The sequence below is a fragment of the Silurus aristotelis genome (genome assembly GCF_946808225.1).
Source record: "Silurus aristotelis genome assembly, chromosome: 26".
Lineage (NCBI taxonomy): Eukaryota > Metazoa > Chordata > Actinopteri > Siluriformes > Siluridae > Silurus > Silurus aristotelis.
In genome coordinates this window covers 4,532,026-4,664,500 of record NC_139599.1, presented here as the reverse complement: position 1 = coordinate 4,664,500, position 132,475 = coordinate 4,532,026, and the positions used below count along the sequence as shown (strand labels likewise).

General features: G+C 37.2%; 8 protein-coding genes across 26 annotated transcripts; 2 read left to right on the top strand and 6 right to left on the bottom strand.

The window, feature by feature from the left end:
• Window positions 1-28,048: 28,048 nt before the first annotated feature.
• Window positions 28,049-40,809, top strand: pax8 (paired box 8). 6 transcript variants are annotated; one of them, XM_083530638.1, is made up of 12 exons: window positions 28,049-28,237; window positions 28,682-28,819; window positions 31,563-31,728; window positions 31,858-32,055; window positions 32,154-32,230; window positions 32,354-32,479; window positions 33,709-33,878; window positions 34,085-34,205; window positions 34,602-34,838; window positions 35,354-35,455; window positions 38,175-38,261; window positions 39,711-40,809. In XM_083530638.1, exons 2-12 carry the CDS (start codon window positions 28,798-28,800, stop codon window positions 39,779-39,781), a joined length of 1,377 nt encoding a protein of 458 aa, XP_083386764.1. In that variant the 5' UTR covers window positions 28,049-28,237; window positions 28,682-28,797; the 3' UTR covers window positions 39,782-40,809. The 6 variants fall into 6 exon arrangements, with proteins under 6 accessions (XP_083386764.1, XP_083386767.1, XP_083386766.1 ...); XM_083530639.1 differs by having other exon boundaries at window positions 28,105-28,237; window positions 31,587-31,728; XM_083530641.1 differs by lacking the exon at window positions 28,682-28,819 and having other exon boundaries at window positions 28,062-28,237.
• Window positions 40,810-55,980: 15,171 nt separating this feature from the next.
• LOC310720703 (uncharacterized protein) lies at window positions 55,981-71,271 on the bottom strand. Of its 6 annotated transcripts, none has more exons than XM_083531576.1 (16): window positions 70,791-71,271; window positions 69,220-69,309; window positions 68,782-68,932; window positions 67,132-67,635; window positions 64,570-64,642; window positions 62,357-63,653; window positions 61,834-61,914; window positions 61,575-61,746; window positions 61,352-61,441; window positions 60,781-60,824; window positions 60,507-60,670; window positions 60,349-60,419; window positions 59,179-59,324; window positions 58,937-59,081; window positions 57,793-57,939; window positions 55,981-56,817 (listed from the first exon to the last, which is right to left on the bottom strand). In XM_083531576.1, exons 4-16 carry the CDS (start codon window positions 67,576-67,578, stop codon window positions 56,524-56,526), a joined length of 3,171 nt encoding a protein of 1,056 aa, XP_083387702.1. In that variant the 5' UTR covers window positions 67,579-67,635; window positions 68,782-68,932; window positions 69,220-69,309; window positions 70,791-71,271; the 3' UTR covers window positions 55,981-56,523. The 6 variants fall into 6 exon arrangements, with proteins under 6 accessions (XP_083387702.1, XP_083387704.1, XP_083387703.1 ...); XM_083531578.1 differs by having other exon boundaries at window positions 68,782-68,928; XM_083531577.1 differs by having other exon boundaries at window positions 69,245-69,309.
• Window positions 71,272-71,788: 517 nt separating this feature from the next.
• On the top strand, window positions 71,789-77,870 carry LOC310720678 (uncharacterized protein). The gene is made up of 2 exons (XM_083531452.1): window positions 71,789-72,350; window positions 73,771-77,870. The coding sequence occupies exons 1-2, from the start codon at window positions 72,152-72,154 to the stop codon at window positions 75,255-75,257; spliced, it is 1,686 nt and encodes a 561-aa protein (XP_083387578.1). The 5' UTR covers window positions 71,789-72,151; the 3' UTR covers window positions 75,258-77,870.
• Window positions 77,871-80,771: 2,901 nt separating this feature from the next.
• hcar2 (hydroxycarboxylic acid receptor 2) lies at window positions 80,772-84,815 on the bottom strand. 2 transcript variants are annotated; one of them, XM_083531227.1, is made up of 3 exons: window positions 84,632-84,815; window positions 82,070-82,147; window positions 80,772-81,945 (listed from the first exon to the last, which is right to left on the bottom strand). In XM_083531227.1, exon 3 carries the CDS (start codon window positions 81,909-81,911, stop codon window positions 80,991-80,993), a length of 921 nt encoding a protein of 306 aa, XP_083387353.1. In that variant the 5' UTR covers window positions 81,912-81,945; window positions 82,070-82,147; window positions 84,632-84,815; the 3' UTR covers window positions 80,772-80,990. The 2 variants fall into 2 exon arrangements, with proteins under 2 accessions (XP_083387353.1, XP_083387354.1); XM_083531228.1 differs by having other exon boundaries at window positions 80,786-81,945; window positions 82,066-82,147.
• Window positions 84,816-88,385: 3,570 nt separating this feature from the next.
• sapcd2 (suppressor APC domain containing 2) lies at window positions 88,386-101,948 on the bottom strand. Of its 2 annotated transcripts, none has more exons than XM_083531630.1 (6): window positions 100,491-101,948; window positions 96,985-97,124; window positions 92,602-92,748; window positions 92,084-92,185; window positions 91,782-91,895; window positions 88,386-91,076 (listed from the first exon to the last, which is right to left on the bottom strand). In XM_083531630.1, exons 1-6 carry the CDS (start codon window positions 101,191-101,193, stop codon window positions 90,948-90,950), a joined length of 1,335 nt encoding a protein of 444 aa, XP_083387756.1. In that variant the 5' UTR covers window positions 101,194-101,948; the 3' UTR covers window positions 88,386-90,947. The 2 variants fall into 2 exon arrangements, with proteins under 2 accessions (XP_083387756.1, XP_083387757.1); XM_083531631.1 differs by having other exon boundaries at window positions 91,782-91,871.
• A 3,170-nt stretch (window positions 101,949-105,118) lies between these two features.
• On the bottom strand, window positions 105,119-108,769 carry tmem141 (transmembrane protein 141). 2 transcript variants are annotated; one of them, XM_083530525.1, is made up of 5 exons: window positions 108,598-108,760; window positions 108,425-108,491; window positions 107,324-107,407; window positions 105,673-105,780; window positions 105,119-105,322 (listed from the first exon to the last, which is right to left on the bottom strand). In XM_083530525.1, the coding sequence occupies exons 1-5, from the start codon at window positions 108,649-108,651 to the stop codon at window positions 105,261-105,263; spliced, it is 375 nt and encodes a 124-aa protein (XP_083386651.1). In that variant the 5' UTR covers window positions 108,652-108,760; the 3' UTR covers window positions 105,119-105,260. The 2 variants fall into 2 exon arrangements, with proteins under 2 accessions (XP_083386651.1, XP_083386652.1); XM_083530526.1 differs by lacking the exon at window positions 107,324-107,407 and having other exon boundaries at window positions 108,598-108,769.
• Window positions 108,770-110,052: 1,283 nt separating this feature from the next.
• Window positions 110,053-119,375, bottom strand: LOC310720166 (uncharacterized protein). Of its 6 annotated transcripts, none has more exons than XM_083530520.1 (14): window positions 119,226-119,375; window positions 118,939-119,113; window positions 117,702-117,936; window positions 117,362-117,456; window positions 116,806-117,005; window positions 116,543-116,621; window positions 116,024-116,199; window positions 115,607-115,930; window positions 114,418-114,816; window positions 113,325-113,463; window positions 112,041-112,212; window positions 110,692-110,793; window positions 110,500-110,590; window positions 110,053-110,332 (listed from the first exon to the last, which is right to left on the bottom strand). In XM_083530520.1, exons 2-14 carry the CDS (start codon window positions 119,080-119,082, stop codon window positions 110,257-110,259), a joined length of 2,232 nt encoding a protein of 743 aa, XP_083386646.1. In that variant the 5' UTR covers window positions 119,083-119,113; window positions 119,226-119,375; the 3' UTR covers window positions 110,053-110,256. The 6 variants fall into 6 exon arrangements, with proteins under 6 accessions (XP_083386646.1, XP_083386648.1, XP_083386650.1 ...); XM_083530522.1 differs by having other exon boundaries at window positions 110,692-110,790; XM_083530524.1 differs by lacking the exon at window positions 119,226-119,375 and having other exon boundaries at window positions 110,719-110,790; window positions 118,939-119,222.
• A 2,152-nt stretch (window positions 119,376-121,527) lies between these two features.
• zmynd19 (zinc finger, MYND-type containing 19) lies at window positions 121,528-128,170 on the bottom strand. Its single transcript, XM_083532087.1, has 6 exons — window positions 127,889-128,170; window positions 125,619-125,678; window positions 125,260-125,366; window positions 125,043-125,183; window positions 124,762-124,942; window positions 121,528-123,162 (listed from the first exon to the last, which is right to left on the bottom strand). The coding sequence occupies exons 1-6, from the start codon at window positions 127,937-127,939 to the stop codon at window positions 123,019-123,021; spliced, it is 684 nt and encodes a 227-aa protein (XP_083388213.1). The 5' UTR covers window positions 127,940-128,170; the 3' UTR covers window positions 121,528-123,018.
• Between the last annotated feature and the right edge of the window lie 4,305 nt (window positions 128,171-132,475).

The window sequence follows — 132,475 nt, the reverse complement described above, 5'->3', positions numbered from 1 at the left end:
ACCGCTGACCAATGTGCCATATTATGCATCTTAGATGAATGTTTATTGTGCTTATGGTGAACCTAGAAACTATCCTGAGAACACCGAAGGAGAAGCAAATAAGAATAGAACCTTCTCAGGACACCATGCATACACAAAGGGCAATTTAAAGGAAACTTGCACAGACACATGTAACAATTCACACAAAGAAGTAACCCAAAACTAAGAAACCAAATGCGTGTATTATATTAAAAGCAAAATATAGTGGATATATAAATAGAATCTAGCAGCAAAAAAAATCAAGGAAAGCAAAAATTTGGAAACACCCGGTCGTTTATAATTTTTGAGAACCACAAGTTCCTTTTGTTTATATGCAACAAATGATGTAATTTAACAATATGAAGTCTTGCTCTGACCAAACAAATATATAAATGTGGAGATATTACACTTTCTTTTCATTGAAAAATCCTCCCTAAGCATGAATAACAGATTTATGCATCCAGACAGTTAATTTCTCCAAACATTCATCTGAAATACTTTGCCATGCCTCTTGTAAAACATGGCCAAGTTGTGCTTCACTCGTTGAAGATTTCTTTCTAATCTTGCGATCCAATTCATCGCATTTAAGTTTATTAAGATTTAGGTGCTGTGAGTGGGCAGGACATTCCAAGATAAATAACACTCTAGCCAACTGTTTGCCCTTTATATAACACTTACAGAGCTCGGACAATTGCTTTGGCTCATAGTCTTGTTGTATGGTGAAGCAGGTTCCGATTAAACCGCAGTCCAAACAGAATGGCATGGCATTGGCATGGCATTAAAGCATGGAATGGAAGCCATGCTGGTTTATTATTCCTTTCTCCTGGAATCAGCCTTCAACCTTCCCTGCTCTAAAACAACCCCGAACCATTAAGCTTCCACCTCCATGTTTGACTGTGGGTGTAATGCAGCCTGCTAACATCTTCTCTCATGTTCTCCATTTATATAAGTTCTACTGCTAATGCAAAAATGTGTCAAATGTTAACTTATCTACAAAACCTTCACAGAATTTTGTTCCAGTCATTGACTGTCCATCTGTTTTGCCTTTTTATATAGTTTGTTGCATAGAAACAAAACGAACGTCTCAAAAAAACCCAATAAAAAACGAAGGCACTATATGACACAGGATGATTCATTATGATAGAACGTTTTGAATAAGAAGAAAAAAGCTTTAATAAATTCTAAAGTTATAATTATGATTATGATTAACCACAATGAAATGTGGTTACTGTTTCTATAGATTTCTATGAATTGAACCTGTGCTGTTCTCATAAAGAGGGTGGATTTTTTTGAATTAAACGCAAACTCTGGTTTGCAGCATGTAGATACTAAAAACATGAGTGAATGCTGCAATATTACACTGCAGATATTTGCTAATGAATTCATAAATGCATTTTTTTAAATGTTGTGGTAATTGGAACACTAATGATACACTCCATTGCTTCTTTCATCCCAGTCGCTGTATAAAGACGTCTATATTTAATTAAAATTAAGTGTGTACCTATGTGAATGTAAGATTTTTATGATGTGACACCAAGCCAGAAAGTGTTATTTTGTCATGGTTAGTCTAAAGAGGCTATAGGTAATGTAGCACACATTTGTATAGAATGTCTTTGGATACGCTATAACAAAACTTTGCATTCGCTTGAACTTGGAAACCCAAACCTGTTCCAGCATGGCAGTTCCTCTGTGTACAAAGTGAGTTTCTTGAAGATATGGTTTACATGCTTTGGAGAGGAAGATCTTGGGTGGCCTGCTATAGAGCTCTGATCTCATCCCTACTGAACACCTTTGGGATGAATTGGAACACTAGATAGATAGATAGATAGATAGATAGATAGATAGATAGATAGATAGATAGATAGATAGATAGATAGAGGGAGAGAGAGAGAGAGAGAGAGAGAGAGAGAGAGAGAGAGAGAGAGAGAGAGAGAGAGAGAGAGAGAGACTGGACTTTTAAACCTTATAAGGTAGAAGTTCAGCCCAGTGTGTGTCCTTTTTTCATGATCTTTTATTTTTGTTGGACACAGAATATAAAAAGCAATCAACTGCGATTTATACTTAGCAAAGATTTAACTAAGATTTAACAAAATACTGCAAAAACCTTGACATTTTTGTGATAGGACTCACAGTATTAAATCATATTTTAATGTCAAGCTGGCAAAATGTCTCATATTGAGTGGATTCCATCGACTGTGAGTTTTACATCACAGTACAAACCCCAATATCACAAAACATCCAATTCAGACAAAACTCCTAAGTACATATGCACAATACAGCATATGTTCCTGCATATACAATAAATCAAATGCAGTCACCACAACTATTCAATTACCCAAGTTCTCACCTTGTTTGCCGTGATTTACCACAAAGCGCTCACACTTTTCTCCATGCACTAGCCTGCCTTTCACCAGGGGCCAGAGTAATCTGCTTGGGATGAGTGCCCCAGCCTCTTATAGGACATTTACATACGGCCCTTTCTCCCAAGCTCTCTAATAGATGCCCAATAGCATTTGCATTTATATAGCTTACTTCATAGCAAAACTGGTTCGGATGCTTTACTGTGATAAAAAAAAAAACACCACACAAACCTGGACTGGCCTTGACTCGCACCAATAGGCTACTCGTATTCTCTCCTGTTCTCCATATGCAGCTCAGGGTTTAATAAGAGAGAGGTCTGATTAAGGAGGGAGACGTGACCTCAAGGTGAATCAAACCCTCAGCACTTGGAAACGACAGATGCTCTTATGGAGGAAACGGTTTATTTGCATAGATGGGGGGAAACAACATTGCTCAGGAGGACAGAGGAGCAGAAAATACTGTGTATCTGCAAAACCACTAAGTGTTTCAGTCATGTCAGCAAGGCTCAGGTCATTGCCATTTACATTTATGATGATCTTGTATTATATAGCATTGTTTTATAATTCTACAATTAGAATAATTAATTAAATAAAGTAATTAGAGCATGCCAAATCATTTGCATCCCAAGGTTTCCTTGATTGCGTTATACATTTGGTTTATTACTATAAAGCAAATGAAGATGGCCATTTTTTTTAATGATTGTTGTGAACAGTTTTAATTTGCATACCTTTAGTACAAATCGAAACTCTAACATTTAGTTCTCGTGACCCACTGTGAAGATGTTTACTGAGGTGGGGGGGGGTTATGATGGACTCCAGCTGTGATCAATCCTAATAAACTGCCTATGATCGGCAAATAAAAAAGGGGGGCGAAGCAATCAAGAAGTTTCCGCTTGTGCGAAAAAGCTTGGCTGACAGCGAGAGGCAGCGAGGCCTGCAGAACTCAATAAATCACTGGACTTTCACGTTTCCCACAAGCCCACTTCTGAGCCTTCTACGGAAAAGGCAAGAAGAAGCTGATGACCTGGGAGGAAAGCGGGAAAGAAATATCCAGTGTCCATCAACCATAATGGATGATTTTTTAGACTTCAGCAATGACAGCTACATAGGAATCTCATGAGGCTTTGGACATGAACAGGCAGCAAAATTTACATAATAGTGTTGATATAAAAGTAACCAAATGGAAACAGGCAGGAGAGAAAATCTCTTAATTTGACAAATCAGGAACGGGCAAAAGTACTGATTACAGCCAGTGACAGAAACACTATATGGGGCTCATAGCTAATAGTTTTACATAATAAGTATTGAATAGAGCTGATTAGTGATTTTTTTTATTATTACTTTTTAAAAGTACTGTAACAAATGTTCTCTATATAAACTAAAAACATGTGCCGTTCGTTTAACTGAGAAAGAACACTTACAATCAAAGCTTTCTTAAAAAAGATCGGACCACATTTACGGAAATTGTCTTCAGTTTCTGCACCATGTAAGTTTCCTCACTATCATGGCGTTTGCTTTTTTTCTTGTCTTATTCAGTGACCAGTGAGGGAACACAGGAACATTTACAATAAGTGTGATCAGGAGTTTACCGGTTTTTATGGACAGTACACGTAACAGCGGATAGATAAAGTATGATAAAAGGAATATTATTGGATGTCGTTGGATGTGGTAGCATTCGATTTTCCCTTCACTTGAACTAGGAGACCTAAACCTGTTCCAGCATGACAATGCCCCTGTTCACAGCATTAGCTTCATGAAGATATGCTTTACATGGGTTTGAGAGGAAGAGCATGAGCGTCCTGCTGTAGAGCTCTGACCTCAACCGTTTTGTAATGCTGGCTGCACCCCTAGGCTTCTTCACACTACAGTACCCGACTACTAACGCCCCTGTGGCTAAATGAGCACTAATCTCCACAAGTACACTCCAAAATCTAGTGGACTACATGTACACGCTTACATAGCATATACAAATGTTCTCGTCAGGTTTTTGTACTGTTTCCCCACTCATCATTTGCATGTTCTGCCTCAAACCATTCGTAACAGAATGGTGTATTCCATATATATTACATATTATTATCCTCTTTTCTCTTATTAGTATTATTCCTTATATAATAATAAGAAAGCTTAATTATCCAACAAACCCTTGAAGAACCTTCTTCACCTTTTCCTCCACCCCTCTTTCCTGCAGATATTTACTAAAAACAATATTTGAGAAATACATATTTATATGGAATTGTAATATATGTCCTGTTTACATGTCATTTACATAAAGCCCTCCTTTAATTTCCCAAAATCAGACATTTAATTAATAAATAAATAAATATAAAAAAAAGTTTCATTATGTTTCACTGCCCTGGTATCTGCCCATTGTTTCACTACATACTGTATAATCCTCTGTTGTTATGAAGAGTACATTTACAAGCAGTTTATTAATATAAATATGTTTATATATTTATATATTTTTTAGATGTTTCTTCCTGTGTGTTTACTACTGTCATTTTGTAAACTTTGAACATATGTTTTTTTCCCCTTATGTCCTTTATAATTCATGTCATATACTGCCAGGGGGATTAACAGAGTAACAATTTCATTCATGATATAACAGATATCCGTGCATATGACAATCAACTATTTAATTTTTTTAAATTTTTTATTTTTAATAATTGCTAAAATTAGAAATATGATGTCGTTACAGGATGCAGAAAAACTAGTTCATGCTTTTGTAACATCTAGATTAGACTACTGTAACACTTTACTGTCTGGGTGTGCGAGTAAGTGCATAAATAAGCTTCAGTTAGTTCAGAATGCAGCAGCAAGAGTCCTCACTAGATCTAGGAAATATGACCACATCACCCCTGTTTTAATTAGCCTACACTGCTCCCAATCAAATCTCGCATTGATTATAAAATATTACAACTGACGTATAAAGCACTTAACGGTCTCGCACCGCAGTATCTGAGTGAACTTCTGTACCAGTATGATCCTCCACGCCTACTTCGATCAAAAGGTGCAGGCTATCTGTTGGTTCCTCCAATAATGAAGATTACAGCAGGGGGCAGATCTTTCTCTTATAAAGCCCCACAGTTATGGAACAGCCTTCCAACCAGTGTTCGGGACTCAAACACAGTCTCAGTGTTCAAGTCGAGGTTGAAAACTTATTTATTTAGTCAAGCCTTTAATCAGTAGATTTTTCTTAGGTAAAGGCGCAGATCTGGAGGGAACATGGATATACAGTGTTTGGTGAACTGGGATATTTGTATGCTGTCGTCCCCTCACATTCACACGTTCACTCAGGTTTGTTGACGGTGGTGTGGTGGGTCGTCTCTTATCCCAGAGATCCCTCATGTCTGTGTTACCTTCTGGTTCTCCCTTTTAGTTATGCTGCCATAGCGAGTCTTGCCGGAGTCCAAACTGCACAGTGATATTAACTTTCATACACCAATAGGGACACTTAATAATCCATATCCTTTTCTTCCCGTCACCCTCTTCTCTCTCTCTCTCTCTCTCTCTCTCTCTCTCTCTCTCTCTCTCTCTCTCTCTCTCTCTCTCTCTCTCTCTCTCTCTCTCTCTCTCTCTCGGTCGAGAGGGGGCTCCTGAGGCTCCAGTGACCACTGTTCCTGCCCCTCTCCCCTCCATGGATCTTCACACTTCTGTGCAGCTTGGGACGGTCTCTCATCAACACCTTAAGTGGCTCCATGTAATTCCGGAGTAGAACGGGTGCTTTGAGGATGGATTGGACTGTAGTTGGTGTCGGCGGTCTGCTGCACTGACTCGGGAGTGCAGTTTGCTTCTGATCATCATCACTGTACCCCGCAACATTGTATATCTGCTTTAAATGGACATTTGGTGCAACCCAGATGAGGATGGGTTCCCTCTTGAGTCTGGTTCCTTTCAAGGTTTCTTCCTTATGCCATCTCGGGGAGTTTTTCCTTGCCACAGTTGCTCATCAGGGACAAACATACTTACAAAGAACATATTTGCGTTTAATCACCACATTATCTGTGTGAAGCTGCTTTGAGACAATGTTCATTGTTAAAAGCGCTATACAAATAAAAATGAATTGAATTGAATTGAATTTAATCCTTATGATGCATTATTTTTTTTTGCAATGAATTCTTAATAATACTTTATCTTGTATATTCCTTTGATAGTGGCACCACAAAACTTTAATAAAGCAGTAATATGCTTCTAATGTTTCTGCTATATCCATTACTTATGCATACAATGAAGAATTATATTCTGTAAACAAAGAAGAACCCACAATTTTTCCTGAAATAACTTGAACAGACAAAAGTATTTGGCATCCATACTTTTTTTTTTAGTAATTAATTTTTATTTTATTTTTGATGCTTTGAATTTTTCATTCAACAGAATGTTTTAACAGAATATTATCCTAAACAGTTAGGCGCAAACATACACCCTCACCACGAGGTGGCGCACCTGAGCCTGCATTTCAGGAAATGAAAGATGAAAAACAAATGTACTGTAAAAGTAATGTAAGCATGTAATAATAATGATAATAATAATGATAATAATAATAATAATAATAATAATAATAATATTGATAATAATGATGATAATAACAACAATGTAAAAAATAACAATAATAATAATACAGTTTTTATGTCATTATCTCATTTCATTAACAGGTTAAAAAAGGACATTTCTGCTTATTTTGTTTTATTATAATTTTTGTGAGTGTCTTTTGTGTTTTCATAAAGAAATTTATTTTCCCCCCATGTAAAGCATTTTCCACATTTGATTTTTGTGTTGTTGTTTTTTTTTTGTCTTTTTTTTTATCTTTTTTTTTTGTCTAAAAAATACTCCAGGCAACTTTTATCATTCTAAGTATAAATGATACACTTATTAGTGTTTAAAGTTTCACCCATTCTTTTTTCTTTTTCTTTTTTTTTTTACATGTGGACTTTGCATTTGGAGCAAGTGGTTTTATTAATAATATTTAATAGAATTAAATTATAAATTTTTATACCATTTATAGTACATTTCTTAAAAAATATATACATTTTGAACATGCAGATTTGTTTTCCATGTTATTTTCTAAAATTATCAATTTATCTTTTATATTATTACATTTTTTATGCTGTTTATGCATCATTTAATGTAATTTTTTTGTCTATAGTTTTCTCACTTTTATTTTATAGATTTTCTTCCACGTGTGCCATGTTTCATATAAATGTAAACAGAACATTCTTAAATTATTGACAAAGAATTCATTTGTCTTCAAGCAAATTTTTTCTGCCACATTTAATTTATTTTCACGTGTATGTATTTTTCTAAATTTTTTACATGCACAATTTAGTTTATCACGTTATTAGATAATGTGCTTTCTATTTATCAAAAGAATTTATTCCCAGGTTTGTTTCCCAGTTTTTCCACATTATTATCTCAAATGTAATTTCTTCAACGTCTAGGTCATGTTTTTGTATTTTCCACCTCATTTTAGTAAATGTATTTTTATGTATATATTTTTACATGTAATGCATGTTGTTGCTATTGTTGTTATGGTTGTTTTCTCCCACGTGCCTTATTGTAAGTGTTACCCAAGTGTGCATAAATAGGGTTTATTTTTTTTTTTATACTAAGGGTTATCATTAACCCTTAATGATTTAAAGAGCATTTGAGATGTTAAATGTATATTAAAGGTACTATATGGGCAAAGGTTTTTGGACACCTGACCATAAAATTTAGAAAAAGAAAGGGATTGATAAATGTATCTCTATAAGCAAATACCTGATGAATAAGTAATAGAAAGAGTCTTAAAATGATTTAAGGAAGAAAGGGATGGATTGAGAGGATCCAGATTCGAAAGGGACTTTGTGTGACATCAGATATACATTCAGATATGGTCCTTAACACTTGTAGCAAATTGTTACGGGTCAGAATTGAACAGGCTTCATTTTGTGATATCAAATGAGCAGATATGTGTCTCTAGCCTGAACTGGGTTCATACCCAAATTTCTGGAAAATTCCCTTAAAATTTACACTATTTGGACAAATGATTTGATGGACACCTGACCAGTATGTGCTTTTCGAACATCCCATTCCATATTTATTCCACAGTTACTGTTATAATAACCTCAACTCTTCTTTTTCACTAGATATTGGAGTGTGATTGTGGAGATTTGTGCTCATTCAGCCACAGGGGATTCAGTAAATAGATGCAGGCCAATCATGATCTTCCAACCCATGTGAACCATATCTTTATTCAGCTCATTTTGTGCACAGAGGTATAGTCTTGCTGGAGCAGGTTTTAGTTCAAGTGAAGAGAAAATGTAATGCCACAGCATCCAAACACGTCCTATGGGACTTGTTGACTTTGTGGGAACATTTTAAAGAAGAACTACATGCACCTGGAAAGGTCAGGTGTCCTAATACATTTTGTCCACATAATGTGGTTTAACTTTCTTTAAAAATATCTTTCAAAAAATTTAAATGTACCTTTAAATACTTTTTAATTTGTATGAAAGTCTTGATTTTCTAGATAAAATAACATACAACATATATAAAATAACGTGTCTGCTAAATGTCATTCATGGCACATGCCTTTGAACAGTTTCGACAATGAGAGTTCAAAACAAGAAACATCATTACTCCCATGTAATTGCACCACCAGCAAAGCCCCCTCCCCTGTCCACTCCTACACACTTATTATACCCACCCTTAATAAAGACACAACACAATGACAAATAAGAAAAGATACGGGAGTAAAAACATTCACTTCTTTTACTTCCTTACCATAAAAGTGCACAAACAAGTAATATAAAACCCTATAATTTCAAGGTCAAGATGTCCATTAAAAAGGTTTTAAGCACTTATTTGAAATAAATCTAAATTCTAGTCACAACAGTGGTGAAGCATTATGGAATGTGATTATTGTTTATCGTTAATTTCAACGTGTTCAATTCAATTCAACTCAACATTATTTGGATAATTAGCATTGTCTCAAAGCAGCTTTAGAGAAATAAATAGATTACAAATATCACTTTTAGCATCAATTAGTTCCTATCAGTTTATCTTTAATGAGTGGGCCAGTGGCAAGAGATGGTATGAGGGAGAAACCTTAAGAGGAACACGTCTGAAATGTGAATTAGATCCTCATTTCAGTCCTCAGTGATTGTCCAAGTGGTTCTTAGGGTTCTTTTTATGACAGTAGTTTTCTGGGGTTGTAAAGAATAAATAATTATAACATTTAAGCATTTAGAAGTCTTTTTTACAGACACATGTCTGACACATTTATATCTCCTAGTTGTAGACAAACCATGGCTTTTCTGAGAGCTTGTCATTCTCCAACCTCATCTGGTCTGATTGCAGCGCAGCATGCCACAGTGATGGAAAAGCTGTAAGAATGATGGGCATTCCTGCCAGCTCGGGCTTTGATGTCTCACGCTTTCCACGGCCACTTAATGGAGTAGACTGCCATCTCGCTCTAATCACAGACCAGGTCGTAAACAAGGGAAAAAGTTTCGAGTGGGGTGTTTTTTTCCTCGGAGTTTCGCACCTCAGTTTGGGTCAACCCCAGAGCGCTCAGAGGGGGCCTGGTAGGGGGGCCGTCGTTTCTGTTTGAAGGTTTGGAGACGGATAGACACACAGAGAGAGATGAGATCGATAGATAGCGGAAGGATATGGAGATGAACGAGAACGTAAACACTTCTGGGGATTTGCACGGCGGTGGCATGCCGTCTGCTCTGAAATGATTACTACAGTTACAACAGGGTTATGTAGAGGAACATGCTGAAATGTCAGTTACGCAATTCTAATATTTGGTCTGCTTATATTTGGGTTAATAGTTTATTATTTTGTTTCATTTTATCCAGTTATTTCTATGATTTCAGATTTCAGTCTGCCACCTAAAGCAAAATAGAATAAATTAGGTTCCAGCCAAGTGAAATTTGTTACAAACAGTGTTATGTTAGTAGGGCATTAGTTTTTGTCCTGTATGTGTAGCCTCTGAATGATATTGATAAGATTTTGTGCTGTGACATAATGCAAAGTGGAAAACATAAAACAATTTTTCCCAACAATTTGATTTGTATCCTTTTTGTGTAACATTTAAAAGATCAGCTGTTATTCTGTCACATGAAGCAACATAAAGTACATTATCTGTTTTCTGTTTTGCTCTGTATGTACGTATTAGAAAGGAAGATTAATAATAATATAATTATTTTATATACAATAAAATAAAAGTTGAATAGATGGAACAAAGACAAACTATGACATATTAACCTATTAACTGATATATTGCTCGCTCTCTCTCCCTCTCTCTCTCTCTCTCTCTCTCTCTCTCTCTCTCTCTCTCTCTCTCTCTCTCTCTCTCTCTCTCTCTCTCTCTCTCTCTCTCTCTCTCTCTCTCTCTCGCTCTTTCTCTCTCTCTCTCTCTCTCTCTCTCTCTCTCTCTCTCTCTCTCTCTCTCTCTTGCTTTGTGTTTTAAGTTGCAGCATTTGATCAGCCTACAATGTAATGAATGAAAATAAAATATATGTATAGATGCTACACAAATTGGATAAAAACTCTTTATAATTCCAGCAACCTAAAATCTGCAAAAAAATTTAATTATTGCATCATTATTACATCATTACATCATTATTACGTAGAGTATTATCATTGTGTGTGTGTGTGTGTGTGTGTGTGTGTGTGTGTGTGTGTGTGTGTGTGTGTGTGTGTGTGTGTGTGAATCTACTTTTTCACTTCAGATTATTGGGTCTTTCTCTCCTTTGTGTAGTATCTATACAGTTTAGATCAATGTTTAAGTTGTTCTATGAATGAGAGAAAATGTAGCACTATATCAAATATCATTCAAGTGTCCTTCATATAAAAATGTCCTCCTTTTGGTGGGAAAGTGAGATCTCTGGGAAGTCTGGCATGCTGGGGCGTTCAGATAGTAAAGGGTCAGAAGTCGTGCTCTTGACTCGCAGCTGACCCCTGACTCCAGACTTTGATTTCATTGTAGTCAAATGTAGCACTCCACATTAAACTCAAAACCATGTTTGATTAGCGTAATTTCTCAAATTTTGCTTACCATAGAGTTGTTCTGAGCAAATGTGTGTGTGCGTGTGTGCGTGTGTGTGTGTGTGTGTGTATGCGTGTGTGTGTGTGTGTGTGTGTGTGTGTGTGTGTGTGTGTGTGTGTGTGTGTGTGTGTGCGTGTGTGCATGTGTGCGTGTGTGCGTGTGTGTGTGGGTAATTCAACTTCACCAACCCTCACTGCAAGACTGAGCTGCTGCCATTACACAGTGCAAATGACAGCCTCCTTATGCATGCATGCACCTGCAAAATGGATTTTTACATTCGGCCAAATCCATGGAAGGGGAAGTGGGGGGATTGCATGGGAGGGAGAAGGGGGTTTCCTTACTGTAACCGATTCAATAGCCCTCCAAATGGCACGCCGAGACCCAGACGAGATGATCTATAGCCACTTCTTAATAGGTTCTATCGACTTTAGGCATGGGGAAGAGAGACGCCGTTCTCCTCTTTTGAGGAGAAAAAGACATAATCTGTGCAATAAAACATAATTATTCATTTGATTAGGCTGGTAATTTATGCTTTTCGCATTAGCTGGCATTGAGAATGGGTGGAGGTACATTGGGATATTGAGAGAAGGGGAGGGGTGAGATTTTGGAAGCGGATTTGAGGGAAAGTGGAAGGAAGGTTTAGGGCCGAGGCACACGAGTGGTGGTACGAGTGCCAGTCCTGCAGCCACTAAATCAGATCATTAAACAAACACACAGAGAGTCAGGCTTGGGGGCAGGAACTCTGAATGTTGGTTGTGATTTCAGCCAAATAAGAGACAGTGAAAACATAAAATGTGGACTCACAAATGTGTTTTTTCACTTCAAGCTCTCATTTTTTGTGACTTTTTACAGATTTGTCATTCTAAAGTGTTCATATTACCACTAAGTGTTAATTCTGAAAACATAAAAGCATAAGGATAAGCATTTTAAACAATAGGTACTAACGAGCACAAATCACTGCCACACTGAATTTAATTGGTACTGAAAGGTACTGTTTAATTTAAACATTAAAAGGTAAAAGGGTAACCTTTACCTTTAGGTAAAAGGGGGTAAAAAGGACATTTTACGTGTCACATGTACATTTCAGAAAACATTTCCTTCATATCTCAGTGGAAGATGGGAGCACAGAAGTTTTAAGGGCCTTGCTCAAGGGCCCAACAGTAGCTTTGTGGTACTGGGGCTTGAAACCCTGACCTTCTGTTCAGGAACCCAGAGGTAACAACTGATTACACACCTACAGTACTTGTGATATAATGAACGTTATGTATAATATCATTATGTATAATATATTTTTCCTTAGTTTGTCTCAAAACGGGAACAACAAACAGAAAACCTACACGCACAAAGTAAATTATAGTAAAAACATTTCGATAAATATATATATGTATATAATTCATAGTATGATAATATAGTAAAATATGTTTAAAAATACAATGCAACTATAAATCTACCTGCACTATATTGCGATAAATGGATAACAAAATTTATGGCATGTCAATGCATATTAAATAAACATTGTTAGTTATGGCAATCTGGTGTACAATGTAAGCAATAAACCACTTCAGGACATGGCATTATGGAAAAATATTTAACTTTTGGGGCAAATAGGAAACTTTTTTCCATCGAACAATCAAGTAATGAATTTTGTTCAAAACAGAAAGTGCATTACCTCCTACTTAGAGGTGCATCTGATGTGTGACAAATTTAGGCATTTTTCCTGTCAGGAATGGTAAAACAGTTTGAAATAGTAAGGCAGTGCCCTCAAAAGTACACTAGCTGTTCCTTATAATTTTGATACATACTTTTACCCATGTAGTTTGCAAAATTCAAAGACAAATACATTACTTGATTGGACCTCATGCAACCTCTTGTCAACCTTTTGGCCACACAAGTGATTGTACCTTAGCTGGGGGATAAAATTTAGATTTACATTTCTGCTATTTGGTAGATATTTATACAGTGAGCAATTAGGTGTTGAGGGCCCTGCTCAAGGGCCCAGGAGCAGCACTGTGGTATTGTTGTTTGTTGAAATTGTGACTTTCCTATCAGAAATCCAGCATATTCATACCTCATCTATTCCTAATGTAATCTACCCAATATTTGTACCTAAAGATGTAATTATGAACAACTGCAACAGCACCTATAAGCATTCAAAAAATGCCCACCGAATGTACCTCGTTTCTTCCCCGACAGTGTAGAGTTGTGTGTGTAGAACGTGTAGGATGGATTCACTCAGTGCTTTACAAAAAAGGGAGACACGAGAGAACGTGGAGATCTAATAACTTCAGACTACTGGTTTATCCAGGACGAATTGTGCCTGTAAATACTAGGACAATTCTAAACTAGTGTGTGTGTATATGTGTGTGTGTGTGTGTGTGTGTGTGTGTGTGTGTGTGTGTGTGTGTGTGTGTGTGTGTGTGTGTGTGTGTGTGTGTGTGTGTGTGTGTGTGTCGGAGGAGACACAACATTTCTGTTTGTGTTTGTTTAAACAATCCCCCCCCACCCCATTTTTTTAATGGCTTGTGCTTGGAGTTTTTGCGAGTGCCTGCACAACGTGGCCGCCAAGAGAGAGAGAGAGAGAGAGAGAGAGAGAGAGAGAGAGAGAGAGAGAAAGAGAGAGAGAGAGAGAGAAAGAGAGAAAGAGAGGGTGAACGAAAGAGAGAGACAGCGCAAAGAGAGTATTCTCAATTTCCCTCTAAAAAGAAAATTCATTTGCGCTTGCTAATGTAATGTCATCGTTGTGTTTACTGAGCGTGGATGATGTATAGGGGATGTTGCATTGAGTGAGACTGCTTAATGATGCATAGAATTAAGTCTGCGGCTTTCAGCTGAGCTCCCCTCTCTCGCTCGTGCACTCCCGCGCTCTCCCCCACTCCTTTTCTCTCGCTCTTTTTTTTTTACCCCTCTTTCTCCCCTCCCTTTATCCCTGTTTTTCGTTCTCTGCTCCCTCACTCCGGGTCCACACTCTCTCCTTCCTCGTTCTCTCACACTCTCTCCTGGTGCATTCTGGGAAAGGATGATGTCTCGGACTAGTGGCCACACGCTGCTCTGCGCTCCGGTGCCTCTCTCTGTTCACTCCATCAATCACCGGAGAGACAGTGGAGAGAGAAATGGGGGGGAGAGAAATGGGGGGGTTGTTGTTGGTGGTGAAGGTGGTGGTAGTGGTGGTAAAATGAAGTGGCAAGACAACAAAAAGCAACGGCAAAAAAAAAAGGAACCAGGGATACGATTAACAGCGAAGTGTGCATATGGCGCCTCAACTGAATCCGCGCCAATAAAAGTGTTGGGTTCGTATTTAAATAAAGCAGGTGTATGAATATAGCATTTCAGCCAGAGATTACAATTGCCATTAGGATGATAATGATTATGATTATGTTTATGATTATGGTTTTTTTGTGGTTGCAATGATGATGATGATGATGATGATGATGATGATGATGATGATGATGAGGGCAATTACAGCCATCCCGTGCGGTTTCACTATAATGTGAGCAACCGATCCAAACTGCTCTGTTTGTAAGGTTTCTAAAAACGTAGAGCGCCAATGCAACCACAATGACGCGAAAAAGTTAACCATTTTTCCAGTACATTTTGAACCTGGCTACGAAAACCACATGAATAAGTTACGGAGAGTGAGAAATGTCGTTCCGCGTTCATCCTAACCTCCTTGCTATTTCCATAGTTGGTATAATGGTACAACGATTATACAGATGATAGGTTTAAAAGGCTTGAAAATGAATCAGTGTTGCTGGTGTACAGTTAATATGTACCTATATACAAGCATCTGTCATGCCTGTGGCTGAGAATGACAATGTGATTTTCAAGACTTCACTTCCTCCAAAGAAATGCGGGTTAATAAGCATGTTGTAGATGCTGTGTGGGAATATAGAGGTGAAAGTTGGGCATGGAATCTGTGGGGGAAATTAGGTAGGTGTGTGCATGTGAATGAGCTGAGCAGAAAATATTTATATCTATATATGTGTCTATGCAAAATGATTATTCCGAAAACAGTTTCGGGGTGCAACTTTATTTCCTGCCTAACAAGCACTCACTTTTGGCCCATACACACTTCCACATCTATTTCATTTCGCTATCTACTTACATCCACTTCATAACACATGTAAGTCTCCTCTGTATAATGGCTCTCAAACAGACTGTAACTTTTTTTTAAACGCTTTTGTCCGTACGCCTAAAGTAAAGTCGAATCGCACAGACTGTGTTAGTTGTGCTTTAAAAGTAAATGCAATCTACACGACTAGTCACAGCTCAGGGCCTTCGCTTGATTACGGCTCAAATAGCCCCTGATAAGATTTCATAAATCACTTCGGCTAACTAAACTGTATTTATGAAGGGAAATGAAGCAGTGAACTCCATCATAAAAAAATAAATAAAAAGTTGTGAAGCCAACAGGTTTGACCAGTCATCCGATTTGGCTTTGTAACTGTTATGGGTTTCTGTTCAATTGTTCAAAAGTGAGATTTTGGATTGGATTGGTTTTTAAATGCATGTAATCATAAAAACATTTTGACATTTTGAACAATGGTTTAATAGCTGATTCTAATGAATAGCTGAGGGATAATAGCTGATATGTGCTTTATCCCCAAACAGTTCCCACAAAGTTGGAGGCGCACAATTGTATAGGAACCTGCTTCAGCATGACAATTCCCCTTAGAACAAACCAGCCTTATGTAATATGGTTTACATGGTTTACGTGGGTTAGAGTGGAAGCTCTTGAGTGGCTTGCAATAGACCTCTGACCTCACCCCAACTGAACACCTATAGGATGAATGAGAATGCTCACTGCACCCCAGGCCTCCTCACCTCACCTACTTCAAACTTTATTGACGCCCTTTTGAGTGAATGAGCAAAATCTCTTAAACCATACTCCAAAATCTATCTGAACATCTTACCAGAAAAGTGGAGGTTATTATAACAGGGGAACTATAATGGGGACTAAATGTGGACTGGGAAGTTTAAAAAGTACATATGAACCTTATGTCCACCAACTTTTTCCATATACTGTATCTTCTCAAAGATTTTCCAGAACATATCACTTAGGGAAAAGTGGTAGCTGAGTGGTTACGGTTCTGAGTTATTGATTGGAAAGTTAGGGGTTCAAGCCACTCTTGGGCTCTTGAGCAAGGCACTCAACCCTCTATGCTCCAAGGGAGCTGTATCATGGCTGACACTTGTTTCTAAAATCGCTGGATTATGCACAGAACTAATTTAACTGTGCTGTAATGTACATGTGACAAGTAGAAAAAGCACCTTATTTAAGCAGCTTAGGTATGAACCCAGTTCAGGCTGAAGTTACACATGAGCTCATTTAATATACAAAAATAAATCTTGACATTTCTGACCTCATAAAGTTTTGAACTGTTTAGGGTCACATTTGCCACAAATAGTTTTTCCTTCCCACTGTGGAAAACAACAGTGCTGACACTGGAGAGTCCTTACATAAATCTTAAATAAAAAAAATATCCTTACAAAAATAAGAACTTTTAACAATCAGATTTCATTTATGATTTTTATTTTATGTAAAATGTGCACTACTTAAGTACCTGCGTATGTTGCTACTGTAGAAAAAAAACAAAAGTGGATTTAAACGAATGCATTAATAGAAAGCGGTGATTTAAAATACAACTTCTGTTGTAGCTCCTGCAATTGAAAATTAATCAATACCGTATGTCTAATTAGAAAATTCAACCGGCTGTGGCATTTCTGTTACAAATCTTTTTGTATTTGTGTTATAGGTGGCATTTTTATAGCAACCTAATCTATACTATTGTTTATTTTGCGTTTGATTTAATATATATTTAGGTATTCCTCTCTCTTTTTCTCTGTCATTTTAAATATCAATCTCCACATATGTGTCTGTATGTCTCTTTCTGTTTTTCTCTCTCTCTCCATTGTTCCGCTGTGATCTAGTCGTCAAGCCCATTCATCATCCCGCCACTTTCCCTGTGCAGAATTATTATTTCTTTGATGTGTTACTAGCTGAAAACAAATCCATTTCCTGCCCGACGGTTTTATCGCTTTGCGAGGGGGACATTAGGGACGTACTTGACTGGTGTGGACAACGGCGCAGAAGACCAGCAAAGACAACGGAAAGCAATAGCAGTTGGCCGAATGATGCTTTGAAATGACAGAGAGGATAAAAGGCAAGGTTAGGAGAAATGGACAATGTGAATGTGTAGAGAAAAAAAAAACAACAAGAGCCAAAAGAGGAAAAGAGAGGGAAAAAATAAAAGGGAAAAGAAAGAGGCAGGGCCTAAAAGCTCTCCCTCTCACCCTCCCGCACCTAACGTCTGTGATAATTTATCACTCCTTCTAGCTCGACTGACAAACTATTTGCAGGAAAATGAGTTTTTCCGCTACGGATTTGTCCTCTGGGAATGGAAAGGGGAGCTGCTGTGTTTTTATCCCCTATGATACACACATTCTCTCTTTCTCACACACACACATACACAGTGGTGCGTGTGAAGAGGCAAAAGCTCACACATGCACACTCACACTCGTACATTCACTGTGGTCTAGAGTACTTATGGAGGAGGGGGGGGGGTCTAAGATAAATGAGGTAAATTAATAGAGTCACTGAAGGAAAAGATCTGCTTCCGCTCCAGCAAATCTGCCGGTGACACACAACTGACACGCTAGACAGCAACGTTCTAACTCTCTATCTCTCTCTTTCGCTCTCTCTTACACTCTCTTTGTTTTTTCCTTTCTCTCATCAGTCCTCTGCTCTGTCTCCATTTCTGACATTTCCTCACCATTACAACTTATTTTTTCCCAGACACTACTACAAATCCAAAACCTCACCTCGGGATCAAGCCCTTCGTTCAACACTCCGGTTTGAAAACTGAGACATGAGTCGCTTGACACGATCGCCGCTGCTCGATGTGGGTCGCCGAGTCCAACCTTCATTCTCATCTTTAACAAACAACATATTGACATTGTGCTTGGTAGTGAATTACACAACTGTAAAGGCCCAATTACATCGTAATTATACAGGGCCATTTGTAAAAATGTCGGCAGATCGTTAAACGTCATCTCCGCAGGGTTCCCCCGGCCATAAATCTGCAGCAGGCAGTGAAGCCTCACTCGCTGGTTATAACCTAATGACTTCAAACAGCATGCATGGCTAATTAGCATATCAAGCACATTCTTGTTTTACTGCATGTGACAAACGTGATAAAAGTAAGATAAAAATACAAATAAAAATATAATTCAACCAAAGAAGGTATGCTTTTAAAAAAAACAAAAGATTTCATGTTGTCTTGTGCTCTGAATACATTATTATGGCATAAAATGTACATTTAAAAAAAACCAATCTTTTGATTATCTAGAATCTCGAAAAACCAATTGACCAGAAAATCGAATCCATGTTGTGGATTGAAGTAATATGTCACATGCCATGACATCATCATGATCTAGAATACAGCTTATATGATTGGCAAGGTGTCAAAACATATCATGGTAGACATGCTGGCAAAAACACCTGAAAAGGAAAATAGACCTGTCTAGATCTTTGAAGCAAATAAATAATTGAAAGAACATAACTAAATAAGTAGCTTTGGATTGATTGATCAAATTTCTATTAGATTTTCTAGACATTTCTTTATTATCAGATTACTAACGTATATTAATTACGTTAATCAGATCGTTTCATATCATGTAGCACACTCTCTGATGATAGGATATCTATGATTGAACTATTCACCTTCACTGTATATAGTGGCCATTGAAAGAAAAAAGAGGAGTTATCCTTTGAAGTGACCAATACTCAAAAAAAATTTAATAAATTGTCAGAGAGATATAGGTAAATAAATGCATTATAAATACAGGATCTCCAGAACTTTTCTAGCTAGCATTTACCGCAAAAAGCAAAGCTTATGCTGTACACGCATACCGAAATCAAATGTGTGGCGGTCTGGGAACCCCCATCTCGTGTCGCTCAGTGATCACTCAAGTGAAGCGATAATGATGAGGCTCTAGTTTGTTATATGCTGCGAGCAACTTTACCTCAGCCAATAACCAGTGAAAAACATTGCTTATTGTAAACATGTGTTTCTTTAAAATTTGTCTGGATTATTTCTGCTTTTTCTTCCATAAGTACATTATGTTGTGCATGTAAATCTAGATGCTGAGTCTTTCAGAACTCAGAACAATGTCAAAATTTCCCTGGTTACTTATCTTCATCAACCTGGAATTTCATTAGCTCATTAGAATGACACAGAAGTGTCAACTGGCTTTTCTGTCCCTATTCGACAAATATGTCTATTATAAATATATTTGATTTCCTGGTGAAGATGCATTAAATAAAGTATCTTGAAAAGTAATGTCACAACACAGCAGTTGGATCAGTACAAAACAACCCACTACGACTGATTATTTAAAGTTTACATATGGTCTCTCTGTGAAAGCAATTAACTCAGTGTGACACTGATTCCAAATGATGGTCATCAACTATCCTTACACCACATTGTAATGTTTTCTCAATGGCCAACGCTACTTATCTACATATAACTGAAACATGAAGGTCCAGTGCCCGATTGAGTAAACCCAGCAATAGGTTTTTGTAATGCACATCAGAATAATATCATCTAGCCTCAGACAAGGGCTGGCAAATATTTGACAGTGTACATGTTAACTATATAATTGAATCTACAGCTGTGTCAGAACCGAGCTGTCTGAGTAGCAAGAACTGACAACGTAATCATTATAATCTTGTTTGGGGCAAGATGGCACTGCACAGCTGACACGAGAGGTGACATGTAACACATGTAAAAAAAGACAGGTCCCAAGACAGTATCACACATGGTGAGGATGTAGTGTATATAAAATACAAAAAAAAAAGCAAATACACCTGAATATGTCACTACATTCTTAAAATAATTAGTATCTTTACAACTTATTAGAGTTCTATTAATATGCAGAATTTTGTCAATTTTAAAACTGCATGAACTCCTGCCATCCCAAATAGTTAGCTAGCTAGTTCTCTTATGGTAAATTAGCTTCTGTGTTCTCATAGCACACAGTTTTGATTTCAGTTCTTCAGTTTTAGTTTGTTTTTTTTGCTGATTTGTTGTACAATAGAAAAAAACTTGTCAAAATATACCCATATACCAACAACCATGAATAATTCATTATTAACATGAGTTCAGCTAATTCTGGTTAAATTAGCTAACTAGCTTGCCTAGCACACATGTCCTGTGGCAAAGGGCATATGAGGTAAATTTTCAAGCAATTATTTTTTAACAACCTCAAGTGCCAACAGTAGGGTCACCTTTTAAACCTGAAACCTAATGGAGCTCTGGATAGGAGAACTAGGTTTTGGAAATCTCTTCTGGAGTTGTACAATAGTTAATTGGGGGTGAAAATAAGACCCAATAAGTGGTACAATCTGATAAATGCTTAGCTTGGTGCAGGTGGAACTGTTAATTCCAGTCAACTCACTGCTGAATATAAGTTCTATTTGGCAGATCAGCTGTGACAGGGTGCTCTGGCCCATGACCAGCCTCATCATCTATTGTACACTTTCCCTCCTATAATTCTGTAATGTTCTTCCCACATTGCACAGAATTCTAGAACTAATCCAAAGTCCTGTTTGTGTTTCTGTGGTGGTTAGCACTGGTTTTCATTACTTCTTCTTCTTCTTCTTCTTCTTCTTCTTCTTTCAGCTTCTCCCTTTAGGGGTCGCCACAGCGGATCATCCGTCTCCATTCTACTCTGTCCTCTACATCTGCCTCTTTCAAACCAACTACCTCCATGTCTTCCCTCACCACATCCACAAACCTCCTCCTTGGAATCCTCAGCATTCTCCTAACCCATGTCTCTTCTCTGCACATGTCTAAACCATCTCAATCTCGCCTCCCTCACCTAGTCTCCAAAACGTCCTACATGCTCGGTCCCTCTATTTAAAACTTGTTTTTAATCCTGTCCATCCACGTCACTCTCCACAAAAACCTTAATATCTTCAGCTCTGCTACCTCCAGCTCCACCTCCTGTCTTCTACTCAATGCCACTGTCTCTAAACCATACAACATCTCAGGTCTCACCACAGGCCTATAAACACCCTTTAAGAATTCTTTTGGTTTGAGACCAGATGATTTTTTAGTTGTAAAACAATAAAAATTAAAGAGGGTGTACTTAAATGTTTTACACAAATGTACATATCAGAATATAGCATATAAAATAAAATAAAATATATAAAGTGCAGTTAGTTAATACATAACATTGAAAGTGTGTTTTTATAAACTGTTTAAAAAATCCTTAAGCTTTCATTCCTCAATCTGTTGTAACTAAACTTTTTTCTATTTGTTTCATGAAGGCTACTAAATAGAATATAGTTTTAAATACATATAGTATAGTATAGTATAGTATAGTATAGTATAGTATAGTATAGTATAGTATAGTATAGTATCGTAGCAACAAATATATAGCATTTAGGCTTGACATTAAACATCTCAACATTTTGATTGATGTTTTTACAAAAGAAAAAAAATGCTCCTCACAAAATAGCTATCTAAACAAATACAAATAAAACTTCACCGCCCTTTACAGTATCCCATTCAGTGTAATGGCAATTACAATAGTACCTTTCTATGGGTTGACACACCCCAGTTGATGGGCTGTCAATCAACTGAAAGCCTCTCTACACCCTCTTACACCCTGTCACCCAGAACAAACAAATAAACAAACATAAAAACAAACAAAAAATGTCTTTCAGTTACATAACGTTGCATAGAAGGATTTGTGAGAAATTCTTTTACAATAAAAAAAAAAAACTATATATATATATATATATATATATATATATATATATATATAAAAATGAATACAATATGTCTTTTTGTTAGATATATTAACATATTAGTATGTCTTACTACATGTTAGTATGTATTTATACAGACTCATTATAAGCCTGGACCCTGGAGTTTATCCTACATCCTCTAACCGTAAAATGCAAGCAGAAACGATCTTCACGTAAGAATGTCAGGTCAGGAAGATCCCAAATTAAACATGTAGAGCTCAATGAGGGCCGAGCCGCTCTTTTGCTAATGGCTGTTAATGCCTGTGCAGCATTGTGCCTTGCACAATGGCCACTATACAGTGGCCTGTGGAGGGGGCATCTTTCAGAAAACAGTTCTAAGACCCCCAAACCTTTGGGGAGAACGACCTGCGGTGGAGCTAGCAGATTTGAGGGAGCAGTGGGTTAGACTAGAACAGGGTTTGGGGTCAGAGGGCAAAGCTCAGAGCGGAAATGGGAGGCAAAGAGGGAACAATGAGGAGGGTTGGACTAGACCCAAACAAAGATAAAGGGGGGGCTAAGTACGTACAAAACACAGGAAGATGAGGAGAGAAAGATGGGCACCGAATAGGGGCGAGTCAGGAACAGATGGCAAAAGAAGGCGTTGTTGAAAAGAGAGGGGAAAAAAAAGACTAACTAGAAAAAGCCAAAAAGCTGAAATAGTGAAATCTGCAGAGTGTATGGGGAGGGAGAGCAAACAAAGAGGTCCTAGATGAAAATCACATATTTCTGCCTATCTATGCATATTTTCTGTTACACATGAAACTATTTTACAGGTAATTACACAGATAGAAAAAGATATATAACCACATGAGTAAAAACATAATGGCCTACTCTAATTGAAAAAGTTTGTCTGGACTATCCTAGGGCAAACTTCTGTTTTAAAAAAAACTGACAGTCGAGTAAGTGATAGTCATCTAAAGTAGATAGTGGATACGGCCTTGTTTGAAGAACCGACAAATGTTTGCAAAAAGCTAATGGACTCATCAATACCGAGGCGGTTCGCCTGCTATTATGATCTAATTATCTGGCTCATCTCGACTCGTTGACCACGACGAGACAAGCGTGCGGGTAGATTTATAAAACTTGCCATTAAGTGGGGTTAAATGCGCGCCTCATTCATCTCGCCAAGTGACACACGAAGGCAAGCCGAGGAGATGCGTCACAAGCAGGAAAGAGGAAAATGGCGGGAAATCAACCAGGGTGTGGCCTTGTTTCCCTGCCACACAAGATATAATAATTAACTTTTTGTGTCATTAAAGTCCGTATACGTAATTTTTGGATGAAGAAAACAAAAAAATGTTCACGTAAATTATGCCGTGTAAAAACCAAAGCATATTTAGGTAAGGGCTTCATCTGAAGTTTAGATGGTACACCAACCATGTGCCCTGTTTTCTACAAAATGCATTATTTATTATATAACATTACAGTTATATACCAATGACCAAAAACTTAGAGAAAAGCCCAGCATGTTTATGAACTCCCACAATGCAAATTATACACAAAACCCATAATGCACTTTATATAAGACTCCATTTCTGCCTAAGTAGTACATACTGGAATTACACTTGTGCCTTGAATATATAGGCCACCTCTGCTCTTTGCAGTCGCAAACAAAACTGTAAAGCTCCCAAAGGAGCTGACTATTTGGTCACACCAGTAGTGCAGTAGGCAAATCTAATGTCTAAGGGTATCCTACAGGGTACAGGGTACCCATAATTCATTTTGTACCAATAGATAAATTCCCAGCATGCAAAGCTAAAAACAGACCAGAACAACCATAATGCATTTTGGCGTTTGGGGGGGGGAATGGTACATGAATATATTCCTTACACAACTCCAGATACAGTATAGGCTGCCTAAATAGTGCATTGTGAAGATCCAAGAGTTATTTCTATTAAATTAAACACCTCCTATAAATAGTGCATTATGTAAAGTAGTGAATGCAGTGTGTATTTGCTCTGTTCTTGTATTTAGGCTTATTGAAATGTTTCTGTGTTACACTTCATGCATAAATATATTACATATTTCATTCTTAATAAATAATTGTACATTGCATCCAGCACTTGATTGTAAAGTGCATGTGCTTTATAGTGTACAATATGAGCTTTCATTTCTAAAGGTACTCGGTACATGTCCAGGCAAAAGATACATGTTAAAGAGACAAAATTTACCAATAAAAGAGATTTTTTTTCTGAGTGTATACTGGATACATCTCTCAAATTAAGGATGTAACGTATTTAGATATTTCATGCAGCAATGCAGTAGTAACAGAACTTCAAGTCTCCTGTAAGGGTGCAGTGAAAGCTACACTCTTTCATGTTCCGTGTTGGTGGTGGGTTTTTTTCGCATTAAACGCACCTGACAATAGCGGTATTGTGGACTCGTTTTGGGCCTGAAAGATGCAACAACATGACCCTTTGCCCCCTTATTTCCATACGAGGCTGCCTGGCCGCAGGAGCTGCATTTTGGGAGACGCCCGATGCCTCTCGTTCCCGCAGGTCACACACTCCGAGGTTTCACTTTATCTCCATCCACTCAGTAGACAACACGAGCAGAGGAAATTGGCTTTAACCCTCAGTTAGGTCGCTGATTGAACAGAGTGAGTTTATTGTACAGGTTGTAAAATAATAATAATAATAATAATAATAATAATAATAATAATAATAATAATAATAATAATAATAATAATAATTTATTTAAACACCTTTATACACCACATATGCCGCAATTTAATTTTAATCAAAACATGTATAGCCTTCCCCATTATTATTATTATTTTATTACTATTATTATTATTGTTGTTAAATTTTATTATTTTACATTTACTGCAATGCAATTTGTCGAAACAATTACACTTTTATTTATTACCATAAAATTGCAAAGAAAACACTTCTGCACATTGAAAGAAAGAAAGAAAGAAAGAAAGAAAGAAAGAAAGAAAGAAAGAAAGAAAGAAAGAAAGAAAGAAAGAAAGAAAGAAAGAAAGAATGAATGAATGAATGAATAAAGGAAAGTAAGAAAGAAAAAAGAAAGAAAGAAAGAAAGAAAGAAAGAAAGAAAGAAAGAAAGAAAGAAAGAAAGAAAGAAAGAAAGAAAGAAAGAAAGAAAGAAAGAAAGAAAGCGTCATTTGTTTGTTTGTTTGTTTGTTTGTTTGTAAATGAAATTTGACCTTACAGAGGTCAGTGTGTAAATGGGTATGTTGTGTGTGAACCAGTGTACATTCATTTTCAAAGTACAATCCGGTAAATAATTACAATTCAATTCAAACTTTAAGAAAACTGCTATTTATTATTATTATTATTATTATTATTATTATTATTATTATTATTATTATTATTATTATTATTATTATTATTATTATTATTATTATTATTATTATATTGTTGTAGTAGCAACAGTGGTAGTATGAACTTGGTTGTTTTCTACGTTATTTCTTATTTTATTTATTTATTAAGGATTTGTTTAATAATTAAATATAATGCACTGCGTGGATGAGATAGTTTATACACACTTAATAAACACACTATTAATAAAATCCGTAAAATCTGAAACCCTCATTGTTATGAAGCCATTCGTGGACACTTTGGTCCTTACAGAAGTTAAACTTTTACCTGCTTTTGAGACCTGGTTAAAAAATCATGAAATATTCCATTTGCAAACAGAACCAGCTGGAAAAATCCGATTCACAGCATCAGTGAAACACTGACATCACTGGCATTCTGCAAGAGAGAAAAAAAACACACCCATGAAACTCCATTATAGTGTATAACAGAGTTATTTATCTGTTTGCATATTTATTTTTCAGGTTAGATAACCGTCGTGTGAGTTTTAATCCCATGTTAAACTCTGGATAACCTCTGCTGCTCGCCTTCTTTCTTTCTTTTTTCTTTCTTTTTTCTTGTTTCTTTGCCTACAGCTCATCCTGAGGCAATTGCCTCTCTCTCTCTCTCGCTCTCTCTCTCTCTCTCTCTCTCTCTCTCTCTCTCTCTCTCTCTCTCTCTCTCTCTCTCTCTCTCCACTTTAAGGGGAATTTATGTTCCACCTCTCGTTTTGTTATGATGTACTTTAATCCTTCCTGACTGTATTTATTTCCAAACACACACACACTTTTGTTCTGTAGCCCCACACTGCTTGAATAAGAAAGGACGGGGCCCTTCGGTGTCTTGGGCGCTGAGATAAGCGAATATTTGCGCCTCCATTTTTCGCATTTGCTATTGAACTAAAAAAACGCACGCAATATTATAGTATAAATGCGTCATTGTTATTAGAGATCAATGCTGTATATCCTTTTAATAAATGCAAACTTTATTTCAAGTGTTGCAAAGATCCTCAAAGGCAATCGTTGTGCCAATTTTTGTGTTACTGAAACTCTTAGTAGGAATGCTTTTTTTTGGTTGTTTTTGGATATGAAGAAATAACTCGTGCACGCGCCTGTACGGTTCGGGTGGAGAAAACCAGGATAGCAGCGGGGAAGCGCTTTCAGGTGCTGTGTTTGTTTAAGAGAGGTGTAAGAACAAGCTTAACCGTGTCAGAATTCACAGGCGTCCAAACACCCCGCTGACTAGATCTCTCTCTCTCTCTCTCTCTCTCTCTTACATAAACACACACACACACACACACACACACACACACACACACACACACACACACACACACACACACACACACGCTTTCTCTCTCTCCGCGCGCAACATGGTGCATTTAAAGAATTAGTTGCCAAAACTAATAAATACTAAATAAAAAAAACAAGGGCTGAATTACATAGTTGAGAGAAAAAGTTTTGTGATTGCACAAATCAGATGATCCTGCACATGTATGTGGCACAAGTAGCATGCCTGACCTGTTTACCTTTCCTTTATAATATTAATAACAAAAATAATAATAATAATAATAATAAGAAGAAGAAGAAGCTGAAGAAGATGAAGAAGAAGAAGAAAAGGAAGAATCATTATCATCGTCATTTTGCATTTGCAATTTTGCAATTTTCATTTCTCATGTTGTGTTTTTTTTTTCTTCATTTTTTGTATCATTCTTAAAGATTTTCAGGAATAAAAAAATGACCTTTTATAGTCTCCAGAATGGTACCATCAAGAACTGCATGCAAGACTGCATCACTTGTATTGTACATTTAGGACATTATTGCATATGTGTAAAGAAAACACAAGCTACTGGTTATTTATATGCGTGATTATTTTGAAAGTAAAGTTATAGCATGTATAAATGGTGCATGGAAGGAAAGGCAGGAGATGGTACAGGTTGGAACTAATTTTTGTGCTAAAGCTTAAAAAAAAAAAAAAAAAAGTTTTAAAAAGATCTTCATTTGATCAGACAGAATGTGCATAAGATGCATACATGTATATTTGAAGGCATCAGTAAATGCATGTAATTTATTATAAATACTTGGGGTATAGTACAGTATGTAGCCTGTTTGGCGTAATGACACATCGCTGCAAATCAAGGACTAAATTGTGTGTAAAAATTCACGCCGTGGGCCTAAATGAGGCGGCGTTCCCACAGCCCCGGGAGTCGTGTCACATCTTCTCTGAAATCTAATCAAAGACACGCTGAATGCAAACAGCCCGGATCACTGACAAATATTTCCGCAAACGTTTGACGGATCGCCCGGTCACTGCGCGAGCTCCTGTCGCCTGCTCCGAAGAGATCTTGCCAAAGACCACGCCCACTTGTCTCGTGACATCAGGGCACATCAACCCCGCCCACTCGCATCCATCATCCAATAGCTGGCCCGGAGCGCGTCACCGGGCCGGTGCTGTGAGAGGCGGCTGGATAAAACCACATACATACACACACACACACACACACACACACACATACATACACATACATACACACTCACACAGCTGCTCTTGCACATCTGTGCTCTGGTTTCGAGAAGCTCATATATTTCACTTTACCTTTTTGTCTTTTTTTTTTTTTTTTTCCAACTGGACATAATTCGAGATTTTTTTTTGTTTTTCATATTTTTTCGTTTTTCCTGGAAACACAATAAGACACAAGGTAAATATTTTTTCTCTGTCAAAATGTTCAATTTCTTAATTTATGTAGGGTTTGGGGTTTTTTTTTGCGACTCCGGCTTTCGTTTCAATTAACGACTAGTCGAATCGATTATTCGAGGTCGCTTATACGCGCATACGTGAGATCCAAATAACAATAATAATAATAATAATAATAATAATAATAATAATAATAATAATAATAATAATCACAATATTAACAACAATAATAATAATTGCAAACTTGTAGGAACCTTAATTAAAACCTAAACGCAAATCAATACTAACAGGCTTCGACTGCAACTCTAAACACTGCTCCAAACAGGATATAAAAACAGGCATCGTATAAAATGCGGCGTGGCATAAAACAGATCAAGCTTCCTAAGCATCCACCCATAAGGCATCTTTTAACTAGAAAATCCATGTTGACCACTATGTCCTTTTGCAGAGCATTTAAAGGAGCGTTTCCACACCAGGCGAAGCCCCATATGGACTAAAAGCAACCAAATTAAAGTGACACTCCGACTTTTACCCCCAGGACTAAGCGGCCCACAGCACTGAACAATGTCCAACACAACTGGCAGAGGTAAACAACACGAATTGCATGTCTATTCTGTGCAGTTTCAAATCTATTACATTATTCCTAATGTCTAAAGGCTTTAAAAACCCGGGCTTTCAGGAAGCAAATGTAATGCGCAATCATTTCATAATAATGACTTGTCTTTTCAATGGTTAAGATTTGTAATCTGTGCATAAATAGTCATGTCTGCATAAATATAGTTGTATTGGCTGCAGGCTGAATAGTTAGAGATTTTAAAAAGCAAATCCATTTCAATGCAAAAAAAACTAAAACAATCATAAAACCGCTATTCTGTTATAAAAAAATTAAGATTTTTCTAATTATTGTAAAATACACAAACCTGTAAGCCAATCTAAAACCCGAGACGAATTTTAAAACGTTTGAACGTTTTTTTTGTTTTTTGTTTTTTTAATAAAATAAATTACAAGATCATTTTTTGTAAAATAAATAAAGAAAGAAAGAAAAAAGAAAAAAATCTTCAGCGCTATTTGACTTGCCAGTTTGATGTTCATCAGGAGCTTGAGACTTTCCGATAGTGCGTTCACACTGTTTGTGATTTATTATATATATATATTGGGGCATGATTGGGTTGAGACTTTAAATCAATAAATAAAATTTTAAAGCCGAAAATAACTGAACCTCATAACAATTTTGAACTTAGAATTGTATGTAAAGTAACAAAAAGAAAAAAGTACCAAAACATTATTTTCTCCGGGCAGAGTGCACGACATTCTGTTTGTATTTTACTATTAAAATTATCTATATTTTTCTCGCATCATGTTCGTTTTTAATGATTTTAACCAGCCAATTATTTATCCTCTAAATTGATCATTTTTCTATGTTGTCCTGTAACAAAAACATTTTGTTTATAGCCTGATGTGGAATGTTCCAGTCACTAACATCTCAGTGTAAATATATTTCAGTTCTCCATTAAAGGGCGTTTTCGAGCTCGAATTCACGGAAATATTGCTCAGAATTAACCTGCTTTTCATTCTAAATCTTCTTCCTACCTTAATATTGACCGCAATTTTTTTAGCTCTTTTTTCCAAGAATAAACCTTACAGGCTTGGATAATTGCCCCATGTCACATTCAGCAAAGGTGCAGCAGATTTAAAGTTGAAAATAGGTGATACTAACTGCTGATAGTTGAGAAAAAAAGGCCCCCCCTTGGCCCACATTGGCCCACTCGTTTTGCTCTATGTATTTGTGCATAATTACGTTTATATTCTTACGTCATAACTCTTTAAATGACATAATATGATAAATGATAATATATATACAAACATTTTGAATAAAATGTTAGTGTGTGTGCGCGTATGCGCGAGTGTGTGTGTGTGTGTGTGTGTGTTTGTGTGTGTGTGTGTGTGTGTGTGTGTGTGTGTGTGTGTGTGTGTGTGTGTGTGTGTGTGTGTTTGTGTGTGAGCGCGCGCGGTGGTCCCTTGGGGTGGCTCCGCTTTAATATCCTGCCGCTTGCTGAAGCTTGGCGAGGAGTTTTACACACTCGGCTAGCAGCGTTAATGGTGCCGTTTGATGTGGAAATGAAAGGGGGGGTGAATTGGGGGATTGGGGGGCTAGAAGGAGACACAAGGTACTGAATAGACGAAATTAAAAGCAACGAAATTCTAAGCGAGTTACTGATGCTCAAGGGACTGTTTTATTCTCTCTTCTTTTTTTCAAATATATACTTTGAATTATAGGCACTAATGGGTTTTGTATCTATAAGATTATATATATATATATATATGCATACATTTAATTATTAGCTATTATTTTATTAGTTGTATTTATTAACTGGAGATCGCATTGCATTATGGTAATTATTGTAAAATGAACAAACATTGGACCTATTATTATTATTATTATTATTATTATTATTATTATTATTATTATTATTATTTTTACTACAACGTTTATTTCGTAATAAAATCCACGACAAAAATTGACAAAAAAAAAAAGGTTTAAAGAAAAGAAAGGAAATAAAAGAAAAAAACAATTACGCAAAACAAATACACAAAAATCCAATACCGCAAATTCATACGCCAAAAGACCGACTTCGGAATTCACAAATAAAGTCGCAAAAAAAAAAATAAACTCCAAAGACGTCATTCATAAAATTTTGTAAGAATTTTCAAATTAAGCTCAAACATGTAAAATAATGTATATAGTCTATTAGGAATAATTCATTACAATAGAAAAAGTGATCATTTTCCTGCTTTTTCTTTTTAAAAAAGAAAATATCATTGGTTACTCTTGCCTAAGTTGTGTCCATGTTAAGTGTGTAATGGATGAGTTATTAGTTCTTGTTTTTTTTTCTTGTAACAAGCCTGACATTTTTTTACATGAAAGCTAATACTTTTATATATTGGTATGTTAATTTAGAATTAGTTTTTGCCAGATTAATTTGAAAGATAATCACAAAAGATATTTTTCCACACGATTTTAGTATATTCCAAGACGTGCATGAGGTTTTGGGAGTCAGAAATAAACAATGATTTAAAATTCGGATTTACTGACTTCAGAAAACCGAAGAGAATTGAAATTAAATATCACATTTATTAGTTGTGCAAATGAGCTCATTGGTTCATTCATTTGTCATCATTTGCTTGATAAATCTCTCAACTCTTGTGCTTATTGTCAGATACCAGGTGGTACTTTCATCCTGACTGAACAGACTGTGCCTTCCAGAGTGCAATCAGGTCCAGTACAGGTACCATGACATTTATGTTTATTCATCCCCTCTCTCCCCCAGGGCATGGGGGTCTTAATCAACTAGGCGGCATGTTTGTAAATGGACGTCCGCTCCCGGAGGTCATCCGGCAGCGCATTGTGGACATGGCTCACCAGGGTGTTAGGCCCTGCGACATCTCCCGTCAGCTGCGGGTCAGCCATGGCTGCGTCAGCAAGATCCTGGGCAGGTGAGATGCCAGGAATTTTGTCAAGGTGTCTTTGAGAAAATCTCAAGGGCAAAATGTAAACTTTCAACTTTTCATAACTTTCAAGAAAGATGTCTTATTACAAAATCTAAACTAATATGCCCATTTCAGATACTATGAGACAGGAAGCATTAAACCTGGAGTGATTGGTGGTTCGAAGCCAAAGGTGGCTACGCCTAAAGTGGTGGACAAGATAGCAGAGTACAAGCGGCAGAATCCCACCATGTTCGCCTGGGAGATCCGAGACAGGCTCCTGGCTGAAGGAGTGTGTGACAGTGACACGGTGCCCAGCGTCAGCTCAATAAACAGGTAACACATGGCAAAGAAATGCACAGAATCATTGAGAACAATTAACATAACTCATATTTAACAACATATTTCACACCATTGAATCCGGTGTACTTCAGGATCATTCGGACCAAGGTGCAACAGCCATTCAACCTGCCCTTGGAGAGCAAAAGTCTTAGTCCAGGTCACACATTAAGTAGGTGCCATTAATTCCGCAGTCATGCATTCGACACGAGAAAAATCTACCAGTCTTTTACATTTCGTTAATTATTACCAGGCTTTCATATTTATTCATGCTTGTTTTATATCCTTTTTTCAGTTCCAAGTTCAGCGGTCACCCCTCCCGAGTCGCCTCAGTCCGACTCTCTGGGTTCCACCTACTCCATTAGTGGCCTGCTGGGTATTCCACAGGCCAGCTCGGACGGCAAGAGGAGTCATGACGACAGTAAGCACATGCTACATTTTAACCCAGTCCACTTTGGACAATAGTTAACTGCTGGCTTTCAGAAACAAATGGAAACACACAAGGCAAAAAAAGACTGAACTGGAAACTGTCAAAAAGAAATGAAATCATTATATAAACATATTACCAACATCTGAAGAAGAATCCAGGAAGTAACTGCAGTTTACTTCAGCAATATTAGTGGATGTGGTAAAAACGTGTTGTACACAAGAGGAACATGACATTTTGGTCAAAAAGGCTTCATCGGAGGCTGTAGTATGTAAATAAAAATATTGACATTATAAATCTTGACTCATAATGAATCAGCAGGTCATTATATGTGTTCAATATTTTCGGTGTTCACAGTAATTAATGTAAATTATAATTTTTTTTAATAAAATATAATTATAAGGATTGTTTTCTGATGGCCTTTTAGTAGGTCAATTTGAACATTTGATAGGACTGCTTGGCCAAAGAAATTGTTTTAAATTAAATGTATTATTTATATTCCACTTAATATATGTTCAGACTTTCATTTAGATTACATGCATAAAAAAAGTAAAAGGAAAATAAAAAAAGAGCTAATTATAAGACTCCTATTCAGTTTTATAGATTCCTAAGATAGAAAATAAATACAATTGAGACCAAAGAGGATGATTGCCTATTATTCCAAGATACGTGTATAACTTCTGTTCATGCACAGAGCAGAGTAACATACTTAGGTGGAAGTGCTATCCCTCCTCTTCTTCATAAATAAGTTAACAGACACTGGGATCGACCAGCTTTTCTGTGATTAACATCAGAAATACAGTATGTCATCCCTCTCACCCAGAGATCATCACCAATTTAACTCTCCAGACTCCAGCCATTAAAGGCTTTGTCATTGTTGTGATTTAACCTTTAGTCAACAGTGAGAACATTTAAGTGTAAGCCTTAAAGTCTGATAATGTACTTTAAAATCAGCTGTAAAGGTAGAATACAAAGAGTAGAAAGATCCCAAAAACATCCCCTTGAAGGAAACCCTAGGTTCAAGCAAAGCTATGGTTCAATGCCTCTATTTGAGTGTATTCTGCTTAAATATAATGATCATCATTTACATGTTTAAGCGTAAATCCTCTACTTTTCTGTTTGTGTTAAACCTGATGCACTGCAACCGTTACCAGTCAACTTTACTGACAACAAACAATTACTAATCGATTTACTGACGTGTGGTGGTGTGTATTTTCTCCCAGGTGACCAGGAGAGCTGTCGGCACAGCGTGGACTCTCAGGGTAGTGGTGGTGGACCAAGGAAGCAGCTGAGGCCTGAACATTTCTCATCTCAGCACCTGGACTGTGGCTTTGAGCGGCATCACTACGCCTCCGACGCGTTCGGTTCTGCTCCCGCTGGCAAGACTGAACAGGTACATATGGCACAGAAGAAAACGTCCACTACATGGTTTGATGTACTATACACATATATTCCTACATCTAACATTCGGCATTGTGACAAAAATTATGTAGGAAAAAAAAATTTATCTTCTTTATTAACAAGACTCTCTATTAGAAAACCTTCTGGGTTTTTTGGTATTATTATATATTTATATTTGCCTGATTTTATTTCTTCCAGTCCCTGTACTCCCTCTCTCTCCTCAATGGAAGTCTAGAAGAAGGCAAGAGCAGCCTTGCAACATCCAGCGCCACCATTGGAAGAAATCTAGCAACACACCAGGGCTATGCGGTTGTGACAGGTGATGATTGGCCATATTAGAAAACAAAAAAAACAAAAAACAAAACACACTTAATCCAACCCAATTACTTCTCAACACAATACCTGTCATAATAATAGTATGCATGAATAAGCCAATCACTGTGCTAAGTGGGTGGCTTTACCCTCTCATGCTCATTCATGCATTCTGAAATAAAATTAGCTAATTATGATGACCCATAAAAGCAGGTGCAGAGTTTTGCATGTCATCATATCATGTGTCAGTCAAATCAATCCATTATCTCATATGCTTGAATCCCAGTTTTGTTTGCTGCCTGGAAAACCCAGCGTATATATATCACTTCACTTTCATTTCAAGTTAACATCATTTGTTTTATCGTTCTCCTGCTTGTCCATTGCATGCTCGCCTCAACCTCAGATGCCATACAGCCCCTTCCCATCTGCCTGAAACAGGAAATGTCACCGGATGGGGCCAGCTCGAGCCCCTCGCCCAACATTATAGCCAATTCGGCTTTTTTGGAAATGGGCACCATTTCATCTCAATCGGCAGTGGCCAACGGTAGCAGCAGCTCCATGCATTTCTCTCATGCCTTCAACTCATTTCCACATCATGCACCAGTGTATGGCCAGTTCGGCAGCCAGTCTCTCATCACAGGTAAAAAAAACAAATAGAAATCACACTTTTTTCCTTTTTTAACACATATTGTCCACCCATTACTGGTTATCATTACTCTTGATGCAAAATCTAATATCAGTGGATTACATTGCAAAAAAGGACAACAGAATAAATAATAATGATCAAATCGATGAAGTGCTTCTTTTAGGGTAATCACCTGAAACACCTGTTACTGATTGGCTGCATGAATCTATAGTCAAAGCTAGGAAAAATTCAGCCCCAGCTCCTTATATTTATACTCCACCGTGTCTTATTACAGTATTTGTTGTGCCTTAGTTTTTCAATAATCTGATGTGTCAAAAATGTAACTATATATTGATGTCTTTTTGTGTTGCACATAGGAATCATATTTTGCCTTACTTCCCACTAACATATGGGTCAGCCCAATACTATAGCTACGTCAGCAACTTTTTTTGAAGCGTAATCTTTATGATGTTAAAACCACCTTAGACAGCATAAAACACTAATATATGCTTCCCTTTATTTATATACAGGGCGAGACATGGTGAGCTCTACCCTGCCTGGATATCCTCCACACATCCCATCAGCCGGACAGACAAGTTACTCATCCTCGGCCATCACGGGAATGGTAGCAGGTACAGAAGCTGTTATTTAATACCGTCTCTTCACAAATAAAATATTGTCCAGGCTAATTTGTGTGTCTATATTAAAAGATAATACGATTAGAGGTTTTAACTTTTCCTTATCCTCTAATCAAATTGTTTCTTTTAGGAGAATTAAAAAATAGTAGATAAAATTGACTAAGAGGAAAAAAAGAAAATTTACATTCAGGCTAAAGCAAGGGAGCTAGAGTGAGAAAGAAAATGCTTAACAGGAAGGAAAGGTGGGTTAATGAATACACTGTTCGCTTTGGTGAACTGCATCGCGCCAGAGGGCGGACCCTGATGCCCCGTAGCCGCCACCCCCACCCCCCACCTCCCCACACGCCACCCGGCCCACACATTGCCATGGGAACTATGAGGCCACACAAAGGGAAGAGTGGAATAGCGATGGGTGGCATCCGTGAAGGTCTTATTTTTCGGAAGAGGCCAAAAAAAAAAATCCAGAATATGAACACATACATATAGTGTTTATGAAGGTTAAAAAGGGCAAAAGTGATCTCAGAGACTCTATTAGGATGCCTGTGTGGTTTGGGTCAGCTTGGCGTTGTGTGGTGTAGTGTGGTGTGTTGCGGTGCAAAGAGCTACTCTGTTTTTTTTTCGTTGTTGTATTTTATATTTGAAGTCTGTTCTCCGAAGCGCGAAATGAGAGGGTCTGATTTATTATTTTTCTGGTGGGCTTGCTGAGAGGAAGCGTTCATACACAATTACTCCCCAAGCCACAGTGGTGGTGGTGGTGTTAGGGAAGGGGGGGTGTTAGGGAGGCTAAGCACAGGGGGGAATCAATCCAGCTGACATAATTACCAATTAGATATTGGAATGCTTAAAGAAAGAAAAAATAAAATGCAACGGCGAGAGCGTGAAGGGCTAAAGGAGGAAGAGGAGGGGGGAAAGGGAAGCCAAGAGGGCAGAATGCTGGTGGTGGTGGTGCCGGTGAAGTGAGGGGTGGTGGGGAGGGGCTGGGTGACACTTGAGAAAGAACGCCGGAGGAGGCTAGGTGTACGCACCAGTGAGCGGAGGGATTTTTACGCTCCCAGCCCTCCACCTGGTCGCGGGATTAATGGTTTACACGCCTCTCTTAACCACCGAGTGAATGATGTGCTAAGGTGGAAGAAGGACCAACAGGAATCCATAAGTGCCAGGGGAAACCTTAGAGCTATGAGTGCAAAACCAGCTATGTAGTTGATGTTCCCTTAAAATTAAACAGCAATATTTAATACATCAGGCAAATGGATTTAGTACGACGAATAAATCTGAGTTGTCTTTTTCACTATGTTGTTACACCTAATGTAAAGTGTTGACTGTCCCAGCTGTGAATTTAAGGTTTTGCTAGGAGTCCAGGAGTCGAGGAGTCTGTTATCACTTTTGTCTTATAAAACAAAGTTCATTCTTCAAACCTGTAGTTATGATTTTATATATATATATATAGGGCTGTCAAAACTAATGAGTTAATAACTTGTTGACGCAAATAAAATTTATAAACACGTTATTAATGTAGCGCGAATTTCTGTTTGACCAATTTCAATAAAAATATAAATAAATAAATAAATATGAAAGAAGCTAAATCAAAACCTTTACACACATTCATCACAACCTCCTTTCTCTACTCAGATATATATATATATAAAAAAAAAAGAAACTCCACAAAAAAATTATTTAAGCACTAAACATTTGTTTTGTACCTCAAATCAAGCACCAAAATCTGCCATCCAGCAATTAAAACTATCCGTGTGGAAACGTTCCGTTTGGAGTCCTGATGATTTACATGATTTAAAACAGCATAATTACTTTAAAACATTTACAAGAATATTTTGTCTTGATGCTCTATTTAAGTTTTGTTCCACTAATAATAAACCGGAAAACATTTTTTTAGAGCATGGCAATGTTGATTAGAGATTAATCGTGCTTAATCATTGTAAACAAAATATAAAACAACTCACTACTGAATTCTGGATTTTAATAAATATATTACAAAGAACTATAGAGTTATAAGAATTATAAAGAACATTATTATAACAATCAAAGAACATTCTTACATTTCCATATGTCACATTACTGTAAGGTCTTGAGTAAAATATTGGTTTATTTTATACTGGTATTACAAAATGATTACTTTTTTCAAATTATAGAAACATTTGTGTCACAATGTTAAAATTAGTCAAATTGTTGCAGCAACATTGTAAAAATGCAAACAACAATTTGTGCAAATTTCTATGAATACAATTCACAACTATCCATTTCATACATACAGAGAGCGTTCTTACAACGTTCCATGAATCCACTAGGACAAAATCCACTCCTGTTTGTTTTACGACACTGTTATTATTACTTATAAAATATTTATAATTAGACCAAACATTATGGGAACCTGTGTTAAGATTAATAGACATAAAAAAAACTGGAGCAATGCTGAAGAATAGTGTACAGAAGTTTGTACGCTTGAAACAAATTCAAATGAATGACAAGAGAAGACTTTTTGAAAGATGTGGACATTCAGAAAAATAATTTTAATATATTGATCAAGTGTTATGCAAAAGTCCCATCCAAACCATTACTATGTCATTCATAAAAATGTATGTGGAAGTGATATCATCTGTATTCCATAATGTATTAGAGCGGGCATCATGAGGCCTGTATAAACAAAATGTGTGTGCTTGTGTGTTAGAAGTGCTAATAAAGTGTATGTCACTTGCAGGTGCTGAGTACTCGGGCCAGACCTACACACACTCGCCGTACACAGCTTACAGTGACGCATGGAGATTCACTAACTCTGGCATACTAGGTAAAACCATTCAAAAAACCCAAACTAGCACAGCTCTTATGTTGATGAATTTTTGGCATACATTTTCAAAAAACCCTTCGTCATTCGTTATTCATGTGGGCGGGTTTTTGTAGACGTGCATCCATGGTGCCCTTAAGCCATAATTTATTCTCTAAGGACATTTGGAAAATTACTGATGACCTGTACACAAAATAAAGGAGACCTCTGTCATGCTGTTCTCACACAGTTTCAGTCACATGCCATCCCATGGACCACACACACACACACACACACACACACACACACACACACACACACACACACACGCGTGCGTGCGTTTGTCTCACTACCCTCGTATAGACCTTACATTGACTTAATAATTAATACAGCTAAATATGTCAAAAATGTTCCATTCATTTACATACATTTACATACAAAAAAGGAAATAGATTAGACAAAAGATATATATATCTTTTGTCCTTTTTGTCCTTGCAGATACCTGTCAAATGTCCCAAAAAAACATTCTTCTTTTTGTAGACACACACACATACACATGCGCACATACACACATTTACATTCACACATGCATGTAACTAAAGTATTTTTTAAAGATCATTTACAGGACAGGATCTTTTACAGCTACAATTACAACAAATGAAACAACCGATACCAAAATCCTTTATTAGATTATGATGAATTAAAACTTTACCTTTTTCCAGAAGACAGGTGTCACAGCAGGTTTAAGAATGCTTTTAGTTTAAAAATGTAATGAAATATTGTAGATTTATGCCTACAAACTACTGCTATGATCATTTAGGCTTCTATTCACAATTTGCTCAATCTAAACATTCTTCAGCACTATTCGACCTTTCAGATGTAGAAGACTTCTGGAAATTGGCCAGAATAATTGAATATTTTGTAATTAACATAAACAGTCCACTACAATGGCTCAGGACCACATGTTGCATGAATAGTTCAGCATTTGCACACTCATTACTACACACCTCAACAATGAGACAGTAATGAATGGACATTCCGTGTCACCCAGCTGTGTATGGGTTTTCTTTTAAGTGAAGTTCCTGTAAACTTACAATTTTTTTAATATATCCTTATTACTGCTCTATCTATGTGAAGCTGCTTTTTAAGACAATGTCCATTGTAAGAAGCGCTATACAAATAAAACTGAATTGAGTGTAATTGAATGTTAATTGAATGATTTTTGATATTGATAACATGGTATTCAAGTCAAGTCAAGTCAAGTTTAAACATAGTAAATATAAAAATTAAAAAAATTATATAAACATGATAAATATACAGTTTAAAAGCTATAAAGCTCAACTTTTAAATAAGAAATAACTTTTAATGTAACAAAAACTTTGGACAACCAAAAAAACTAATTATGATGTGTTTTTTTTTTTGTCATATCCTTGCCTCTTTTGCACCTGATAAAATTTCTGGTTTTCTCTTCAGGGTCACCATATTACTACAGCTCCGCCTCCCGTACAGCTCCACCCACCACCACTGCATATGATCATCTTTAGCAGAAGATGATCGAATATTGCGGAAGGAGCGATACACAGCTGACTTTCTATAAAAAGAGATTTAGTCCAGGAACATTGAGGGTTCTTCCAAACCCAGAGGGTACGCTTGCTGGGACACTTCCTTGAGTGCCCTGGAACATAAAGTGTGTACATGGTGTTTTATTTTGACCCACAATTTAAAAGGCCAAACTACAACCTGTGAACAAATCCAAGAAAGAGAAAAGAGGGATTTTCATCTTCTTTGAAGAAACACTGGACACAAAAAAAAACCAGGCCAGCATAGACAACAACATGTTTTGAAGCCTGAGACTTTGGTTGATTATTTATTCACTTCATTGACCACCTTCGACCAAGCGCACAAGTTCAGCCGTCTGTTTAAACAGCCATCATGTCTTGCCCCAGGTTTGTGAACTGTAATGCATGCCACAACAGCCAAAGATCTTACTGCAGTTTGCTTTCAGACCTTAACTGCATTCGTGACCTGTGGTGCATGAAGAGTAAATCCAGAGAGCTACCAAATGCAGAGTTTTTTTTCTGTTTTCTTTATGCTCTATTCTTCTATTTGTTTCTCTTTCTCTTAATTTCTCTGCGTTTAGTATCTTCGTAAGATCGCAACATTTGCAGCCATTTCAACTCTCATATATTTACTTTCCAGATGAACAACCTGGTCATCATTATCAACAACAGCAACAAAATCAGCTGTCAATTAAAATACCATTACAAAGCGCCTGCTGTTTATGTCAGTGGGATAATGTGTAAATAATGTAGAAAAGTAAAAATCCCTTTTATTCTAAAAATAATTAGGAGAGGATATTATGGGGATTAACTAGAACATTGAAAAAGAAGTTGTAATAAAGCATTTTATTTTCTCCCTCCCATATGTACTACATTAGTTGTCAAATGTTTTTTTGGGGTTTTTTTTCTGCAAAGATTCGTGATTAAACTATTCCTTTTAATTGTACTGTGAAAGATATGATTAATCAATTTCTACAGAATTATTTTTAATGAAATAAAGCATGACAAACCAATTTTTTTCGTGAATGGGAAGTATTGTTTTATAGTATTAACTTATGTAACCGTAGTAATGCTACATCATGTGTTTTTGTTTCAGAGGATACAACATTTCAGCAGTACTGAAGTTTGGATCGTGATGTTTCAGAATATAGTTTCTTATGATGATGATGATGATGATGATGATGATGATGATGATGATGATATTGAAAATAATGATTATTATCTATGTTATTTTTATCCTTTTTTAAGCACATCTTTTTTTTTTTTTTTTTGCAAGTCAGAAACTTAAGGTAGCACATAAAGGGGATTAGATCAACGATCCCGAAAAAACCCACACATCTGTTTAATTAGTTTCTGCATCACCTACTTTTATTTGCAATTATTCCTTCTTTGCTGCCTCATTACAATGTATGCAGCTTTAGTAAAGCTATGGTCTGGTGGTGTGAGTGGCCCACCTGCACACGGCAGCAGTAGAAACACAGCGTTTTTTGTTTTTTTTATGAGAAATCCAGTCTCCTGCACTACCAATGCGCTAGTAGTTCTTACTCACTTATTTACTTGCCCTCAATTTACTGTACTGATATTCATAAGAAAACCATGTAGCATTGGAGATGCGCTGAATTTACTCATGCGGAGATCAACAGTTTAATTAGGCTTAGTTTATTTTATCCACCATAATTCGAATCTATGGAATCTTCTGATTTGTTCAAAATAGCAAAAATAAAACACTAGTGAAGCACACCCTGGATGGAATACTAGTCCATTGTGTGACACCATAACACACATTCAAGCACCTATTATTGTTGGGGGCAAGGTAGCGTAGGCATTTCACCAACTGGCTTGTTTATAGTTGAAAATAATTGAGAATCCAGAGGTAACGCACAGATACACATAATAATAAAACTCCACACAAGCGCATTTTGTATCAGGAACCCTAAATATTTTAGGCAATGATGCTATTATGTCTTCCAATCAGAATATGCTGGACGAAAATAGAGGATTTGTCTCTGGCATCCCTGACTGTAACTAAATGAAATCCATTTAGCCATATATAGGTGTACTCATGTTTTTGCCAGCCATTTGGGCAATTACTGTATGTTGAGTTATTTTCAGAGGACAGTAAATATATACTGCTATACAAGCTGATATTGCACTTTAAAATATATGCAAGTTTCTTTCATCAGTGTATTAGCATATTTGCATCAGCAAGACATTATTTATTTATTTATGTATAATAATTAGTAGATGTGCTATATTTGTATTATTTCAAAAGTGACCAATATTTTATGTGTAGATTGATTTCTCAAGCGTATTCTCTCATTAACACTGCTGCTACGTGAATATGACATGTCCCAACACTAAAGAGGCTGAGGTGTATCCTGATAGACACATAGAATACAGACCAACATGGTACAGGTAGAGCTGCATCTGGTTTTATTTAATCTTTTATCTTTATTTTTGCACTACTGCAAAGGCCTGCTTGTGAAAGGGCATTACAAACAATTTTAACAATAGTAACAAGTAACATACAGTCCCATTTACAATACACAATGAGACAGCTATTGTAAACATTTCCTAATCACCTCACATAAGGCCAGTTTTTGTCTGTCATTTAATTTATATGTTGAATGCATTAATCTTTGTTTAAGCTGAATTTGACAAACTAGGGAAGAAAATATCCAAATGAGACATTCAGCAGTTGACATCAGGTGGTTCGTCACCTCCATGACATGCATTAAAACCATATAACATACACCCAGCCGTGGATTATCCCTGACATATTTGACAGTGTGTCAGGCAGTGAAAAACCCTGGCCATACTCCAGCCATGAAATCGCATTTCAAAGGTAGTTTGGGATTCAAATTACCTCAGACAAATGTGCTACTGACACCAGCAACGATATAGACGACAAGAGCAATGATCCCAAATATAGTATATTATTTGAGGTGTGTGATGAAAATGTAGTCCAATATTAACTAACGCTAATAAACACCTACTGGGAAAATACAATCATGCATAATTCTATAAATTAAAAATCTTTTTCATTAAATATCTTTAAACTAATAGGATTTAAGAATTTAAGAATTAAACAGTCCTTTGGTGAACAACAATGTGGAAAATGGCAACATTTCACCACAGAATCTATATGCTAAGTTGGCTAGTTTAATAACTTAGTGGTAAACTAAAAAGGAGTGTTTTTTGTTTTGATATATTTCCACAGGCATGGCTTCTGCTACACAAATTACTGAGGTAATGGTGCAAATTGAAAACAGACAAACTGAATAAAACATTTTCCTCAGAGTAGGTTAGCGAGTTACATTGTACTGTATAGACAAAAAGATTTGTGGACAATTGTCTATAAGATTCATATGTGCTTTTTGAACATCCCATTCCATATTTGCTCTTATACTAACCGCCACTTTTATAAAAAGAGATTTATTGCTAGGTTTTGGAGTGTACTTGTGGAGTTTTGTGCTCAACTACAAGAACGTTAGTAAAGTCAGCTAGGGCGAGGAGGCCTGGGGTGCAGTCAGCGTTTTAATTCATAACAAAGGGTTGAGGTCACAGTGGGTAGCAACCCACTCAAGATCTTTCACTCTAACTCATGTAAACCATATCTTCATGGAGCTGGATTTGTGCACATTGTCATGTTGAACAGCTTTGGGGGTCCTAGTTCAAGTGATGGAATAATTGTGTGGTAACACTTTGGGAAAGAACCATACATGGCTGGAAAAGTCATGTCTTGCAAAAGATTTGTCTATGCATAAGGTCATGATGTCCTTTATACATTCGATATTCAGAGGTCCTAGCATTTTAAAGAGGTAAGCATGTAAATATTTGAGAAAGTTGTAGATTCCCTTCAATAATTCTGAAATTGTAAGAAAATTTGTCACATTTTAAAACTGTTTTATAGGCTGTCTAAGCTGTAAACTGGCTTAAGCATTGCAGATGTTAACCTTAGGGTAACTCACATCTTCACACAGGAATTGAGTTGAAAAGTCAGTTAATTAGCATTAAAACAGAGTGTGTTTAATTAGCTCTGGCTTTTAGGTCTGAGAAATTGAACTCATTTGAGTAAGTCTCTCTTTTTTTCAGGAGTTGAATTAATAAGTAAGTGTACATCACAGCTTACAACTAATTGTACTTAATGTAGGCAGCTTGTTTTTGTCTTGTTTTTGCCACCGCCACTGGGTTTGCATCCTGGCTTCGAGTTTAAATCGTTCCATCTGCTAAATGGAGCACTGTTTAATTGACACTGTGTTTAATTGCTGCATGATATCCCTCTTAAGCTTGAGTCACTCATTAAAACCAAGTGCTGGCTTTTTATTTAGGCCGCTCTTTGTTCACACTTGACACTCTCAAAACAGACCCACTGAAGTCACTCTTGAGCTGGTGAAAATGAGTAAACAGCCTCATTCACTCTTTAACTTGGTGCTCAAGCACTTGTAAACAAAACGATACTTTGAGCGTGAACAGACAATTCTTGAAAGTAAAATCCATTGTATTTTTTTATTCTGTATTATGGATGTTCTGGGCTATAAGGCAGCATAAATGGAAAGCTGCATGGTACTAAGCAGGGCATTCAGGTTTTTAGCTATGGGGTGGCAAAGAATGGTGTAAGTGCACTCTTAGGAGTTATACTGTGAGCATTAACACCATAATATGATTTCAGCTAGAGACATAGCATCTATCTGACGCGAAGAGTACTGGTAGTCCCCAAATTACCGTGGTTCGACTTTCGATATTTTTAACTTACATTGACCACAGCGATATGAGAAAATTGCAAAAATTATTTACAATTTTACGCATCAGGCAAACTTGGCATCGTATGCTCCGCCCTTCACTCAAGAACTGGTGCTCCTCCACATGCTCGCTGCCACATATATTTATATATATACTATATAGTTAATACAATATCCTGGGTAGGCCATGTCTCAACTTATATTTGTATTTATAATGTATATTATAACTTATATTGTCTCAACGATATTTCCAAGTTACGATGGGAATGTCATAGATAGATAGATAGATGGATAGATAGATAGATAGATAGATAGATAGATAGATAGATAGATAGATAGATAGATAGATAGACAGACAGACAGACAGACAGACAGACAGACAGACAGACAGACAGACAGACAGACAGATAGATAGATAGATAGATGACAGTCTATTTTATCGCAGTTCTAACACTATGATGATCTTTATTGTACAAATCTGGCATGGATAAAGCATGGTATCATGCAACCTGTTCTAGAACTTTATTGGAATCATCTCTTAATGTGTGACGAGTACTAATACAATGAAAACTCACAACCAGATCAACAAACAATATATTGTGCAGCTCTGCCTCTTTTAACAGCATCCCTCCTTGTTCTGCTGTTCCCCCTCCCTCTTTTTTAGTTCTTCTGTCCTATTAGCGAGGTGGCGTGGGCCATTGCTTTGCTAGTAATGAGCACAGCAGCACAATACGGGCACCAGGCCGGAACAGCTGAGGGAGAACAAAGCCAGCAGGATGGGGCTGATGCACAGGGTAACTACCTTTGGCAGAAAGTGTGTGTGTGTGTGTGTGTGTGTGTGTGTGTGTGTGTGTGTGTGTGTGTGTGTGTGTGTGTGTGTGTGTGTGTGTGTGTTGGGAGGGGGCGCATGTGCTACTACATTACAGGGTCCAAATAAGAGCTGAACAGAGGCCCCTTGAGAAGCTCCTGCCAAAAAGGCAGTCTGGTCTGTGTGTTCATGTGCCTTGTGGGACAATGAGTGGAAGAAGCGTCTGAGAGTTTACACTCTTATGTCCCAGCCTAGTCAACTGGAAACTTCTGCATTTGTAATCTTGAATTGGGGCATTTGACAACATCAAACCTAGAAATTCCACATTAGCATTGTCCACCAGACAATATTTGCCTGGTGAAAATGAATAAACCACACTGTTAGCGGAAACGGTGAAAGACAGAAAACTGAGGTCATCGGATGTTTGAAAGAAAATGAACAGAGATGCAAGCTATTTTGGCCTCAAGTGAAACACTTAACCCAGACTGGGTTAAGTGCACAAAGTTCATTAATATGGAACCCTGTCCCTTTGTATTGACAATTACAAACAAATTTATAGATAAGGCAGCGAGAAGTTTGGGTTTTACTCAGGTTCTGTCGCTAAAAACGATAAATCTAAGTCACAAATCTTATTTGCGTGCATATAATGTTGAAATTTGTTGTGTTCTGTGCAATTTGGAAAGACAAAATATTTCTTGACATTTCAAAGCCACAAGGTCATGAAATGTAAGAACCGTTCGGCAATAAACAAACTCATGTTTTAAAAAATGGAAACTCTAAAGAACCCTGTGGAGAATTTAAATGACTCCCTGTGACCAGTTCATTTGCCAAGAACCCCAGGGGCAGGAAGTCCTATTGACTAGAGACACCACAACAGGCAAATGAAACAAAGCACTTCTCTCTCTCTCTCTCTCTCTCTCTCTCTCTCTCTCTCTCATTCTTTTTTTTCCTCACACAAACTTACTCTTTCATACACTCTTACCTGGCTGAAAAATGTCAGGTATCAAGTGTAGCCCTTAGGTAATGTTTTGTTTGAACTTTTGACTTTTGACTGATTTTTTTAAGGTAAATAGTTAGAAAATAGCTTGGAACCCTTTTGTTTTTAGTTAAAAATAATATTGGTTATGTTTTAACTAGATTTTACTGAAGAAATAATACTAAAATCTATTCATTCATTATGAGATTTTAGTGAAATTGTGATGTTTCAGTAATGCACTTAAAAAACTGTTAATAAAATATAATGATTATTCTCACAAAAAAATAGCAGTAATAAATTTACTTTAAAGTTTAAACTGTTTTAACTTTACCCATCCCCATATCAACAATCATCTTTTTTTTTTATCTGCTTATGTGATGCATCTATGAAGACCCTGTCTATGTTAATACATTATTAATACTAATGAGAATTGAGAAATGTTGCAATTAAAGAACCTTTGTGTCTCTAATAAATGGCGAACCATTTGACCACAAATCTCAGAGCAACAAAGGTGCCTAATAACCTGCTAATTTAAATGCTATTTAGCACTGTCTTTGGGAACATTATGAGGAAGTGTACAGTAAGCATTATGGTGGGTCTGGTTCTAATGGTTCACCTAACTGACATTTCGCAGTAGAAAGTATTTTGGGGCAAACAGTTGATTTTTTACCTGATAATATTACTTTTTCCATGGCTTGAAACATTTTCCAAAGCAAGCGTCAGCACCTGGTTGGCATTTGTATAACAGCTAAATGTGCATGTTATATATAATACAGAATAAAATATCTGAGGAGTACATATAATATTATAGAACTAATTATGGAAAATAAATACAGGAAAAGCACATGCAGTAAAGTGAGAAGTGATAAAGTGATAAAGTAAATGACATTGATTGCTATTCCTATGTGTAGGTTGATGTTGCATCGCTTGGTAGGGTTTTTGAATGGCTATGACAAAAATTAGCAAGAAGCTATGTCGAATTTTTTGGGATCTATATGTAGGGTCTGTTTAGATTGACATTCCAAACACTTTTAAAAAAGTGCCATTTTTATTCTAATATTCTAAAAAGGCATGAGTTATCTTCCCATATCATCCAGCAGTCCACTCTCAACTCTCAATGGTTTTTGCTGACCGTTTCAAGATTGTTCTTGGCACAAAATCGAGATGATCAAACATGGATACCTTAAAGACTTCTGCAACCCAACAAGTCATTTTTTGCTTCAGTGAATCATCTGACCTGGATACTGAGGACCTAAGAACTACTGCTGTAATCATAAAGACTGTCACCTATCACTAGTTCTCACCTTGGGACACTTAATCGCCATATACACATGCTGAATGTTCTTACAATTTTTAAGACTGTTAGATTTATCAGTATCTACTGTAATTGTATTTATGTAAGGCAACCTTTTATTATCTTTTCTTACTAGATAGGTAACTCAGAATACTACAATGACAAAAGGATGTAGATATACAGTAGAGTATGTAGCTTTGCTAAGAAAACTTACTAGCAACCAAAGAGGGTTTATAACCATGCAAACTTTAGGAAAGAGCCTTTGGTTAAAACAATGCAAAATCATACAAATAAGTCGACCAAATAATCTCAAGTTCAAATCTTTTAAATAATTTCCTATCCATACCCATCTGTCATGTGATGATGATCATATGTTGCTACTTTGTAATAGGAAGTGTTGCCTTGCTGTTATTATGTTAAAGAGTAAACAGAAAATTGCTTAAAGATACCAAATTATCTAAATTAAATACATGGTTATTATCCAGTTGACACGTACTGCTAATTAGTGTTCAATCCAAAACGACTTGTCTTTGCAATTGTGATTTAGATTTCTATTTAAAAATCCTATTTTCACCCACACCCTTTATGATCTAAATGACCAAAATGACATCATTGGAATTTTGCAATCCAGATCACGATGTCCCATTCATCTACATTCTTAAACGAATAAACCCAATTTCCAGTCGCGAAACAAATGTGCCATCTGTCTGTTTACACACGAGACTTCATATTAGGCACCGTTCACAACCGATGTTCCATCTGTAGGACACTTTCAGTCCGTTTTGTCTGGTCAAAAAGAGCACATGGTGCAGTGTGTAGTCTGAATGTCAGGTGTATATGAGCCGTAGTGCCTGTCACTCCAGGCAATGTTGTCGGTGGGAGCAGTTTGGCCAGTTGGTAAGGGCAATCTCAGGTCAGGAGCCTGCATGCCCCTGAGCAAGGCAGGTATTTTACCAAATGTGATAGAAAGAAGTTGTAAAGAAAAGGACTTGTTTGTGGAAATTTTGCTTGTGTGATTACTATGTAGATCTTTAGCTCAAGAAATAAGATATAGATGTCTGATTTTGTATATTGTCAGCGTTGAAACATGAACAAAATGAATGTAAAATGGAGTATTAAATCAGCTGAAGGAAAGATATAAATCTAAAGGTTTAAATCTAAAGTTTAACATCATCATCATAACGATAAAATGCCATCAAATTGAAATACATGCTTCCTGTAGTAAGAAAATCTTCTTAGTCCTGACTGGATTTTGTTTAAAACCCTAGATCAGTGGTTTTGAAAATTAGGTCTATAAAGCATAACCAAGTGGTCTGCAAGTGGTCTGTTTTTTTGTTATAGTGGTGATCAGTAATTACTATTAATACATTTCTTTTGGCTTGTCCCATTAGGTAATGATATTATATTGGTTACTGTGTTCTGATGGAGTAGGATTAATTCGAACTACAGTGAATCAAAAATTAGGAATAGTATAAATAATGTCAGCTTGAATGTACTGTGTTCTGCTGTTGGGAAAAAGTTCAGTAATAAAACGCTGAAATCAAGTTACTGTATCATTTTCACAAAATAAATTGATAATGGAAATTCCTTTAAAGTTTAAAAGCTATAAGAACCTTGAGAACCCCTGCCTTTCGACCATGACGCATGAAGGATCTTGAAAGTCAAGTGGACGCCAAAGCATCAAAACAGAAAGTCTGTTTAAAATCCATCAAGGATGTTCAGTGACAGAAATTAAAAGGAGGTAAACTACAGTCTGCTGTTAGTCTCAAATAAAAATGTAGAAAAATGTAGAATCACCAAAATTACATTCAGATTATTATAAGTAACCTGTGTTAACTAGAACAACAGTTAGTAAGGATGAGAGAAAAAAGAAATTATTTTTATCAATCATGTCTGAAAGCAAATATAACAGTAACACAACAGAGGAATGAAAGAAAGCATGACGGGGGTGGAGTCTATATAGGTATATATGATAGAATAAAAAAAACTCAGGAAGGCCAAGAGTGCAGAAACAGTCAGGTGTTTTCAGGACTAACAGATCAGCCAGTGCAAAAGAATGTCAAAGGACCATGTTTGTAGCAGTTAAGTACCAGACGAGGCCCTTAATGAAGGCAAACCTCTGCGCGCCTTTTTAATTACTCAACCAGGCTTGACAGGCTAGCACAAAGCTCTTTAACCAAGCAGACGATGCGAACAAAAACAGGGTGCTTGTAGGCTCAGCAGCAACCCAGTCTGCTTGTAATCACCGCCAGAGAAGAGCAACCGGACGGCACTCAGTACCAACAGAGGTCACGCTTCACAGAAACTCCACAGCTGCCTTGGTCATGACCTTACACTGTTTCTGTTTCAGGGGGGCCTTGTATAAAATTCAACTGAATCCATTATATATATGCATACATACAGATGGTCCCTGAGTTAATGATGGAGATGGTTCAACTTGTGATATTTCGATCTTAAGATGACGATAGTGCTACTACATAGTGCTAGATACAAAATTGTAAAAATAGAAAACATTTCGAGCAACAGGCATCAGTGTACAAAGTACGATACGTTGGACGCACAGCTGGGATGAGCGTAACTCTTGCCAGCAGTCGACGGAGTAAAGTTGTCTCAGTTTGAGTGTGTATTTCTTTCTGTTTCAAACAGTTTCAAACTGCAATTTTAGTTATAAAAGCATGTCGTCCAAGCGCCCAAATATGTCTCCTGCTGCTAGTGAAAGAAAGAAGAGGAAAGCCATCAGAGTCACAGTCATAGCACCATCATGGAATTACGATATTTTTTACTTATGATGGGGTCGTTGTAACATATCTCCATCATAAGTAGAGGACTACATGTTTGTATATTGGCTTTTAGTTTCATTCAATTCAAAAATAAAACAATATATCAGCAACAAGGTGACAATTGTCCAAAAAAAATTCTTAAAACTTGGTAAAAACTAACTAAAAGGTGCAGAGGGAGTTCCTCTATTCAAATCAATGAATTCCCTTAGTGCTTAATGCTTTACAGAACTCTTTACTGGCACACTCTCAGTCCTGCTTACCTTTAAAGGCTATAAAAACAATGTAGATTGACATCAGATTAACATCCCTCAACTGAAACTGTGAGAGCATGAACAGAAAACAAAAACTTGTAAAGATTTAGCTGAGTGAAAAAGTTTACAACAAAGACGACAACTTGTTAGTATGGATTTCACACAGTTCTTCATCAAGAAGAGGCAAAAACTTTATGTTAAGAAATATAATATCTAATAAAAAATACTCCCTTTCCTATACTGTATATTTAAAAAAAAGTGTACCTGTCCTGTTTATAAAGTTGATATAATCATTAATGTCAAATATAAAAAAGAATAAAATCATTTTCGAATGTTCTTAACTGGTCTATTGAACCTTTCTATTTGATACCAACAATGGTTATGGTAATGAGTACTTAATTACTATACTTAGTGATTAGTTTTGTAAGATTTGTACTTCAATAATTAATGTTTTTGAAATTAAGCTTGTAAAATGAGCTAAAAGGGGTTTTAATGCCTGATTTTTATTCCAAAATTTTTCTTTTTTTTCTTTTTTGGAGTTTGCTGAATTGGCTTTTTCCTTGACAGGATGACCTTACACTATACGTAAATATAATTGTTGCTTTTTAACTCTTGGGTAGGTTTTTTACTCATTTAATATAGTTGTTTTATAAAACACACTTATACACACCTAATTCTGTTGTTTGCTGATATTTCTTAAAGTAGATGTAAGAAATGAATAGAGTGTGTATATGCCTCTGTAGAAAACACACAACAAAAGACTGTGCACTGCTGTAGTACTTCAAAGTAGTGTACAGTATGCACAACCTGTGCTGTGTTCACAATCTAATATCTAACTGAACTATGTTGATGATTAACTTTGTATTTATGCCTAAATGAGTGTCCTTGTTTTCTCAGAGTGATGAGTAAAAACAAAAGTGCATATATTTCATCTGGAGTGGGTGTTCGGTCATTTTCTGACTCACTAAGGGAGTGACGGGGCCTTTCTTTAAGATTTGTTTATACATCAACAACCTGTATTTAGCTTATCTGATACTGAGCCGCAAGATCTTTATCGGCCCCTCCGACACATCCTGGACAATACTACAGCCTACAGGTACAATCAGTCATTCCTGCAGTCAGTCATGACCGTTTCAGCATCAGGATGTATCTTAATGGCAGGTTAGTCATATGAAAGGAAGTAAAGTTCTTCCTCATATAGTGGATCTTATTTAGGCTGGCAAGTTGATATTTCATTGCAAAAATAGAGGTTGTTTAATCCTGATGAAACTGGTAAAATACACTGCACTAGAAAAGGAAGAATAATATTTAAGCTTGTCTTTTATTCAGATTAAAAAAGCGAAAAGTATCTTTAGTCAGCAATACAAACTAACCAAGCAAGCCTTTAAATATAAGCTTGTGGGCAGTCCCAGCATTATGAATGTAACATTTGCTCTTACAGTAGCAAAGAAAATGTCTCACAACAGAGACAACCCTAAAATCAATAAGTCAATTGGCATACAATAAATATATAAAACGTCTATACAACCTCCAAAAATTACAGGATTTTATAAAAAAAAAAAAAAAAAAAAATCATGTATAATAAATCATATCAGATCTTTTTCCACTATCCCATGTTCCAGTTTTTGCTTTATGTCCCTTTTGAAAAGCAAATGGGACAAAATTATTTCATTGCAACTCATGCTCAAAAATAATGATCACACATCTGCCATTTGTGAAGTGATTATCTCCAAATAATCTGGATCAGTGGTTTCCCAGCTTTAAAAAGTTTTTACAGGATCTCTTTTTCAAAACGAATTGTTCAGGAAAGAATAGACAAAACATCAAATAGCTCACCATTAACATGTGGAGAAAATGGAGCACTGCAGTGGCATTACCAAGAACAAGATGGCAGTTCCAAAACTGACTAAAGAAACAAGGAATTCCAGAAAGACAAAATGATCAAGAAAGCTGTTAAGAGACATATGGCGACAAAAAAGCATAAAGGAATATTTAACAATTCCTGTTCACTGGTTGCATGTAAAAATTCTCTCTTGTTTTCTTCCCATGTCTGGACTATATCAAAGGATGGAAAAAGAACATCCAGGCTTACCTAAAAACAAAATATATATGTCAACAAAACAAGTGTTATGGCCAGATAAAACCAAGGAACAACTATTTGGAGCGCATCATCCCACAGTACTGCTTTTTTTAAATGAATAATTCCAAATGTCTTGGTTTTTGGCGAAACTTTAAGGAAAAATTCAACTGTCCGATATGATAACAACCCAAATCTCACATTGAAGTCAACAAAGGTATGGCTTCAAAAAACAATCCAAATTTTTGGAATGATCCATTCAAAACCCAAATCTAAAACCCAATTTGATACATTTGGGGCATTTGGGGCATTTTTATTCCATTTGAGTGGAATAAAAATCACTGAATTAAGATGTGCTAATCTTGTAGACTCCTAACTTGAAAAAATTGAGTGCTGTATTAAACGTAAAATATGTGATCACAATGTTTTAATTAAGTGGTGTGCACACATTGTTTTTTTTCACTTTTCATTTGTAGTTCACTTGCATTTTGTTGGTTGCTATAACACATTTAAAGGTAAAGGGGCAGGTGTATACTTTTTAATCTACTATTTGGCTATTTAAGTGTATAGTTACAGATTATTGCTGATCTAGGGCTCGCTGCCTGCCTTTATCCCGTTCATCAATGCAAATGAACCATCATTGGATCTTCAATGTGCAGATATTATTTGGATGGTGAATAGCACTCATTAACTATTAGACTGCAGTGCTCTGGGCAGAAACAAACACTTTTGTCAGGTGTAAGGGGTTACTGGATGATTAATTTACGCTGCACATGAACTTAATATTCCAATTATACCCCTGAAATACAGCACACTGGTAACACTTATAGGCATCAAGGCTGAGTCAATCCACCAAATACCATCTGGTCCATGCTGGTCTATTGATGGATGGAGTGGAGGAGGGCTGATAAATTGTCCCGAGCAACAGGTGAGATACAGTCAGTGATTGTATTCTCACAAAGAGGAACCTAAATTGCAGGTTTGTTGGGTAAAATGGCCAAAAAGAGTAGGTATAGGATAAGCATATCAAATTGACAGGTCAAATTCACACAGTGGGAAAATGGACAAAGGATTTAGTTTTCTCTGTGATCAGAAAGATCACAGAGCATCAGTTATCTCAGGAGGCGAGTTCAGTTCACACTGAAATGGATAGAGCATTGTTTAAACTTGTTTTCTCACCAATGTTAGCTATAAACACTATGTTCTTTGTTTAGCTTTCATTTACACAGTTTCCACACTGCAAAAATTACAATCTTCTCCTTGTTTCTTGTTGTTTTTCTTTTTATAATTGAACAATAATCAGCAAATTAATTTAGCCGAGTGACTGTTACAATCCCAGTGTAGATCTTTTTAAATTTTAGTATGTCCCAAAGTGTTTTATTCTTCTTATAGGATTAGGATCCACATCAATTTGATGAACTAACCAATTTCTTATGTATTACTGAATAATACATGATGAATCAATCTTTTTCTGCACATTACAGCTATATTCCTTGGTCCTACATATTGCAATGCATGACTAAGCGAATTTGGACTATGTGTTACCTCATATTTATGCCCCAGTGAAACAGAATGTGCCACCCAGGTCTATTAAACAATGTAAAATATCAATTTCAAATATTTTTTACTCATATGACTTCATAGGAGTGACAAATATTTTTAAGAAAGAATATATATATACATTATATGTACATTTTTATACCCATAGAAGTATTTTTTATCGTGTAAAAACTGTGTAAAATCAAACACAGTTTCTGATTAAACAGTTAAACTTTGCTCATATTTACCAAAGGTACAAATATTAGTGGAGGGCATTGTGGTTCATACGTTTAACTATTTATAGTTACGTTCAACATTGTGAATCCTAGTTGCAAGTCTGTTCTTATCACTTAGGTTGAAGCTTTGGAAGTTTATATGAGGAGAAATTCAGCTTGTCATGCAATTGAGAAATCAGAAATCTTTCGGTTTCAGAATGACTGGCAGTTGACTGCTTATAGAAATTAAATATAGAAAATGAATTCAATTTAATTTTGCAAATGTTCACCAGACAAGTCTTTGTGAATGAGCTGATCCCAGAGAAATGACAACAAAATTCATATAAGTATAAATAAAGTTGTGATCAAAAATAAATGATGAATTGTGAACACAGAAAAAACAGTGATGATCATAGCTCATAAATGTGGACTTTTCAATAAAAAAAAAACATCTGCTTCTATCCCTTTGTAGATTCATCTAAAGGGGGAATCCTTAAGGTTTAAAGACTCCTATAAAGTTTTAATGAATTTGCGTTTTAGGCCTAACAAATGTATTAAATCAGATTTCCACAAGTGTTAAGCCATGCATTGAATAGCAATTTGGATTCGAACTGTACAAATCCACCCGCTGTGTATAAAAGGAAAACAACTAATTTTGCTAATTAACTCAGCATGTGTTCTGTTCAATGGCTTCCCAGCCACGTGGTTAATAAGAGTAAACTGAGGGTTTCCCTTTCAGAGAGTGAAGCCAAGGCCCCTCAATTATCCGAATAAACCTTGGAAAAAAGAACGTTAAAACAATGTATGAGCTCCAGAGAAATGTTGCTGTCAGAGAAATGAGGTAGCACCTTGAAATATTTATTAGTATATGACCAAAATCTGTTTTTTTTTTCTTTTTAATAGCAAAGTTTATTTATTTCTAACATTATGCAAAATATACATAGATATAAAAAAGGAAAAAAAGAAAAAAGAAAAAAAGAAGACAGCTTACATAGTGCATTGCAGGGTTTTTTAATATATAAAAATATATCAACTGTATTTAATTTAGTTTAATCTAAATTTGATCTAATTTATTTAGTCCAGTGAATTTACAGTAGACAGACGAGCTCCCTCTTGTGGCCATAATCAGTCAATACACTATACACTTCAAAAGAAAAATGGCGTCCCTTTGTGGTTAGTTCTAAAATTGTTGACGTAGAACCATACAACATGGTGTTTCATCATCAGAAAGGGTTCCAGGAAGTTGCCTTTACCCAACACACAACCATGAAGAACCATTTTTCTTTAAAGGTATAGGCACATCAAACAGAAACCTTACAGATGTAATTTTTTTTTTCTAGACATACTAAGCACACGTATTGAACTATATATATATATATATGACAAATTTTGTGGAATGTATTTGCAATAAACAGAGCTTTTCTTTGTCAGTGTTGCAGCTGACTCATGAGCTGTAAACAAGGCATGGTGAACCCTTCAAATCTGTGTTCACCACCAAGAAATTTATTTTCTTTGGTCATGTTGAACAGCGAGTACATATCTATACCGGTTGAAATATTTAATATTAAAACAATAAACCATTGTTGACTGTAAGCAGTAAAACCAACAATGCGTAATAGATGGAAAAAATTTGTCATTTCGACTTCATATTATGAGCAATGTTCTGGCCCAGGTTTACTAATAACTACTAAAATAAAAACAGTTCTTGAGTCTACTAGATTCTAAATAATTGTTAAGTAAATTGCTAAGATGTTATATAGATATGACTGCTGTATTCGATGATTAATGATTACAGTTGATTACTGAAATAAAAATGTCACTAGATTTCTCAAACAGATGTAGATAAATAAAGTGATGATCTCTGAGCTCATTTTGTACTTTTAAAAATGGTAAATTATTGAGTCAGGGTTACGGTTAGGGACATTTTGCAATGCAGCCCTCTTCAAATACTGGAATTCGGCAACTGGAGGATTGGTGAAGAACGTATGTAAATAAAATAAAATCTATTTTAGAACAATGAATCAGTCACAGTCTGCTTTTTAGTCTTAAACCTCCCTGTTACGTCGGGGAATGATGATCTTGCGATAGGTCCGTCTCTCCGAGATGTTACGCCTCACTTTCACCACAGGTGGAGTCGCTACCTCCAGTTCGAGAGATGGACTGGAATGAGATCTTATCATCCCTCCGTCTATATCACTGTCCTCCTTTTCTTCTGTGTCTGCGCCTTTCCACAACTCCTGGTCGAAAAGGGTGAGGTCTGTCCCGCCAGCCGTCTCGGAGGACTTTCCCAGCGCCTGCCAGACGTCCAGAATGTGAACGTAAGCCTCATATCGTGATTGCTGAAAAGAGCAAAAGGTAAAAGAGAACAGTCAGACATGGTGTCTGGAGTTTACACAGAATCTAGAAGTCTGCATGTGAGTTTGTCTTGGTGATAAGAGAGTTTAGAGTAGAATAGCCAAACATGTCTGAAGTGACAAAAGGTTTTTATCTTAGTCACTCTTTACAACCATGGTGAACAGAAAAGCATCTAAATGGAGCATCTCTTGGAGGCAGATGCAGTACAACAGCCAAATATATGTCAGGTTACATTCCTGAAGGCCAAGAATCTGAGGCTATGGTAAGCACAGGCTCACCAAAACTGGTTTAAGTTCAAGATTGGAAAAATCTCCCCTAGTCTATTTACAATATTTAACTGTGTGGTGAGCCTAACATTTTTAAAACATTCTTATTAAGAGCAAGTCAAGTTTATTTCTATTGCACTTTTCACAACAGACATTGTCTCAAAGCAGCTTTAAAGAATTTAACAGTTAAGGTGAATGGTGTGCATTAATCCCTGATGAGCAGCCATGGTGACTGTGCAAGGAAAAACTCCCTTAGATGTTATGAGGAAGAAACTTTGAGAGGAACCAGACTCAAAAGGGGAACCCATCCTCATCTGGGTGATTTCATGAGTGTGATCATAAATCTTTACACAATACAGAACACTGGAGAGAGAGAACTAACATGAGCACTGTAATGTAATTATGAGTAATGATCTTTCTACAGTCTTTTACAGTCATTTGTGGTTATTAAACTAGGAGCTATTGAGCAACTCAAAATATCTCAATATTTGCGATCTATTTATATTCTGGAGTTACATCAATCACCTGGTTTAATCCATCTGTTAATCACAATGAGCATCAAACAGTTTCATCTTGATTTATTAAACTAATTGCATTAATCCAATCTAGTTTTCACTGAAGAAGCTTTCTCCTGAGCATGGATTAGATTAGTATGTGTTTGTTGCACACTCATTCTCCCACATGTGCACAAACCTCATGCTGTAGGTACTCCTCCTTCTGTCTGTGCTCCTCCACTTCTCTGGTTTTTGCCCTTCGGCTTTCTTGAACCCTCTGCTGTAACTCGCTCAGGTCCTCCTGAAACGACTGCAGCATGGCGGCATGTGACTGCAGCTGCTTCTCCTGCTCACACAAACAAGAGGGTTTTGACACTATAAAATGTACACTTCTTGTTTTTCCCTTCTTCTATATGAAGAATGGAAGAAGGCGCTAAACCAGTAAAGAGTAAATCATTGAGATCTTTCATAGTATTCGAATCCAGAAGTGGAAATGGGAAATAAATAATCATTAAAAAGCAAAATGAATACCATTTTCTATCATATCATTTTCAGAGAGTGAATAAATTGTAATGTAGAGTAATCCCCCGCTTTATAACGCGATTCGAATCTCGTGTTCCCGGTTTATCACGAAATCGCATTTGCCACATATCTAATTTGTTTGGCTGATTTTCCCGATCTAGAGCAAAAAACTTTAGGGAATTGTTTTTCTGGAGTTTTATGTTGAAATAATATATAAATTATATAAATAATAAATTATATATAAATTATATAATTAATAAATTATATATAATTAATATTAATATTATTATTCAGAATAATATTATTAATAATTAATATATAATAAAAATATTATTATTAATTAGTTACCTATTCGGAAACATAATGCATGGCGCATACGACCGGTGTTGAAAAGCATGCAGTTTGTGTACTCTTCACAGAAGCTGCTCCGAGTCAGACTGCTTTAAACAGCTTCATCTATTAATATAGTACTAGAAATAATACCACTGACCCACTTCATTAGCACTTTGTCACGGACCCTGACAACAATGGACTGTTATGTACAACACTGTGCTAATATATTATTATTCTCTGCTACTGTAAGTTTAAGTCTTAGAGTTGCCTCTGTTGAACCTGCAAGCATGACTCCTAAAACCCCTTTGTATCCTGATTTAATAGATAAAAGGATCAGTCAATAAGCAAAATTCAAAAACAGTGTGTAAACTGCCTCAATGGGTAGTAATGTATTGGTCAACTTGTTCTATCATTAATGACTGAATCACAAACAATATTTTACTCTAGTGAACTAAAATATTGTTTAATAGTCCACTTTAATTGTCTACCATTGAAAGTGCTGACTTTGTGGCTGGTAGGATGGGTCTACAGAACTTCCTCTGAGAGCCAACAGCAGCCGGAAATGGAGGAGACGAGTACAGAGCGGACACCAGGTTGATTCGGCCGATCCAAGAGTTCATTTGCTCTGTAGATCTAGAACACAAGAGAACACAAGAGAATGATCCTAAAACATAAGACAGAAGAGAGGTGTGTAAACAGGATTATCAGTAGTGCTTGAGAAAACATTTACTGTGCTTCAAACAGGAAGACCCTCCAATCTGCAGTCTGAAGCCGGAATACGTGCGGCCGCTTGGTATAGTCCTGTGCTCTCTCTGCCAGAGCGTGATGAACACTGAGCACCTCTTCAGAGCTTTGCCAGTCTTTCCGGTATTCATCCTACAAGACAGAGAGAGGAATGGAGACAGTCATGATGTTGGTGTGACTAAACATTTTAACATTTTAACATTTTAAAGCTGCTTTGGGATAAAGTCCACTGTTATTGTGGCATACAAATAGAACTGAATTGAATAAAAAAAAAACATTGTGTGTAATTTAATGCAACGGGTCCAACTACCGTATTTTCCGGACAATAAGCCACTACTTTTTTCCCACGCTTTGAACCCCACGACTTAAACAACGAAGCGGCTAATATATGGGATTTTTCCTGGGTTTTTCCCGGTTTCACAAGCTTCAAGCCAAAAAACTGAGCCCCATAACATTAGACCAATGAAATTGCAGAACGGGTTCAGGTGAACCAATGAAACTCTTTATATTAAATCAGATGCGCTCCCACTGAATCGGGCCGCAGCACATCATAAATATGGATGATGTTCCTCTGACGTTTGACCTGCCGCTCACTCGGACTGTCTACAGAAAATGTGAATTATTCGTCACGCTGAAAACAACCAGGCAAGCCGTGTAACAGACACTGTTTTTCGTTAAAGCCTGTGTAAAGTATATTAGTTTCAATGTAGACACCTGCGGCGTATAGATAGGTGCGGCTTATTTATGTTCAAAATAAATCAAGATAAAAATCTTTGTAAAATTCAGTGGGTGCGGCTTATATTTGGGTGCGTTTAATAGTCTGGAAATTACGGTATTTTTAATTTTTTTTTAACAAATGCAGAAAAACTGAACCCAGAATCTTTATATTTATATAATACATTTAAGCAAAGCTAAGATACAAGAAAATGAAGCTGTTTCGCTGTATGATGTTAAAAGAGCAGTGGTGAGAGAGGAAACCAGAAAACCCAGAGGAAACCCACAAAAAGCAAGAGATCGAACCATTTTTAAGCTTGTTGTGCATTTTTATGCTTTTGTATATTAAATGTCCAATAAAAATTTGAACTCATTAGTTATGGAGGTTCCTTGAATGAGTTGTGAGAAACCACTGGGTTAAAGTGCAGACAAGGCAACTTACCTTCTGTAAATAGAGCACCATTCCTTTAAGCACAGCATAAAAAGTCTTCCAACTCCTCTTTCCCCATGGAGCTGGCAAACAAAAAGGAAAAATCACTTCAGGCTAAACATTATATCCATCATCTTCAAGCTAAAACGAAACACAACTCAATCACTTACTGCGCTTGCCGTCTATATCTGCGTGTGCTTTACGCTTCAGGAAGCCTTTCTGGAACACGGTGGCCTTCTTATCATGAGCAAGATCCTGAAATGGGTTACTCTTGGAGCGAAGAGGTGCATCTGGATCCGAGTCCGGGTTTAAGGTCAACAATTCCTTATCTTCTCTAAATGGAAAAACAAATGAAAATAGAGGATTAAAAGACGTAGTAAATATAGACCACCAAATATTAAAGCCAAGAAAGGAGAAAAAAATAATAAAGCAAGATAGACTCACACGGCCCACTCAAGCGGATGGTTCTTGATTGAGTTATATAAGGTCTGGAAGGCAATTTTTTTTAGAAATAAAGAGATTTTAAAGAATCAGTGGAGGAAAAATACTTTTTTGTGGAAAAAAGAGCAAGCATCTGCAAATTATTCATCTATGAAAGAGACCGAAATTTTTTTATTTTTATTTATAGTTGAGTGCAAAAGTATGTGCTTGTCAAAGTTTCAATATGTACAAAAAGAGAAATTGTAATTGTACAGATTTGCCTAGAAAATAAAAGCCGTGTAAGTGAATTGTGCAACAAAATCTACAAATAGAAGTTTCAAATGAACCGAAAGCAAAGTGAAAATGTGCTGGACCCAGATCAAGGTTTGAGGAAGATGGATTTGTAAGAAAAAATGTGTGTGTCTGTGTGTATAAAATGCAGTGAAATATTTCAGAAATGCAAAGAAACCACACACAAATGTCATTTTGATAATATACATTATATCTAAAAATGCTTGTCCTAAAGGTATGCAAACTTTTGCACTCAACTCTATGTACACTGGAGAGTTTAAATCACTCGCAAAACTCCTCTCACCTTTAGTAAATCTTTATTAAAATTCTCTCCTTCATTCATCCCATCCAAGTTAGACACAAAGAGAGGCATGGTCATGGACTTCCCAACATTCTAAACAGAAAGAGGACATTTTATTGACTTACACTGAGCTAGAATGTGGTGTGTACACAACATAATCTTAATCCATCATTTTAACCCAAAATCTTCTACTGAATCCAGGCTATGATGTGGAAATGGAGCGTACCTGTCCATGCAGGTCTGTGTTGAGCAACATGACAGCACATGTGAGTGTGAGCACGGCTCCAGCTGTAGAGAATGTTGCAGGGTTGCATTGCTGGTAACGCCTGGAGAAATGATCAAGCACTCGTTCCCGCTCTTGTGTCTCGCCGATCAGAACCACTTGCATCAGAAATGATCTAATGAAAAATTAAAAAAAACAGGTTAGGATCACAACTTTTTAGGAATTCATTAAAGAAAATGTTTAAGTTTCTGGATCATCTTACCGAAGAGCTTCATCCAAGCTTTGGTTTGTAAAGTCGAAGAACTTAAGATACTCCTCCCCAACAGCATTACTGAACTCATTGCTGATTGAAAATAAAAGCATGGACAGTCAATGATGTACAACTGAGTGTTTGTATACATTGGAACAAAAAAAAAAGACTGCATATTCCTTCATTATATAAGTAATAAAATATCAACGTAACCCATCAGAAACTGCTATCTGCCTTGTTCTATATAAATGTGCTCACAAATGCCCATGATTGATAGCTCTGGTAGCTGTGGTTGACTGTGGAGCAAGTAACAGCATATCTGGTGCCCCAGCTGTAGCAGTGATTGTATTGAAGCATGACCTTCTTACAAAAAGGCAAATATCTTCGACTGCACAACTCAAGAACCCCACATTGCTTTCTCAAGTTTAGGTCTACAGACTATGACAGTCACTGGTTTGCTTTTTCAAAAAACTATGAGGGATGCAAACTCTTTAACAGCACTATCACTATTAATTGAAACTTAGAAGTAACTCACTCTTTGTCCAGATGTCGGACCACGTCAGTACGCTGAACATTGTCAAGCTTGTAAAGTCTCTCTGCAAGTTTACAAGCTTCATCTCTGTCTACGAATGTTACGTTTCTCTTCTTGAAAGGAATCGCAGAGTCAACAGATTCCTCCTGTTGTTCCTCAGGCACATGTCCAGATGATTCCTTTTCAGTTTGCCTTTCATTGTATTCGTCATGGTTCTGAAGTTGTTTGGAGTCAGTATGGTTTTCCTGATCGATTTTTTGGAGCTCAAGTGACTGATTGGTTTCTTTATCATCCTTTGATTCCTCCTGTTGCTCCTCAGTCACATGTTCAGATAATACATTTTCAGTTTGCCTTTCACCATCATGGTTTTGATGTTCGGAGTCAGTACGGTTTTCCTGCTCGATTTTTTGGAGTGCCGGATTGGTTTCTTTACCATCCTTTGATTCTGAAAGTTGCATAGATTCTGTTTCAGTAAAGCTTTCTGACTGGACAAAGAGTTCTTCCACCTTGGGATTTTTTGTCTGACTTGCTTCTACATCAGCTACACTTATTGTTTGGCGTTCCTGGTCTGATGTTTGTGCTTCACTAGAACTTGATCGCTTTGACCCTTCTGAAGGTTCTTCACCAATTAAAAGTTCTTGTTTTGACTCTTCTGAGTTTTCCAACTCGCCTGAACATTCCAACTGTTGTATGAATTGTTCGTTATGTCCATGAAGATCCACTTCCACTGTACTTTCCGTCTGCTGTTCACAGGTTGGTTCCTCTTGCTTGACTTCCAACACACATTCTTGCGTCTCCACAAATGTCTCTGCATTTTCTAACTCCAGTATCTCATCATTAGCAATTATAGTCAATGTCATATTTTCAGAATCTACAGTCACTACTGCATTTACAGCATCACAGACCAAATCAGGTGGTGCTCCTGGTTGTGGTGGATATGCCTCTTGGATTAGATCAGGTTCCTCTCTTTGTGCTGAATCTACTTCAAGGACTGGGCAATTTGTTTCTAACTGTGGTGTGGTACTGCAGTCCTCCTTTCCAGGTAACGTTATAATTACACTAATCATACCATCCTCAGAACTGCTCTCCACACCGTCTTTTGTTTCTTCCACATCTTCCTCATCTTCAGAAATTAGCACATTATTCCCTGTTTTTAGAGATTCTTCCTCAAGACCTTCTAAAATCTCAGGAACCACCTGGATCTCTGGATTTTCTGTGCAAAGATGGTCTTCTTTCTCATCACCATTTTTCTCGTAGTTTACTAATTCACCATAATTTACTTCTGACGTCTGTGAGGTCTCTAAAAAAGAGATTAGAGTGCAGGAAATTATTTACATAGACATGTTTTTTTTTTTTTTTTTTTTTTTATCAAAGGCTGATCTGTTCTATGACAAAGTTACTTGTAGAATGTAAATTAATTCTTTATATTACATGATGCTCACGTGGGCCGAAAATCAAATAGACTCTAATTTGTTACTGAAAAAATTGGAGCTTTTTAAAGGAAAAGAAATTTCAAGGCAAAATTAGCTTTGTAATTACAATTGGCATCACACTTGCATAATGTTTTGTACTGCTAGCAAAACTATTATCTACGTTTTTATTAGTAACATTTATTAGCCTTCTCCAGCTTCATGCTTGGTTTTTCCAGTTACATTATAAAAGCTAACAGCTCTTTTTTTTTTTTTACTTGAAACATAAGAACTAGTTAGTAATAATGTAATTGTATAAACTGGATTAATTCCTTACTGTATTTAAATATTCTGAAAGAAAAAAAAGAACATGAAGCAAGCTATTTCATAACTGACTTATTCCAAAGCTCTTTGGAATCTCTGAATCACAATTTCTTTCAAAACAAGCATTCTTTCAATACAAAATGAGCTTAAATGAGCTGTATCCTTAATTGTCCCCATTTCAAATTAAAACTACACAACCCCCATTTAGATATAAACTCAGAGAAACTAAAGACAGAACCTCTGTTAGAAGGGTTATGTAATACTGTGGTCAACACCCCCACCTGCATTTCAGTAGAAAGTAAAATGGAAATTTATAGCGGGTGTATTTATGCCTCCAGGTAGACATAAATAAAACAGGAAGAGGCATAGCAAGTCACATTGCATGTTATAAAAGGCCAGCATTCAGCACTGATGGGCATTTATAGTCTCATGATTGCTACCAAAAAAAAAAACAAATCGACAGTGATGTATGATGCATGTTACCTGTCAATGGTGCCTGGTCATCTTCATTTGATGGTGTAAAACAAACGTTCACCTCTGTTTGTGCATCAGAGAACTGCGGGAGGAAAAAATGTGGATACTGTAAGCTAATGCATACGAAACATGAAATGCATTCTGGACATTCAAATACAATAAGACAATCATCAAATGACCATGAACACAACAGAGACATACATCACTGTTGCTGTCAAATTAATATACAAAAGACACACTGGGCCATTTGTAGTGCAAAAGTTTGTGCACCAATAAAAAGAACATTTAATCTATAACCATAAGAGTATAGTTCTGTAGTATGTCAATACTACTATATATATATATATATATATATAATAAAAAATTTAATAAAATCAGTTCCAAAGTTTGCATCTTCCATTTATGGATGTGATGCAAATATTTACTAAATACAGCTCATCCCTAAGTTGCGATGGATCAACTTTTCTAACTTACGATGACGAAGCGATACGTCAAAATTGTAAAAATATAAAAAATTTCACGCAACAGGCACAGGCAGCTGTGTACGATGTAGGATACGTTGGACATGCAGCTGGGATGAGCGAATCTCTCGCCCTGTGAGATGCCCCACTCTCGCTAGTGGTCGACGGATTAAAGTTTTCACCGCGTGTATTTTTTCAAACAGCAATTTTAGTGATAAAAGTGTCTTCCAAGTGTATGTCTTCCAAGTGTATGTCTCCCGTTTTTAGGGTGAAAAAAAGAGGAAAGCCACCAGTTTAGAGCCGAAAATAAAAATGTATTAAAATATATATATATAAATAAATAAAAATTATTCAGCGTGAAGCAGGAAAGGCTGTCACAATCATAGTACCATCTTCGACTTACGATATTTTTTACTTACGATGGGGTCGTCATAACGTATCTCCATCGTAAGTGGAGGACTACCAGTACTATATTTGCTATATTTTTTTCTGCCAAACACATTTTATCTTTAAGCAAAACAGTCAAACCTCCTGAGACTCGATCTTTGGCATGCAAAAATAAATGTAATAACCATTTTCAGATTATACTACAATCTTCCAGACATACACCAACACACACTGTTGGATGCAAACAGCTGTATAGGATGGCTTTACTTGAACTGTATAGGACAATCACTTGAACTGGGTTCCAAACCTGTTCCAGCATGACAATGCCCCAGTTCACAAAGCCAGCTCCATGAAAATGCTTTGCATGGGTCGGGGTGGATGATCTTTAGTGGCTTGTTATAAAGCCCTGACCTCAACTCTACTGAACAAATTTGGGAAGAATGTGAACACTGTCTACACCCCAGGCCTCCACACCTTACCTACATCAGTACCTGACTTTACTAACACCCTCATTTGAATGAGCACAAATTTCCACAAGCACATTCCCAAATCTTGTGGAACATCTTCCAAGGTTATTAAAAAAGCAAATGGGGAATATGTGTGGAATGGGATGTTAATACAAATATTATAAACAGGCATCCCCAAACTTTTGTCCATATAGTGTATATGTTATACCTTTGCCTTCATTAAATCAGGTCTTAAAGAGTTAATGGTAAAATGTTTTTTCAACATCAAATAAACAATTATAATAAATCAAATGTTTTAGCATTGTGGAAATAATTTCACCTCTCATCACACCACCTCACCCACACTCATATTTAGAGATGCTGTTTTACATGCCAACCACACAATCCTTCCTGTTTCACTAGTACCAGCAACAGCATGTTTTACCAGCAACGTCAGTGCTTAAAAAATGAATGGGGCAGATTAAATGCTCAAAATGGCATCCTTATTACAAGAGTCCTGGGTGTTATCAATGTGATAAGTGGGTTTTGACTAATGGTACAAATATTCTTATAAGAGATGCTTCTGTGTTAAGCAGCAGCCAAACTTACTGAAGAAACTCAGTACAAAGCAAATGAGGCGCAAGGAAGATTATCCACATGACTGTATCTGCGACAACAGATCAACTATACATTCCAAATCATTGTCTTAAAATATTGAAAGCAGCACTCTGACTGATACATGACTAATAGATCTTTTTTGTTTCACCTTACAACCAAGATCAAGATTTGTGAGCTGAAGTGGAAATGATCTGGAAATGATACTAGGATTTCTTCTTAGTAATGGTAAAGAACACTACATAGAGTGTGTTTGTTTAGAGCAGGGGTGCCCAATACGTCGATTGTGATCTACCGGTCGATCGCAAAGGTAGTGTGGGTAAATCGCATGACAAAAAAAAAAAGATATTTATTTATGTATTTATATAGTAGGTAGATCTTTTTGACTTGGTTATTTGATAAGTAGCTTGCATGGTGAAAACGTGTGTGCACCCCTGGGTTAGAGCACATATCTAGGAAGTGGGAAGCCATTTGGTAGCAAAACTCCCCATTTTAATCTGGCAATCAGTTATCACAAAAACACCAGTAAATAAGGCTGTGTCATTGAAAATGCACATGAGCAGAAAAGTGAATTACTTACTTAATTTGTGTCAGACTTTATTAGTAAATTTGAATTAAAGTGAGAAATTTCAAGCTGCTACGAGAACATTGCTAAGACATACCTGGCAAGCAGCGACTTCTAGACTTGTAGCTGGCCCTTCATGCTGAGCAGTTACCAAGTCAATAATGTCCTCCTGGTTTAACAAAGGCATGTCTAAGGACAAAGGATTAACTACCCAGTCCATACTCAATCCATAGCTCGAGGTAATATCAATTGAGCCTGAGTCTCTGGATGGAGCATCTGCAGAAGGTTGAGGCATATCCCATTGCACTGTAGCACAGTTTAAATGCATGCTGGGAACCCTAACAGGGTACATTGTAATGGAAGCCCCATGCTCTAAGGGATCAGGACAGTCTGTCTCCAATTGTTCAATGGTTCCCTCCCTGTGGTTTTCTTCCTGGCACAGGTTATTCTTCTGCTCAACCCTTTCTATGTACCGCTTGGCTTCCAAATATGGCTCTTCATCTGGATAGGCAGGATGTGAAGAAAGAATAAGATCGCTCTCCATGGCTTCTCAGGCAACTGATTCTATGTGACAACTGTACGTCTTGTGTCCATCTGGAGACTACACAAAAATATAGGGCAGAAATCAGACACTAACAGCAGCAAATCAAACACCAAAAGCAATTTTAAGTATAGATATCTATATTGTTATTCATTCGTACTGGAGCAAAAATAGTGTTGAAATGTTTTCATAGGTCAAACTGAAGTACAAATTCCCCATTCCAGATATATAAACAGATTTCTGTATCCATTTATGTGTGTTTTTTAGCTGGATTCCATTGCCCACAAAACTTCACAAAGAGTTCACAGAGAGCTGAAAATAACAAAATGATACTAAACGTTTTACTAAACGGTGAAAGTACAGTGTGCGCTAAATCTTATAGCAATGCAGCACAACCACTGCAAAGAGTCAGCTACCATAAATACACTTAGATACACCATAGATACACTATAGATACCAACTTCTCATTATACAATTCATTATACTTCTCTTTTACCAGTTGATCATCATTCCTGGATTCCTTTTTTGACTGCTTTCATCCTTTCATACACAGAATCAGGAGATATACTGTATATATACACACAATTTCAAGCTGATTAACTGCGATACACCATAGTCTCCTTATACAGGAAGTGAGGCAAATACATGAGCTTTCATATAAACTAGATTTAGATGTTCACAGATGCTCCTGTAAACAATGTATAGATAAGTCCATCTGCACCGATGCACACAGTGTGCACCTAATCCTTAACACAAAGGCATTACACTTTAAATAGCAAAACCAAACCTAACCCATGTAATTTGAATACCAAAATACCAACAACAGTGAAGTGCGGCTGCAGAAATGTAGAAAAACGTGCCAGACCAACAGAAATATATCTCTTACCCGGGTGGCCTCTATAAATAGGCAGTTCTAAGTCAGATCACTAAATACATGTCGCTTGATTGAACACATGGCTTATGAAATATAAACAAAGCAATTTTTCCTGCTATATCCTGCTAACAGACGTTTGCCACATCAATCGATTTTACTCATGATATCAATTGAGAGGATATTTTTAATTCCTTTTTATGACCATTTGTCTCCTCATCTCAAATCCAGCACATGTCATACCTAATGATTACTGCATTAACTTCTGCATAGATTATATAACTCTGTATAATGTACAGCTACAATATATAACAAAACACTTTGTTTGGACTCACCGTTCTGTATTAACTTCTTATTAATTTCAGTAGATAGCCATAGCTCAGCACCGTTTTTTTTTTCCCTACTCCTTTCTGAGATGTGCACAACGGATGTGCGTTGCAATGACTTTCTGTGCAGGCGTCAGAGAGGCATAGTTCCACTTCCTGGCTGCAAATAAACCACCACAGCAAAAGAAAGAGAGAGAGAGAGAGAGAGAGAGAGAGAGAGAGAGAGAGAGAGAGAGAGAGAGAGAGAGAGAGAGAGAGAGAGAGAGAGACAGAAAGAAAAAAAGGAGTGGCAGATGAAGGTTAAGATGGTGTTGGTTTGGGGACATGTGTACAAGTAGTTTCTTAGATTCTTCTTCCTCCCTACTAATATTTCTCAAAACTTTTTTTTGTACTTTTCCAGCACTAATTATTGGCCCTTTGATGATAAAAATGATTTATGGCACTCACATCAACAGATTCTGCAGCAACCCACCTCATCTAACCCACATCCGGGTCCATCCCCACTTTATTTCCTGCTGGTGCTCACCTCAGCTCTTTCTGTAGAAAGCAGACATGCATATAAGTTACTGTACAGTGATCAGGCAGCGTCTCAGACAGACAAGCGAGTCGACGTGTCGCTCTTGGGACCAGTCGCTGACATGTTACAATGCTTGTTGTGCAATTTCAAAACTCTCTCATTGCAGGCATTAGTGTGACGAGTCCATCAGCAATGTCAGACTTAATCCTATGGATCTTCTCATATGGCATAACCTTGTCACAGTGCCTTAAAATAAGAAGCTTTTTTTCCTTCTCTTTTTACTCTGTTGTTAATTTTACTTGTAAATGCCATTTTAAAGAATTATTGAGCCATCGTCCCACATCATATAGGGAACTAAGATACTAAAAGCTTGTAACAATTCTGTTGCGCAAAATAAAAAAAGCACAGTCAAGGTTTATTTTTAAGATGAGTCTAAAACAGGGAAACGAAATTGGCACAAATTTGTCCTGATCTGATCTGATGGGATTCGATCTGATTCATACTGTTACTCTATTAAACTAGTTAAATAAAATCTTTTAGTGACCAGTGACGGTTGGTTGAGACTTTAGATGGAAGGCTAAAATCTAACGTCTAATAGGGGTTGAGCAACAGATTACAAAGTCTTATCAGTGGCAAAATAACTGAAGAAAGGAAGTTGGTCATTTATCCCAAATTGCATCTTCGTATTATTCTGTTAGTCTTAATTCTAACAGATACATGCCGTCTCCTAAATTATTATATGCTGTGAATATGTGTGATGATGACCATCATGACGGATCACCCTTTAGAAATAGGACACTCAGACTGTCTTAAAGTCTGCAACCCTCAGGCCTTTTAAGGTTTCATATTACTACATGACGGAGGTTTGCAAAGAGAAGTGGATAATTTATCAGGATATCAATATCCTAAGCTCGGGTTACTCTTTCTATGTGGTTCCTCTGTTACTCTGGTTTTCTCTCATCTCTCAAACAGGATTAGTTTTATTATCTACACTAGCTGTGAATGTGCGCTCATGGTTGCGCTATGATGTGCATCAAATCCACAATGTATTCCTACATCATTCCTGAGTTCCTGGATAATTTGTCCTCACCAAGACCCTGAACAGGATGGAACAATTACTCAAGTTGGGTATTTGTCACATTCACGTTCATACAGAGTACGACATGTAGTAAAACGCTTCGTCCAACATGTAATAGCATATAATAGACATAGAATATAAAGTAATAAATTCAGTCAAAATACAAATATAAAGTATATTAAGCATATAAAGTGTGACTGCAAAGTACAAAAATATAAGGATAAAAAATATATACTATAACATATATAAACAAAGAATTAGACATAAATTGATGGGTATGGAGATGATCAGATCCCAACCCATTATCCCAATGGATACTGCTATTGAATTGGAAATTGTATAATTGGTGCATATTTAGTTATTAAATTTACATACATTAATTATCCTCAATTACAAACATTATTTGAGAAACAGACCACTTACCCCAGTCAACAAAACAATATGCAGATGCGACAAGAGTGATATTCCAGCTGATCTGAACAAATCTATCTGCCACTTAATGCATTTTTCTGCTTCTTCTCAGTCATGCCATTCAGCTATCAAACACACCCACAGTGCTCCTCATCTACGATCTTGATCTTATCTGGAGCTTTTAAGAAGCACCCAGGAGCTGCTTGATAAGAGAAGAAGGTGACAGCATGAGATCAACTAAAAACATTAGGCGAATCAAAGAAAACACCTGGCTGCACACTACCGTAATAAAGCTATTAGTGCCTGAATTGCATCCGAAATCAGAATCTGAATAGCCCAAATTACTACGATTAAATGACTATACTATTCATTACGGTAATATGGGAGTTGGGACACGCCCCCACTGGTACACCTTTTAAAACAAAGCAACCTGAAACCACGCCCACTCTGAATTTCATTCATTGCTGCCGCTAGAGGGAGACATGTAACCGAGGCAGTGTTTTTCTTGGCGCACTTTCAGGCTGTACAATTAATTTATTTAATATATAAATATATTTCTTCATTTTTATTTAGGATTTATTACCTTTTGGAAGGCAAGTTATACGGTAATACAGATTTAAGTCGCATTAAATAAGAAAATTAAATTATGCAGCTCCTTTGGGGTTTTTTTTATGCTTTTGTTTTTGTTGTTGTTGTTGTTTGCTGTTCTCTTTCTAGTATGTTATATCAAAATGTGCATCACACAAGCAAAGTCTGGCAAAGTCTATATATATATATATATATATATATATATATATATATATATATATATATATATATATATATATATATATATATATATAATGTATGTTTTTTTTATCATTTATGGATGTTGTATTTTTATCTAATGTATTATTTAGTTTTGATTTGATTTTGTATGTAGATTTCAAATCAGACAGAATCATAGTTTTACTACGGAATAGGGTGCAGTATCTCCTCCGCACCGTAGGGGGCGGCAGTGTAAGTCAAGCGCGTATATAAATATATATAAAACCCAGAACCACAGAGCTAGTCAGGCTCTTTGGAGACGCCTGCGGTTGATCAAATTTGTTCTGTTGATTCCACAAACTGGTTTAAAAGGAAACCGATATAAACAGATACCAGGTTTGTGTTTGAAACCTAAGCAAGTTAGATTGTCGATTCGGTTTATTTATTTTGTTGTGGTTTTTTGCACAAGCGTCTGTTTTTCTGCGTCACCCAAACGCAGACGTGTAGCTTAGCCCGCTGTCGAGTGGAGACCCAGAGCTCTGGAAGTGTCTCGGTGTTGTTCAGGAGACTCCTCACGGTTTTTTATCCTTTCCCTCAGTTTATGCCTTTTTGTTTAGGTCGCAACAATGAACTCGAAGAACCTGAAGGCTTTCCTCGAGTCTTCTCTTAACGAGATCTTCAAGGCGACTGTGGATAACATCCTGGACTCTGTAGACCAGACTTTGGCCGAGTACCAGGGACAAATCCGGCGGATTACATCCGAAAACGAGACGCTGCGGGAAAAACTGCGCGTTCAGGAGGCCAGCGTGTGTCCGGTCCCAGTAGGTATGAGATGTTTCACCACAATGAGTTATTAAGCGCATGTAAACAAACGACTGGAAAGAAATTAAACTATAAACCAATAAAAGACATGCAATTAAACAGATGATAGGCAGTTTCACAGTCTCTCGGCTTCGTTCATGTTCAATTTGCCAAGATATGATTATTCATTTATGTCTATAACTTGTATGTATTTTGGGTGAAGTTGTAGTTCAGGCTTTGGATTACTGATCATAAGGTCGGGGGTTTAATCCCCATAATCACCAAACTGCCTGACTTTGGCCTCTGATCAAGTCCCTTAACCCTTCACCTCCCGTACTCTAGGGGCGCTGTATCATGGCTGACCCTGCACTCTGACCCACAGCATCCTAACAGCGCTGGAATTTGTGAAGAATTTCTTTAATGTGACAAGTAAAAAGCACCTTTTCACGTTTATGTAATCGCGTACAAAATACGAGCTCTGTTATAGTAAATAAAATGTGTTCAATTGAACTGGTTCAACAGAAAACAAAACTTTTGATAGGAATAAATGATGGTTGAAACTTCTGACTTTAACTTGCAACAACACCCGAGGAATTATTTACACAATTGTTGTCATTATTAAAGATGTCAACCAGTGTTTGAACGATTAATCATTTCTATAAATAGTCTTTTCACACAGCTGATTAAGCAAAGAGCCTTGTGACAGAAATATATAATTTTAGCTGTAATAAATCACAGTACTTTGGATACTTAAGTACATTTGAATGCAAATAAATGGAGCACTTTTACTGGAGGAATATTTTACTTAGCGTATCTTTAACTGTAACTCAAGTTCATGGTTTGTGTACTTCATCCACCACTGGTAGAAATGCAAAAAAAAAAAAAAAATGACTGCTGAAAAATGTGTATTTCGATTCAACCACTGCTGAAACGATCAAAATCATGTGCACATCCATAACCTGGAACCACAATCTTAGTTTGAGTAGGAATCCCTGAACGATCTTGGCTGTGAGCTCATGTCTGCAGAAGAGAGTAGGTGGTGTTGTGGGGAAAAAATACTGTACACAAAGTTTTAAAACTCAGCATTCAGTGGGTAAAAGCAAAAGAGAAAACGTTACCTGGCACGTCTGCAGAAAGTTGGCATCCCTGTGCTCTAAGAACATGAGCAGACAGAAGTTAAATTTTATAATCTTCAAGCTGCGTACTGATTGGCTTATTCATGCATTCTCTGTAGTGCAACATAGTAAAACTCGCTGTACAAGCACACAATCTCATAACTCAGTTGAAAGACTTGTGAAGACGTCTAGAGACAGTCCATCACATAACTCAAATAAAAATGACGTAAAAGCGTGTTGCTCAGCACTGTTGTCTAGTAAATATAAGCATTTGTTACAAGATATTCCTGAGCTTTAAATTTTATTTATTTATTTTTCTGTTTTTGCAGTGGATTACAATCTTGGTGTTGATGGGGACTTAGGAACACTTCTCCATCCTCATCCAACTTTACCTCGACATAAGGGTTCAGGGAAAGCCTCTCAAAAACAGAGGGACGATTGCGGAAAGAAAGCAGGAAGCTCTAAGCCTGCGTTACATAACCCGAGTCCTCTTTCAACCAACAGCGGAACACATCAGTCAGATAAAGAAGTGCAGAGTACCACAGTACCTTACGTTAAGGCCGACCCAGACTTTGAAGATGACAACAATGCATTAAATCGCCAATCCCCCGTTAACCTGACAACGAAACTCATTAAAGTAGAAGGGTCTGAGGAGAGCTTTTCGGAATGTTACACTGGATCTCCAGCAGCCCCGTCCAGGACAAGTGGTGATGATATCCATGTAACCATGGTGTCCAATAAGCACATGAGCAGTACTGTGAGTGAAGATGAAGCCAGCGATATGGGGCAACACGAATCGGAGAAGTCTGCACACAGCGTCTCGGAGGAAGACGTCGAAGAGCCGACTGAGGACGCCGCTCTCGGTGTCTGTTTTGAAAGTGATGTCGGATCGGTTTTAGAACCAGACAAGGAGTTTATAGAAAACTTTCACTCGAAGGACTCTGCCAACTCGAAAGTTTCGAAAGACAAATCCTTCCACTGCGCGCTTTGCGAGAAGAGCTTTGGCCGAATGGCGTCGCTTAACATACACATGAGAACTCATAGCTCGGAAAGAGCTCACATCTGCAGCTACTGTGGGAAGGGTTTCAGCCGAGCCGACCTCCTGAAAAACCATCAGCGCACCCACACAGGCGAGAGACCATATTCCTGTAACCTGTGCGGAAAGAGTTACGGTCATCAGGGCCAGCTCAGGATCCACAAACGAACCCACACCGGCGAGAAACCGTACGCCTGCCCGCATTGCGCCAAGCGCTTTACTGAACACAACCAGCTCAAGGTGCACCTCCGGACGCACACGGGCGAACGTCCGTACTCATGCAGCGTCTGCGCCAAGACCTTTGCCAGCGCCGGCAACCTGAGGATCCATCTCCGGATTCACAGCGGAGAAAAACCCCATTGTTGCAGCCAGTGCGGAAAAAGGTTCAACAGCCAAGGCGACCTCAAAACGCACCTGCGCGTGCACACGGGCGAGCGGCCGTACCACTGCGACCTCTGCGAAAAAACCTTCAGCCAGGCAGGCCACCTGAGCATCCACATGCGCATGCACACGGGCGAAAGGCCGTACGAATGCGGAATATGCGGACGCACCTTCACCGTGGCCAGCAGCCTCAAGCTGCATCAGCTGACCCACACCGGAGAGAAGCTTCACACCTGCCTACGCTGCGACAAGAGCTTTAGCAGGGCCAGCCATCTGAAAAGACACGAGCAACTCCACGCCAAAGAGGAAACCATACTGAAAGGTGTCGATGAGGCGTCGCCAATGGAAGACCAAAATGTTGATGACGATGAAGTGCAAAATTTGGAAGAAATGGAGTGAATGAAGGCTTTTCTTACACTGGCCAGTTTATTAGGTATGCCTTCCGTTCAGGCCACCTTGTATTATTAGTTTAACAAAAGCCCCCACTACCCCATCCACTAACAGAACAGGGGTATTGTTAAGCAGATGTTATTTAGATGGTGGGCTTTTCTCGATACAGTAGTGAAATGGATATTTGTTGAGGTATCAAGTACATTAAAGTGCTATCCACCTTCTTCTACATACACGAGCGTGCAGATGCACACGATTCGCTGACGTTCATAGTACGTCATCCGTCTCACCCATAGAGTCGGCCAGTTTTACTTGTCGAGTCTCAGCCATCGATGGCCATGGGGTCAACGGCATTCAAACTCTCAGTTCCTTGACAATGATGAGATTTAAAAGACTTGTACACTCACCGGTCATTTCATTAACAGTCAGAGACCAAAGCTCGTCTCTTTTCTGAGCGCAAACCTGCTGTCTGCCTTTTTGGTTTAGAAAGTATCCACCAACTTATGAGTTAGCAGGTAATACAATTCGAACTGATACTGTAATGTCACTGGGGTCACTGTGCTGAAATGATCCACCATCCAAAATAGTCCACTGTTGGTCCTGTTCAGTGATTAGAGGGCTTTTATTTTTATGCAGTCAGTATTGTGTCTACAAAGTGAACTAATCAGTAGATCTACATGTGAAGTCGATGAATGCACGTAGCCGTACCCAATGAAGTGGCACCAGGTGCGATTCAGGTGCATTTCGTTTTGCTTTTCAACCCTTTATTGCACAGTCAAGGACAAAAGTAGCTGAACGTTTGTCAAACATGACGTTTGCGATTTATTTACACAAGTTATTCTGCTAGACGTGTGAACGAAGTTTCGGATTTAATTTTGGTAAGTTTTATTATGGCAATTTATTAGGTTAAAAAAAAAGAATTTGGCGTGATACTTGCACCTTATGCTTATCTTAGACTTCGAGGTTCCTCCTGGTTTAATTCGGTTTTCTCTCCCCACCCAAAAGCCTTACAGAAGGTGAATTGGCCATTCTCCTTCGTCCCTTGGTGTGATTAAGCGAACATGGTGTTCTGAGATAATCTGGTTCCCTCTTTATGCTACGTGATCCCAGTGTAGGTCCAAAGTCCATTACGGACTGGATCGAGATAAAGCGGTTACTACAGATGAATAAATTAATGAACGGCTGAATAGTTTTCGATACCTCATCTATTCAATATTTAGACTTCCGTTAACCAAAGATGGGTTAAATAACCATTCACAAGGTTTCACCTGCTGTTTTAACTGTTAACACTTTATAAAATGACACTTTGATAGTTATTATTGGCTCATAATTGAGTAACTTGAATGCAAGTAACTTTCACCATTTGAATGAAAATCTGTTTTGTGGAATCAATTGCAATATTCAAATACATCCACAGTTACATTTGGTGGCCTTGAAAAACAATTCACATTGCAAAAATTGATATTTTATTTATAGTTCTTGAAACTATAGGCTCTTCTGGACTGGGTGTGTGCCAGAAAAGATCATAGCAGCCCCCAATCGGTGTTTTCCCAAACCGTCGTGTTTTGGCCAAATAGAACAATACGTTCAGTGAATCCAATGAAAATGTTTTCATGTAAATGTTCTTTAATAATACAGTATCTAATGTGAGGTACATTCTCATGATTCCTTTGTTTTGTTTTTAAATACATTTTCCTCATTTTTTTTAAGGTAGATTTTATTGGCGCTTAAAATTTACCCAAGATTCCCTGCTCCATGTTTGCAGTCAACACTTAAATCTCACTGGAAACTGAATTCTATGTTTTGAAAGGAGGTGTTTTTATTTTATTTTTTTAATTACTTTCAAAGGAATCAATTAACCAGTGTTATACTGCCGTTAACTGTTATTAATTAAAATAAAAGGACTATTTAAATTCTCAAATCATGACTAACTGTATTGTACTGATCAAAGATGCTGAATTTGTTTGTTTTTGTTCTTGTATCTTAATTAATGTGTGATTTTTATATTAGCCAACTTTTTTTTATTATTATTATTTTTTTTAAATTATAATTTATTTTGGCCGTTTGTGTGCGCTAGATATAGTGATTTCTGTTTCGGCCATTTCTCCACACCAGTAAAAAAAGAGTGCAAACATTTTTTTTTAACATTGCATATACTTCCATTGGAATTGTTTTATTAGAATTCTTTTTAATTCGGTCAAATTTTTTATCCATTTTATATAAAAAATTGAGTATTAACGTTACTTTTGGCGCTTTTTCAATATCTGTTTCAGCACAAAGGAACCATGTCGAACTTGACCACAGTCTTGAACTAAACTGATTTACGAAAATCCATACTTGTGAAAATGATGGTAGTTTATTAAAGATATTAACGAGCTTAGCTTTGTGACCAAACGCATTGCAGAATCCATTTAAAGTGCGCACATCGTCGTGTTTTAGTTTTTCCCTTTTTATTCTTTTTTTTTTTTTTAAACCAAATTCCCCTTGATAAAATAAGTTTAGATAAAAATGTTAAAGTATGTACACAGTATAATAAAATTGTTTACTTTGTGGAAATGTAGTGGAAATGAAGCCATTTTTGCAATCGTCATTCCATCCTAATAAATGAAATGAAAAATCCAATTTTTAAAGTGTCATGTTTTAAACCAAAATGTTTTCTATACTATACTATACTATACTAGTCTCTAGACTGGGATTGGTGGCGCAATGCAGTTATATTAACCTTCTCATTTCTGAGATGATGTTCCAATAGATTCTGAAGTGCGTTTGTGGAGATTTGTGCTTATTCTGGCGCAAAGGTGTTCGCAATGTAGGGTGAGGAGGCCTGGGGTGCAGTCAGGGTTCCAAATCATCCCAAAGCTGTTCAATTGAGTTGAGGTCAGTGCTCTAGAACGCCATTTAAGATCTTTCACTCCATCCCATGTAAACCATATTTTCATGGAGCGGGCTTTGTTCAGTGGTGCATTGTGATGTTGGAACAGGTTTGAGTTTCCAAGTCCAAGTGAAAGAAGAATTTAATGCCACTGCATCCAGAATCTAGAGACGTCCTATATCAAGTCAAGAAGCTTTTATTTTCATTTCATCCATATACAGCTGACTGACTACACACTGGCAACGTTTCTACAGAACCCTGGTGTTACATAAAGCAACATAGAGCTACAGAACATGGAGCTAAGGACTAAAGTAAGTTGTCCTCTCCACATAAAGTGCATAAAAGGCACAAAACAGCACAGTTTACAGTATAATGTGTATCATATGGGTGGTGCTGAAAACATGCATGTGTATGAATTGAAGTATTGAGTGTGTGTTGAGTTCAGGTTGTAACAGTTCAGTAACACACAGGTGTGTGTGTGAGAGAGAGTTTGGCACAGTTCAGTTCTGTGTGTTGAGGAACCTTATGGGTTCTTGAGTGAAGAAACTGTTGCACAGTCTGGACATCAGACCCGAATGCTTTGAAACCTCATTCATGATGGTAGGGGAGTGAAAAATGTGTGTGAAGGGTGTGTGGGGTCGTCCACAATTCTGTTGACTTTGGGGATGCAGCGTGTGGTGTAAATGTCCGTGATGAAAGGGAGAGAGACTACGATGGTCTCAGCTGTCCTCACTAATCTCTGTAGGGTCTTGCGATTAGTTCTCAAACCAGGCAGTGATGCAGTTGCTCAGGATGCTCTCGATCCCTCTGTAGAACATGGCTAGGATGAGGGGAGGGAGATGGGCTTTTCTCAGCCTTTTCAGTTTCCCAGGTTGTTGCTGGGATCTTCTTCCATTCCTCCATAATGACATCACAGAGCTGCAGGATGTTCTTCACCTTCCACTTGTGGATGCCCCACAGGTTCTCAATACGGTTCAGGTCTGGAGACATACTTAGTCACTCCATCACCTCCACAATAAGCAAGGCAGTTGTCATCTTGGCGATGTGCTTGTAGTCATTATCATTTTGAAAATCTGCAAAAATGGAGGGCATCATTTCTGCTTCAGAATGTCACAATCCATGTTTCCCTTAATGAACCGCAGATCCCCAGTACCAGCAGCACTCATGCAGTCCCGGACCATGATGTTACCACCACCATGCTCTTGGTAACCCTAACCCTTTCCGCTTCTGCAACCTCTAAAGCAACGCTACGACACTCGTGCGTTTGCTTTTTGAAGCAGCTTCTGCACCTGACGCACAACACAAGGACTTAATTTCTTTAATGGTAAAACTCTGTATGACCCTGTACTGTACTGTGACTCAGTTTTAAAGTGTGTTACTGATCTTCTTATAGCCATGGCCACATTTTGTGGAAAGCAACAATTCAAATTCTCGAATCTTCAGAGTTCTTTGCCATGGGGTGTCATGTTGAACATCCAGTGGTCAGTATGAGAGAATTGGACTCAAAGCACCAAATTGTAACTGCTATAAGAAAATATTTTTTCACAAATTTTTACACAAATTTGTATGGTCCTGTCAAGCAGACACAAACATAAACATGATGAATAGGACACGTGGCTTTGCATGGGTAAGTGACTTACAGCTGTTATCACTTAGGGTGTACTCACTTTTGTTGCCAGCTATTTAGACAATAATGGCTGTTTTGTTATTTTCAAAGGACAGTAAGTCTGTACTGCTACATAAGCTGCACATTAACTACTCTAAAATATATCCAAGTTTTATTTCTATAGTATTGTCTCTTTAGAAGAATATACTAAAACGGTTGCTGAAATGTGAGGGGTGCTCTAGACTTTTTAGGGGTGCTCTAGACTCTAGACTTTTAGACCAGAGTTCCCTGGACAGAAGCAACCTAATGAAACTACAATCGAGCTTATGGTGATAAATGCTTATTTATCTGTTAAAGTTATCTAACAACTGTCAAACAGACAAGAAATACGGCATGTCAGAAGATGGTGAGCTCAGATAGACCTGCAAGTGCATCTGTACGCAGCCTGCAGTAAGTGTGGATACTCCAGGCATGGGAATGGGCATGTTGTTTCACAATGAGAAGGACAGCCTAGGCTAATTAAATCCAGATTTGCCGCAGGTAATATATGATCTGGTATATGAAAAGTATTTTTAAATAAAAACATTTTCTGTATAAAAAGACAAAAGTTGGACTTCAAAAATCATTTTTCAAAAAGAGAAGAAAGGTGGTCGTCTTATAATCAGGCTCGTCTTATAGTCGGGATATATACGAGTCCTTGAATACTTGTACAAAAGAATGGCTATTACCCTTAGTTTATCTTATAATAGTTTATAATCCTGTCATCCTGTTATAATAATAAATTAATCAAAATTGCTATTTATTTGCTAACCAAAGTAAAATGATCACATATATATATACTTTTATAAAATGCTAACTTAATAACGTAATCTTTTAGTGTCCAAGTACCTAAGATTTTATGCTCTAAGAAATGTATGTTCAAAGCAATTTATAGACACTTTAATTATCAATAAGAAAAAATAAATAAGGAAAGAAACGTGTCCTTGTGTTCATTAATCATTAATAATGCAATCAGTCAAATCCATTTTAAAGCAACAAACATAAACATATTTTATTATTTACATTGTCACAAGTTTACAGTAAGTCGTTTTTGCTCTACGATTTATTTATTTGCATGTTAATACGTTTTTCTATACTTTCTCACCTAAATAATTCCATTTCACACATGATCAAATAATTTTTACATTCTGGGTCACATGCTCCATTGAAAAAATTACCTTTTGGGTAAATAATGTTAATTGTATGAAACATTTTTACTCCCCATCTATTTATTTGTAGTATACACTGTGGAGCACTCGCTTGTTTTTCCAGTCTCTGTGTCTTGAGTGTTGCAGCCCACACAACACCACGCTGGACATTGCGGCTTCTTATTGGACAGGTACAGGACGGGCTGGATGCTGCTGCTGATGTCCATGAAGCCAAAAGCTATGAAATGGATATAACATTTAAACACATAGGGAGAGAAATAGCTCTGAAATGGGAAGAGCGCAACGGGAGGAAAGTAGTTAAAAACTGTAATGGCTAAAATAATCAGCACCATCTTGAAAGCTTTTTTCTTGACCGGGTGCATGTCGTCTTTGCCTGGACCTGATTGTCTGAGCACCCATAGTATGGAAATGTTGCAGAAAAGCATGAAAAGGAACGTGGCCAGGATCACGACTGTAAAGACTTTCTCAAAGTTGGGGATGGTGCCCACACACTTCAGTACGGCGTACACTAGCGCAACGAACCACACGACACCGGCGCACACAGGACGATGGCTCTGATCCTTCAGGTTGGAGAAGATAATGGGATGGCACACGGCCATGTAGCGGTCCAGACAGATACATGCCAGGAAGAGTGGAGACGAGTCCTTGATGCCATAGAAGAAGCGCAGAACGTACCAAGGGCTGCTGGCAGTCAGGTACAGTTGGACGGCCAGCTCCAGTGGTGGGATGAGGCAGAAGCAGGTGTCCAGGACAGCCAGGTGCCAAATAAATATGTCCGAAGTGGACGAGTCGTGTCGGTTGTGGCGGATCAGCCAAAGGACCATGATGTTGGCTGGGATGCCCATGAACATGTTAATAAACTGCATGGCCATGTAGAAGAGGATGACCTCAGGCATGTGGTGGCACCCTGTATTTTTAGCTATGGAGGCATTTCCATCGAAAAACTGTGAAATATTGCTGTCATTACTCATCTCCATTGGTCAAAAACTGGGGCGAATTTGAACAAGAAGACTGAAATAAAAGATATGCAAATGTATTAGAAAAGAGAATAATATATTATTGCATGTGGGTTGTACAGCATCTGTCATACTCTATATACTATATATGGCATATATACGTAATCTCACTTACTCACTTTCAGTAAGAGCTTTATCCCGAGCAGGAGGATCCGGAGCGTATCCCAGGAACACAGTGCAGGAGGCCGGAATACACCCTGGATGGGAAGACAATTTAGACACCGTTCTCCCAAAGTGAACTCTTGCTAGTAGAACCCCAGCAATATTCAAAGAAACAGGAAGTGATTTAGGACAAAAAAAAATTACTAGGTGTTGGTGTGTTGTTTTCAAGTGTGCAACATTTCTACCATTAAAATGCACAGTTTCCTTTGGCTGAAGGTGCATTAAGTGTGTCTGTATGCACTAAGCACTTTCTTTCATTGGCCTTTTTTTCCTTCTAAATTATTGTATCTTTGCTTCATAAAGGGCCTTTTTTTTATGAGTGACAAATGCAGTAATCATACTCGAATATAATGTAATGCATACGCGATAAAATATTGCTGCTTTGGAGTTGTATAGCTCTGTAGAAAGGTGCATGTAATGCCTTTAAAGCATTACATGACAATCCAAATACGTTTAATGTACATGCAAATTTTGGAAAAACTTTTGGAAAAAAAATTATATAATAAATGTATAAAATATTGTACGCTTGCTGGTACATATATTGTACGCTATAATTTTTCTTGAATTATTTTGTTTGTCTGTCTGGATTGACTAGATTGCACTAAAATCCTCAGAACGAAGGAGCACCCAGACTTATCACACTTCTATGTTGTATGCATAGGATTTCTTTTCGGCTTCTCCCGTTAGGGGTCGCCACAGCGGATCCTCCGCACGTTTGATTTGGCACATGTTTTACGCTGGATGCCCTTCCTAACGCAACCCTCCCCAATTTATCCGGGCTTGGGACCGGCACTAAGAGTGGCTGGGGATGGTTCCCTGACCGGGAATCGAACCCGGGTCGCAGCGGTGGGAGCGCTGCATCTTAACCACTAGACCACCAGGGGACCTTCTATGTTGTATGTATATAGAACATAAAATAAAACATTATAGCATTTGTGTTTTGCAGCATCTGTACTCTCAAAAATCAAACCATTGCACTCAATTTTTTCATTGTTGCTGGTGCACATTATTTTAGCTCAAAAACAATCATAATATAATGAATATAGTATAGCTTTAAAAAAGGCAGTATTTTTATAAATAAACTTTAAGGGCCTTAAAATGTACATAATAAATATTTTCCTCCAGCAACAAGGAGAAGTGCAATTTGGTTATTGAAACTTTTATGACTGTAAGTCGAGGTCAGAGATCAGTTTTGCCCAAAATATACCGAGTTCACAGAACATCGAGCAGGGAAAACTTTCTTTATATCTTTCTATTAAAATTGACTTTTTAAAATCTATTATAAGCAGCAGCAAATATATTAATTCTACTTTTACAAAACCCTAAAAATGCTAATACTGGAAATTCTTAAATTATTTCTATCATATATGCAGTATATATACACAAACTTCAATACTAATAATGAAAGAATTACATATGTAGAAGAACAAAATCAATCTTGTCTTTACATATAAGGCTATACATATTTAGAATAAGCATTCGAAATTGTACATGCAATAATAATGATATGGAATTTGCAGAGCAGTTAACGGTACACAATAAAAAAAAAAAAAAAGCATGTCGATATTACGTGAGAAAAAATGCAGTCAAAACTTTTTCAGCTATATGCAGTTTCAACAGCTTGTTTTTTTTCCAGATCATCAGTCAGAACGAATCAAAGTTCTTAATTCTGGTTCTATTTTCTTTACAGGACACCATATTTTAGTTTTTTATTTTATTTATTTATTTATTTATTTTTAAGTCATGTTACTTTGAACTTTCTTTAATGACTTTTCAATATTTTTTCTGCTGAACAGCATCCAAAAAAATAATAGAAGTAAGGATGCCTAAGACTTTTTCACAGTACTTTGTATCTCTATAGATATGAGATCTATTTAGAAAAACAGAAGCCAACAGCTGCATATGTGGAAACTAAACTGGAAAGAAACCGTTTTTAATGAGACGGTTTTCTGTTAAACATATTGAAAGAAAAGCAGAAGTTTGATTAAAAAAAACAAGGACGTCAAATTATTCTTGCAATGCATATTGATATATATATATATATATATCTATATAGATAGATAGAGAGAGAGAGAGAGAGAGAGAGAGAGAGAGAGAGAGAGAGAGAGATAGAGAGAGAGAGAGAGAGAGAGAGAGAGAGAGAGAGCAACATCTTATTAGGCATAATTGGAAACATTTCTGTCAGGAGGTATATACATATATGTTGCCTAGAGGTTTCTCAGTTCCTTGAGTTTTAAAAGAGCTACGTATTCAACACTGGTTTAAATAATAAGTAATAACTAATTTACAGCACTTGAAAAAAGAACAGCTTGCGTAGACTCACATATATTGATCCTTCCTCAAGCTATTTTCATGTGTTAATAATTGTTCCTGCTATGTTATAATTTTTTTTTTCTATCATTAATGTCAAACAATATTTAATCAACAAGCAGCACCTGTACCTGGTGATGTCTTATATATAGTCAAATATGATGCAAATGTGAAATGACAGAAACCAACAGAAATGTCTGCAACCTTACCGACGTTATAGTAATGATTCCTTTTCTCTCCAAAGTCCACAAATATACGCAATTGAATCTGGTGTACATCGGATCCAGAAAGTCTAGAAAGAACTGAGGATGTTTGACACAACCCAGGCCCAGGTACAGAGCACAGCCCAGTACCCATGATTCAACACCACAGGGATATTTTGCATCCAATCACAGTGAGCACGTTCCGGCAAGTCCTTCAAACATCATTCACACCGATTGACAATGATGCAATTTGCCATCGGAGCCTGACGGAAATTTTGAAGTAAACAACTGATGCAACAGTCTGATGGTACGCTCCTGAAATTCAGTGTAACAAAACGTAATTTGTTACACGAACGCTGCTGAGTTTCAAAAGCACTGGCGCTGATTGTGGAGCAGATGGTAATGATAATAACATTCTGTAAAAAGTTGCTTCTAGTAGTTGCTCATTATCACTGCTGAACGTAAAACCAGGCATCGGTGACAGAATGTGTCAATAAATTCTGCAAATACTTAAACTAAAGTCTGTGACTATTCCTGAATTCCAGAAACGCTGAAGCTAAGTTTTACAACAACAAAAAAATTAAATAAAAAGTAAAGTATTGCGTGTTTTTTTATTTTAATTATGACTTCACTCTTTTTTGAGTTGTCACTGCTTGGTTACTTCTAAAAGTTTATTCCTGAGTGTTTCCCTTGTAAAATTGATTCCAATTAGAACCTTTATTTTTCAGCTAAGTACCCTTAATTAGCCAATGAACCACTGATGAACACTTCATTACCCTTTATTTTCTAAAAGTGCGGATTGAAATCTCTCATAAGTATGTTTTTTTAATGTAATGTCGCTGAAGTTAATATGTATACTGTATGTGAGAGGGGGAAATCATGTGCTTGGATTAACCCACTAGTCTTAGTAATTGTTCTGGGAAGAAGTTTTGTACTTTATTATTTCGCCTTGTAGGATCGAATTAGAGCAAAACTTTAGACAATGTTGTGGGACTCAGTGTGAATATAAGTTTGGTTATTTACTATTTCTCACCACATGCTCAAAAAATACCCACGACCATGAATATTTGAATGCTTGAATGTAGAACTAAATACTCTCTTGAAATTTACATTTGTTCCTTAGATAAGAAAAGCATCTGGTTTCAACATTTACATCTCGTAAAAAGGGCATAGTTGTCATCTGCTCTATTCAGAAAACAACGTCGGAAAACCACGATCGCCGACCTACAGTTCTGCACGTCATGTAAACCTTTCGGTTTAATTACAAAGTCAGAAAAGTAAAATGTTGGTTTTAGTGGTAAATTGAAAGCTAGATGTAGTCACAACATATTTTTATTTATTTGTGTGTCGTCAGTATTTCGTCACTTTCATCATCAAGTATTAAACAATTCTAATCATTTATACAAAAATCTTTTGAAATAAAATAAAAAAAATTCTTTTTTACACAATAATAGGATTGAAGACTTTCAACAAAAAGACGTTTAAATGGATTTGACATATAAATAAAATTGGTTAAGCAATCATGCAAATCTTTTAAACAAATGTAATTGACTGGATACACAAAAGTATACAGTAAAGAATGTATGGATTTATTATCCATTAGCGTAGAACCTTGTTGCCTGTGCTGTTATTTAAATCTCATTGTTTATTTTTTAAATGTTTGTTTGGTTTACCAATTCCATAGAGAAAAAAACATAAGCGGTTAAGAGAAAGATTGTTTCTATCAGATTTAGACTCACATATAAATAGAAAATGTGGCAGAAAAAAAAAAACGTTTTCGCAGCAATTAAGTTTCCCCAAAGAAATTTTCAATAATATAAGAATCCCTTCTTTGTTCTATTTTTTAAAAGTGGTCTTGAACCAGTTCATAATTTAGATTTAATAATAAATGTATCAAAAGAGTTTGCAAGTTTTTGCAAATGAAATGTTTTACATTTAAATATGAAGTATAAAGATAAAGTGATAATTGAGATTATTGCATTCAATAATGAGTCCAAAGAACGCTTTTTCCACTACAAACAACCTTTTGTGCAGTAAAACACTTCCTTGAATATTTAAGGTTCTTAACAAAACTATACACCTTGACATAGAGCCATTAAAAAAACCTATAACAGAAATATTTGACTTTTTGGATCATTTGACTTTTCGAATCATTGAATATTACAGGAATATTACATTTTAAATATAGTAAATTTTTATTCACAACATGTTATCTTTTTGTGGTGTAAGTTAAAAGCAAGTGTTTACCGAGAGGTTTCTCAGTACTATTGGTTGCTGTGTCTTTTTTTTCTTCTATTCTTTATCTTATTAACTTTAAGAAAAAGGGAAAAGGAAGCTGATTATCCCTGATGTGACCAGGAAAAACTCCCTTAGATGTTATGAGGGAGAAACCTTGAGAAGTACCAGACTCAAAAGGGAAACCCATCCTTATTTAGGTGATATCAAGATAGAGATTAAAGTCTATAAAACAACTTGAGAGTGAGAACCAACATGAGCACTGGAGTGTGAGATTATGAGTAATGTCTTTTCTACAGTCTTATACAGTTATTTGAAGTTATGGAACCAGGAGCTACTGAGCAACTCATAAAATAGCTCAACATTTGGGATCATCATAGATCCAACACGCATGCATGTGAAGAGTTTGGAAACACCTTTGAGACATGCATGTTCCTGTTGTTTATATGCAACAAACCAGGTAAAAGGCAAATACACACAAGAATTGGACAGTGAATGATTAAAAGGAAGTCCTGTGACAGATGAGTCCAAATTTGACATTTTTTGCTCTAACAAAAGAACCTATGTATGACACAAAACTTTAGAGAAGATGTTAGCGGGCTGCCTCACCCCCACAGTCAAACATGGAGGCGGAAGCTTAATGGTTTGAGGTTGTTTTGGAGATGGGAATGCTGGAGACTCATTCAGGGTGAAATACTGAATCTACATGTCTTCCATACTTCAACACCATGCTATTCCGTCTGGACTGCAGCTAATTGGAACTAACTTCGACAAACAACACGAAAATGACCCGCAACATACGGCTCTAGAAGTGCTTTTTAGACAGCAGTCAGCTGGAGGGTTATCTATCATGGAATGGCCTGCCCAGTTACTGCACCTTAATCCTTTTGAACTGGTCTGGGATGAACTGAATCGCAAGGTCAGAAAGAATATTTAACAAGTTGTACAAGAAGCATGGCAGCTGAATGTTTGGAGAAATGAACTGTCTGTATGTCAAGAGTGTGTAAAGCCCTGGTATCGCTAAGCTGCTACTCTTCGGGCCTTGAGCAAGGCCCTTAACCCTTTGTGATTCAGGTGCACCGTATCATGGCTGACCCTGCGCTCTGACCCCAGGTTTCGAGCAAGCTGGGATATGCGAAGAACGAATTTCGCTGTAATGTATATGTGACAAATAAAGGCTTTTCTTCTATTCTATAAAGCTGTTATTCATTCTAAGGGAGGATTTATCAATGAAAATCAAGTGCAACACCTGTACATTTATACACCATTAATTTTAGGTTGCATTTCCTGTTTAATTTAATTTATTTTAGTAATCCATCGTCGAGATCTTAGATATCAAGTATCATTCAGATATTATATATCCGTATTCTGTGTAAAGAACAATACAAGTTCAGTGAGCCTGTGCCTTACTGGAGCCTCAAATTCCTGTTATTGGTAACCACTTTTCTGCACACCACAGTAAAATGTGGTTATGTGAGATATCTTTTCTTGTGAGCACCATTCTCGCCAGTAAAGAAAATAAACGTTTGTTATTTTTTTCTAAGAGTGTTTATTTAACTATGTTTGTAGAACTCTTCAAATCGAACCTTACAACAAAGAACCCCAATGTTCAGGTATGACTCCATTTAAAGCCCCTTGTGAAATTTGACAAACCGTGTGTCTGCACTGGTTAAAACCATCAAGAAGTAATTTACACCACTCAAAACAATTCATTTGTCACACACACTATGGTACTTCAAACAATATCTCAGACTTAAACAGCTCTAGCGAGACGAACACCACATGGAGTTGTTCGTGTACATTCAAAGAATACAGAGAAAATAAAACCGCTCTCCTCCCTCGACCGTCTTTCACTCGACACTCCAAGTCTTTTTCACATGCAAAGAACCGTCCTGCATCATACCTCGAAATTCCCTCTCCATCTTGCCATATCTTGAAAAAAAAATTAAACCGTACCTATTAAAGCCATTCATTTGAAGGGGGGGGGGGGTCTGGGGGCAAATAAGGATCCAAGGAAGATATGGTTTTACAAATAATAAAAAAAAAGCTTATTCAGGACTGAGTAAACATATACTCCAGGACAAAACCTAGAAGATCACCAGGTGCCAGGTGTGTTCACTTGATGAAAGAGATGAAAACACTAGGGAATGTTTGTACAAATGATGTTGCAAGAGTTTGCGCAAGGGAAGAAATTAAGAGCCAATTTGTCATCCAAGTCTGCAAGTCTTCTACTATCTTTTAGGTTGTTCTTGAAAAATGGGTGTGTCATATTTGATCTTGTGTAGGTCATGCAAGCACATAGGAGTTAGACATATTATTGATGGGTTAAGGTTACATACTAATTCATGCTAAAATATCAGAGAAACTGTAGAACAAATACATCTATCAGCCTTTAAAATGAAAACACAGTACTGAGTATTGGCAATTCCATTGTCTGTAGAACTTAAGAGCTGAAAAAACACCAATACTGAAAATCAAATCAATGTGATTATGGTTAATTCAGTTGGACAAGGAGTAAGACCACTTATTTTCAATGATTGTGATGATGGTCTACATTCTCTCTGCTCTCACAGGTCATTTTTTGCATAGTGTAAATCACTTTTAACCGAACTGTTCAGTAGAAAGTGATTTACACTACAACTTTTGCACCTTCAATTCATTCGCTCGTTTAAAACCCATTTCAGTACCGTATTTTAAAACATACAAACAAATCCTGGCATCTGTTGAAACTGTGGGTCTGTGATTCTTGAGTGTGGTTGAGTTCAGGGTTCATTATAAACTTCTCATTCTCTCATCGTACCTTTCAGTGCTTAGAAAATTAAATCCCACTATTTACAGTTCTTCATAGGCCTCATTTATCAATCGTTTGTAAAGTTGTGTGGAAAAACGTGTTCTTAGGCTTCACAGGCATTCACAGTACACTTGATGTATATGTGGCGCCCACGAGATTCTATAAAAGGCAATGTGGAAAATTAGTGAGGACTTATCAGTGAAAGAGCGCCCCCTAAAGGCGGTGCTCACTAAATGCTCAATTATACTTATTTTAAACTGCGTGCATGCAAGATGGAGTGTCAACACATGTCCTCCTAAGAGATTAAGGCCACATGCTAATGTTGTGTGTCAAATAATATACTTGTGTACATGTCTACGTTCATATTATATATCAATATTATATATCTATCCATATTATATATGTGTGTGGGGAATAGACACAATCAAGTGGAAGTTGCTTAATCTTCAAAAAGTAAATAATAATCAAGCAAAAATTTGATTGATTGCAATTCAATTACAATTGAGGTACACAAAATTCTGACGTGTGCAATTGCAAGAAACAAACCTTAAATCTATGCCAATTATACGACTCAAGCCCTGGTATCGCCAGTATCAGTATGGGGCCATTTAACAAGGCCTTTAACTTTAACTGACCCCGCACTCTGACCCCAGCTTCCTAACATCTCTGGGAAATGCAAACAGAAAGACTTTTACCATGCTGTAGAGTAAAGTAAAGTAAAACGCACCTTTTAAGGTTTACATTAGTGATGTACATTTACACAAACTCAGCAGCTCTCATTGCTACTGAACATTTTCCCGAGCTAAACGTATTTCTCATGATTTCCAAAACTCACTCAGATCGTAGCCAGTTTGATAAATGAGGCCCAGTATGACAAAAATTCATAATATGAAATCACTGTTTCTTCATCTGAATGTTGTCTGTCATATGGTGGTTTCAGGAGTGTAATGATCATAGAGCATTCGTGTACATTCATAAAAAGAAAAACAAGAAACAAAACTTGAAAATACAACTCAAGCTCAAACTGGAAGCCACTGATCCATCAACATCTGTCAGTGCACAAAAACGTGGCAACAGTCATGCAAAAGTGGTTTAAAGATAGAGCCGCTCTTGCTTGTGAAGAAATTTGTGCCATTTAACCTCTGCGTGTGTTTGCGTGCAGTCAAACGAAAGCGCATCAGTACACCATGAAAGCAGCAGTCACTGTAAAGTCACAGTCTGGTGTATTGAGGGAGTGTTTTCAGTCCTTTGGCTAAGTAAAAGTTGGGATTTGGCTGTGGTCTGTGAACCAAATCCTTATATGAAGGTTGAATCGAAGACACTGTTTTCATGAGCGGTACGAGCTCGGGCTTCGAACAGTTGCTTAATCAGAGCTGATTTCTCCTGCTCCAACTGAGTAATGCGTTCACTCTTCTCCGTCACCTCCTGAAACAAGAACAAGAAAGCAAATATTTTGATTAAACAAATCAGTGTCACAGCATCCATAAACACACACACACACACACACACACACACACACACACACACACACACACATATATATTCTTGTAAATGTTTTAAAGTAATAATGGTGTTTTAAATTAGGTAAATCATCAGGACACCAAAAGGAACTTTTGCTATGTTTCCACACGGACGGTTTTAATTGCCGGATGTGCTCAACATGGCCGATTTTGATGACTTAGCGTATCAGTAAAACAAATAGTGGTTAAAACTTTATTTTTTGGAGTTCATTTTATTACATTTTTTGTATATCTGAGTAAAGAAATGATGTCGTGAATAAATGTGTGTTGTGTTGAAGGTTTTCATTTTGCCTCTTTTAGAATTAATTATACTTGTAATAAAAATGTTTAAACGGAAATGCGTGCTGCATTAATTGCGCATTAACAAAATGAGTGTGTTTAAAATTTATTTGTGTTAATGTGTTATTCACGTGTTTATACCTGTACATAATTGTATCAACTTGTGAAGTGGCATTAAAACTCTTTATGTTAATAGATGTTTATTTTGAGATAAATTAATTTGGTAAATAATTGAGTGTAAATCTCATTCTGAGTTCTACTTTTATATCGCTATACATTAAATCAGATTTGTCCCTGATTTTCGACATGGTGAGAAGTGTAACGGTTTAACCTTTGTGAGAAGGTGGTTCTGATCCTTCAGTCTCTGGATGGCCTGTGGAGGAGCAGGAACGGGTGGGACACTTGGAGAAACGATAGAAGTCTGTGCATTCGGAGAGGGGAATGACTGCCAAAAAAGATCAGGCAGTGGCACTGGTTTTAATAAGTGTATACAACACAAAAACACTTTTAAAAGACAAAATGGCGCAAAAGTGCGCCTCACTTATAAACCCCCAGCTCTGAATACCTCCCAATAAACACATTTACCATTAAACAAATTATTAAAATACAGTAAGATAAAGACAATAAACAAACCATTCCAGAGCAGGAAATGAGCTCACTAAGGCAGCGGTTCACTTCCTGTAGTTTGGGCAGGAGGACGTTCAGGCGACATTGATTGGATTCTGTTAGAAAATCCTAATAACAGAAAGACAGGGATACAAATTAATCCACAGTTTAACATCTATTATTGTATTAATTCCTATTATTAATTATATTATGATTAAAATACTAATAGTATTAATAATACTAATATAGCAACTATATAGATAGATAGATAGATAGATAGATAGATAGATAGATAGATAGATAGATAGATAGACAGATAGATAGATAGATAGATAGATAGATAGATAGATAGATAGATAGATAGATAGATAGATAGATAGATAGATACTATAATATATGAAGATATACTGTAAATATCTAATCAATGCATCTGACATAATATTCATTGTCCTATGGATATTTTACAGTGTGTGTGTGTGTGTGTGTGTGTGTGTGTGTGTGTGTGTGTGTGTGTGTGTGTGTGTGTGTGTGCATGTGTTACACACAGTGAGGTGGCCACTCTGCCCGATTAGCCTCTGTCTTTCGTTCACATTATGGATTTGACTCTGGTACCACTCTCTCGCTCTCTCCACCACATCCAGTCCAGACAGCAGTGAGTCCTTCTCCTGCTCCAGCTCCTTCATCTGCTTTAGCTATAGATCACATGACCACAAAGACAATAAGGTAGCTACGGGTTTCATAAATATAACACCAGCTACGGGTTTCAGAAATATATTCTTTATAATTTAAATATGAGCAGGATGATGATCAATCTGACTGGAACTTAAAAAGTCAAAAATTCCAAAACTCTCTTTAAGTATTGTAGGGAAATGTAATAAAAATTTGTGCTTAAGAAATTCACGACAAAAAAAAACAATCCCGAAAAACGTTCCCATTATTAAGACTAAGTAAATGATATAATTCTGCTTTTAACTGGCTTTGGCAAATTTAGTGCTTGCCCTTCAGGCATGATAGCCATTCTCAGAGTCACTTTCAGGTTGCCATGGCACAGGCACGACCCTTTGTTTCGCATTTTTTGCGACAAAAACCCCGAATTGCATGTTTACTCCACACAGCGAACATTCAAAACAGCACACATGTTCATGTCAAAATCAGGATTCTGCAAACTTTAGTAATTAGCAATTAGTCGTTTTATTTCTTGTCGATCAAAATCAAAGTCCAGTCCATTTTTCTGCATGTTAAAGTAAAAAATATTCCGTTTTTTAACGAAATTTCAGGGCAGCATGAATGAGTTTCGCACTGCTGCACAAATGCATATAAAGTGCAGTTGCCTTTCAACAGCCAACTCCTCACTTGAATGGGAGCAAAGGGACAACCATGAAGAGCAAGAGAGAGAGAGAGAGAGAGAGAGAGAGAGAGAGAGAGAGAGAGAGAGAGAGAGAGAGAGAGAGAGAGAGAGAGAGAAAGAGAGAGAGGTGGGTCAGGCCATGTGTTTGTGTGTGTGGGCTAAATCCTCTTTGTAAAAGAGAAACAGAACAGGGGGGGGGCAGACAGCATGAGCCAATCTCACAGTTAAAGTGACACGACATGACAGGCCATGACATCACCTGACAGAAAGACCGATAGACATGGAGCCTCTTTTGGATGGAAGGACGGTTTAAACAAACTTGAGTTCATTTACATTAAGAAATTGCTTCAGGCTGAAAAACAAGCCATGAATTAAAGAGCCAGTAAGTGTGTGTGTGTGTGTGTGGGAGGAAAAAGACTACAGAAAAGAGAAACAGGTTTGGTTTGTTCCATTGTACCACAGACAACTTAGAAATATGCAAGCGGTCGCTAAAGTCAGAAGACAGAATAGAAAAATTCATATTTTTCAATCTTGTGAAATAAACACCTAATGTTACAAGTCTCACATAACTTTACAAAGTCATTAAATAATTGTTTGTAATATTACTAGAAATGCACACGCTTGCTTATGCCATTATACTAAGAATTTTCTGTAATGTGGCCTCCTACATTGGTTGTCAAATTTTGCTATGCAACACACAAGTCTGCATAAGACATCCATGTTTTGAGAAGTTAAAAGTCCCGATCCAGAAATTTTAAGTACAATGAAGAGCGGGACCTCCTTAATCCTTTCACGCATGTTCATCATCAACATGCAGACACACCTCATGGCTGTAAGTTTATCCATTCCAGAGTGCCTCGACTATTTACCTCACCGCTCTGCGTCTAGTTCACCCACTCACTCCTTCACTCACCCAGTAGAAAAAGTGTAAGGCTTTGCTGGAGTACAAGCTGCTGCTCAGGGGGATGAAGACGGTGGTGTAGGCAGCCCAAACTGTGCCAGCTCCCAGGCCCGGGGGCCCGAGCCGGCTCACCACCATGAGGATGGAGGAATACAAGGGAGAGAGGAAAGGAGTGGGAAGAAGAACTTGACGGCGGAAGACACAAGAGTCAAGTGTCAGCGAGTAAGGAGAGAGAGAGGTAAAGAAAAAGAAACAGAGAGAAAGAGAGAGGCAGAGTCAGAGAGGGGGAAAAGAACAGAAATGAAAGTTAGAAGAGGGGGAGCAGCACATACCAGGGGAGGGGCACAAATAGGGAACAGGGGGAGGGGGGGGGATTGGAGTAAAGAGGGGGTGTGGTAAGTCGTGGTCATGGATAATGTAACACGGTTCTGGTTTTAGCAGAATATTTAACACTTTGCTCACTATAAACATTCCGATTTCATTACACTTGTAATGGCAGGATTATTCATTCAGATTTAACTCAAGTAAATGTTAAAAACACAAACGAAAAGTATGAGCACCATACGTGTTTTATAAACACACAGAAACTGTGAAGCCATCACAAATGTTTCTTATTTAATAAAAAAATCTTAATTATAGTTCACGACTGTTAGATAAATCAAGCACGAGAAAACTCAAAAACTTGGAAAGGAAAAACGAAAGATACATTGGTTTTCTAATTCTAAGTGTGTCAAACGTTTGGTGAATGCTGATTGGCCAATGGCAGCCAACATAAAAATATTTAACGCCACACTCTAAACATACAGAAGATACGATTCACTGATTCGCATCGGTGCGTCGGCATAAATGTTAACGTTGTGATGAATCGATTAAAAGAAAAGTGTGCACCGGATACAAGTTGGCATTTGTATCGCGATGCATCGTTATTAACATATTTGCATCGATAAAATGGTTAAAAAAAAGGTTATTTATATATAATTATTAGTAGACGTGCTATACTTTTATCTAGAAAGTGACCAACAATTTGTAACCAGTATTTTATATGTAGATTGATTTCCCCTTGCTAAACTGTTTTTTAGAGCATTCTCTCAGCACCACTGCTGCAATTGAATATGATGTATCACAACGCTACGGAGACCGAGGTGTGTCCCGAGAAAGTACCACAGAGTATAGATTAACATGGCAGAGGTAGAGCTGCATCTTCCTTAACACAGAACTGGAAAAGAATGACTGGTTTTATTTAACCTCCTTTGTTTTTTTTCCGTTTGTGAAAGGGCCATGCGTTAAAAGTCAGAAGGCACTTAAGTAAATGTATGATTTGCTGTCTCTTGTATGATTGTTAAAATCTTCGGTTTCAGAAAAACAATCTGTACAATATTAAATTGCATATCATAATTTTTCCATTGCATCGTTTTGCATTGAATCAAATCGAAATCAGATCGCACAGCATCATAATGGGGTAAATCGTATCAGTAGCTGCTCCATATGTATCGTTAATGTATCGTATCGTTAGATAGGCATCAAGAACTGAATCGCAACGGCCTCAGTTATTGAGATGCACATGCCTAGTGATACATTTGTTTTCAATAACTTTACCATTTTTCCTGTACTTTAAAAATATATATATATATATATATATATATATATATATAGTTTGAGTTTCCAGGATTTAAAATTTCCAGGTGATTTGTGTGTTACATTACTAAAATGCAAGAATCTATCATCCCAATGTCATAATTCTAAAAATTTCAAGATGGCAAAACTGCCTCAGTGAATGACCCTGACTTTTCTAGCACTCAATGCACTCTAGATGTTAGAATAAAACAGTTAAAACGTATGACAATGCCGAATACCACTCAAGCCAATTACAAAATATAGACATTTCTTACATCATTTACAATATACAGTATAATATAATATTATTTCACTGGATTCAGAAAAACTGTTAAAGGTTATAGCGCTCATGTTTTACCAATATCAGAATCTCTCATCTATTGAGAGTGCAGTGCAAAGTAATGGAGAGTGTGTTAGAGAAGTGAAGAAAAGAGTGCAGGCAGGGTGGAGTAGGTGGAGAAGAGTGATAGCAGGAGTGATTTGTGATAGAAGGGTATCTGTGAGAGTGAAAGGTAAAGTTTATAGGATTGTGGTGAGACCTGCGATGTTGTATGGTTTAGAGACAGTGGCATTGAGTAATAGACAGGAGGTGGAGCTGGAGGTAGCAGAGCTGAAGATGTTGAGGTTTTCATTGGGAGTGACGACGATGGACAGGATTAGAAACGAGTTTATTAGAGGGACAGCACATGTAGGAGGTTTTGGGAACAAAGTGAGAGAGGTCCGAATGAGATAGTTTGGAGTTGTGCAAAGGAGAGACATGGGGTATATTGGTAGGAGAATGCTGAGAATGGAGCCGCCAGAAAAGGGGAAAAAGAGGAAGACCAAAAAGGAGGTTCATGGATGTGGTGAGGGAAGACATGCAGGTAGTTGGTTTGAAAGAGGCAGATGCAGAGGACAGGGGGGTATGGAGACGGATGATCCGCTGTGGTGACCCCTAATGGGAGCAGCCGAAAGAAGAAGATTCTCAGCTTAATAAAGATATTTATATTATCATTTTATCCCTGCTGAAGGCCAGAAGGTCGAATGATGACGTGTGAATCAGTTTAGATTTTGGTTGTTTCATACCATTCCATAGTCTACCCCATTAGTGATGGTGTGTCGCCTCGGCTCTTCTCGGCTCCTGCTGTGCCGCCTGGTCGCTGCGAACCCTGTCGTAGACTCACTCTGTGACCGAGGCAGACCAACACGTACACCATGCTGCTGACCTGAGATTCAAAGAAAGAACATCGAGGCCAAGATTAGAAGAATTTTTCTATTTATAAAACAGCTCTGGATCATGACAAAACTTCTATCTCTCAACACCACAAGATGTAGCTGATCTTGCATCAAGGCTCATTCATTCATTTATTCATTTTCTCCCGCTTCACCGTAATTCGCGTCGCTGGGGCAGCAGTCTAAGCAGGCCCCCGCCTTCGACTGCTGCCCAATCCTCACAGCACCGTCCCTTACGGTCCCTCCTGCAGGTGGTGAGCCCACGGGAAGGCGGCCCCACGTCACTCTGACGTCACGGACCTTGATATTTCCCTCGTAAGGGACCCCCGGAGCATAGAGGGTTAAGGGCCTTGCTCAAGGGCCCAAGAGTGGCAGCTTGGCGATACCGGGGCTTGAACCCCAGACCTTCCGATCGGCAACCCAGCGCCTTAACCGCTGGAGCCACCACTCCCCCTAAGCATTATGGCTTATGGCTTTTTTTCAAAACTATTTTTTCTTTTTCTAGGGAGAATATAGGAGAGGTATGTTTTTATTTTTATAAGACACATTCTCATGTAAGGGTATTAAAATGGACTGCAAATACATTTCCTCTCATGACATAGAGTAAATACCACAATTATTTTTTCTGAAACGAGCAGGTTAACTCATGCAAACAACCTGTCGTCTGCTATCCTCAGGCTCTTCCGCTGTAAAATATAATTAAAATGTAATAGTACGTAGTTAGGACACTTATTCATTAAAGGAATGAAAGGAGACAATTATATAATATCTGACCACATCTATTGCTCAGGTATTCATTTAAAACCTGATGTTTTATAGTTAACTATCTTTACCAAAAAATCTGCCTCAACAAACCCTCTTTAATAAAAGCATCTAATAGTAAAATACTGTAGTTTTGCAGTATTGTCAATTTGCTGACAAATAAGATTAAGTGGTAAGTATTGTCCAAAAATAAATACATTTACTTTGTTTTTGTAAACAAAAATTGAATAACAGGTGTGTGGATGATTTTTCCAGGTGCTCAGGACAAGCAGATTCTGTGCATGAGCTAATATATTTTGTTTTGGACTTACAACACTGTATTCGCTCTATACACAAGGGTGTTAGAATTTGATTTAAGGTGAGGAGGCCAAAGGTGTTTCAGAGGATTGAGTTCAGAGCTCAGGCCACTCAAGAACTTCCACTCCAACCGATGTAAAACCATTTGTTCATGGAGCTGGTTTTGTTCACAGGTCCATTGTGATGCTGGAACAAGTTTGGGTCTCCTAGTTCACTTTCAAACATGAATACCCTGAATTAGGGTTCTATATAGGTATAAAAAGCAAAACATCTCATTTTAAAAAATATATTGTTTTTTTTGTCAGATTAATAAAAAAAAAAAAAAGATGATAGTAATAGAACGAAATAAAAAGAATCGGCTGACTAATCGATTATCAAAATAAGGCAAAGTTGAGACCTTTTATTGTGCACCTGAAAGCCAAAAATAACCAAAGAAATAAAATATTACAGTACAAGATATAAAAGGGACAGTTAAGTGATATTATCTCAGAAATATGAGATGAAACCTTCAGAACAATATTTACTTGTGATAAAGTCTCCCCATAGCTGAAGAAAACAAACTCCAACAGATTCGATTTTCCCACAATCATCATCATTGTTGTTAATTAATGATTAAATAATGTACAGTAACATGCTAAAAATCGTAATATCTATAGAAGGTGGGTTTCATCCACTTGGATCCACATCTTTAGCACCTCCTCTCATCACATTTCTCTGAATAGATAACACCTCAGGTCTGGGAAGTCTCTTCCATTACACATACCAAATGCTGAGCAAATGTTAATCACTACTGACAAATGGCTCAACCAGGGAAGTTAAGGGTATGACTGTTGAGAGAAAAAAACAACTATAGATCATCTTGAATCACAAAGACTTTTTAGACGAGTGTTACAAGGTTTTACAGGGTACTTAGGATCGAATAGAGGTATAGTTTTGTACAAGGCAAGCGCCAACAAGCTCCACTGCCCAACCTCTTTTTCTTTATCAAATCAAGATAAAGTTGAAATAGAGACTAACTGACGGGAGAAAAAAATCTCCGGGCCTGACAAGATCATTGTTACTAATGCTGTTTTGAAAGCGATTTAGAAAAAAACATCTACTCAACCATGGGTTTGACAGGTTTATGGACTGGGTGTTCATTTATCTTTGATGATCCACCAGTTCAAGCAAGAAAAAAAAACAACACCATTTCAAACAGACTTCACCTCAGACCTGATCTGCAGCCTCCCTTTTCTGATGTAAGAGCCAAAGCCTGGTATAACTGTACTTCGCCCCTGGCAATGTCAGACTCATAGCTCCAGATATTTGAAGAGGAGAAAAAAGAGTGCGGAAAGTAAAAAAAAAATAAAAAATAAAAAATGCAGTCTGTAAATAAAAAAAATGGGTTAACACGGGCAGCGTTTACAAGCAGTGATCTGGAAGGAATAGTCAAATCACATCCAGTCCATAAAATTTCAGTTAGACTTTCAGGAAATGCAAAAACGCAAATGCACATCGTGATGTCCTACTACTTCTGGTTCTAAAATTTCTCCTTTTTGGACCATATAGTGCACAGTCATACAAAATAATGATTCAGAGTGGCCCGATCCAAACGGGTTCCCTTCAGAGTCTGGTTCCACCCGTGTTTTTTTTGTTTCAAAATTGTAAAGCTCTTCGGAATCGTATTCACCTGGTGGAAAAGCTTTTGCCGTCTCACCATGTCTACCTGGGTTTTCATTGGGTTTTCCCAGTTTTCTCCAAAATCAGGCTGCCTTCAGTAGTCCCACAGATCTATTGTAGTTCAATCTCTTACACCTAGTTGTGTTGACTCAGTGGTTACGATTTGAGGTTACACAGATGAGGGCCATGCCTTCAAATCTCAGCACCATCAAACTGCTATTGTTGGGTTCTTTGTTCAAAACTCATAACCATCAGGTCAGTTGGATCCTGCACCATTTATTAAATGCCCTTATCCACTTTGACATATCTTATTTAAACAACTGAGTAGTTGAGAGCTGAAGAACATGCTCAAGAGCCGAGCAGTGGCTGTTTGGTCCAGGTGGGATTTGAACTTACATCCTTCCAATCAGACGTCCACCAACTTAACCATACATCAACAAAATGTTATGGATTATTATGACCTGACATACCATTCACCTTCATACATATTGTTCTCAAGATAGGCTTTGGATCCATGACCCTTACAAGCTCATTTTGATCTCCTCCCCCACTTGGACCCCTTGAACCAAAGGAACCGAATTGGGAGCAGAGAAATCGGATTTATGTATTAATTACTCAGTTTGAATGTATAAGGAATTTACCTGTCTTGTGAAAAAGATGATCAACCGAGATTGATTCGGCTGACTGCACACGGGTGGGCCCCTGCCCCCGAAACGAATCTGCCCGGTCGGGCGCCGCGTGAACGCGCTCCAGGCTCCTGCCGTTCCTCGTGCACGGCTGCGCGCCGGAATTCGCGTAGGACGAGGAGTCGCTCGCGCAGCGTTTGCTCGCGGTGGCGTAGGCACGTCCCCTGTCCCTGTCCCTTCCGCCGCCGTGATGAACATTAGTCCCGTTGCTCGGCCCGAGCGGTCGCACTCTGGACCCGTTTGGACGGAAGTGCTGCTTCTGTGCGTGGTTTGGAGGACGCGCGATGTCCGGGTGGAGGATCGACGACCGGAGTCCCGCGACGAAGCGCTCGAAAGTCAGGCAGCCGTGCGGCGGCGCGATCCGCCTCAGGCTCTCCAGCACACCGCCGGGGAGATCCTGCGCTTCTGCGCCTTGCCACCGACTTTCGATCTCCGAGATGTGCACGAAACCCCGCTTTCCATCATCTAGTATGTCGAACAGAGTCCTCAGGCTGTGCAGAAAGGCTTTGGGTAGACCCTCAGACCACTCTGCGTCTTGTGATTGCATACCGGGGTTTTTCAGAGCTTTGGGTTTATTCTCCACACACTCGTTCCTGACAGCCGAGATGCAGCTCAAACCGGTCGGTTTGCACCGGGGATCTGCTGCGATCAAAGCCATGAAATCCCGATCCCAAGAACTATATTTCCTTCAGGAATCGATGAAAATGGATCACTTGGATACTTACACCAGATTTTCTCTCTTTCTTTTTCTCTTCCACACATTCCCGAGTCTCAACCCGCACAACTTTCTCCACATTATTTTTTTTTTCAATAGATCCGCCCTTGGGACGGTTGATCATCGGCGCTCTGATTGGTTGCGCGATGAGCCGCGTCACGCTGATTGGCTGCTCTAAACGCATCAGGCTTTGAGTTTTTGTTCTTCATAGATTTGAATAGCAGTCGGCCAGGAGGAACCAGGAGGTTCGATTTTTTTTTTCACTTGAAGTTGTGAACTCCTCCAGATGGCCGTATAACATAACAATTTGATACTTTTTTCTACTGAAAGAAACACATTTCAGTCTCTTTTTCAGACTAATCAATATCAGACCTAACAGCAGGCAACTCATGCAGTCTCTGGGATATCAGAACATCGAGTAACCATTCATGCATTCGTTCATTCAACCATTTATGCATGCATTCATTAATTTATCCACCCATTCATTAATTATTTTATTAATTGATTCATTCATCCATATATTCATTCATTTCAGTAAAGATGAGTTTTTGTAATCATTCTACTTTGACAATTCTAACTTTGTTTTGCTACTTAATCATTAAGTGCTACCTTCTAGTCCTGATATAAATATAATTATGAGGAAAATGTGTGTAATTACAGGTAAAGGACCTTTTTTTAAATGAGATACTATTCCCTTAAAAAAATTATAATAATAATAATAATTTTTTTTCTCCTCTTTTTAATTTTCTTCTTAAAGGAATTTGAACACACCAGGTTGTAATCATGGCTTCTAAACTCATACAAACTTCACAGTAGGATTTGAAGGAAGCTACAGGCGTCATTGCATAAAACATTGGGTTACAATTGTATGCATTACATTTAGATAGATAGATAGATAGATAGATAGATAGATAGATAGATAGATAGATAGATAGATAGATAGATAGATAGATAGATAGATAGATAGATAGATAGATAGATAGATAGATAGATAGATAGATAGATAGATAGATAGATAGATAGATAGATAGATAGATAGATAGATAGATAGATAGATAGATAGATAGATAGCAAGCAACGAAATGCAGTTTGGCATCTACCAGAAGTGCAAAATGTAGCAGTCGTGCAAAAGTGCAAATAAATATATGGCATATTTACAGCAAGTTATAGTGATAATATGTAAACATATGTAAAGTGAATAAATACAAATGCAGTAACAGTGCAGAGATGTGTGGACATCAATTTAGAGTACAAGTCGAATAAACAGTCTACTATATATAAATATATATATATACACACACAGGTTATATACACAAATGAATGAAATGTTGGGCAGAATGTACAGTAATGATTATAAGGATACACAGATAAAAATAGTGCAGATGTAATGAGGAGTAAAAGATATACTATGTAATATGTACATGTATAGTACAGAGGTTATATACAGTGTTTTGTTTTGTGTTTGTTTTGTGGTGATTTAGCGGTGTAGTGTAGAGTTCAGTAGTGTGATGGTGGATGGAAAAAAGCTGTCCCTGAACCTGCTGGTTCTGGTGCGCAAGTTCCTGTATCTCCTTCGTGATGGAAGGAGGTTAAACAGTTTATGACTGGGATGTGAAGAGTCCTTGATAATGTTGTGAGCTCTGCGCAGACATCTGCTGTGGTGAAGGTGCTCAATGGCAGGTAGTTGGGTGCCAGTGATGCGTTGGGCGGTTTTGACCACCCTTTGCAGGGCTTTTCGTTCACTCACAGTAGAGCCTCCGTACCATACAGTAAGGGAGTTGGTCAGGATGCTCTCAATGATGCAGCGGTAGAAGCTCGTTAAAATCCCAGGGGACAGATGAGATTTCTTGAGACTTCTCAAGAAGTACAGGCGCTGTTGTGCTTTTTTTATCAGAGCTGAAGTGTTCTGCTGCCATGTCAAATCCTCAGAGATGTGAACTCCCAGGAACTTAAAGCTGGAGACTCGTTCTACCTCAGTTCCATTGATGCTGACAGGTAGATGTCTCCTGCCGTTGAATTTCCAAAAGTCCACAATGAGCTCTTTGGTCTTTGTGGCATTGAGAGTCAGGTTGTTGTTGGCACACCACGCTGCTAGATTACGGATCTCTTCCCTGTAGGCCAATTCGTTGTTGTTGTCGATCTGGCCGACCACGGTGGTGTCATCTGCATACTTTATGAAGATGTTGGAGTTATACAGAGGAGCACAATCGTGGGTGAACAGGGAGTAGAGCAGTGGGCTCAGAACACAGCCCTGCGGGATGCCAGTGTTCAGAATGAGGGTAGAGGATGATCATGATGACAAACATACACTTTTTTATTGCAGTTCTGAGCTCCCTGCGAAACTACATTGTCTTTCCCTTTATCTCTTTCTCGGTTCAAAAGGGAACAAAGTTGGATCGCTGCATTTAATAATCTTTTATCTTATTAGAAACGTTGTAAAGGTTTTGTTTAATTTAAATGCCTCAGGATTAGTGTGTACATTTGGACCCACAAAGTCAGAAATATTTGTACAATTCTGTCCCCTAGAAATAAAATCTTATCATAATATTTAGCATATTTTTGTTATACTTAATGGTATTATACTTATCAGTAAATACACAAAAATATTAAAGGCTTCTAGGAGTAAAATGATTTAAAATCATGTCTAGAAATTGTAAAAGGGTTCTAATCAGAGTTACAGCCTGAACTTTGGTCTCTTTGTTTAACCTGAATAAAATTCAGCCTTTGTTTCCCCAAATCTTTTGAGTTATCCATCACACACTGAGCTCACAGATATCAGACTTAAAGTGCAATTGGGTCAAGACAAAAACTTGCTTTAGTCCTAAACCCTTGATGATTTCTCCCGTCCTTTTTTCCTCCTCTATACCGACAGTCAGGCTTCATCTGGATTACTCCAGGCTAGATTCCAGTGTATTTTCCATTAGTATTAAATTACTATTTATACCGTGTCCTTACATGACCATGAAATGAAATTCTATCAAAAATGCCTATTTTAGTCCCCTAAACCCAGTACCCAGTCACTTTCCCACTTTTATTTTCATTGTAGTTTCTAAATAACTCTAAATATTAACCAATAATATTTTTAAAGACACATATGTCTTAACTACTAAATAAATGAGCTAATGCAATTTAAATATGATTATATGATTATTACAAGTTTATAATCATGTTATAATCATATAATCATCAATGTTAAACTTGATTTCTACTGTAAGGTCAACAATAATCTTTTATTCATATATATGCATATTTGTAATAAAAAAAAATTGGAAAAACTATTTATTTTATAGTTTTAAAACTTTACAATTCTTATCAAATAATTTTTGTTTCTTCAATGTCTTAGACATTGATCTAACCATGTTTAAGACCTATTTGTGTAGAAATCTTAAATGATTAACTTACATTGCAAACATTTAAATTTATGACTTATCTAGAACAACGTATAACTGAGAAATTAAAAGTTAAGGGCCTTGCTCGAGTGCCCAAGAGCAGCAGATGATGAGATGCTGGGATTTAAACTCACAACCTTCCAATAAGATGTCAATGTCTTAACCAGCAAGCTACCACTTCTCAAAGATTTGGCAGATATCTTTATCTAGAGTGACTTATATATAGGATTTAAGGGCCTTGTTTAGGAGCCAAGCAGTGGGCGCTTGGTAAACATTGGATTTAAATTAGAATAAATCACATATGCTACTATAAAAAACTTTTGGTTATGACAAATGTACCAGAGAATTCTACAATTAACAATTTACGTGGCATTATTGACATCTCGGTCATACTAAATTATTTTCCATTTTTCCCTGTTGCTGTGTGCTCTATAAAAAAAGCACAATTTAAAAATTACAAATAAAAGCCCACCATGTCCAGGTTTATACATTTATTATCATACACTCGCATTAATAATTTTTTTTAAATATACAGCCCATACACACTGAGTTGGGCACAGCCCTAAAACACAAACACACACACACACTCACTGTTCACTGATATTGCAGGGAAACTGTTAGTTATTCCATCGCATCTCCGTATTTATTGACTTTGGGAATTGCAGGGGTTTGAAGTTCATCCTCTGGAAAAAAAATCAGAAAATCAGTTAGTGTTTGAGAAAAAAATATTTCTAACAACACAGTCTGTGAAGATTCTGAGAAAAGGAACAAAAAAGCATTAACAAATAAATAAATAATCCAATAATTCAGTTATATATTCATAAAATGTGATAAATCATGGCATTTTCACAGAGAGATAGAACCAGGAAGTGTAGCAACAAGTGTAGAAATCGTAGGAATCTGTGGTTGATTAAAACCAATTTTTGGATGAAAAAATGATACGATAATGCGGAATTACTGTGACGTTTTTGACTTCCTGTACAGAGTCTCACTGTATAGTTTAAGGAAAATGTGCATAACAAAATATACTTACTAGGAGGATTGGAATCAGGTATTTCCCCTTTTTCTAAGAAAACCCACAGCTCTGTGCATTTCATCGTCTCCCGACGTGTTACTGTGTAGCTGAACACCGAGGAAGCAACTGAAAGGCGAAAGAAAGTTACTGAAAAAGTACAGTTCCAAAACTCTTACAATTTCAAAACTTTAGAATAATAAAATAAAACAAAACCCATGACAAAAAAAACATGCAACATTCAAAAGATGTAACTTTCGCAAGGTCCCACTTTTCTCTCGTCTAACGTCTCGTATTGCGGACTGTATTTATTCAACACAACGATGGATTTGATCTTAAACGAGTCTGTGCAGCTCGATTATTATATGTAAATATTATTTACATTGAAAACCTTTGTGTGAAACTGAAAAGAATGGCACACGGATTTTCATTAGTGCGCTCAGAATACTGGATGTTGTTGTGGTCATTTCCTCAACAGGGTCAATAATATATGAGTAAATTTGGCGTTGCTTTCGCGTTCTACTTTATGAATGTATATTTTTATTTAAATACACAAAGGAACAGATTGATTATTATATCAATGTTGGAAAGCAACTTATAAATAGAACTTTAACCTAAAAAATGTTTATGAGTAATTTTTACTTCACTACATTTAATGCACAATATAGTTCTATTGGCACTTGTACTGATACTTAAGTATGTACGGTGCCTCTCATAGGTTTGGAAACAATTTATCTTTTAATTTCTTAAGAGATACCTGCACATTCCTTTTGATTATATGCAACAAACGAGGTCATTGAATAGTATTTAATTTGATCAAACTGTCACCTTATGCAAGAACATTAGGTTTTGAATGAGATACCTGTAGCCATGTCAGGTTCGACTTCACAAGTACAGCACCATGCAATTCCACTGAACTGCAGCGAATTGGAACCATTACCATACAACTAAACAATGAGCCAAAGCAAAACATCCAAGATCTGTAAACGCTGTTTTTGTTATCTATCATGCAATGGCCTGCTTTAGTCACCGCACCTAAATCCTATTAACGGCAAAGAATTTCAGCTGAATGTTAGTTCTCTCTCTCCAGTGTTCTGTATTGTTTCAGATTTATGATCACACTCTTCATGTCACCCAAATGAGGATGGGTTCTCCTTTTGAGTCTGGTTCCTCTCAAGGTTTCTTCCTCATAACATCTAAGGGAGTGTTTCCTTGCTACAGTCGCCACGGCTGCTCATCAGGGATAAATGCACACTATTCACATTAACGCTTAAAATTCTGTAAAGCTGCTTTGAGACAATGTCTGTGTTGTGAAAAGCGCTATACAAATAAACTTGACTTGACTTAAAGCTGTTATGCAGAGGATTTCTCAATAATAAAGTGTAACATCTGTACTTTTATTGATTTGTTTGGTCAAAGTAAATCTTCAAAACATTTCATGTCTACTTTGAGCCATAAAAAGAAAAGGAGCATGCATGTGTCTCTCCAAAAACATTAAAGAGTAGGTGTTTCCAAACTTTTGACCATCACTGTAAAAAAAAACAAGTATTTTCTTTTTTACTTTTACTCAAGTTTTCTCAGCGTTGTACAGGAATAATATTTAAGCAAAAGACTTATGTTTTTACTCAAGTACAGAAACGAGGTTCTTCAACCATCACTGCACGTAACTTACCAATAGATATTAGAAGGTTCCACTGGAGCGGATACTTTATCCTTTTCTGTAGTGCTTTCTGAGTTAAGAACATGCTTATTGTACCTGGTTAGTTAACAGACAGAAGTAACGTGAGAAAAAAATACAAAACAATCTACAGACTGTTCGTACACTAATAAATATTTATTTTGAGCTGTAGGAGTTACTGTAAATTAGTTTTCTTTCAATTAAATACTATATAACTACACTTCAAGGTAATTTAGACATACCTGTGATTTGTTTATATTGGCAGAATTTCTTTTAATAATGATAATTTTTGTAAGCAAAGTGTCCAACAATTAAAAAAATGTCTAATACAAGACCAATTCAAAGTTTTTAAATGATTGTAGACATTTAAACGAAAAGACTGATATAAAGAGTAAAATCTTCTATACCAAGGAGACGCTTGCAATCAGTCAATTAATCAATTAATCAATCAATATAGTAAAAGTTTCTGAACCCCTGCTTTATTACACTGCAGTAACAGATTTTTAAGGCTATTGATGGAATATTTGATATGCATGATCTATCATTACATAATGTGTTTGTCATTATATTAGTGATTATAATTGTGACATAATAGACTAATCAAAATTGTGAATTCGATTGTACTTTTACGGACCAATCACAATCGAGAATTTAACTGCGCTATGACAAACCAATCAGAATCTAGAATTCGACTGCGCTGTGACAGACCAATCAAATTTGAATAAATCTATTTCACTGTGACGGACTAATCAGAATTGAGAATTGAAAAAAAAAATTTTACAATTTCCCTAGGTGATCAATAAAGTATTGGGATTTGGATTCATAATTCAGCTGCTCTGTGACATAACAGACCAATCAGAATCCAGATTTTTACGGCACTGTGATAGACCAATCAGAGTAAAGAATTCAACCCGCCGTTGACATAATACACCAATCAGAATCTGAGCCGCTCTGTGACATATTAATGTGACTTATTATTCTTGAATTGTATTAAAAATCTGAATTCCAATGAATATGAATTCTCATTCATATATATATATATATATATATATATATATATATATATATATATATTATAATTACTCAGATACAAACCAATTATGAAGCTTCCTGTTCCTTTCATAAATGCACGGGACTGACAGGCAGCGTACTGCTGCAAACCCTGAATAAAAGGATAAACATCATTAACCATGTTATTGTTTTAATAATTATTGGGTCATTAAGATGTTTTAAACGATATATTATAGAATAAAAGTGACTCAACGCACCGGATGTTTCTCCACGAGCGCGTCATCGACTTTCCGGATACCGATATTAACCATCGCGTTTATATTTAATCCTGTAATAAATCACTTTCACTTTATACCGTCTGGGAATAAACTGTAACTTCCGTGTGAACAGCGAAGAAAACTGAAGAAACGGCTTAAAAACTGTATTATTCCATTTAACTGAGTTGCGCCCTCTTGCGGACTGGAGTCATTACTGCGTTCATTTTGAAAGGTACTGAGAGTCATTTGACTTCTTATTTTTTGATTGTTTTTTCAAAAAATGTATTCTATTTATATTAAACAAATTAATAGGTAAATGAAAAATCGGATTAATATTTCTAAATGTTTACGAATGTCAAAAAATGCAGACATATCTATTGTAATAAGGTTATATATTCATATAATAAAATCCAGTGGCGGGCCGTGCATTTGGTACCTGGGCCTTCAGTGGGGACGTACCCGACTTAATCCACCTCTTAATCCACCAATATCACAATTATAGAAACCAGCAATATTATACAAAAACGCAATATAGAGGCATTTTACATATGGAGGGTGAATATCATTTTACTAAAGCAAGCTCCAAAACTCTAAAATGCAAACGCAATCATCTGGAGCAGTTCCTTATTCCAAATCCATTGATGAAATAGCCTGTTCATTCATTATATTGAGGTAGTCAGCTGACCTCATTCTATGGGAACATAAAACTACTGAACCGAGATCTGACTGACTGCAGCAACCCCAGATCATAGCACTGCCCCCACAGGCTTTTTATATAGTAGGCATTAGGTTTGATGTGTGCATCAATTCATCTGCCTTTTTTCTTACCCTGATGTGCGCATTACTCTGGAACAGGGCAAATCTGGACTCAGTTTAGAAATAAGGGCATGGGGTGAGGAGGTCTGGGGTGCAGTCGGTGCTTCAATTCATTCCAAATGTGTTGGGGGTCTTTGCAGGACACTGGACTTCTTCTACTCCACCATTGGCACACCATGTCTTAATGGATCTTGCTTTGTGTCATGCTGGACCAGGTTTGATTTTCTTCATTTAAGTGAAGGGGAATCTTATCATAGCATTAAATGTCAATCTAGACAGTTGCATGCTTCCAACTTAGTGGCAACAGTTTGGGGGTAGAACCACATATGGATGTGATCTCTCCTACTTCGTCTGTCAATCACGACCTTCTTCTATTCATTGCTTTGGCTTCTGCTGTCCTGTAGCTCCTACCACTGAGACTTAGACACCCCCACTGACTATTATGCCACAAAAAGGTTAAATAGAAAGCCTTGTGGGTGAAGCTAAATACCTCAAGAAGAAGCAATGGTCATTAACGCCAGTCCTAAACCAAATCATATCCCTTTATGGTGTGGTTTTTTTTTTCATATTTTTCCATTTTACGTTCCATTCTAAGCATTTTAATAATAATATTAAAAAACGAGATGGTTCAAACCTGTGTGAGTTTAATAAAAGGTGTTACAGGAATCTTTTATTTCTCTAGGTTCCTTTAAAATGACAAACATTGTTTATTTTTGTACAACATACACAAATATAATGTAATGAAACCTTTTTTTTTCCTCAACAAGACATAAAATATCTTTCACGCCATCTAAAAGTTAATATTTGACAGTACAATTACAGATTCAATAATTAAATCTTCAACTAGCTTCCACACTGTGAAACGCTCAGACAAAGTTTTCCTTTTAGTCGACAGTTCGCTCTCGACCCAATCACAAACCTAACATTAGAGAAGGAAAATAAATCACATCCATCAGAACATAGAGAATCGGTCATTCTTATCCAAAATTAAATTAAAATTCAGATATTAAAAACACAATTTAGTTCTTTAAGAGTGTAAATGTGCAGAAATGTGTACATTTAAATGTAAATGTGCAGAAATCATACCTTTTTCTGTGCAGGGTACGTTGGTGATGATGTGTAGGATTAAGATCAGACCAGTTATAAGAGACTGGCTGGAGGAGTCTTACATTCTCAGCTGAACCAAATAAAGAACAAACAAAAGACCATTTTTTATATTATTTTCCCAATATTATTATAGATGTTTATAGATACAAGTAAAGATACAAGTAAACTTACTTCTAACTTCTAACCCACTTAACTTACTTATCCTTTGGTTGATGATGGGAAGCCTCCCTTTATCTGGTGCTGCTTTTTCAGCTCGACAGCTTTGCAACACTACTTCAGAATAAAAACAAAACAACAAAATATTGTGTATATATATTTTTTTTTACACGCGATTAATGCAGCATGCATTTCTGTGACCATTTTTATTAGAAATATAAATAAATAATTATAAAGTAGGCGAAAATAAAATCTTCACATCAGCACTCATTTATTCACAACCTCCTTTCTTTAGTCAAAAAATTAACAAAAATTACTTATTTGTAATCGATAAACCTTTGTTTTACTGATGCGCTAAGTCTCAAATAAAGCACCAAAATCTGCATGATGAGCACGTCCGGCAATTAAAACCATCACGTGTGGAAGCATAGCAAAGGTTTGTTTTGGGGTCCTGATGATTTACTTAATTTAAAACAGCATAATTACTTTAAAACATTTACAAGGACATTCTTGTTTTTATGCTCTATGCTGAATATAGTTTCACTAATAATAAACATACATTTGTATCAAGCATCCAGATTTGTCTGGACCCAGGTTGATTAGAGTATAAAAAATGTAAAAAGTATTAATTTAAGGTAAATTTAGAACAGATACAAATGTACAATTAAGTTGTGATCATATATATATATATATATATATATATATATATATATATATATATATATATATATATATATATATATATATATATATATATATATATATATATATTATATATACAGTACAGACCAAAAGTTTATATATATTATATATACAGTACAGACCAAAAGTTTATATATATTATATATACAGTACAGACCAAAAGTTTATATATATTATATATACAGTACAGACCAAAAGTTTGGACACACCTGCTCATTCAAAAAATTTTCTTTATTTTCATGACTATGAAAATTGTAGATTTACACTGAAGGCATCAAAACTATGAATTAACACATGTGGAATTATATATGGAATTATATACATAACAAAAAAAGTGAACTGAAAATATGTCATATTGTAGGTTCTTCAAAGTAGGCATCAAGAGAATGCCAAGAGTGTGCAAAGCAGTAATCTAAGCAAAAGGTTGCTACTTTGAAGAATCTACAAAATGACATATTCTCAGTTCACTTTTTTGTTATGTATATAATTCCACATGTGTTAATTCATAGTTTTGATGCCTTCAGTGTGACTCTACAATTTTCATAGTCATGAAAATAAAGAAAACTCTTTGAATGAGAAGGTGTGTCCAAACTTTTGGTCTGTACTGTATATATAATGTATTACACTTTCCCAAATCATTGGTTTACTACAAAATATTGTACCTGGATTGATTTTTGGTCTGGGATGTACAGGGTGTGAGGATGAGGATGCAGATGAGCGTCTGAACGCCAGCATAATGTGGCGTTCAGATGGAACCACCCCCATATTTGAACTATTCCTGATATTGTTTAATTGTGCCTCAGCATCCAAATGAGCAACAAGACCCACTGACTTCTACAAGAGAAAAGACATGCACTGTTAAAATCACTCAGCAAGCAGGTACAATCATTTACAAACAGCCAACAGGGTATTACAAATTAAATATTAAGATTCCCAGCAAACACTTTTAATAGTTTTGGCAGCAATCCTTGATGTATTACATATTACAAGGATGTTTACAGTTAGGGCAGATAGTTTACTTACAGTGTAAAATGTGGAACACGAATGAATAGACAAAACACAAAATAAGAAGAAACATAACATTTAGGACCAGTCAAAAGTCTGGGCACAACTCCACTATCAGTGGCTTTTCTTTATTTCTTATTATTTTTTAGCATTGTACATTAATACTGATTAATACAAATCTATGAAAGAACATATATGTAATTATGTAGTTAACAAGAAAGTATTAAAGAACCCAGAATATGCTTTATATTCTAGATTGTCCAAAGTAGCTACATTTAACTTTGATGATAGCTTAGCAAAATCATTGCATTCTCTCATCAAATTCAACCTGAATGCTATTCAATTCACAGATGTGCCTTGCGAAGACTTAACTTGTGAATTGTTTAGCCATTTTAATGGTCTTTAGTCCATCAGTTGTGTTGTGCAGAGGAGGGGTGAGTGAAGGAAAAGCAGCCAACAAGCACTCAAACCTCAGGGAACTTCTCAAGACTGATGCTATGATGATATATGTGCTTATTACAAATTGTGCTTATTGTTTAGGTGCAGAGTGCATATGAGAGGACATGTTAGTTTGCAGTGGCTGACGGAATCCAAAACTATAATAATAGGGTCATAATTTTGACAACTGCTGAAATAAAATTGCTTATAACAGTGCATCCAAAACTGAGAGAACATTATGAGAATTCAGCAAAATTCCTCCTATTACTTACCTAACAACAAAAATAGAGCCTATATGTTCCCTTCTGTTTTATTATACCTTTTAAAGGTAATGACATTTTAATAACTGTAATTCAGAATTAATTTACAAATCACAGAAATCTGTCCATAATGAACAGCTGTTATAATACACCGATTTTGTTCACTTTCCAAATGAATTAACCAATTACCAATCAGATTTAGAAATTCACAAGCATTGTGGTATTTTATAAGGAGACGTGTACCTCCTCAGACTTCATTCTGGATGATTTGATTTGATCAGAGGTCGACATGAATAACAACTTCCTGCCCCTGTTTGTGACTTCACTTGTTTCTCGTGCTGGACAACGTGCAAATGTTTGGCATTTAGGAGAACAGAGACCCCTGAAATAAAAAAAATAAAAAAATGATATAATAAAATCTCAATTTGTGCTTTACATCTCAAATATGCTATGGAGAACAAATAATTGTTCCATCGTGTCTGAGAGGCATACATACAGATACCAGATACAGATACACTAAATGGCCAACAGTAGGTGCAAACATGTCCATCACCCCTATATGTCCTTTTTGAACATTAAAATTCTGTGCAAATTAAAGCTAATGTAGGAACAAGAGCATTGCTGAGACCAGGTGAGGAGGTCTGGAGGTGCAGCCTGTGTTCTAATTCATTTCAAAGTTGTTCAGTGGGGTTGAGGTCAAAACTTCTGGGCAGGAAATAAAATTTCTCCTTTAGCATTGGCACACTATGTCTCAATGGTACCTGCATTCTGCATGGTGGAACAGATTTGTTGTTGTTACAGCATTAAAGGTAATTCTAGACAATTTTGTTTTTCCATTTGTTTGTGTGGCAACAGTTTAAGAGGAAGAATCGCTAGGTGTCCTCATATTTTCACCCATATATTTTAGATATTAGTAGCCAATTCAAAAGACATAAGACTTTCAACCACGCAGTCTCATATGTATTTTACAGTGATGGGCAAAGTTCACATCTAGATAAATGTTCTTATTCAGTTACCTGCTTCAACTTATATGAGAAATGTGTTGTTCTCTATATGTGGGGTGGAGCAGGAAACTGAATAATTCCCATTAAATTTAAAACCTGTTAATGATCAGCATTTAATTTTAACAGACTTTAATAGAACATTGACTGCTTTTTATTTGTCTTTTTTTTTTTTTTTTAGATTCTTTTATTGTATATTGTAAATTTAAAGCCTTAACAGATTATAACTCAAAATTATAAAGACAAAAAACATCGATTGTTCTTACATTAAAGTGAATGTCATTTATGGCTCCCAGAATTCTGAAAAGATTCTTAAACACAATTTCTTAACTCACCTGTTCGTGTTCACGTATTCGTCCTTGGCAGTGCGTTTGGTAACAGCCTGGCTCTGATAGCGCCCCCTGGAGGTTATGGCTGTGACTGTGCAGGTGTACGATGTGTTGGCGGTAAGATGGCGCATCGTGTGAATGCACTCTCTGCCTGAGTATACCACACACCCGTTCACTCGTAGCTCGTATAAGAAGAGGCGGCCGAGCGGCACCTCTGGGGCAGCCCAGATGATTTGGAGCTTGTGGCATCCCAGCACAGCAACTGCCACACCACTAGGAGCATGATCTTGAGCATCTGCAGTGCGAATAGTAATACTACACCGGGAACTACACGCGTCTCCTGGACCCAGTGTACAAATGCTTACCGTGTATGTAGTGCTTGGAGATAGCGAGCTCACCGTAGCCCTGACAGAGAAAAGAGTGAAGAGTTCTGACAATGTGATTGCGTACACTGTCATGGGATATTGTTCAGATATCGCATAGACCCTCATCTCACTGCCGGTACAATCCTTTCGGTCATGTCACAACCGTTTATTTTTCTATTTACCAGTTTAATTAAACAGATAAAACTTAATTTCTTTAATTTAATTTCCAACTGCTTTACTCTGTCTTAGATGTATTTCAATGGTGGTATCAAAAAGTTTTGAGACTAGCTCTGTTTGCCCCTTCAAAATAATCCCCTTGTTTAGCAATACGGTGCTTCTAGCGTTTCTGCCACTTCTGGAATGTGTCTTGCAAGTGTTCTTTTCAAGCACATTCTGCAAATTGTGCTGGATCTCCACAATGGTGTCAAAACTACAACCTTTGAGCTAGATCTTCGGGAAGTGGGCAAAATTCGCTGAAGCCAAATCTGGCAAATAGGATGCGTGAGGAAGTAAAATCATGTCACTTCCGACAAAAAACTCACTTGTGAGGAGTGCGCACGTAATAAAAATAGCAGATGTGGTAAAGCAGGTGGTCAGAATGTACACAGGATGATGTCTTTTGGCACACTGACTTATGGAGATCGGTGCTTCCTGTGACTGGGTGTGCAACCTTGTGCTGCCATCTGTTGGCGTGTTACAAAACTAGTCTCGAAACTTTTTGATACCACCTGGTGTGTATGTATATATATATATATATATATGTATATAAGGGCCAGAATAAGTACAGAAATTTCAGTATAATAATATGACACATCAGTGTTTGAATTTACCCCAGCTCTCTGGTAGTTTCCAGCAGCATATCATCACAGTATACCCGGAAAGATCTGGGCTTGACGTCCCCCTCTGGCCCTGCCCATTTCAGTTGCACCTCAGTAGCTGTGCAGGAGGTAACACATAAGTCCTGTGGTGGCCCAGGTTTAAGCCCTAGACCCTCTACTCGTATCTCCACAGGTTCACTAAAGGGACTTATGTCACCATCCAACGTAGAGAGATTAAGTCGTAAAGAGAGTGGTTGCTTGTGCTGAATATGAGAATAGGGTATAGTGATTTGACACCATGGGCCACAGTACAACATGGTATCTCCATCAAAAAGACTAGAGAAAACAAACATGGAGGTCAAAGTCATAGTTATTACTAATGATGATCAGAATGATTACAAGCTTTCCCGAGGAACAAAGCATTTTTACCAATAGGTAACTTCCAGGCCACTTTCAGGTTTCATTTTTTCCCAGGATGCAACGCAGGCCATCGATTGGTGTCGAATAGTAACAGGGGACGGTTTAGGCAAGCGCTTTAGCTTTCTGAGGCATGCCCAAAGCTCCTCCTGCAGCTCTGAGCTTGGGGATGGAGAGACGGAGAGACGCTGGAGATGAATATAAAAGATGGGGAAGATTGGTTATAAAACTGAAATGTGAGCCAGATTTGAGGGCATTTGATTTCACATGCTAGTTACAATAAAGCATTTGGCTTGTAAAGGTGGCAATAAAGTTTAGAAAGTAGATTTATGACCTTGGTGCCACTATATTATTATTTACTGTACGAGAAAAACAGATAGACAGTATATATTTAAATTCTGTATAGACAGTTAAAATACCAGTCTATAGATCAGAAGGAGAACCATAAAAGTGTCATATACAAATAAATTACAAACAGATATTTATTATGTTGCATAAGTGTAATAAAAGAAAGTATTAACAACTAATCACCTTCAATTGTTCCTCCAAAGCGCCGTGCTCTCTAACTCGAGTAACTCCATTCGGCTGAGACACGAAAGCTTTCACAGTCCTGAGAGAAAGCAGCGATGAACATCCAGAGAAACAAATTGTAAATGCATGCCTACTTTATTAAAAAAAGAAGCAGATCTTTTAAAAAAAAAAGAATTTAGGGTATATTCAAGGTATAATGAAATTATATCTTGTTAAACATCCCTCTATTATGTGAAGGAATCAAGTATTCTAGAAGAACTCACATTGCAGCAAACCAAATGCTGTCTGGGTCTCCACTCCTTAACAAACTTAGTAGACTATCCAACAAACCAGGTAAGGACAGGCTCTCTATTAACAAGGCGTGCCCATCATCATTAGATGCCAGACAACTCAATGCAAAACAAGCAGTTTGCCCCGCCTCTGACTCCACGCCATTGGACAATAACGTTTCCAGACCACTCATCTAAATAAAAGAGACTCAGTAATAGTACAGTTGATATAGTCTTTGAAAAATGAGATTGAGAAATATGGTTTATATAAATGAGTGTTTTTTTTAGTCTATTGAAATGAAGGGTGAATTCAAAGCATGCTTGCAATGACGTCATTATCAGCTTCTTTTAATTCATAGTTTCTTTTTTTTCGCCATTAAAATTTCTGTTCTATTGCGATGCCATACTGTATGACGCTTTTTTTTTTTTTACTGCTAGTGGCATTATGCTTTTGTTTAAGTTAGGTCAAACAAATGTTACATATTGCAGCTTTAAGTTCTGAGCTTAGCATATGCATGTATTCCTTAGCAATGGCGCATAGGTTTCTTACCAACTTTTGCTCTTTGGCTTCAGCCAGAATGAGGCATCGGCTTTGCTCACACCCAAACAGGCACCCAATAGTGAAGGATGCGTTCATAGCAGTGTCTAAAATCACATCATACAACAAACAGAATTAAAAAAATCGACAATACATCTAAATTCTTTAAGATCATCATATGACACCATTTTGTATTGGAGGAACATTTACAGAGTTCTACTGCAAATGTGATGATACATTCTGACTTGTAAGTCTTCAAGTTACCTTTAAGAGACACGTTTAAATCCTGGACCCCTCAGATGTTACATTAACATTACAGAATTCTTACTCATTCTTTATATTGCAACCTCACCTGTGCGGCTGTGGGTCAGACACTGAACTAAACGTTTAAAAATCATTGAGGCTGATGGGTGACATAGAAGCTTTTGGCAGGCGGGTTCATACAAAGAAAGCCGGGCCAGAATGAGAGTGGCTGAGTTAACCACTCGCTCTCTCTCATGGTTCAGAAGGCAGGCGACTCTCTCAAGGACTTGACTGAAGACAACATGTTCCTGAAGCAGCTGCTGTAGCCCTGATGGGCTCTCAACCTAATGTAGATCGGATAAGCATAAAGAATTCAGGATTACTTTGGAAACTCTATTCAAAATGCAAAGAATCAATGCACCAACCAATGGAGAATCAGGGGGGATGAGGACTGACAGTAAACAAGGCAATACCTCTCTATAGTACACTCTCAGAAATTAAAGTTCCAATCAGTACTTTTCCTGGTTGCTAGCGTAGTACACCCTTTGTAGCTTTAATACGTATCTATCTTTTACCTGACCATTTGAACGAATATGAATATAGTATTCACTGACAAGGCATAATATCATGACATTATAACGTTAGTGGATGGAATTTATTAGGAAGCAGGTGAACATTTTGATAAAATATAAAGCAATTTTTCAAAAACGTATCTTAAATTAACACAAAATGACGGTATATCACAAAGTTGAAGAACCATTTGTATTCAATTGACAAATCAATTTAATTAAAAAAAAAATAGCTAACTAAACGATTGCAATGTGTAATTGGTAACGCTTATTGTCAATTAAAATATAGTGGAAAAAGTACATATATTGTATGATAAATGTAGTTGAGTAAAATTTGCTTATATCTTTGATACTTTCAAATAAATTCAAAAAGTAAATTTAGAATGTATCAAAAAAATTACTTAGGAACAGTTTTTTTTTTAGTATATTTACTCAAAAGACATTGTTTTGATTAATTGACAACCTTTTAGCTTGTGGATGAAAAAAGGTTTTTTTTACATTATCTTCAAAATTTAGTCCAAATCTCTTTAATTCTTTTGATTAAAAACATGTTTATAGTATTGCTTTTGTATGATTTGGTGTATCTTGACATGAAAAATAGTTCTTACTAAATAAAACACAGTCTCACATTGACAAAAATAAAATGCCAGATCTGACCTGCAGGAAGCTGGTTATAAAACTTTGATAACAATTTAGGTGAACGACCAAAGCAACATGCAAGTTCTCGTCTCTAAACACTAAATCAGTGTGATACGTTTCAGAATTTGAAAATGTTACCGATGTGGCCACAGCTCCAGCAGCACTTAGTACAACGTCAGGCTCGTCATTCAACAGGAGTTGCCCTAATGCCTGGCAAAGATCACTGTCCCCCTTCGTCCATTCGTGATGTTTCTTCAGCATTGCTTCCTTCTCGAAAAGCATAGCAAAGATGTAAACAGCTAAAGTTCTCAGCCTGAGTAGTCACAGAGTGGAATCAACACAACATACTCACAAAGGTTTGCTTATCAGGCCCACATCCCCCCTGCAAGTCCTCTGTGCCTGGTCAAAGGCAATAAAAGACTAACCTTCACATCCCAACTGACGGTTTTACGAGCAGTTTTTTTTTTTTTGTCTGAGTTGGAGTTCAACTGCGGGACACACTGAAACTGTAGAAAAACAAAAGCCGATGCCTTGAAAGCATTTACAGCTCACTGCTGAGAGAGATAACTTTCATTGCCAGCAGGAATCTCTGTGCTCATTTATAGTCAAGCTGTGCAGCTGAATGTACCTCGTAAATAAACACAACCCTTTTGAATTTCTTTCATGAGTTTAAATTGGCTGCACATTTGATATTTTTACTTTCCCATTAATATAAACAGTAGTTCAACACAATGGTCAGCACTAAAATCAACAAAGGAAATCATTTTGGATCTGAATTAGCATTATGCACAGTCTGGGACTGATAGCTCTTTGTAATCATGTATTTATTTTATTATACAGTGCTTTTTTCTTTCTTTTTTTACATTTACCTTGTCATTTAACACACATGTATCTAACATAGGAACCAATAACCTTAAATACCATAAGTGATTGCTGAGATTTACAAGTTTTAAAGTGGGTTAAGCAATAAATCATGTTTTTGTTTTTTTTAAGCAAAACCAAAGACTATTTATATGTATATATCAGTTGCAGGCCACCAGTAAGGTCTTCTCTGCTAAAGCCTAAAACATATTTATATCCATGAGTATGCATTAAACTATTCCCAATAGTTTCTTTTCTTTATTTCATAGTGTTTCTCCTGAGTCCACTGCTTCAAGGAATGTGTTTATGTTGGAGTTGCTATCCAATCAGCCGTCACATCATGTGTTGCCAGGGTCAAAGGAATCTGCCGTGAGGCTGTTGCTTTAACCAATCAGATTTCGAGTTGGTGGCAGGACCATCTAGCAGGCATACAGTAACATTGTGTAATGTTGAGTTGTGAATTTAAGGTACGGGTTAGTTTCTGTGTAAAATAAGGAAAATTTACCTTTACTTTCTATAATAATTTAAAATATTATAATCATTATTAATATTCAAATACATTCCCAATAAAGTGCATGTACATTCTAAAACTCTACAGTCCACACACTGAAAAAAGTCCACCTTAAAATATGTCAACATGTGTGTAATATTTTTGTGACAAGTTTTTCTGATCTTCTGACATCACATGTGGTAACACTAGACCACTGATCCCCAAACTATTGCCATCGAGAGGGTAATAAAGAAAAAGCAAAAAGACATGACAGCGACACAAATCTTCATTCTTCAAATCTTCATCAATGTTCACCCTAACATTCGGTGATCGTATACTCTAAAATTTAATGATGGAGCTGATGATCCTCGAGAGTAATCCATGGCCTTAAAGTCTAGAGAGCACATAATATTTCTGTTACATCATAACGTAACTGAAAGGTGGGTCTGAATTGGTCATGACAAAATCAGGACAAAATGAGGAAACAAATTTAAAAAAGGGAGAAAGGTGGGGGGGAAAGAAATTGCACATACTAACAATGATTCGGCTCATGGTTAAGATTGCTGAATGACTCTTTTCATTAGCGTCACACATTCGTTAAAATTATGCAAGGCCCATGTTTTTCTTGAACCAACCTGAAGATTTCTGCCATGACTTTATCTTACTCATGATGGCTTTGCATGGTCATTTTTAAACCATTAACTTACCTATCAATATAACATTATTTAAATACAGATAGACCCCAACTTACGTTGTAGATAGGGACCGAAAAACCGGTCCAGAGAAAAAGAGTGATTATGATGCGTTCCGATGCAGACAATGGTACTGTTAACACATTTTAAATATTTTTTACATGGGACAAATGAAGTAAATGAAAAAATATATATATTTGTTTTTTTGGTCGGAGGAGACCACCGTATCTTTGAAATGCCCCAAGTCGAATGGTCGTAGGTCGGGGTCTGATTGTACACATATTTCTGCATTACAAATAAAAGAGAATCCAATCTGATGCGGTTAAGTGACTTGTGCAAGTTTGCATCAATGACAGACTGGGATTTTTTTTTTTTTACAAAACATTGACTGGTCACAAGAGAGCAGAGGGACAATTACAATCTATTAAAAAAAAAAAAATTTATAATTTATAGAAAAAATAAACAGTTGTGAAAACAGTGTGCACGTGTGTGTGAGAATGTGAATATTTTCTATTTTATGAAATTAAAAAAACATATGTATATATATATATATATATATATATATATATAAATAATTTTATATATCTAAAAATATAATGCAATGATCTTTATATCTTTTTTATACATTAAAAAAAAAAAAAAAAAAAAACACCCTTTGGACACACTTTTCTGGTGTAAACATACTTTTCGCACATCATACTTTATTTATTTTACAGTGACAATAGTTGGATATCGTGAACATTAAGCCCCATCACGTAGAATTTTCCATCGTTTTGGTTTTTTTTTGTTTTGTTTTTTTTTATACATATTTTAAAGTATATTGTAATTTTTGTATTTAATAAAATTAAAAAATAAGAAAAGAAAAAAATAACTGCCCCGAATGCAATCATTCTGTAATCTCGTCTCCCACGTGACAAAAGATGAAAGTGAGGCTATTCAGTGCACAGTGTTCAACCCTATCTGGATAAATAAACACATTGGTACACAACTGTCAACAATTAGCATGTATACCTGCGATACATGCAAGGTTCGTGTGCGTGTCCGTGCGCGTCACATTACAGTTCGATAAAGTTGCCTAACATTGAAGAGGAAGACGCACATGAAACATGTGTGCGTGTATGCCTTTTGTGTTTGTTTTCTTTCTTTTAAAAAGTTCAGGTTCATACGAAACACGAGGTGAGATAAAAGTTACAGATGTTACACACTGAACGAGGAGGATTGACAAACCCGAGCGCCAACTTGCAGAAAAAGGACAGTGGATGTCGAATACGTGGAAACAACTTGGTGTGCATTTTCAAGGTTGGTTTTTTTTTCCCCCCTTTAAGCCGGGACATTCCTTGAATCCATAAACATGACAGAGCGTGAACCTTGTCGAATGGAAGGCGATTAGGATTTTTAATGCAGAACTAAGAGCGGTTTCAGAAACTCGCCACAAAGAGCGACATCCCCGAATTTAATAACTCTTCCCTACCCAGTCCATACACCAATACCTGGAATAGAGAACAATTCTATAACTTCAGTCAATAACGGCATGGCGCGCGCGCGCGCACACACATATATATTTATATATTTACACACACAATACTGGTAGTGTGAATTCGCACGGTCCTTCGCACGGTTGCACACCCGGAGACGTATACGGCAGGTAAGCGAGCGAGTGTACGTCCGTGTACACAGAAAGTCCGACCGGGAGAGGGAAGGAAGTACAGTGAAGAGGTCCGTATTTCCATCTCATTCTACAGCAGGCGTGTTCCTCGAGACCAGTGGCGAACGCTTCACGACGGGCGTGAGAATGGAAGGAAGGAGTGAGTTTGTGAACGCTCGACAGTCCGTACGGAGGAAGTCATGATGGCGTGGTGTTTTTCTTCACAAAACACACATCCATAGCAGCAGCCTTTTATCAATATACCTCCAAAAGAAACCACCCCCCCTAAGGAAATGCCAACGTTTGGAAAGCAAAAAAAATAATAAATACAAAATAAAATAAAAAGGTTTCCATGCCCCCCCGCCCCCGCACTCAACAGGCCTGCCTTACCTACCAACAAATCACCCATTCGGTTAGTCAGTCAGTAGATATATATTTTTTTACGTTGTTCTTTTTGCATTTCTTTGCAAGTCCCGTCCTGCAGTCCCCCCCTGTCCGACCCCATTTTTCACTAATGGGGGTTCAGGGGATCACCGCTCAGGCTCGGATTCCAGGGCCAGGACCCTCTTGCGTTCACGGCACTGCTTCTTATGGGCCGGCCAATCCCTCTGCTGACACTGCGAGCCGCAGTAACGTGCCACCTGACAGCGACCACAGATGTTGAACTCTCGCAGCTGAAAGGAAAACATTTTTAAATAAGTACACAAATGCATAAGATAATCGAATAATATATACAACTTTCTACTAATGTCTTTCTGGTGACAGGAGGCGGTGGAGCATGTGGACCAAACCTGCTGGTATAATAATTGATTCTCACCTTTGTCTTATTACAACCAGTTTATACAAGACAGTCGCTTTGTTCTTTCAGTAACTGCCACAAACGGCGAACGAGAGAAAGCAGACGAGCGGGTGGATCAAGCAGCACAACACACACACACAGAACGAAAGCGGCAGCTTTGTTTCTGTCCAACCGTTTATTTTTGTTGTCTTTTTTTAGGACGCACGATCAAAGTCCTCGATCAGTTACCGCTCCTGGAGTTTTCCTCCACAACCTCGAAAGTCAACATTCTACACATCTGATTCAGCGCTTTTTGTATGTTGTATTAAAAAGAAATAATTTGATTTCTTATTCATTTATATATTATAATATTATTTAGCGATCCCAAATCTTTTTTTCGCCTCAAGGCCCAGTGAAACTGACCAGTGATGCAAAACAGGTTGGAGATCGCTGCATCATTTATTATTATTATTATTATTATTAACTCTATATTAGGGCTGCAACTTACGATTATTATAATCAATTCATTGGACTTTTTTTCTGATAACCTGGATTTAAAAAAAAGAATACTATTTAAATTGCATGTTTTGCATATTATAATTATATAAAACTCAAATTGAGGTTATTTATGTATATGCGTACTAATTATATATATATTTAAATTTATTTCACCACCGAGTGGAACGGTGAAATAAGCTTCCACTGATTTTGCATCATATTGAGTTTCATTATCTCATATTATATATATATAATATGAGATAATGAAACTCAATATGATGCAAAATCAGTGGGAGCTTATTTCACCGTTCCACCAAGGGTCAGGTACTGGTCCTTGGCCCGGTGGTTTTTGGATCCCTGATATGAATAATACTCGAGTCTTATTGCATTACTGAATACTGAAGATATTTGAAAAGGTGTTCTACTGTATTCTACTGAATTATTTTTGTGTTTGAATGCATTTGAATGTTTGTATGAAAAAAAAAAACAACCCAGGAAAGATAACCATTAAAACTGTCCGTCTCTCTCGTTCCATATAAAAATGTTGATAAATGAAAAAACACCACCTTTACTGCACGCTAACAAATTTGCTGCTCAGTGTGAACTGCTGGCAAGCAAAGGTGCAAAGACCTGTACTCACAATATAACAAAACAAGATTCAGGCCCCATTTCCTCTTTGCCCACACTACACTTATTCTATTAAAATCAACAAGTGGGTAACTTTGTGTGTCTTGTGGTAATGCATGTTTATATAATTTTTAAATTATAAATAAAGTCAAAGGAAATCGCCATTGAGTGTGCTCTAGTAGATAAGGGATTCAATTTATTGTTCTTTTGATCTACCGGTTTCGGAAGCTTCTCCCGATTTTCCAATCACCCCCTGATCCCTAAAACTAATACATTATATATATTTGCTAGATCTGATTTTCACCGTCCTCTCACGAGCATGTTTAAGTCTCATAAGTCTCATTTGTACAAAAGAACCAGCAGTACTGACCCTCCTCTCTATGAGTGAACAAGGGGGGTAGTGGCACTCGTAGTAAGTGCAGGAACACTCTTCTTCCTCCACCAGCTCCCCGTTAGCGTTGTAGTAACGTGTGCGTCCCAGCTCCAGGTACTGCTCCTCCACCGGGTCGGCTGGGACCTGCTGGATAGCTAACCAGTACAGCGACTGCTCCCTGTAAAAGTATCACATGTACACCAAGTCTCAGAACTGTTGGCATGAGCGGATAAGAAGGCTTATATGGTGCATCAGTACAGAATTGTGCAAAAGTCTACCTTTGTTTGCTAGACAGCTCTTCCGGTTTGGGGGTCCAGCCGACAGGAACGAGGCGCAAGTTGTCTAGACGGTTGTCGACCGTGACCGCGTTTATATGGACAACTTGGAAGCTGGGTGCGATGCCTCCTCTGTGCTTTTCCCTGCACGCACACGTTCGAGATTAAACACGAGAACCATTAATAAACCACGGTATCGACTCAAAAGCAATGCACTTACCAAAGCAGCTCGTGCAGAGGTCGTCCGGCCCACCGGCCTTTGCTTATATCGAAGGCGTACGCGAAGATCTTTGCTCCGTTGCCGTCGGCGTCGACCTCCATCCGTGCCTGCAAATTAGCGAGAAAATTCCAGAAAAGTTTTATTGACAATTGTGATCTAGGATAAGGGGAGGAAACGCGAACATCTTCCTCTTGGTTTAAAGCAAATGCGATTTATACCCTTCCAGAAGTTTCTACAACTTGTTACTTGATAGATATCAGCTCTAATTCACATCATAACTTAATGAGCGTGTTCAAGTTATAAAAGTGTTAGAAAAGCCTCTAAAAGAATCACGAGCTAGTGAAAGTCAAAACTCTTACCTCAAAGGCATAGTTCTCCACCAGTGGTATATCCTGCTCATCGATGAGGGTGTATTTTGTCTACAAAAATTTAAAAATACAATAAGAAAAGTCAATAAAAATCATGCATTCTATTTAAACAAAACACATCGTATTTGAGTTTCAGAGAAAAATCGATCATTAAACATTTAAATAATCATATTTTCATGAACACAAAATGAGAAAATGATTAAAACAAAAATGTATAAGAGATATATATATATATATATATATATATATATATATATATATATATATATATATATATATATATATATATAAATTTTATGCTATTTTGCAAAAACAACTAGAAATTTATCTTTCACCACATTTTCAGTCACCGGCTATAGAACTTTCACTGGAACACTATTGACCTTTTACAAATCATAAAGCAAACGAAGCAGCAATTCAATATGTACCAGACACGCGCAGAAAATTATACGCAAACAAAATGACGGGCGAGGATGAAATGGAAGCGGACTAGCTCTCCTTTTCTATCGGCACCTCTCGGGTCGAGGCGTAGGCGTGCCACCCCTGAAGAGTGATGTTATGTTGTACGATTGCTAAATATCCTCACCATTAAGGTTTTCAACATACGGATTAAAATCCCAAATTCCAGCTCAGCTACAGTCACTACAAATACTCGAGATGCAAGATAATGTAAAGTCATTCTCAAAAAAACTAAAACTTTATGGAAATGCATCGTATCTTTTTTTGGTATTTGGTACTCACCACCATGGAGATGTTTCTCACCACTGGCTTGTTTTTGTGTTTTATAAACGGTCAAATTGTTCAGTGAAATAATATATTTTTAGACACGGTTCTTTAATACCGTGGACATTTCAACACCTCCTACTCCAAAAATAAACTCCAAAACAAATCTGACCACACACACGACATTTCTGCTTTATTATAGAACCCTGAATAATGATGTAGCTGGATTGCTGACATGGAATGGAAACAAAACAAACTTTATCCTTTCTGCTGAATAAAAACACTCTAATGGGTTTCATTAACGGATTTTTTTTTTTTCTTCATGGTCTTTGTGTGCATCATTAAAACTGAGAAATCTGAGAAACGTCGATGGGATCCCGATGCCTATTATATTATCTTGGTGGAAACAGGTTCTTCACCTGTTATATCTAACAGAACAGTTTTGATGGCTTGATCACGTGCTGGTATCTACTGGAAAGCATTAGGATGCCAGACGGATCCTGGTGAGATTCCTTCAGTTCGATGATGTCCACAAAAACCCTGGAAACATCATCGAAACAAAGAAGGCTTACTGGGATCCGGACGGCATCCTAATGGCTTCCAGTAGAAACCAGCATGTGATCAAAAAAACCAAAAGGTGTTCAGTCGGTACTTGACAGATGTTGAACAGATGGCTTTAGATCTTGATGCATCCTAATGGGTTCCAGTAGACACCGACATGTCACCAAAAGTCATAAGTGAATTTTAAGATTAAAACCATGACGATTTTCACAAGGGGAACATTCACACCATTCAGCAGCACCCATACTGCTTGCTCCATGACAATTGTTTCAGGATTTTTAGTCATAATACAAATCCAGGAGATGAGTCCCAGGCCTACACCTTGTCTCAGCGTTTGCCGGATGCCCTCTAGTGTACCGGCATGAAGCGGCCTGGCACACAGGCTGGATCTGATCCCGGCCCCTGAAGAGGTGTACAGCCGGATGGATGCTGGTTGACCCAAAAAATAAAACCGGATCATCTAAACAGCGTTCACACAGCCAACACATCCCATAATACCCCAGATTCGTTGTCTAATGCCCCGGATCACCGGCTTCTCGAGCTGCTAGCTGGCTAGTGTTATTATTCCTCATGCCGGTTGGACTCACGCCGCAAACGCGCCTGCTTTTTTCCCCCTCCTTCCCTTTCTATCTGAAGCCGGTTTCTTCGAAAACAACCGATTTCTGATCCCCTTTAAAATCCAAACGTGATCGTCTGACAGTTCCGTTTGAGACACCGCTCATTTATATTGATAAACAGATACATATGTATATGCTAGCAGTCTTAGCATCGGCTCAACAGAGCGATTCGAAATTTATTTGTAATAAAAACCCGGTCGCACAACCAAAGTGTTCGCGTTTATAAACACGAAAAACGAGTCGTATTTGAGTTAAAAATCTCCCCGAGATTAATACATTTTAAATTATGTTTTAAAAGAAGCTATCTAATGTTTTTGTGACCCTCCCCTCGGCGTCGCACATGGCAGTCCTGAGGCTCACCTTCCCGGCCACACGGCCCAGGCGAACAATCCCGAGCTTGAAATCCGACATTAGACGAGCTACAGGACGGACTGAGACGGAATGAGCGGCCGCGGTAATGTGCCGGTGAAGGAGGCTAGCTCGGGTAACCCCTAACCCCGGCTTTCATCCGAGTTTTTGCCTCTTTTTCCCCCTCCTCGCTGGATGTTAGGGTCAGCCGTTGCCCAACTCGGTCTTCCCCGCCCGCCGATACCCAAAGCCGCCGCGCTGCGAAACGCCGCTGAGAAAAAAAAAAAACCTACCAGCTCTCGAAACGAGAATCAACCAATCAGTAAAAAGGGCTAGCCACTATCGACCAATGGCAGCACGAGATATTTGACCGTGCCTGACACCAGAAACAGTTTGCTTAGTGGGCTTTAATCCTACGAGCCAATCAAAGCACGGGATTAAACCAGTACGTCCCGCCCACGACCTTCTTTACTTGACGCCATTGGACAGCTCTTGTAGGTACGTAAACTCGTAATTTTCGCGCGAAACTACGGTGACTACGGAGAGTTCAGGAACTCATATAACAAGTGCATTTCTAGTGAAACTTCTAAAATCAAGGCTTCTATTTGTTCCAAGGACTGATAAGGGGTACAAAATTAACTGCGCCATTTGTACATAACAGTATACAACAATGGTGGAACAAAAATGAATTAACATTAGGTGCCACCCAGATGAGGAAACCCGTTGAGTCTGGTTCCTCTTAAGGTTTCTTGACCCATAACATCTCAGGGATTTTTTTTTTCTCACCACTGTGACCACTGGTTTGCTCATTAGGGATAAACTTATAAGGGTTAAACTTATAAACACTAACACATACAGTACATTCATATTTTATTACCTATATATCTCTGTGAAGCTGCTTTGGGACAATGCCCATTGTTAAACATGCTATTCAAAGAAGGAGGGCTGTGGAATGGTGCGGTTGCAAGAAGTCGAGGTGGTGAAGGTGGATTAGTTTAAATATCAATTGTGCAAAGGAATGTAGAGTGTGTTAGAGAAGTGAGGAAAAGAGTGCAGGAAGGGTGGAGTGGGTGGAGAAAAGTGGCAAGAGTGATTTGGGATAGAAAGGTATCTGCAAGAGTAAAAGGGCATGTTTATAAGAAGGTTTATGAGACTGTTGTACGGTTTAGAGACAGTGGCATTGACAGAAAGACAGAAGGTGGAGCTGGGGAGGTTAAAGATGCTGCGATTGTCATTGGAAGTGAGATTCCAATTGAGATTCCAATTGATTGAGATGGTTTGGTCAGGTCCTGAGGAGGGAGATGGGGTATACTGGTGGAAGAAGGCTGAGGATGGAGCCACAGGCCAAGAAAGAGGTTTGTGAATGTTGTGAAAGAAGACATGCATGGTGGTTGTTTTGAAAGAGGCTGATGTAGAGGACAGAGTGATTATGGAGACGATGATCCGCTATGGTGACCCCTAGCTGGAGCAGCCAAAAGAAGAAGAACACATTTATACTTAACATTAACACTGTATAATTTTTTTCATCATTTATTAATTTTTTCACATTTTATCAGAACTCTCTGGTGACTTTGGGGCATGTTTAAGGTCTCCTCTCTTGAATAAAATGACATTAGAATAGATTACATCTTGAAATATCATGACCTTTTCAAGCTTTGGTACCCCCCTTGTCTTTGCAAATTACACCACAGTTACACACACACACACACACACACACACACACACACACACACACACACACACATACACACACATGCGCACGCACGCACGCACGATTGCCCATTGTTTTGATCCCAAAATTCTCCCAGCAGAAAGTATTTTGTATGAGACAGAGTAATGAAATTCAAATGTTATCTTATGGAGAATCATTATGAGGATAATTTGTTGAACTGATTCATGTCTGAATAGTTGATGTTGTATTTATATGTTTGGAACGACAGACAACAGACACAACTGTAACATAGCAACATAGAAACTGCAATTATTTTTGAGATATGGTGAAAAAAATCTCAGCGAAAGATCTATTTTTAAATGTCTAACAATATTTAAACAATATTTACATTTCATGCTTTGAATATAGTTATATTTTCCGTATATATACACTATACGGGAAAAAAGGAATGGGATCTTATTTATCCCCAAACAAAATGTTTATAGCACACAATTGTATGAGATGTTTTTAGATATTGGTAGCATTCAATTGTACCTTCAATTGAACTAAGAGAACTAAACCTGTTCCAGCATGACAATGCCCCTGTGCACAAAGTCAACTCCATGAAGATATACTTGGATATACATGGATTAGATTGGATCTTGAGTGGCCTGTTATAGAGCTTTGAACTCAACCCTACTAATCCCCTTTGGGATGAATTGGAACACTGGACCCCAGGCCTTCTTACCTCACCTTCATAACTGACTTTACTAACACCCTTATGGCTGAATGAGCACAATGATCTTCACAGGCACACTCCAAAATGTAGTGAAGCATCTCCCCAAAAGAGTGGAGGTCATTATAACAGTAAATAAATAAATGTAGCAAATGTGTGGGTTTAATATTTCAATAACATTGAAGTGAATGCAGTGAACTAATATCTGCACTAAGGGGCACTCTAGATCCATACTCTATAATAGACATGCTTAGGTCAACAAGGCTGAGGTTAATGAGGGACAAATAAAATGAAAGCACATTTGACCAATGCATCGTAGAGTCAAAAGCCACACCACATTTATAACAGAGGAATAAAGAAAAGTAACTCATCAGGGAGACTAAACAAATGAACAATATATTTAGCGATGGTGTATGGTGTTTGAGTAAATGTACTTCATTACTGTACTTAAGTATCATAGATATAAAAGAACATTTGATCTCTACTCAACTACATTTATGTTTTAATATATGTGATTTTTACCCCACTATATTTTACATTTTGAACCCCTGCTAAATTTGTCATTACGGCTCAACACTCTCTTACCCACATCTGTTGCCGGTGAGTGACTGAGAGGTGCATCAAATCACAGTCAGCTCAGAATATTTGGTTTTACTTTATCTAAAATAATTTACTTCCATTTTATTTGTCAATTGAACACTAATGGTTCTTCTACTTTGTGACATCATTTTATTTGTTAGTTGAAGATACCATGTTGAAAAATTGCTTTACTACTTTGTCTTTTTTTTAACCGACTTGTTTGCTCTTTGTTTCATTCTGGCATGTCGAAGAGGCTGTTGTGTTGATGGTAAATGCAGTTTTGAGGTGTCTTTTATATTTGTAATTTAGGAAATAGAACCTCACAAATCAACTGTTTTTGGCTTTTCCTTAACATCTGTCTTGGTGTTGAGGACAAGTGCATATTTGAACCTACGTTTAATAGGAGAAAAATACTCAAGTACTGTTCAGATCAGATACTCTAAGACTTTTACTCAAGTCATATTGGAATTGTTATGTTTGAAATTGTAATGCAGTAGGTCTTGCAGTAAGGTATCTATACTTTTACTCAAGTTTGATTTTCAGGTACAGTACTTTTTACAACTCTGTTATTTAGCAACAACAATGAAGATGAATAATAGACACTGATTACACACTTTCAATAACCAAAAGAAATAAACACAACCAAATGACATAACGTCTCCAATTCAAACTGTAATTCACAAAAATAGGTATTGTTTGCTCCAAGCCTTAAAAATGTCTAATTGATATAAAGGCCAAACAGCAGTGACCCCCAAAGTCAATAGTGGATACTGAAACTACCACCCAAAACTCGACGGGTGTCGAGCAACACAACAAACTCTTCTCCAACGATTATAAACCTCAAACCATACTAATAACAGATGCATGACACATGCTCAAAATTCAAGCATAAAATCAAAGCATTGTATATTTCCACACACTAAAATGCACAGGACTGGGTCTACACCATTACCAGGGTTGAGAAACTGTGCATTAGATCGTAGAAATAAATTCCCTTTTTATCTAAACAGTGAAAGTCTTTAATCTAAATGGGTCATTGGTACCCAGACTGTTAGTTTGTATAAAATAATTACAATCCTTGAGAATTGGATGTTCTGGGAATGTTCCTGGAATGTTAGTTTGTAGCTTCAGTACTAATACACATTCTGCAACTTGTTGAGACCATTTACGAACATTACCTGGACATTCCCAGAACATTAACATAATATCAGTTTGGTGAAAACCTAGTTGAAAAATGTTTCAAAGAAACTTAGCATGTAGGAAAATCAACCTTTGTATATATATAAACCTTAAGGGAACGTTTTTTTTTTTCCCCTGAGAAGTTTGTTTGTGGGTGCAAAATATGAACAACTTTTGCTAATTGTTGCTTGTTAGTTGTTTTATATTTTATAACCATCAAACAACCTTGGTCTTTGAGTTTCCCCAGAACATTTGTTTATATATACACACCGATCAGGTATAACATTAAAGCCACCTGCCTAATATTGTGTTGGTCCCCCTTTTGCTGCCAAAACACTCTTCGAGTCGAGCAATAACAGCATTCACTTCTTCAGCAATTTGAGTTACAGGAGCTCATCTGTTGGATCGGGCCACACAGGCCAGCTTTCACTCCCCACGTGCATTAACAAGCCTC

What these genes read in the sequence shown, in the direction of transcription:
- pax8 (XM_083530640.1), top strand. Translation starts at nt 31,526, where the DNA reads ATGACATTTATGTTTATTCATCCCCTCTCTCCCCCAGGGCATGGGGGT. An exon ending in GTCAGCAAGATCCTGGGCAG is followed by an intron (nt 31,729 to 31,857) that starts GTGAGATGCCAG and finishes TGCCCATTTCAG; the next exon opens with ATACTATGAGACAGGAAGCA. An exon ending in AGCGTCAGCTCAATAAACAG is followed by an intron (nt 32,056 to 32,153) that starts GTAACACATGGC and finishes GGTGTACTTCAG; the next exon opens with GATCATTCGGACCAAGGTGC.
- LOC310720703 (XM_083531576.1), bottom strand. Translation starts at nt 67,578, where the DNA reads ATGGAGAGCGATCTTATTCTTTCTTCACATCCTGCCTATCCAGATGAA. An exon ending in TAGAAGTCGCTGCTTGCCAG is followed by an intron (nt 64,643 to 67,131) that starts GTATGTCTTAGC and finishes TTCCTCCCGCAG; the next exon opens with TTCTCTGATGCACAAACAGA. An exon ending in AGGAGTACCTACAGCATGAG is followed by an intron (nt 56,818 to 57,792) that starts GTTTGTGCACAT and finishes TGCTCTTTTCAG; the next exon opens with CAATCACGATATGAGGCTTA.
- LOC310720678 (XM_083531452.1), top strand. Translation starts at nt 72,152, where the DNA reads ATGAACTCGAAGAACCTGAAGGCTTTCCTCGAGTCTTCTCTTAACGAG. An exon ending in CGTGTGTCCGGTCCCAGTAG is followed by an intron (nt 72,351 to 73,770) that starts GTATGAGATGTT and finishes CTGTTTTTGCAG; the next exon opens with TGGATTACAATCTTGGTGTT.
- hcar2 (XM_083531227.1), bottom strand. Translation starts at nt 81,911, where the DNA reads ATGGAGATGAGTAATGACAGCAATATTTCACAGTTTTTCGATGGAAAT.
- sapcd2 (XM_083531630.1), bottom strand. Translation starts at nt 101,193, where the DNA reads ATGGCTTTGATCGCAGCAGATCCCCGGTGCAAACCGACCGGTTTGAGC. An exon ending in TCATCTTTTTCACAAGACAG is followed by an intron (nt 97,125 to 100,490) that starts GTAAATTCCTTA and finishes TTTGAATCTCAG; the next exon opens with GTCAGCAGCATGGTGTACGT. An exon ending in TCATTTCCTGCTCTGGAATG is followed by an intron (nt 91,896 to 92,083) that starts GTTTGTTTATTG and finishes CTTTTTTGGCAG; the next exon opens with TCATTCCCCTCTCCGAATGC.
- tmem141 (XM_083530525.1), bottom strand. Translation starts at nt 108,651, where the DNA reads ATGGTTAATATCGGTATCCGGAAAGTCGATGACGCGCTCGTGGAGAAA. An exon ending in AACAGGAAGCTTCATAATTG is followed by an intron (nt 107,408 to 108,424) that starts GTTTGTATCTGA and finishes TTAACTAACCAG; the next exon opens with GTACAATAAGCATGTTCTTA. An exon ending in GAACCTTCTAATATCTATTG is followed by an intron (nt 105,781 to 107,323) that starts GTAAGTTACGTG and finishes TTCGCCTTTCAG; the next exon opens with TTGCTTCCTCGGTGTTCAGC.
- LOC310720166 (XM_083530520.1), bottom strand. Translation starts at nt 119,082, where the DNA reads ATGCTTTTCGAGAAGGAAGCAATGCTGAAGAAACATCACGAATGGACG. An exon ending in AAGCCAAAGAGCAAAAGTTG is followed by an intron (nt 117,006 to 117,361) that starts GTAAGAAACCTA and finishes TCTTTTATTTAG; the next exon opens with ATGAGTGGTCTGGAAACGTT. An exon ending in GAATACGTGAACACGAACAG is followed by an intron (nt 113,464 to 114,417) that starts GTGAGTTAAGAA and finishes TTTTTATTTCAG; the next exon opens with GGGTCTCTGTTCTCCTAAAT.
- zmynd19 (XM_083532087.1), bottom strand. Translation starts at nt 127,939, where the DNA reads ATGTCGGATTTCAAGCTCGGGATTGTTCGCCTGGGCCGTGTGGCCGGG. An exon ending in TGGGCCGTGTGGCCGGGAAG is followed by an intron (nt 125,679 to 127,888) that starts GTGAGCCTCAGG and finishes AAATTTTTGTAG; the next exon opens with ACAAAATACACCCTCATCGA. An exon ending in CCTCTGCACGAGCTGCTTTG is followed by an intron (nt 125,184 to 125,259) that starts GTAAGTGCATTG and finishes GTGTGCGTGCAG; the next exon opens with GGAAAAGCACAGAGGAGGCA.